This window comes from Centruroides vittatus, unplaced genomic scaffold (genome assembly GCF_030686945.1).
Source record: "Centruroides vittatus isolate TY-2023 unplaced genomic scaffold, ASM3068694v2 contig_631, whole genome shotgun sequence".
NCBI classification, from domain to species: domain Eukaryota; kingdom Metazoa; phylum Arthropoda; class Arachnida; order Scorpiones; family Buthidae; genus Centruroides; species Centruroides vittatus.
Genome location: NW_027122388.1, coordinates 192,549 through 336,727, shown reverse-complemented (window position 1 = coordinate 336,727; position 144,179 = coordinate 192,549). Strand labels below are relative to the sequence as shown.

Genomic DNA, 144,179 nt, shown 5'->3' with positions numbered 1-144,179 from the left:
TGGTGTTTTTTAGGAACGTTTATCGATAAACAACTCATAATTGTAACTAGACCAGTTTTTTTAAGGAAATATAACAGGATAACTTGCATTCTTCCAACCTTACCCCCAAGCTACAACTCACTTTTACTAGTAAAAATTAAGCCAAATTCCAACAAAAACTCTTGGTATTTTTAGTGTTTTCAGTTGTTTAGAGCTTCATTCGTTAAGTTCTTCAGCCTATTACAGCCTTAAATTGCCTGAAAATAGTTTCACATGGCATAAAATAAGTGATCGCAGCATCAATGAATGAGTAGCTCGTTGGTATGAAAATTGATAATTTATTAAAGTAACAGCCTTTGTTAATGTAGTAGCTTATCTTTACAGCTGTAGCTACAACACTGTAAATGTAGCGCGTGCACTACTTTAATGCCTGCAGGCTATATGATAACATCACACATAGAAAATATAACTCAGTAGCTACATATGTTATCTACGCTATCCAGTTTTAATTGATAATGACGTTGCGTGATTGTCGAGTCCGTTCTGTTTGTCTGTCTGTCGCAATTTTTATTTGTTTTCCGCAAAGAAACTTATCATCGTTAAGGGTGTCTTTTAAAGTATGCTCGTGTTTTAGGCAGGTTAGTTAGTTTGTTTTAATTGAGTATACCTCTGATAGACTCTTAAAGGCTTGTAATTAAATTGGTTCTACCAACCTCCTTAAGAAGGACACTTCAGAAATGATCGGTTTAAGAAGTGTAGAGCACTAAACCCTCAGCTTTAACGATTTACTTTTTAAGAGTATAAACACTATAGGCTCAGTTTTGTAGATGTAAGCACTAAAAAAGAAGTTTAAACTGAAAAGCGTGTCTATTAAAGGCTCAATTTTGAGCGCATTAATTCCTCTATTCGACTTTAAACACGTCAGAACTGAAGGCTCAGCTTAAGAATGTTAAGAATCGAGCCGCAAGAGTTCGAGCTCTAAAGGTTTATGTTCAAAAGCAATAATTCCAAAAGGCTATTTTCAAAAATCATAAGCAATAAAGGCTCGGCTTCACAAGCGTTATTAACAAAAGGCTCGCTTTCTTGAATATAACAGCAGAAGGCTCAGCTTCAAGATTAAAATTGAGCACAAAAATTCGAGCTGTACCTTTGGAATTAAGGCTCTTGATCATTTGTAAATGACCAAGAGCCTTAATTCCAAAGGTTTAACTTAAAGAATTGTAATCAATAAAGGCTTATCTTCAAAGCGCTTTAAAAAAGGCTAAAATCTTCTCATGAACATAAGCACTAAAGACAGAGTACGAAAATTCTGACACGTATCTAAGTATAAGACAGAAAGAGGCTCGATAAGAATGTTCACAACACTTCAATCCATTCGTCAAGAGTTCATCCAATCTAACCTTAATGACCGTCTAAACGAGCCTCATAAAAATACTTATAAGTTTAGTTGTAAGCAGTAGATTTAATTACTCGACTGTTATAAGGATTGAACAATTAAGACAAAAGGAAATATTCAGTTTGACCTTCAAATGTCGTGATGCATTTATTTTTTAATTCACCATTGTCGTGTCTTTTTGTTGCATTCACCGCATCATGGTGTGTCTTTTTTATCTTATTTTTCTATATTTTATGTTGTGCTTACACGACATATCTGGTCAGAGGTCTTTGTAAATAGTTCAACAGCATATTAATGTCTAAGTAGACCTAAAATAATAATAGAAGGCCTTTTGTTTCTCTATATTAGACCCCTGTAATAAAAATATCAATAATGAACTAAACTATTTTAATTGATTCTTTATTTTTAGGTCCCTTCTTTCCATTTATAAAGTACTCGTGTAAGTTCCCATTGTCTATATCGATACCTATATCTTTCGTTTTCTCCTCAAAGGAACTGAATCAAAAAGGATTAAATTATGTCAAAGAATGACTAATTGTGTGCCTGATTATTTATTCAGGCAATAATTCACTGAATTATTACTGATATTTCACTGATTATTGCCTGATTATTTATTCAGGCAATAATTCACTGAATTATTACTGATATTTCACTGATTATTGCCTGAATAAATAATCAGGCAATAATCAGTGAAATATCAGTAATAATTCAGTGAATTATTGCCTGAATAAATAATCAGGCAATAATCAGTGAAATATCAGTAATAATTCAGTGAATTATTGCCTGAATAGATAATCAGGCAATAATTCACTGAAGGCACAGGCGTTACGCCTGTGCCTTCAGTGAATTATATCGCATAATACTCCTTGTTTTTTTGGAAGTCTTTCAAGCAAGATTCTGACTAAATTAGACATTTTAGCGGATTCATAAATTTTGTATAGGACATAAAATACCTTGGGGGTACTAAATCATTAATTAGACTCGGGCACATACTCTAGATATTTGTTGAATTGGGAAAACATTTGTCTTTCGGGATTAACCTCTCTCTCTAGGACCTGAGGATGTAGCTTTGTATACACCATTCCAATGAATTTTTAATCCGATTTACTCCGTTTCTAAGTTAGTTATGCTAGTAAATTCAGGCTACATATTAGCCTGAATTTGAATTTAACCTGGTAAACAGGCGTGTACATTTAACACTAAGAATAGCCTCGTGTTTACTTGTTCGTAAAACTAGGCTTTTGTTTCATGTACAGATGTGTTTGATACATGGTAAACTGTAATAACTAGGCTTACTAAATAGTCTTCTATTTACATAGTAAATTGTAGTGTCTTATAAATGGGAACCAAGTTTATTATGATGCCTGCCTACCTGTTAGGTACTGCAATTAATAAATTGTGGTATCTTACATCAGGGAGGCCTCGTATATCAGTAAAGAAGAGGTCGATAAGTAGGGCCTACTACGTTACGTACTGTGATAAGCCCTATCCAGTGTTAAAATTCCTCTACGTCATAAAGCAAATTAAAGAAGTATCAGACGGCGTTGAAAGGCTCAGAATTTTATAGTAAAGTGTATGATGTCATTCCGGTTTTCAAAATGGCGTAATAGGAGTAAAACGCCTAATAATTGATAAAGCTATCAAGTTGACAAAGCATATAGGCCATAAATTTATTTTAAGAGCACTTTAACAATTTTTAAAACATAAAAGGACGTGTAAGTGCAGTCGTTGGAGATGTATCGTATAAAGGGCCAAATAAGACTGTAGTAAACGATAAAATCTTTACGATCTGGCTGTGGCGAGAAGTTTACGACCATTTGACGATGGTGTAAACAGGAGGAACTTTACTTCTCCTGATATCTTAAGAATGTTGATCGCCCTGGACAGATACTACATACTTGTGCCTAAATTGCTGCCTTTTTTTAATACTAAACCCTTCGTTCTTCCCCCGTTTTTTTATTATCGATTTCTTTACTCTTTTTTAAAGGCTTTAAGGCTTCAACTTTGCTTTTATTTAATCCATTCGACACGATTTTGATAGCCTTCATACGTAAGAAAGGCGTGATTTTTTTAAACGAGGCTTATGTATTTTGATAGCCTGTTTTTAGTTTTGTATAAAATTTAGTGCATTAGGCCCTTGTAATTTACCGTTTATTCAAGGCTTAATTATAATCAAATTAATCACTTAGAAGTTCTAACTGTACTCGATTATTTAGAGGTCTATCTCACGAATTATTCGTTATTCAAAGGCTTATCTGATTATTTATTCAGAGGCCTATCCGAACTGCTTGAAGCTTATTCATACTATAAGTCACCAGTACCAATTAAGACCTACCTGTATCACATTAATTGATTAGAGGCCTACCTGAACTATCATAAGGATCTATCTAAACATTACCTTACATTGTATTAATCATTAGGGTCATACCTACTCAGGGGGCCTCGCGTTAAGAGTCTATAGTTTAGGGCCTCATATTTTTATGATTATTTAATAGAGGGAAAGGGCCTATTCTAGGTTGGAGCCCCTTCCCCTCTGATTATACCTGTTACATACTTAGGGGCCTTGTGTGTAATTTATCACGTAACTTAGGATCTAGTATTGATTTTATAAGTTTGAAGCTTGTTACCAGTTAATTCTTTTATTTTATAACTGAATTTATCTGACATACCCTTTCTTCTTTTACTTTTTTTTTTAAAGGGGCAAACGGTTTAAGAAGGAGAGGAAGGCAGACATACACCCGATATCAAACCCTGGAATTAGAAAAAGAGTTTCACACGAACCATTATCTGACACGGCGAAGAAGGATCGAAATGGCACATGCCCTGTGCCTGACAGAACGGCAGATCAAGATCTGGTTCCAAAATAGGAGGATGAAGTTGAAAAAAGAGATCCAAGCCATCAAAGAACTGAATGAACAAGAGAGACAGTCCAAAGGATCTTCCCAAGGGAACCAGAATCAAGGATCGACAACTCCTGCACCTGTTACAGGACACAGTGACGTCGGCACTCCTGGTAAAACGTAAGACCATAAAAAACACACCAATTTAAAAAAAAAATTATTATTACAATCCAGCTGCAAAAATATATAAAAAGTAAAAAAATAAAAGAAAATTCCAAAAAATCACCACCATGTTTGGTCCATTCTTCAATATTTCTTATGTTTATTTTATGTTTTTTTAAACCTACACCCTCCTCCCCTCTCTATATATTATATTATTATATTATTTTATTGAATTATACGTCATATTATATATATATGTAAATGATAAGATCTCATGGATGTAATTTTCTTTGATTTATGGACATTTTCCGTGTGTTTCGTGTGTGTGTGTTAGTTTTCTTTCTTGTGTTTTCCAGGACCAAACATGGCAGATGTGAGATTGGTAACCACGGCCTACGCTGGTAGACGTGTAAATGTATACGTAATTAACGCGGGTTTAATTGATTTATAAGTTCTAATTCTGTATTTAGAATAAGTAGTTGACACTTAAAAGTCAACTTTTTATTGATATATCTGTATTGTAAGACTTGATTTCCTTGTCATATCTCGCGCGAGTTTAGTGAAGAACGACAACAGGAACGAAAAATCCTACCCCCTCCCCACTCCCTCCTGCATGCTATGTGTATTATTACCTGTGAGTGTAGTCTCTTTTGCTACATGTTTTATTCCTATAGTAGCATCGTCGAAGCCGTGTTTCGTTCATTTTGCAACCAAAATAACTAAGGAAACAAACATAAGGATGCCTTTACTTTCCGGTCCACTTTACAGGATACGAAAATTTAACCATATACGTATAACACTGTATCCACTTAAGGGGGTTATTCCCTCGCCCGATATCTCCAGGGATGTGCTGAGAAAGTATATATATATATATATATATTTCCTTTTAATTATGATTTTTCTGATCCTCACAGACTGATGCTGATCTGGAGAAAAGGAAAGAAAAACAAAAAATAGTCATGAAAAATACGTAAAAAAAAGCATTAAAATTGTTCTTAAACACCCGAAAATTATGCCATTATATACTTATATATATATAAAAGAATTATATATATACATAAATAAAATATATAAGTTATATATTATACACACCAACACACCTTGAAAGAATCTCCACGTTTTGATCCCTATTTTTTGTGTATATTATTTGAAGAAGAGGAGGAAGAAGAGAAAGAAGAGTTGTTATATATTTTTGGCATTTAATTTTTTCTGTTTTTCGGTTGTTTTTTTTGAAAAAATAGGAATCTTTGTACATGGGATTTGTTTTCTTTTTTTACACTCTTCAGCATCCCAATCTGGATATTCCGTAGCACAATAAAGACCTGTTTACTAGAGACATGTTTTTTGTGTGATTTCTTTGAATATTTTCTATACATTTTATGGATTTTCACAGAAAAAAACCATGTAAAAAATTCCGATTTTTACGTCCCCTCCCAAAAAAATCTCGAGGGTATCCTTAAGGTTGTTAAAAATCCTCATCAATATTCTGTTGTTTAAAATTATTAGCAGTGTCTTGAATGTTACTACAAGTCCTTTGTAGCGTTCTTATTGTTTTTGGAAACCCTCTCAGGAGTGTGCTTTAGGTTGCTAAAACCCCCCTGAAGGTTGTGAAATCCTTCAGCAGTATCCTGATGATTATTAAAAATCCTTAGCAATGTCTTTAAGGTTATTATACTTATAGCTCTATCGTAAAGGCTGTTATTACCCTTCAAATCTATCCTGGAGGCTGTTAATATCCTCAGCTTTATCCTGAAGACTTTTAAACCTTCAGCAGCACCTTGAAAGCCGTTAAAACCCTTCAAATCTATCCTGAAGGCTGTTAAAACCCTTAAAATCTATCCTGAAAGCTGCTAAAACCCTTTAAATCTACCCTGAAGGCTGTTAATATCCTCAGCTCTATCCTGAAGACTTTTAAACCTTCAGCAGCATCCTGAAGGCTGTTAAAACCCTTCAAATCTATCCTGAAGGCTGTTATTACCCTTTAAATCTATCCCGAAGGCTGTTAATATCGTCAGCTCTGTCCTGAAGACTTTTAAACCTTCAGCAGCACCCTGAAGGCTGTTAAAACCCTTCAACTCTATCCTGAAGGCTGTTAAAACCCTTCAAATCTATCCTGAAGGCTGTTAATATCCTCGGCTCTATTTTGAAAACTGTCAAAAGGCTCAAAATATCCTAAAGGCTGCTAAAAAATCTTCTCGCGTGTTCCTCCTCTTAACTGTTTTCCTATGAGGTCTTTAATTGTTTGAAATGACTTATTGAATGCGATAAGATCTTTATGGGGATAATTACATACTTTTTAAAATCTAATTTTGTTATTTTTTTTTATTCCTTGCTCTTAAGTGGAGTAGGTCTTAAAGTGTTTTGTAACATTATTCATGTTAATTAAATATTTATATGAGGCCTATTTAAATTATTTCCTGGTTTGTAATTAAAGTGTCCTGAGGGTGTTTACCTTTTTTTGTTATCGTGCTTGTAGGCCTACTTAGGCGCATTTTCCTTTGAAAGTTTCGTTATCGTGAACATTTTTAACGTTTCGAGTGTCGTTGCGTTTTATTTTTATGGTCCTATAGCATTCAATGCTATTTTTTGAGACTCTTATAACATTTAAACCCTAATTATATGGTTCTTGTTGCATCCAAACCCTATTGAAACTTCTATATCAAAACACTACTGTAAGGTTTCATGTGATTATATAATACTTAAGCTCTACTGTTGTTCTCTACAACATCCAAGCCTTATTTATCTAGCTTAAGGCATTCAAACCTTACTTATAACGTTTATATTCTACTCACGAGGACCATTCAAAACCTCATCACTTATTTGAGAGCCACTTTCGTATTGTGAAAATAGCTACAATACGAGAGGTTATGAAGCACCTACAACACTCGAAAACCTTATTAAAGGATCTATTGCCAACAAAACCTTATTTATAACATAATTATATGACATTCAGTGGTAGATATTCCTTATAAAATTCAAAACTATAGCAATTCTTATGAGGATCCTATAGTGTAAGCAGGGTTAGAGTTAGACTTGCAGCCCTAATCTACAGCTTAAGGCATACACGTAACAGGTCCCTTTTCTTCGTGTATAGTACATAGGCTACAATAGTATATGTAAAAACGGAGGCCCTAAGCTGCATCTTGTATAGGTTATATGCAAATCCGTTCCTGTGTGTAAGGATGTGTTACGTTTAAAACTCTCTCCCTTATGCAATTAAATTCGCTAGTTACGCTGTTACTTTCCTGTTTTAGAATTAACTAAAGGGTGTCTACAGGCATAAAAGTTACAAAATTAAAAAACTAGATCTTTTACAGAGCATAAAAATCAATCAAACATTTGTTACGACTTGTTTGCTCACTTCCCTCGTGAACTTATTAATATTTATTATTTACTTTACACTGCAACTAAGTGAAAAAACACTACCTCAAAAGAAAACAAAATTTAGTGATAAATTACAAAATTCATCCCTTAAACCTTGAATATTTTGTTGTTACAAGTCTCTTGTATTGATTTATACAAGTAACAGTCGTAAGGTTATCGTTCCTTGATTAGTAACTACGAGTTTAAACTTCCTACCCTCCTCCTGCATCGTGCCATTGAGAAGGTAAAGTGTATGCCCCACTAGGCCCACATGTTTTCAGTATAGAATGCAAAATTAGTTGTTTCCTCTTAGCAAAAAAGTAACGAATGGGCCCATCCTTGTTGTAAATAAGTGCGTGTCTGTTGGGTGCTGAGGCACCCTACTAGCATTACATTGGACCAATGAACGTATGGACAGGTTTAGAGGTTATACCACCCTTAACAAGTGACCAATCACACAGGAGGGTGGCAGGTGTGGGCAATACTACTAACGGCTCGGAAAGTTATGGATTTTTAGATTCTAAAAATAGGAAAATTTCTTTGATTTCTTGATGTATGTGTCCATTGTTACGCGCCGCCAACACTCGCCTATTTGTAATGTGCTTAATACGATAAATTCGTAAAATAAGCCTTATTGCGTGCGTAATAAATTAAGGCACAATTCGAAGTGATTCCCACGTAACAAAGAGGCTTTTTATATTAAACACTTAAATGACAGCGAGTTGTTGTTTCGCGTACGGTGTAGCCTTTTTACCGCTTCGTTAAGCCTGAATTTAGGCTGATTCGTAAGGCTAATTAGAGAAGACATTACGAGACGTTCATTTACATAAATTTCGCCCCATTCGGCTTTAAATAACTTAAAAGAGGGAGGACGAGGAGTGATGTGGCACACACAGTGGCACACACACACACACACACACACACACACACAGTTCTGAAACTTAACGAGCCTTACATAGATTCTGGATGGACACAGCTGGCACGTGGTGCAAACTACTCCCAGCTTTGACTTTATTACCTCACTAAATCATATTTATATCCTTTCGGGTTGTTTTTGACATTAGAGACGATGTGTGAAATCTTCATGTTCGAAACTGTTACCGAGTCGTAGCTAGATTCAGGATATTTTTTTTTAACTCCCCTTACAGACATACAGACGTTCTTTCTTTTTTTTTTAGAATTTATAAATAGTAAACATCTTACAGATGATACTTTTATAATTTCATTCGACTTTAGTGGCGTAGAAACTCGAGAAAAACACCGAAATGTTCCACCCCTGTAGGGGGGAACACTCGGTGAAAAGACCGGCCGGTGTTAGGATATCCTTTTCTGATGTTTAAAAATTAGTCGGCCATTCTTCTCTCCCCTCTCGTGACCCCTTTTGTGAATTGTTTGACCCCCTTTCGATGTCCTAGATGACAAAATATTTATTTTGTTCGCTCCCCATCGCGAATTAGATTGTATTAACAGCTGCAACTTGAGAGAAAGATAGTTTATATTGGTGTTAGTTCCCTATTGAATTATTACTGTAGCAGCACTTGTACTTTTCGTTACGTATATAATTTCGGCCTCGTCTCTTTTCACCTATCGAAATCTTGCCGATTTCTTTATTATTATTATTATTACCCCTCCCTTGTATGAGCCACCATTGCTACTACAGTAATAAACATTCGGGCCCACAAGTTTCTTACTAAATTAGCACCGTTAAAACACTTATACTGGTGCTAGTTCATTATAGAATTGTTACTATAGTAGAAAATCCTTTTGATTCCTATTATTATAACAGAATAGCTCCCTTGTTTATCATTCTAAATGCTACTACAGTAATAAACATTCAGGCCCTGAAGCCCTTTAGCTATTAGAATTAAGTTTGTTACTATGTTAGCATCTTCTAAAGCTAAATTATCTACAAAATATTCATTTCTCTCTATTACTAAAGTAGCATTCAACAATATTTATTAGCATGAAGTAGCACTCGTAAACATGCTGCATTTTGGATGACAAAATTTTAATCTTTCCAGCGAAAAAGCGTGTTAATACACTAATAAATTTTCTTAAAAATTATTAATGTTGTAACATATTTTACAGATTATTAAAATATACTACTACATTAATACAGCATACTACAGTATAGTTTTTTTCTCCCCTTCTTTCTCCCCCTTTTCTTTTTGTCTTTCTATAATATAATTTATTGTTCTTTACACCGAGAATAAAATACTTGTAAAGTGTATTACACGGATAGTTTTACAGCCGGTTTTTGTTTTTGTTTGTTACTCTAATAGCATAATTTATGGCCCTTAAAGGAAAGTATCATTGATAAATATCAAAAATCTCGTTGTTGATAGTACTATAATGAAGTTACACTCGTAATATTCCGCTTGATTTTTATTACTGTAACAGCATAAAGTGCGATCTTCGAGCGATAACGGTGGGTTTTATCGTTGTAGTAGCATAAATTAACGATGTTTATAGCGTGTTAAACAACGCTTCCCCCCTCGTACAGCGGTTCTAAAGCTTAATATACTACTATAGTATGAATATCACCCCCTGAATTAATAACTTAATTAATTAAAGTCGTGTTTCCTACTTAAAACTACAACAGTATAGAGTGCAAATTACGTTATTAATGGAGCTAGAATTACAACTCTATCATGCTGTTTGATGTAATAGTAAAAGGTTAGTTTGCATGATAAAGAAGTTATTGTTACTGTAACAGCATGACTGAATGTTTTTCCTTGATGTGGCAATCAATTTTTTATAATTCAGTTTTTATATAATGGAGGAAATTAAAATTTCCTTATAGGCATTTGTTGCTTTAGTAGTATAATTTTGTAATAAAACTGTAAAATGTATGTGATACAACCTGATTTAATTCGGTTGTAGTTATTAAAATATAGAATTTATTACTGTAGTAGCATTTGTAGTAGATATTAAACACATCATTAATTGTTACTAAGGTAGTTTAGCAGCAATAACTGTAAATGTTTCGAAGAAATCTGCGAATTTATTATGGTTTATTGTATTCACAAAACCGCCATTTTTGTTACAGTAGTAGCATATTTCTAACGAATTTTTCGTTAAAATTTCAGCTTTGTTGCTGTTTTTTTTTTTTTTTAAATGTTATAACAGAAATCCGTGTTTAGATACGCTGACAAAGGTTAATTTTAGAGGCATTGTGTTTGATTGTCGGGTATAAATTTTTGTGACAATTTTTTTTTAACTAAATTAACAGATTTCAGCGGTAATTTTTTCAACGGAATTTCGTATTTTAGTGGCATAAATATTCCAACAAAACTAGGAATTTTAGCGACAATTCTCCCAACAAAACTAGGAATTTTAGCGATAATTCTGCCAACAAAACTAGGAATTTTAGCGACAATTCTTCAAACGAAAACTAGCAATTTTAGCGACAATTCTGCCAACAAAACTAGGAATTTTAGCGACAATTCTGCCAACAAAACTAGGAATTTTAGCGATAATTCTGCCAACAAAACTAGGAATTTTAGCGACAATTCTTCAAACGAAACTATGCATTTTAGCGACAATTCTGCCAACAAAACTAGGAATTTTAGCGATAATTCTGCCAACAAAACTAGGAATTTTAGCGATAATTCTGCCAACAAAACTAGGAATTTTAGCGACAATTCTGCCAACAAAACTAGGAATTTTAGCGACAATTCTGCCAACAAAACTAGGAATTTTAGCGATAATTCTGCCAACAAAACTAGGAATTTTAGCGACAATTCTGCCAACAAAACTAGGAATTTTAGCGACAATTCTTCAAACGAAACTATGCATTTTAGCGACAATTCTGCCAACAAAACTAGGAATTTTAGCGACAATTCTGCCAACAAAACTAGGAATTTTAGCGACAATTCTGCCAACAAAACTAGGAAATTTAGCGACAATTCTGCCAACAAAACTAGGAATTTTAGCGACAATTCTGCCAACAAAACTAGGAATTTTAGCGACAATTTTTCCAACCAAAAAAAAACAAATTTTAGCGACAATTCTAGTGATACAAATTCTCATTTTTATTAACAAAAACACAATTTTCAGCGATATTAATGCAGCTAAATAAATTTTATCGATCAAATTCTCAGTCTATTCAATCAAAAGCGGGTGACGTTGAAGAACTGGAAAATAACTTTTACAACCAAGACATAGTTTAAGGAGGTGAAAGCGGCAACAACAAAAAAAAAGAAAAAACTTTCCAACATCCAATACAAAATTTGAATAGAAGGGACCAGAAAACTTCACTAGCAAAGATTCATTAAACACAGCAGGGGGTGCATGCCAGTGTTCAGTTGCTGTAGCAACGGTTTTCAAAGTAATCGAATCTTCCATACAACCTCCAAGTTTTCCTGTTGTTCAGACTCAATAAACACACGGATCAGTAAATTTAGTTCAAGTAATGGAAAAGTGCTGTCCAAATACAAGTATACACAATAGGGGTGCGAGGGAGGAGACAGACAGACACACACACAGGCATAAGTTGATAGCGTAGCTTATATACTCCTTTGTCATGCAAATTTCGAGTAGAAGGAACGAATTTCCTAAATTGTATGTACAATCTTTCGAGGTAAGATTGAAAGTTTTCCTATAAAAATTCAATTATTTTTCTAACTCCACCCCCGTAACACTTCCCTCTTTTGTTCGTGTTTCACTAACATTTTGCGTGTTGTAAGCACGGAATTCACCAGGTGCATACAATTCACATTCTTTTTTCTTCTTTTAAATAATCAGACAGGAAATAATTAGAAATCGCTATTTCGTTTGTTCGTCTCGTCCGTTTTCTGTTCCCCCATTTTTTTTTGTGTGTGTGTGTGTGTGTGTGTTTTGTTCCACTGTGTCCTGACTTGGCGTGAGAGAGTTTTATGTGTTCTACGTTTGATCTTTGCCTATCGATATTCGTTCGAATCTAATTATGTAGATGACACTATGCAAATTTTGTTAACGTTTTTTCTTCGGTTTATATTCAACGTTTTTTTTTTTGGGTATTGTAACTTAATCATTTTCTATTGTTTTATGTTACTTAATTCTTTGTTTAATTATTTTTCAAATGGCCTCACTCTGTATCTACTTTTCAGCTTTTTTTTCGGTAAACTTAACTCTTTATGCAGCTATTTTTTTAACGTTTCTTCGTCTATTCTCTTCGTTATAACAATGGTTCTAATGTCTCCTCGCTACCTTCATCTGTTTATTTAACCTTCCTCATCACCTAACTCTACCTGTGCCTATTTTTTAAGATATAAGATATACAATTATAACCGCATCTATATAAACTTTTCTACAATTCTCTACGCAGGGGTGTTCTACAGTGACGTCAAAACGATTACTAGCCCCACTTAATGAAAGTTAACGAGTGTATGGCCCACTCGTACAAACATAGGATTAATAGATGCAGAAGAGTGGGGGTTTATCTTAAGCTATTTATCCATGGATAATCCTTCAGATAATAGGATAGAAATCGAGAATATCCTCCCATGCAAATGAGGACTTTTAGTATTATATCTATTCGACATCTGCTTCCTCTTTCGTCCTAATGAGGACACAAAATCCCTCTTTGTATTTCCTCATTTATTATGCACATTTATTTCCATCTCATTTACCTTTCACTTCGAACAGTTGGGGTACTTTTTGGAGGAGGTTACCCACCTAACCAATAGACGACGTTGTGGGTTTAACGTTATCCTACCCCTTAGAACCACCCACTTAGCCACCAACTCCTTAACTTTTTCCCTTTTTTATCCTGTAAAATTATCTCAAAATAAGGATTTTTCTTTCTAACTTCTACTTTACCACGGAGCATCATCCTCAGCATCAGTTGCATCTCAGTTGTAAGGCTATTTTTCTTTATTATCATTATTATTTTTTTTAATTTTTAGAAAATGAAAAGTATGTTTACTTGTTAAATCTTGATTATCTCGTTTTATACACTAAATAATTTGCGAATTATTCTATAAATTAAACTGTACCGACGTAGAGAACATCAGGATGATACGATGAAGTCTCTTCATCCCCGCTGTCGATATATCAAATTTTACGGAATCTCATGATTTAATTATCACGGATAATCGAAATAATTAATTATCCGTGCCTTAGGAACATTTTACACTAGAATTATGTATTATAACTCTTATAAATCGTGCGAATGTTATCATTTTTTAAATAAACATATCACCCTTCATCGGTTTATCCGTGATTATCACGATTATCACTAGCAATAATAAATTATCCGGATAATTTATAATTTCTAGGAGTTATCCCTCAATAGGAACTGCATCTACTCCACCCGATTTTCATCGATTTTCTGTGTTAATTATCTCCAAAAAAATAATAAAAATTCCCCCATTATCTTCTTCCGGTATGGACGTGAGGATAATTCTAAAAAAAAAAAACAACACACATTCTGGAGAATTAACTAACCATAAAATATAATCAGGTAATTATTGTACAGTTTATTATCATTTTAGATTATCTAAATGAACAATAATGCTTGAGTTACAGCTGTAAAAATCGCTCTTATCGTCATCTGATATCGATGATAAGCACGCATCTGTAGGTCATAAGACGTAAAAAAGAACACCAGAAAATCACTTAATTATCATGATAATAATTAAATTTTATTAAAAATACAATCATTTACATATATTTTTGGAAAATTCGCACACAGATCACATTCCACTACGTCACAATTGACGAAATTTCAGTTTATACACGGTAACTTCATCCCCTCTCTCTCTCTCTCTGTCTCTCGATCGCTCTGTAGTGTGACGAAACATAATAAGGCCTACATCTTTTTTTGGATAATTATATAGGCCCACTGAACAAATTCCATATTTACCTGGCCTAAATTTAGTGTGTTGATAGTTTGCATTATTAAGGGATTTTACACAAAGAGTTTATTATTGCGTAACAATAAGTAGGCCTTATTTTTGTATAATAAAGCGTGGCCTAGTTGTTTCTAAACACAGGAATACAATGCATAAAAGTTGTGTTTTTTGGATGACTTTTTGAATATTTTGAGTCTAGAAATATGCCCCTGTTCTTGGAGTTTCGGAAGAAATTTTGGGGGTTATTTTAAATTTATTTTTTTACAATTTTCCATCTATTTACTGCAATGAATTCTCGCGTATACAAATCATCTCTGCAAGTGTATCAAATTTGAGTCCTCCTAACACATCTAGGCCTTAAAAACACTTAAAGGCCTACATCTGTAACGGGCCTAGATACTAAATTACACGATCCAGGCCCTAGGAAGTTATTAAATTTGTCAATTAAACTCTGCTGGCGTTTATTAAAGGCCTAAATTATCCTAGAAACTAGACCTCATACTAGTGTTTTTTCCCTTGTTTTTTTTTGTGTAAAGTCTCCGAGGGTGAAAATGTTGCTTCAGGACTCATAACCGAGCGGGTCGATGGGAAATAAATATCCCAAATGTAATGAAAGCGTTCAGGAATTCAGAGGGGTGCCACCATGTCTCATTTCTTGGCTCGTCTATCAAGACCTCCTATCAATTGCAGCTTCTGATAGAGATTCGTAGGGCCTATACACTCTCTACATACACTTCTACTCACTTATTGCTAGTGTTTTGACCCTCTAACTCTAACTAGATCACTGTAAATGGTAGGAATGACTTTTATTCAAAGATACCCTGAGTCAATTGAATCAGATACTACTCCTCTGTATAAGCTATAGGCCCTACCTTGTATATCCTTACACTAATTTCCAGGATTAAGGCCTGATACCCTAGAAACACCCTAAAAATTTCAGGTTAAAATTCTCGTATTCTTCTTTAAAGCAGCATTAAATGAAAGACATTAATTCTTTATTTAGCTTTAACTGGATTAACGTCGGTAGGCCCAAAATATTAGGCCCTTATCTGCGCTTTTACTTTATTAAAATTAAGAAAAAAATATAATAAATTATAACGTAAACTAGCGTTACTGTAACAGTAAAATACGCAGAAATTATTATGAAACTAAAGTGTTTTATAAAAAGTTAGGACCTAAATATAAGATCCAAGGCCTAAAAAATGAATGTTTTGTTATATCAGAAGATTTAAAGCAAGCCTTAAAATTGATTTCGTACTTGTTAAAGACCAATGACTTTTATTGCTGTAATAGCATTCCTTCCTGTTACTATCGCATTAATAGCATTTTATTACTGTAATACTATCCTATAAATGTCATAGGCCTCACACGTTATTCAACTTTCGAACTTATATTCTAAAAATAGCATTGTTCTAGACTATTTTTCACCTGTTTTTGTTACTATAGTAGCATTTTTTATTTACATATTCTTTAATGAAGGCATGTTTACTAACTTAGTAGTGTCATGCACATCTTTGTTACCTTAGTACTATCATACACAGCACTAGTATTACGTACAGCTCTATTACTTTACTAGTATCATGCACAGCTCCATTACTTTGCCAGTATCATGCACAGCTCTTGTTAATATAAACTAGTGTCATTCCCAGTTCTATCACTTTACTGGTATCATGCCCAGCTCTCGTTACTATAAACTAGTATCATGCCCAGCTCTATTACTTTGCCAGTATCATGCACAGCTCTTGTTAATATAAACTAGTGTTATTCCCAGTTCTATCACTTTACTGGTATCATGCCCAGCTCTCGTTACTATAAACTAGTATCATGCCCAGCTCTATTACTTTACTAGTATCATGCCCAGCTCCATTACTTTGCCAGTATCATGCACAGCTCTTGTTAATATAAACTAGTGTCATTCCCAGTTCTATCACTTTACTGGTATCATGCCCAGCTCTCGTTACTATAAACTAGTATCATGCCCAGCTCTATTACTTTACTAGTATCATGCCCAGCTCTATTACTTTGCCAGTATCATGCACAGCTCTTGTTAATATAAACTAGTGTTATTTCCAGTTCTATCACTTTACTGGTATCATGCCCAGCTCTCGTTACTATAAACTAGTATCATGCCCAGCTCTATTACTTTACTAGTATCATGCCCAGCTCTATTACTTTGCCAGTATCATGCACAGCTCTTGTTACTATAAACTAGTATCATGCTTAGCTCTTGTTACTATAAACTAGTATCATGCCCAGCTCTGTTACTATAAACTAGTATCATGCCCAGCTCTGTTACTATAAACTAGTATCATGCCCAGCACTATTACTTCAGTATCATGCCAGCTCTTGTTATATAAACTAGTATCATGCCCAGCACTTGTTACTATAAACTAGTATCATGCCCAGCACTTGTTACTATAAACTAGTATCATGCCCAGCTCTTGTTACTATAAAGTAATGAGTAAATAACAGAAATGTACAGTATCATGCACATTTCTGTTACTTTAGTAGTATAATGCACAGCTCTTACTTACTTACTATTACTTTAGTAGTGCCATATACATTTTAACATTAGTAGTTATTGATGGTTTGGTTGTTATCACATCTTTGTTACCTTAACAGTATCATGCCTATCTTTGTTACTGCATTAGTATTTATATATTTATGTAGTAATCAAAATTTATCTCTATTGTTACAATAATAACAAACTAAAAACACTTTCTTACACACTTTTGCTTCCATAGTAGCATCTTTTCTTCATTCTAAAAACTGTTTACGCCTGTTTTCATTGTAGTAAAGTTTAATACAGTCAAACCTCCGAACAACGGACACTGACAATAACACAAAACATGGCCGTTACTGGTGGTTTGGTTGTATCACTATTAATTTAATAGCATTTTATTAATATTTTTACTTTTATCTAACAGTAGAAATGATCTTTATTATTATTATAATAATAGTAAATTGATCGTTCGTATGTCTGTTCGCATAGTAGAATCTTTCTAAATAGTTTCTTATGCGTGTTATTACCACAGTAACATTTTAAATATATGATAGCAACCATTACGCTATTTTTAATGTAGCATATTTAATGTTACTTCGCTGTGTCATGGGCATTTGTTGTTTGGTCACTATAGCAGCATTTTTCTACACAGTTTTGTTGCTGAAGTAGTAGCATTATACTCGTATTATTAATACCTTAACAGCGTTATAATGCTTAAGCCTGTGTTACAGTAGTAACAGAAAGAGACATGTCTTCCATTATTGTTGTTACTATAATAGAAAACAAAAATATAGTGTTTCTGTTCGAGTAACAGCACGTTTCTTTATGAATTTCTTTCACATTAAAACCATTTCTATACTGTTACTGGTTTTATTACTTTAGTGGCTATTGCTCTAGGAGTATCGCCGCCATTTTGTTACTGCAACAGCATTATCAGCAATAACGTAACAGTCAAAAAGTTATCTTTATCATTGGTTATTAACTATTAAACCCCCTTATCTCTCCTATTTACGTAACAGCATCACTCGCATTTTTGTTCGTGTAACAGTTCCCTTTATCTTCTGCATCAGTGGGATTTTCAAGAATCATTCTCTGCTCTCAACACGTTGAAAGAAGAAAAAAATCGAAGATTCTTGGCATAGAAATGCTGAGGGGGGCTCTGAAATAGCTCGTGCACTGTGAGAATTGAGAGTCGAGATGCTACCAGAGTAACAAAAACAAGATTTTCGACTTAAAACTGAAGCGAAAAATCGACTTAGAAGGGCTTACTAAACATTTTAAAAGGCGATTTATCTTAATTAAATTTATGAGGGCAATAAAATGCTTGAAGTAAAGGAGGAGATTTGTTTGAAGTTTGTATGAGGACCATAAATTTTGGAGGTTTTTCCCCCCCTCTTACCTCACCTTACTGACGATTACTTTAATATTATTTTTGCATTAAACTATCTGATAAATCGAGTTTAAGTACGCTTAATTTATAAACTGAGCCTTCTAGAGCCTGTAGGCTTCTCTTATACGCGAGTTTAAGTAAAATACATTAGAAACGAAACCTTTTTTATGAGGCTTATGGAAGTTTAGGCCTTTACAGGTTGGCCTAAGATAAAAATAAAGCCTGTGTTTTTCGTGCCTAAGAAGAGTTGATAGTTTGTGAAAGACCTGAATACATTTCACAGGTTTTAAGTACGGTTTTAAGCATTATAAACTAATAATATAAGGCTATTTTTTGCTCGTTATTAAGGCTAAAGTGGAGTTTAACAGACTTATAAGGTGTATAAGGCTTATAAATTATAAGGCACATGTAAAAAGTTTAAGCAAGAATCAGTGGTTATACACGAAGGTAATTGGTAGTAAAACCAAGATAAGTCGAAATTTTAGGAAAAAATAAGCAAGTAACCTTACGAAATTTAATTCTAACAGTTAATTTAACAAATAATCTAGGTGTATACAAAGATTTTCTAGTGTTAAATTAATTTAAAATAAAGAAAATGCTATTAATAAATGGGTATTATCTATTATTATCCTCCCTCATTACGCTTACCTTTCTACATCCCTGCTCATAATATTCATTACGTAGGTGAATTATTTAGGGAATCAATCTTCAAATATAAGTCTTCCAGCTTAAATTAAGTCGTTAGAACGCCTTTTCTCAGGGTCCAGTGTCACCTCTAGCCTGATCACGTGACGAGCCAGTGACGTTTCCATGGGGTATCTCCAGGGTGACGCTATCACCTCCCTCTGGAGATTCGGGAGGGCCCTCTGCGGTATGTGACCCTATATTAGCTATGTCACTAGCTCGAATGGTGAGTAGATTCAAAATATTTGATAAATATAGCTCGTTTGTATGTCTGTCTGTCTGTGATTTTCCTATTTCTTTTGCCTTATCCACTCACCCCTCCTTTGTATGTAAGAATTGTATGGTTTAATAGGAAGATAAAGGCATATTTTTGATTCTAACAGGCTCATATTATCGAATTTTAGCCTTGTAAAGTGGTTTTGTTTTCCTTTTATTAATCTAGCAGGGCTTAAGATAATAAATAAAGCCTGATATGTTTAGAGCCAACTAACATAAACTACAAGGTTCAATGGGTAGTTTTTTTCTTCTTAAAAAAATAAATTCTGCTTTTTCTCTTCGAAATCTGAAAGAAAAACATCAAAAAATTGCAAAAATTCTGAAAAAATGCACTTAAAAATTATATTTTTTTTACTATTAATTGTCAAAAAGAATAAAAAAACATCAACTTAAAATAGAACCTAACAACCTTTAAAGCCATTATAATGGATCAAAAAAGGCTTTTTTAAAATACTTTCTAGAAAAAAAGAATTTTTCTATAAAGTATAACCTTATATCTTACACTTATAAAGCCTTAAAAAGCCTTAATTCGTGTTAAGAAGGTGTACTTAGCTTATAACTTCAACTAACTTATAACTATAACAGCATTCAACACTCTATCAGGTCTTAAAAAAGCATTTTTATTATGCTTTTATACGCCAGGAATTTTGTTAAAATGTTTATTAATCCTTACAGTTTCAATTTGTAAGCCTTAATTTGCATTTGGGATAAATTCTTAGCCTTTTTCTGTAGCATTTAACAAGCTTCCATGACTTTATAACAGTTCAACAAAGCTTTATTTTAAAGATTTTATAACCTTAGAACTTTCTTATTATGTATTTATAAAGCCTTAATGAGCCGTAATTTGTTTTAAGAAGGCCTGCTCAGCTTGTGACTCATTCACAACAAGCAGCACAGTATCAGGCATTAAAATACTTTTATAAGAGCTAGTAATTTTGTTAGAATGGTTAATTTTATGTTCATTAAGCCTTAAATTTTAATTATAGAGCCTTAATTTTATTAGTAATCGGTTCTTAGCCTATTTCTGTGGCATCTGACAAGTTTCCAGGCCTTCATAACGGTTCAAAAAGGCCTTTCAGAAGCTCGAAAGTTTCTTATAAAGTTTAGCCTTTTGCTTATAAAGCCTCAATGAGCCTTAATTTACGTTAAAGAGGACTATTTATTCTTTATCTCTGGCATCGAAGAAATGTTTTTTGAAGTGAATTAAACATGCGAATGTCGTGTAACTTATTTCTCTTCCTCCTTCCTTATGCATCGACCTTGGAAATTATCATGATAAAATCAACTTCCTCTTTGCCTACTTCCCTCATTTTTTTATTATTATTATATTTTTATTTTATTATCGAAGATAATCAACTTCGTCTTTATTGTGTTATTTAGTCTCCCTTCCTTAGAATTTTTCTTCTGACTACCTACAAATGGCCCTTTATCACGATACAGAAAACTACCAAAATTTAATATATTTAATAGGATTATTATGTATTTTAGGTCACAGATACGTTCGGATAAGTTTCTGTGTTCATTTCCCCTTAATTAAAGTAGCCTTATGTGCCTTAAATCGCGCGTAAGATAGCCTTAAACTTTGATTATTCTCTAGTATGGAGCTACCATTTTAACATTATAAATTAATACTTGTTGCACTTCTAAGCTTAATTTTCTACAAAAAAACGGCTTTAAACACTTCTATTCTTCTAAAAAAATATCAAAAAGTAGGCAAATTTAGCCTATAGGCAGCGTAATTATAAGGTGAATGTTGATAATTTTTGCGAGCAAGCCTCATTTTCTGTGCTCTTAACTAATATTCGGACCAATTTTAAGCTTATTTTATAATAAAAAACAGCTCTAAACACCTGTATTCTTCTTTAAAAACACCAAAAAAGTAGGTAAATGTAGCCTATAGGCAACGAAATTGCAAAGAGAATGTTGATAACTCCTATAGATATGCCTCACTTTCTATACACTAAACGAACATTTACGCCCTTTTAAGCTTATTTTATCACCAAAAAAGCATTTTTAAACTAACATTTAAGCCCTTTATAAGCTTGTTCTAGCCTCTAAACACTTCTAATCTTTTAAAAATCATCAAAAAAAGTAGGTAAATTTAGCCTATAGGCAGCGTAATTATGATTAGAACGTTAATAAATTCAATAGACAATTCTCACTTTTCACGTGGAAAATTAATATTTATTAGCCTTATTTCTCTCATTATGTGATTAGAAGCGACTCTAAACACTTCAAAAATTCTAAAAATCATCGTAATTTAGGCATAATTACCTATAGGCACGAGAAATTTTAAGGTAAAGTAGGCAGGAAGCGGGTTGCTTTCACTTTCCTGTATTTTTTTGGAAACATTCGACCACCGACCATAGACGGATGGTCCATATTTCTGTAGAGATAAGAGTGCCTGGAAAAGGGGGGAACTATGTTGTCATGACAACCCATCCCTCCTTGCAGGATGAGATACCAGGAGAGATGTCTGAGGATCGGAGTTCGATATGCGGATCACGTTGTGTGTGGTCGAACTGGTTCTGGTTATAACATTGTATAAAGCACTCCAACAACGAATATTTTCCTACCAGAAAAACCTTAAAAATATCTAGAAAAAGCCTCATTTTCTTTTACTTTAAAATCAGGCACGTGGCCTTTTAATGAAGGCTCTGACAAGCCTTCATTAAAAGGCCACGTACTGCCTGTAGTTAGTCTATAATTTTAAGCGACTCTTTAAATACTGCTTCAAAAATTAATAAGTTACACGTTCTAGCCTTTAAATTAAGGCTATTTGTAACCTTTATACGGTTGCCTATAGTTACTAATTATAAATTCTTAGATTTATATAAGTTTATACTGAATTTTGTACGGAAATTATCACAAAATTAGTAAAACCTAAAGGCTAGAGGCTATAGTTTTAGCCTTTCCTTACTTAGGCCTATTATGAAGGCATTAAAGTATTAAAATAAGGCTATTTCATTGTAATTTGAATGAGGTTTTTCGAATTTTAAAACCTTAAATTAACCTTTCTACAAATGTAAAGGCTCAAATTTCTATTTGTAAAATCGATAAACAGTATTTAAAGGCCTAAATTTTGTTTTCTACTATTAACTAAAGGCCTAAATTTTAGATTTTTACAATATATAAAGGGCCAAGGTTTAGGTTTTAACCATTTATGAAAGGCCTAAATTTAGTTTTGTACAAGTTTTGAGGCCTAGAATTGTGTTTTTACAATCGATATAGGGCCAAAATTCAGTTATCAACGATTAATTAATGGCCTAAATTTTATTTTCTGCACGTTTTTTATGGCCTAAAGTTAATTTCTATAGTTTATCAAAGGTCAAATTTACTTTACGGCATTTTCTTATACAGTTTTTTTCCTATTCTAGAACATAAATAAGGTTCTACGTGTGTCCTCGATCGCATAATAGATACCTAATAGTGGCCTATAGGCCTTATATCTTTGTAGAAACGATAAAGATCTCTCCTTTGTTCGAGTAACAATCCATTTTTTTTCCTACGTACAATCGTTGTCCAGGGTCGTGACCTTTAACATTGATGCCCTCACACTTAATTTAGACTTTATAGAAGTTGATTTATATAAAAATTCTCTCGAGAAAACCCCTTAGAATTCACCCGAAAACCTCATATAAAATTAGATATTTGAATGCTAATGAATGTAGAAAGGCTCTGAGAATAATTAAAGCCTTATTTAATATGTTTTAAGGCTATTAAGATTTACTTTTATACGCTAGTTTGTGTTAATGAAGCCTTCATAGTTTGATATGTTTTCAACCCTTTGTATAGTTGTATATAATTGAATTTTAAGACTGCATAGTTTACTGTTTAAAGCCTTATTAAACAGGCTAATTATTAAAATTAAAGACATTAGTTTGTATGAATTAAGCAATTTAAAATTGTAAAAGTGCTTTCGAAATTAGAGGAATTGAGGAAATATAATGCTTAGAATCAGTGTTTAGAAGCTTGGAATTAAAAAATAAATGCTTAGAATCAGTGTTTAGAAGCTTGGAATTAAAGAATAAATGCTTAGAATCAGTGTTTAGAAGCTTGGAATTGAAGAATAAATGCTTAGAATCAGTGTTTAGAAGCTTGGAATTAAAGAATAAATGCTTAGAATCAGTGTTTAGAAGCTTGGAATTGAAGAATAAATGCTTAGAATCAGTGTTTAGAAGCTTGGAATTAAAGAATAAATGCTTAGAATCAGTGTTTAGAAGCTTGGAATTGAAGAATAAATGCTTAGAATCAGTGTTTAGAAGCTTGGAATTAAAGAATAAATGCTTAGAATCAGTGTTTAGAAGCTTGGAATTAAAAAATAAATGCTTAGAATCAGTGTTTAGAAGCTTGGAATTAAAGAATAAATGCTTAGAATCAGTGTTTAGAAGCTTGGAATTGAAGAATAAATGCTTAGAATCAGTGTTTAGAAGCTTGGAATTAAAGAATAAATGCTTAGAATCAGTGTTTAGAAGCTTGGAATTGAAGAATAAATGCTTAGAATCAGTGTTTAGAAGCTTGGAATTAAAAAATAAATGCTTAGAATCAGTGTTTAGAAGCTTGGAATTGAAGAATAAATGCTTAGAATCAGTGTTTAGAAGCTTGGAATTAAAGAATAAATGCTTAGAATCAGTGTTTAGAAGCTTGGAATTAAAGAATAAATGCTTAGAATCAGTGTTTAGAAGCTTGGAATTAAAGAATAAATGCTTAGAATCAGTGTTTAGAAGCTTGGAATTAAAGAATAAATGCTTAGAATCAGTGTTTAGAAGCTTGGAATTAAAGAATAAATGCTTAGAATCAGTGTTTAGAAGCTCGAAATTAAAGAGCAAATTCATAGAATTAGTATTTAAAAGATTAGAATTAAAGAATTAGTATTTAAAATTAATACTTTAAGAGCTTGGAATTTTAGAATTTGTACGAACAAAATTCAGTCATTTAGAGCACTGCAAAGAACACTAAGAGCTAACTACGTGATGGACTTTATCAAAGAAAACTCGAATTTAATCAATTTCGCAATAAAAGAGGGCCAAAGTTGGGATGTAAATCGAAATTTCAGAGCTACCAAGTCGTAATATTTATCAATAGAAATGGTAGTAAAGTTTAGAGGATCGTTTTAGAAACTATAAAAACCTCATTGACAACTAAAACAGGGGGATTGGCCGGGCCATAAATACGCCTAAGGCCTCTTAATATAGGGAAAACAACACTGTTTAAAGTGTGTAACTATCACATTCGATCAAAACAACTAGAAGAGGGGGGACTTAAGTGGGATTGGGCAAGAGAAGGGGGAAGAGAGAAGAAGGGGAGAGGGGAACCATCCAGTTGTATCCGCTGATGGATCACCTCAGCAGATTTGGATACACGATTGGTCCCTCGCACTGTTTTACGACTAGAGGCCTAATTTCATTTCCACTCTAGCGTATGTAAGACTTAAATCTGTGTTCTGCCATTGAACTAACTAATGGCACGTGTCTGCTTCCTCCTTTACTGCTCAGTGATTAACAACCCTCTATGACAGCTGCTCTCCTATTGCACTTTCTACAGCTGTGACAGTCCTCTCCTAGGCCCACTCGCTTCCAAATTATGATAAACGATGCACGTATATCATTCGCTGATTATGAAATCTGCTAAATTCGTTATGAATGGTCGTAAAAATAAAAATGCTGTATCGAGTTTGCGGCTGGAAATTCTGCCTTTTGTTTACAAGGCCCGGGAGGATGTTACTTGCCTTTAAGCTAGCCTTACAGGCTTTCGTTTTTCAGTTGTTTTTTTTCCCAGTAAGCATTAATACTTGTACTTTTTTTCTAATTTCATCCCGTTTCCTGCCTTAAGTATTTTTTCTCCGATTCTCAGCCTGAAAAATACACTTTTCTTCTAGATCTAGGCTCTCTTCAGATCTTTAATGATGTATTTCTTTAATAAACGGAGTTTATAATTATAAGAATACATCATTAAGGTTTTTTTTCTAATTATAAACTTCGGAGTTTATAATTATAAACTCGCTGCTTGTATCCTAAATAGAACTTTTAGAGTATGCATTTAAAATAAGACAGCTTTCAGAATAAGGGCTTAGCCTTAGTGTTTTTAAATTGTATAAACGTTATTCCTTTTTACTCTAGAAGCCTTATTTCTTTTTTATTCTAGAAGCCTTACTCCTCTTGTATTTTTACTCTAGAAGCCTTAGTCCTTTTTTATTCTAGAAGCCTTACTCCTCTTGTATTTTTACTCTAGAAGCCTTATTCCTTTTTTATTCTAGAAACCTTACTCCTCTTGTACTTTTTACTCTAGAAGCCTTATTCCTTTTTTATTTTAGAAGCCTTACTCCTCTTGCATTTTACTCTAGAAACCTTATTCTTGTTGTTTTTTTACTCTAGAAGCCACATTCTTGTTGTGTTTCTTCCTCTAGAAGCTTCATTCTTGTTGTTTCTTACTTTAGAAGCCTTACTCTTGTATTTTTACCCTACAAGTCTCATTCTTGTTTCTTCCTGTACAAGCCTCGTTGTTTCTTACTCTAGAAGCCTTATTCTTGTTGCTTCATACCCTAGAAGCCTTATTCTTGTTGCTTCATACCCTAGAAGCCTTATTCTTGTTGCTTCATACCCTAGAAGCCTTATTCTTGTTGCTTCATACCCTAGAAGCCTTATTCTTTGTTGATTTTTAACCCCGAAAGCCTTAGTATATATATTTTCCACTTTATAGCCTTATTCTTCTGATTATTTCGAGTTTTAAGTAGCAACCACAAGATACAAGCGTAGTCTCACGAAACCCACTCCACAATTTTCATTAATTCCAATAAAAATAAGCCTTATAAATCCTTACAACTTTAAGGATGCTCTTATCAATTATTTTAGGCAAAAAAAAAACAAAAAAAAATTAAATTTTCGAATTTAAAATACAAAACATTTCCAATTACGAACCACGTGGAATTAATTTCCACCAATTTCCATAAAAATCCCTAAAAAAAAAAAAAAAAAACACAATACCCTAAAAATCCCTACAACCTTAAGGAACGCCTCTTTTTAATTATTGGCCAATTAAAAAAAGAGAAAAAAAAAATTCAAATTTTCAAATTTGAAATCGAAACGTTTCTAATTACAAACCACGTGTGATACATCCGAGCGATAAATTACCATAATTTAGGGGGGGAAGGGGTCGCACGCGTGCTGTAATTCATAAAACGCCTTTAAAAAATATCAAAATATTAAAGTTAACTCTATGAAAATTGAATAAAATCAATCATCTTTAATGATGTTTCAACTCATCATTCACATTAACTTGAAGAAGAAGAAGAAGAAGAAGAAGAAGAATTATGAATGGGGAATTTATTAAGTGATTTAGAAAGAGGAGCCGACCTTAAAAACTGCCTGTTTAACTTTACGACGTCATCTTGTACACGAATGTTGTACATTTTTACGATCAAGACATTTAGCTTGTGCTAATAATAACGAGTGAAGATAAGCAACTGTCCTTGAATCATGTGCAAAAGTGAAAGCTTCGATGACGTAAAGAGCAAAGGGATTAAGGTAAGCATCTTCCAATTTCCTATTATTTTTTTTTTTATTTTTTTGGCATCTTCTATCCATTGCCAAGGATCTTTCTCTCTGTTTTTTGTCACTCGTGCAGGGATATTTATTATTGTTTTGGTCCCATTCCTTTCTTACTCGAGAATCCTGTCGGCGTGCTCTCTGACATCTTTTTACTTTTTTTATCCCGTTTAATGCTGAAAGATGTTAATTTTATCGGTGTTAAGTAGTCGAAACGCATCTTCTAAGGCCTCCTTACGTCGTTAGAGGCCCTATACGTGTTGCATTTTAGCAAGGCTTATTGACAAATTTAGATTCCAAGTAGAAGAGAGGCTTATTTTAAAAACGTACTTTTCTTCGTTTTTTTTTAATGCAAGAAATGCCTCTTTTATGCCTTATTCACGTTATTATAAGGCCTTTAACTTATTTCGATTAATCGAGAATTAGAACTTGTAACTAGTCCTATATATAAAGTTATATTTTAAGTATAATTTTAGCTACGAAAGGCCTACTTTAGAAACGCATTTTTCTTCGTTTTCACGCGCAGAAAGGCCTCTTTTTATGCCTTATAAATGTCTCTTGTTGTGTCTATAGTAATCTACGTTTTTTAACTCAGTATAAAAATCTACACTGAATTAAAAATAAATTCGGGAAAGACCCATCTGTATCAAAGCGCATCAGATTTAGGCATTAAACACGAGGCCTGTGCCTTAATATCAGGCTCGACCTTATTATAAAGGCTCGAGCCTTATAATTTAAGGTTTATTTTCTATTATAACTGTATTAAAACATAGTTTTATCATGGTGCCTTGAGTGGTAGAAGCCTTAAAAAATCGATAATTTTTTGTAGGGAAATTGAAATTTTTCCAGTAAGGAGATAAATTAGGGTGTAACCGAAATTCCTTAATGAAACAGAGTTATGTATTGTAAAAAATTATAGAAAAATATCGCACTAATCATCGTTTTTTTAAAGTATAATGCGCATCTAGAGCTATCGCTTGCTATGACCTTTTGCTACTCTCACCAGATATCTCTGTGTTTATTTTTATACTCGCTCTACATATAAACACATGTAGGCTACGTAGGCCAATAATAACCTACCCTATCAATAGGCTATTAACGTCTTACTTGTGTTTATAACGTGATTCTAACGACTCTTTAAAGTTTAATAATTAAAGGTCATAAATGGAAAAGGGGAGGGAAGATGCTCTTATCATTTTTTTTTTCATTATTTTTAGTAGAGAAACAAATATTTGCTGTGTGACGTTGAATAAATGGGCATTGTTCACCCTCTAGGTAGATTTTTCTACCTGTTAAAATAAAGGTATCGGTTTTTATCCCCTGTATCAATTCCCAGGCACGTTTCCTTTCAGGGCCTCCTGTTTGCTCCTTAAATCATAGGATGTTGGGTCTTTATGCTTTTTTTTAACAATTATTTTGTCTTATAAAGGCCTTCAAGCCTATTTTGCCTTTTAAATAAACTTTAAGGCCTCGTTTCTCAGATTCCCAGGTAGGTACGTTTCCTTCCAGGATTTCATGTTTGCTCCTTAAATCATAGGATGCTGGGTCTTTATGCGCTTTTTTGCAAATATTACAAAGGCCCTGAGGCCTGTTTTGTCTTTTAAATAAGCTCTAAGGCCTCGTTTGTCAGATTTCCAGGCACGTTTCCTTTCAAGGGCCTTCTGTTTGGCTTTTAAATCGTAAGACGTTGGGTCTTTATGCGCTTTTATTGTTTACAAATGCTTTCTCATATAAGGGCCTCGAGGCCTATTTTTATTTTTAAATTAGATCCAAGGCTTCGTTTCTTTCAGTGGAGCAAGACTTTAAAAACTTTGTATTTAGCTAAACTTTGCCACTTTTGTAATTCATACCTAGATAGTTATAGGCAAATTGAGGCCTGATAAGTGCTTTGGGGCCTATCCTGACGTGGTTGTAAGGCCTCATTTTTCAACGCCGGTTGTAAAAAATGATCTTACACTTTTATAATTTCTTCCTCCACAGACTAGATACATTATCAGAAAATTTTAGGGCCTGTTTTATTTACGTAGGACCTTATATTGATTTTTTTTTACTTTAACAGCAATTTTAAATAGGATACTTAAATATAAGGCCTTTATAATCTCATCCTCCTTATGCATTCCCATACGAATATTTTTTACCTTAAAGCGCTAGGCCTACTTATAAGGCCCACTTAGTTAAATTATTTGAAGGCCTTCTATTATTTATACAAAGAACGAGGCCTCTAGAAGCCAGAAACTTTACAGTCTTTCTGGGCCTATGCACGACAGGCTAAATATATTAACAATAAGTGTATGGATATTTTACTGATATAGGGCCTTTAAATTAATTAATTCTTTATATATAGTTGCTTTATTAACAAGTTTATACTCAACTGTATTGAGTTAGGAGGCCTTTGTGTCTGTTTTCCGCAACGAAATCGATAGATTTAGGCCTTGATGATTTAAGGCCTCCTGTATCGTGGCATATTTGAAATATTTTACTGTGTAAATTAGACCTGTAGTAGCATCTTTCTCACGTTAGTTGAGTCATTATAATGTATTATATGAGGCATTAACTTACAAATACTTTGTTGATATAAGAGAAATCTATAGGGTACGAAATGCGATCCGCTTTTTTCAACATTGAAAATCGATCCTTGGATAGAAAAAAAACAAAGAAAAATTCTATAGAGCAAAGACCTAGCTAGAGGGCATTCAACCCTACTCCATGATGTGGCCTTAAAAATGCCTTAAATTTTATAAATTTACTTAGAATTTCACCAACTTAAGCCCAGTACTAACAGCCTAACAGTGTGGGTTTTCTTATGTTTAGGCTAATTTTAAGGCTACTTTTAATCCCTCGGATGGCCTCTAACACAGTCTAGGCCATCCTAAAACCTGGCTACAGCAAAATAGTTCATTTAAGGCTAGAAATAATCCTTATTTTAAGTGTGAAAGAGTTCGTTTTTTAGTTTAAGGACTAGTTTAGATAGTCTAAAACAGGCCTTCCTCTCAGCAGTTCCTAAATTAATTAGGCTTATTTTAAGGCTAGTCCCGTGCCTTATTAGACTAGAACACACGCTAGGTTTTCCTTACAGTTAAACTAGATATTTAATGCCTAAAGTAAGTGTGTTCCTGTCGAAGATCAAATCTTTAGACTATATCCAGAGCTTTGGTTCATTAACCCGTACAGCATACGAAGCCTACAGGCCAGAGTAGGCATTTTTATATAATTGATAACATAAAAAGGGAGTGGGCTTTTTGTAATATTTTCGAGAAGCTCGAGCAATTATTTTTCTATTGTTAGAATTAGTATAAAGAAGAGCGACAAAGAGGGAGGGCAGAAGATGAGTAACGACATTATGTGTCAGCGAGTTGACAGAAGTAATGGTCCTTCTAGGAAAGAGTGGGGTGTAACGTCTATCTCGAAACCCAGAGGTAACACTTTAATGATAGGCTACGGAGCCAGTCAAGGAAAACAATCGACTTAATGGTCTGACTGCCGCATCATCGATCGGCATTTTTTTCTTACTTTTTCTTTTTAAAATGAGACTTTGGCTCCATCCCTTCGGAATCTATAACCTTAACTCTTCACTAAATGGTTCCTGATAAAAAAAATCAAAATCAGGTCCAAAAATTTACTTCGATACGCGCCGTTAAAATCAAGATAAAATTAAGACCTTGTACAAGAGGCCTCATAATTTAAACAGGCCCATAAACTCATTCTCATACAAAGGCTGAAGAATAGGGCATTAGAAATACTTAAATAGCCTTTAAAATTGTTTAAATAGGCTCAGTTTATTTAGCAACGAAAGCCGAAAGAGTAGGCCTAACTAAGAAAACAACCACGAAGCAGTGGCCTAAATTGAGGACAGATTGAAATAATTAGTAATATTGACAGGCTCATCAATAATCTTATTCTGTAAACATAAATTTTGATGAATAATTAAAAATATTGAGAAAAATTACGATCTTCCTTGTCTTCTAGCCACTTTGGCATGGTTTAGATACGAATTTCAGGTGAAGCCAAATGTAAATTAGGCCTGAAAAGAGAGTAAGCATACAAAATTAATTAATTAAAATCATTAAACGCGTAAAATTCATTAATATTAATGATTTATTGCCTTTTTTTGGTAGCTTCTATCTGGCTCGGGTGAAGAGAAAATGGCCGCCAGCATCCCGCAAACCTGACCTAAAATGATGACAAGAATAAAAAGTTTTTAAGGCTAATGATATAAATGGTGAGTAAAATTAAAATTTATCATTTATTTTCTAAATTTGAGCCTTTTTAAAGTCTATAGTTATAGCCTATTAACTTAATTTAATCTGTATAAATATGCTGCAATATATAAGGCTACTGATACTATAAGGATCAACATCCTTCTGTATTATTGAATTATTAGTTTCATATTTATATAAATTGAGCCTTAATTTGGTTTTAAAAGGCTCGTTTTATCAATTAAAACTGATTTAAATCTAAATTTTACGATTGTGAGAAGTAGAGTTAAATTTGTGTAAGGCTAATTGCCTTAATTTTCGAATAATATTTGTTATGTCTTCTGTTAAAGCCTTATAAAACGTTATGTTATTTATTAGCCTTTTATTTTATTGAATTATTATTATTTATGTAGATTGTAGCCTTAATTTAGTTTATTGAGATGTGATTCTTAACTTTATTATCCCTGTATTAAGTCCATCCTTTTACATACTAACGCCTACTTTATGAGTATTCACATTTTTGATACATTCCCTCTACGAGTGGATCACTCTGAAGGTCCTTCAGCTACCAACAACATATTGAAACACTCTACGGGGGTTTCTACTTTTCCGTTCACTTCTAGGCCCACAGAAGATCGTTAATATTGAAATTTTGTTCAGGAGTTTCCCAATGGGAGGAGGGTCAAAGAACGATCCCACCCCTTTCCCCCATTCGTCAGTAGGATCTGTAAATCATTCCCGGGTTCTTTCATGTAAAGGTCCGAGGGTGGGCAATGGTCAATGAATCGAACCCCTCCGATCTCCCCTCTAACCAGACTGGATTCTATTGATTTTCTATTATCTCTTTGTTCTGTATCAAGTCGGTGCTGAGTTTGGGCGGTCGTTATTCCTGAATAGGAAGAGACTCCGCTCAATTTATCCATTCTTTCATCCAGATAAAGAGGAGGAACCAAAAAAGAAGTGATTCATGGCTATCTATCCATCTTCCGAGTGAAGAATGAAAAAAAAAACTTCGATCCTTAATCTTGTCTGATTGAGTTTATTATGGATTACAAATTTACCATGAATCCTGTAGGATTTTACCAATGATGCCATGGTTTCTATGCCACAAAAAAATGGTAATTCTTTCTTCAATGGCCTTGATTACGGTTAATTTTCAATTCTGTATATCGTTAATTCACTATTGCTGAAAGTACAAGATGTCCTCCTGAAGTTACAAACCTTCCCTTTCAAGAGGACAACTTGTAGATCCTTGAATAGTGTCACAGGAATAATAAATCGAGCTCCTACTGATACGTGCTACAAACATCTTCCTACACACATAAATCCTTTCTTAATACGAAGATCCCTATGGATTTCTCGTGGCGACTTTCCTGCACGATGATGGCCAGCAACACAAATGATCCCTATGGATTTCTGGAGATGACTTTCCTGCAACAAGGATGATCTATAACCTCTAGTGATTTTGGAATCGAAATGTAAGAATCCTGGAGGATTTTATAAAGTTTATTCTTCCAGAAGGGAATAAAAAATAATCGTAATTCCGGTGAGTGGTTTCACTCCCTTACACGTTTGAAGTTGTAATGACCAGAAGACGATTCCGATCACGTTTCAGGGAAAAGTCATCACGATCTGTACGTGACGTGATTGATAAAAATCCTCATAGTAAGTGCAAGTAGCGATCGTGAGGGTATGCACCTCCCTGGGAGGTATATTTGCTTCTCTAGACGTACTAGTAGGCAGTATGGTCACGTGACCATTTAAAAAAAGTGAAAGTTGGTAATCGTCAGCGGGTGTTGTGAACCATATTCGCCAGTTACATCCTGGTATTTAACTTCTCTTAACATAAAAACTCGTCTGGACTTATCCCCTGAGGCATACTAACTACATAGTTACAACTAAAGCATAATTCCTTCGACCTTTCGATCTCTATTATTAAATTATGGTCTCTAGCCTGTAATTAAGGCGTAACAACTTATCAATGTGCCCCTTGTTTTTTTTTCAAGGCCCTTCCTTACGAGATTGTAAATATTTTATAACTCTGACACCAGTTGTATACCGTTATGAATGAGTAGTAAGATCTATAACAGGTTACGAACTGTAGTCCATTATAAGGCTATCAAGTAGCCTTTTTGAACAGCCTTAATTTTTAATTATGCATCACCAATCATTAAAAACGGCTATTTTAAAAATCAGCATTTATTAAATGTTTTTATAAATTATAAATGAATATTTTTATGCTAATTTATAATATGTAGTGTTAGAAAGTAATTAAATGTATTTTAAATTATTATTTTTTTTTTAATTTTTTTTTGACAGGTATAATTAAAATAGTGTCAATGTATTCCACGAGATGGCGCGATATTACACTATTCGATTTTCTCGCTCCCCTGTTGAAAGTAAGTTATGTATCTATGGAAAAATACTTTTGTATTAGTTTTTCAGGCTAAATTTCTTATTTTCAAGTAATTATATTTACGTAATTCGTCTTTCATGTTCCATTTCCCATTTGCACTTTGCCATTAAGTATGGCACAAGTGCTGTATAAATGTTTTTTCAGGTCAGTTGTTGCGAGGACACCGAAATTCATTTATTAATTTAAAAATGTATAAGTAAGCTTTTTATAAGTTAGGAAAGGTTTTTTTGGAGAATTTCTGAGGAATTAAACCACCAAAAAATACAATTTTTAAGCGGAAAAAAAAATTCTTAAAAAATTTAATATTACACAAAAAAAATTATACAATTTGTTTGCATAATTTTGAGATTTAGAAATACCAAAAAATTGGTATTTTTAGTAATAATTTTCGTTGCTTTATTTCTAAGAAAAAAGACAGAATAAATATATGTAAAAGTTTTTAATTAAATAAAACTTTCTGTTTAAAATTTAAAAAATAAAATTTACATTTCAAACCTATTTAAAACTGTTTTAAAAAATATTATATCTATTCTAACTGTTCAAAACGGTTAATGTTACCTATGGTTCCAAGATGGCGGCTCGTCTCTGATTCCAGCAAATAGAAAAAGGGAAACAGTGGGGACGCACGTTCTAACCTAACCTAACCTATTCTAATAAGTTACCATAATTATTACCAACAAAATTATTATAATAGGTTAGGTTAGGTTAGAACGTGCATCCCCACTGTTTCCTTGCTGGAATCAGACGAGCCGCCATCTTGGAACCATAGGTAACATTAACCTTTAACCCCTTTAGTATTAAAAAAATGCTTGTTTTATAAAATCAGAAATATTACCAAACAATTATTTTCACGTGTAGTACTTCTAAAAATCGTAAATTATGACGTCACACTACTTCAGAACAAAGGAAATTCCCCGCTTTTTCTATAATCTATTATGAAAATTATGATTTAAAATAGTTTTTTGGAAGATTTTTGAGGGGAAAGTATTGAGAATTGAGGCCAAGATTTAATAAATTTTTGACTAAATTTTATGTCTGCATCTTGTCTGTCTTCGCATTTAATTTTGGCAACTGAAGACAGGCAAGGAAAGCAGGTGGTCTGTTCATCATGTTCAAAGTATTTATAGTTGAATCCGTAAAGACATTTTAAACAAAAATAAAGCTTCGAATTTGTTCCTTTAATTTATTTTTACAGATAAATTGTATCTATGTGTATATAAAGTATACTGTACTTTCTTTTGTTTTAACAATAAAAATTATTATTATTCTTCTTTTAGAATTAATTAACTGTTATAATAACTTAAACAATTTTTAGCCAGTTAATAAATTATTTATAAACATTTAATATATGAGTTATTTTGTAATTAATTTATTTAATATTTAAAATAATTTAGTGACATATGCGTTTATGAATTTATTGGCCGTTAGATGGAGCCACCGAGAAAATGATTTTATCTTAAATTTGCTTAATTTAAATCAATATTTTTAATTTAAAAAATTTATAAAATTAATTTAAAATGTCGTATAAACATAATTTTAAATTAATATTTAGAAAAAAAACTTTTATAAAAAGTAGAAAAGTATTTTGTATGAATTATTTTATGTATATAGTTATTATAGTAAATACTTTTAGATAATGAAAAATATATTTATCTCGTTTTAAATAACATATTTTTTATTTTTTTATTATAAAAAATTCTGCGAAAAGAAATTACTTTTATTTTCAAAAATTTTAAAAGGGTTTTAAATTTTATATTAAAACGTTCAGGCATCCTTTATAACATGCCAAGCTAATGTAGCGCCACTACGCGCGTTTAAAATTACAGCAGCGCCCCTATATTAAAACGAATAAAGCGCCACCAACGTCATTAAACTGTTATAAAACTCCAAGGTCATTAAAACTATTACAGCGCCTCCTGCATATTGACATATTGTCGAATTATTATTTATCCTATTGTTTACGATAAATTTAAATTTTTTTTTTAGATTTTAATTTTAATTTTAAGCTTAAAATCCTACCAGAATATTAAATGCATTGAATTAAATTATTATTATTATTTTTAAATATATTTTAGAATTTGTTATATGTCTTGATTTATTGAGTTTAATTTCTTTTCTTGAATTCTGTTTGCATTGCTTGAATTTTTTAAAGCTTTGTTTATGCTTGTTGCTCTAGCAGCACCTTTAATATCTGGAATACATTGAACTATCACGTTGCAGCTGCCTCAAAGTTTTAAATATCAAGTAGTATTATTTTACCTTTCGGTGCATTATTACCATTGTACTCTCACTGATGCTACTAATAAAAAATCATATTAGCCCTACTACCTTAATAATAAAGTAAATTACATAGCAAACTTCGCTGAAAACTTGATAAGTTTTGAGTACTTTAACTTCGATAGCACCCTTAATATCTTAAATGCTATTACAGTATTAATTACATATTTGCTATTATAAACTTAGGCAATCAGCTTAATATTTACTATTATAGCCATAATAGGAACATTAGCGTTACGAAATTGATCACTAATTGTTAAATTAAGTAGCAATTTTCGGATGTTTGCTCCATTTGTTTGTATTTGTCACTTAGGAAGCGGTATTATCTTATAAAATCTTCTCTTATGATTATCCCCCCCTCTTCGAACACTGCGCCTGCGTCAGGAATGTCACGTGCGGTGATTTATCCCTCGGATATTATCTCTCTCCCTAATCTGATTTATGGGCCGGATGGGCAGCATTGTTCGGGCCTAGGTGTAGTCTACTCAATTATTAGCGAAAATGTTCCAAAATCAATGCTTTCTCTCACTGTATGTACGGTTCTGTACTGTTAGAGTAACATCCCTTAGGCAATAATACCATTTGTATATTATTCTTTCTACTGTTATGCAATGTCAGTCCTCTTTCTATTCAATGAAATTCTGTTACTATAATAGTACTTCAACATAATTCTTTTTTTCCTTTTTTATTCTTCAACATTCGTTGAAATTGAAGGAAAATTCTTCTATAGGAACAAAAGTTTTACTGTTTTCTAACAGTAGACACAAGTACGTCACTTATAACGTGATTTTACTACAGAAGTATGCAATTATAGTATTATTGGATGTGATTTAGAGCTTGTTTTATTTGTAACTTACATAGATAAGATGTTTACTACAGTAATAACAATACTATAGAGTTACAGATTATCTTACATACGTACTACATGAATAAAACCGATATACAAGATTGCAGATATCACCTTTATTTCTATAAAAAGATATATAACAAATATATCAACTTACTATCCTACTACAAAGTTAATTTATTTGCTTACGTCTATAGAAACGTGCTGCTACAGAAGTAAATATTCTTGTTATTCTAAACAATAACATAAAAGTTGCTCTTTATTTATATAGTAGTATCTATTATATTGCTGTAGTAGCAATTATAAGAGGAGATTGAATGACGACAATTTAAATTTAATCTAATAGATTCTTACCATGCGATAAGAGAAATTTCACACAAAAACACTGGATGCTGCTTTAGTGATAAGATGCTGCTGCAGTAACAAAATGTTACTACTGTAACAATTAATAAATTATCGAAAGTATGCCTCACAATCGCAGAAAAATGTCGGAAACTCTGTACAACTGTCCGCAATCTCGTGTTTTAACGTCACGAATGTCAGGCTCAGAGATTCCATGGCGAAAGGAAAGTGGAGAATTTAGTAGTAGTAATGGACGTAGCGCCATTTAGATGGGGGGGATTTACGTCAGAAAATTGTCACCCTGCAGGCAAATCACTGCAGAAGCAAAGTAAGCGTTTATGACTCCATCTTAACAGTCTCCCCCTGCTTCGGAATGGCTTAATTATATGTTTTCAGTCAGCTTCCCCAGGGAACCACCATTCTTTAATTATTAAATCATTCTTCTTATATTCACCTTCTTGTGCCTGTTCGAATATTAGCCTTATTATCGATTTTAGCGCGGTAGAGCCTTGAAGAGGGAGTTACTGAAAGGCTCTAGAATAGAAAATATTTTTCTCTTCCTGGAAAAGTTATTAGGTTAGGAGTTTCTAACTTAAAAGTGCCGACGTCCCGCTCTAAGAATTACATGTTATGTAGGGGAAGAAGTGGCGCTGCAGATGTTACCGGTGAGAGTAAATTACGGGGAGAAGATGGATAGTTCTGCGAATCTGGAATATACATTTTTTTTTTGGCAAATGGACCACCCAGAAGAGGAGTAGCACGCCTCGATAATTTTTAATATTTACCATTTGCACCACGATGATGATATTTTAGTTGGGGGGTGTTTTAGCTACTCAAATTTGTCATTTATAATTTTTAGCCCTGTTAAATGAGCCCGTTGGTAAAGGAGAGGCCTTGTTTTGGTTATGGTAGCGGCCATCTTGTAGTTTCGCCATTGGACGATTTCCCCGTATAGACTCAGCGGGTGATGGATGGAGTAGTGCCACCCCATTTCACTTACACAACCAATGGCAGGTTCAACTGCTCTATTTTTTCGAGTGTTTAAAATTAAATGGTTTTAATTAATCCATTTTTGTGCCACGTGATGAGCATTCCTCACAGGATTCCGTACGTAACATGCTTTAGTTACTGGTTCGATTATGGGCATTCACAGTTGCAACACGATAGGCATTCAGCTTATCATACAAAGAAATTAATATAAAAGTGGCCCACCCGCCTGATTAAACATCAGGTGACGTTCGCAATCCTCAGAATAATAAGTTAGTATGCTAGTGCGTTCATCATCTCCTCACCCTGTGCTCCCTGGACGCTTCCAGATTGGATTACTGGCACCAGTATGACGACATAGGGGATTTGCATGGAGTTTGCAGAATATGTGTTGTGTTTTTTTTTTTATTCTTTCTTCCTACATCCCAACTTCCCACAAATCATTCTTGACTACTGCTCGAAACAGATGGTGGGTTTGCTACGCGATATCCATTCTCGGTAGCAGTTTTTGGGGGTGTCACTATCCTCCGGGTCGAGGTCGGGTTTAGAATTGCAGCTCGGATTACACAGGTTTCATTTTTCTGAAGAATTAATGCATAATTTAGTTAGAACGGAGAGGATTTGACAGTCATTAATAAGAAGGGGTTAGTTAGGAAGGCTTTAAGTTGGCCTCATTGAAGGACCCCTCAAGAATGCGTGAGGGGTAGAAGCAATAGAGTTTCTGGCACTCGTGGGAGATACACAATCATGCTCTGTTCTCTGCGTGGATGTGAACATTGTGCAGCATACTGGAAAGTTCCTAGGAGGGACGAGTTACAATTTCGTTTCTGCACCCCTGAGAGAACGGGCATGCGAGTTATACACAACACAGAAGGCCAAAGAGTATCAGGAAATGGATCAAACCTCATCTACTGGGAAGTAAACGATTACGTGGTTGGTTCCTTAGTTTCTGGGAACAAAATTGGGAAAGATAAGCATTTTATTTATGTAATATTTCCCGTTTTAACAAGGAGAAACGACAAACAAACAGAAGAAAGAAGTAAATAGACAAAAATGAGTTGCACAGCAGCTGCTTAACGGTCCAGCCCCGGAGCGGGCCATACGTCACGTGGACAGCGCAGACAGGCTCCAATAGAGTTGTGATTCATTGAATTGAAGCTGAATACAACGCACGAACCGTCTGTCGGTCGGTCCTCTACTTTCCAAAGGAATTGGGCGGAGGTTAAAACCTAAAAGTGACAACATAATTTCTAGCAAGAGTCATTCATTCTTTAACCCCTTAAAGGATCTCATTAGAAGGTCTGGAAAACCGAGAACAACGGATAATCTTCTTAAAAATCTTTAAGCCGGATGAGAAAACATCTTGTAACCTTTCTACTCGTGTAATTCCTTTCATATTGATAAATGTGTGGCAGTTCTTACCAGGTTACATAATAGAGGGCCTCGTTGTATGAGCTGTCAGGATATATTTTATGCGATGATTATCGATCGAAAGGGCCTCCTTTATGTATTTTTTTCGCCTCCGAAGTTCGTGTATAAAGGCCTTAATTCGTCTATTATACGGTACCTTGTTTACGCATAAATCTAGTGTTCGAGTATGTAATAAAAGCATTCATGTATTTAGGCCCCATAAAGTTACATTTTTCAGTGGTATAGGCTCTACATATTATATGTAGAGCCTATGACACAGGATGCAGCTGTAAATTATATTGTTTTGACAACACTTAAACACTAAGATGCAACCACAAGGGATCCTTAAATGTTAGGAGATGGCCTAGAAGTTATGCCCGTGTTGTGAGACCTTATATCATGTCCCTTAACTGTTATATAAAAGCAGAGCTCTACATTTTCATATTAAATAGAAGGCCTTTAAGAATATAGGGGCCTATTAGAATAATATGATTGAAGATGGAGGTGCAGCTGGCTAAACAGAAAGCTAACTTATTTGGGCACTTTTCTTATACTTTACTAAAGAATTCTTGCTTGTATGGCGTGTTATGAGGGCATTAAGTGAGTTTATCGGGTCTCCACCCGTTGTAACTACAGTTTTAATTTAGATTATGACTTCTATCAGGATAAATTAATTATTAACGAGCTTCTAATCTTATCGCAGCATCCAGATTGAATCGATTATCTTAACTGATATCGCTACACTTCTCCTTAATGTTTAAAGGTGATAAGAATTTACTTATTGTCACCCTTAGTTTCTGTCTTAAACAGTATATAAGATAGGTTAATCTCTGTAAAAAGCTAAACTTAGAAACTAGGCCTTACATAAACAAGGAATGGATATCATAGAACCTCTCTATGCAGTGCCTACAAAAGCTCGTTTTAAGCCTCTTACTGTAGGGCCTAAACGTAAACTCGACTTTATATGAGGCCTAAATTTGTCTTAGTTACTTTATTAAGCCTTATTAAGTTTATAAATTAAGGTTCTTGTTGTGTTTCAAACAGCTTCTGAGCTACCTGAAAGGTCTTAAAAATGGCTCAGCCTATACATTTAAATTGAATTCTTTCGTCAATTTCTTAAATAATTTACTTTATATAAGGCTTACTTAATAAATTAAGGCGTAATTAAAAAGCCTAATATATAAAATAAGGCTAATATCTTGTATAATATCTAATATACTTGAAACTCTTTTAAGATTCGGTAGATGAGGCCTAAACTTATTTAAGAAGGCTTGTAAGGGCCTGAATATCGAGGCCTAAGTAACTTAATGCTATTTAAGTAAAATAATGTAAACACCCCCTACAGGCATCACATTCTCTTACATAGAAAAATTAATAAAGTTGGAAAATTGGTATCTTTTATATATAATTTTTTTTTTATATTAATGCCATCAACAAAAGGCCCCCCCAGTGTTAATGGACCACTATTCTAATAACGAACTTCCTCGATATATTAGAGATGGTAGGAGTCTGTAGTAACTATAGCAACAGATAAAATCCTGCAGTTTTCCCATATCCTACCTGCTGGGTAGAAGATCGCTTGTGGAAGGAATTAAAACTTTGACTTTTAAAAATATGAGGCCCTAAATTTAACCCCTACCGAGTTATTTAATATAAAAATAATAATAATATTACGAGTACTTTACCCAAATTATGCCTTTGTTATTTTTTTTGTATGAGTTGGCGTGTTTTTTTGGTCCCTCCTGTCACTCCGCGCCACTCGACTAGTCTTAGGAATTGGCCACCGTCACGTGACAGGTGTAATTACCGAAATGCGTGGACCACCCGGTAATAAAATAAAGATAGATAGACCTATATACCTCTACACTCCTCCCCTGTTTAAACTAGACTCTGAGATAGCTTCGAGTTTTAGAAAAGAATTAAGATCTAACTGCCGAAATTTCACTTATTTTCGCCCTAAAATAGGGTTGTAATGCGAGATAATATTGTTTTCTTTTATTTTAAGGGGTCGGATTTCGGTTAAAGTTGTGTTTAATAGTATTACTTAAGACCTTTGACCTTTAGGTTGCGTGTAATAGAAACTTGTCTGTATAAAAATAAGGATTGCTGCTGCTTGAAATTTTTCGTACAGAACCTTAATTATAATGAATTTTAAGCCACCCCCCTTCTAATTAAATAGCGCATAACATAGGTTATGTGATCTTCGATGAGGTCTTGTTTATCGCTGTTTAACTTCGTCTCCTATTAAGATATTTCTTATTAAATTGAGTCGTGTAGAGGGCAGAGAGCAGAGGTCAGGCAGGGAGGAGGGTTTCGGTAGGGAACCTCATTTCGAATTTCCACCAATCGCTTTCTTTCTTCTTTCTTCTAACTGGAAGTAGAGTAAAATATGTTTAGAAGTTGCATATACAAAATTATATATTTTAACATTAATTTGCTTTATATAAGGTTTTTTTAAAAGCAATTTATGAACATTTTAAATAATTTGATCTATAAATAATCATAAAAGTATGCAATATTTTCATTTTCTATACTGTGTGGCAGAATTTATATCAATCTTTAGTATATATATCACGTCTTATATAATTTTCGCATTGTTTCTATGTAGAAAAGGCTCTCTAACAGGCTTATCAAAGTAATTTTTAAGCCTTTCGTATATAGAAACAAACGTTTTTAAACACTTCTCTACATAGAAATAAAGCTTCTTAGAGGCTCCTCTACGTTGAAACAAAGCTTCCTACATGCTAGTCTACATAGAAACAGAGCTTTCTAGATGTTCCTCTGCTACATCTAGCTGAGGAACATCTAGAAAGCTCTGTTTCTAGATGTTCCTCTACATAGAAACAGGGCTACATAGAAACTCTGCATACATAGAGCTTCTTATAGATTTTTCTTATAGATTCTTTTTTCTCTAGATTCTTCTATTCATTCTTCTACATAGAGAAACATGTAGGAAGCTTTGTTTCTTTCCTAGAAACAAAGCTTCCTACATATTTCTCTATGTAGATACAAAGCTTCTTAGATACTAATCTACATAGAAACAAAGCTTCTTAGACACTAATCTACATAGAAACAAAGCTTCCTACATGATGTTTTACATAGAAACAGAGCTTCTTAGATGTTATTTTACATAGAAACAAAGCTTCTAGATGTTCCTCTACATAGAACCAAAGCTTCCTAGGTGTTCTCTACATAGAAACAGAGCTTCTTAGATGTTATTTTACATAGAAACAAAGCTTCTAGATGTTCCTCTACATAGAACCAAAGCTTCCTAGGTGTTCCTCTACATAGAAACAGAGCTTCTTAGATGTTATTTTACATAGAAACAAAGCTTCTAGATGTTCCTCTACATAGAACCAAAGCTTCCTAGGTGTTCTCTACATAGAAACAGAGCTTCTTAGATGTTATTTTACATAGAAATAAAGCTTCTTACATGCTATTCTACATAGAAACAGAGCTTCTTAAATGCTACTCTACACAGAAACAAAGCTTTCTATATCTTTTCAGCTTTAAAATAAATTTGCATTTTTTTGGAGTCATTATGCACTTGTTGCTCGTGTTCATACCGATTTAAACCATGAAAATTGAATAAAATATTGTAAACAAACTAATTATTTAGAGTAGAAATCATCAGCTTAGGTAAAAATGATCCTCTGCTAGCCTATAAAGCAGCAAAGTTATATTGAAAATTAGAAATGGTGAAAGATCCAAGAATCTCTCAGTTTAATCAAGTCGTGATTGTTTTTCTCCTCCTAACGTTTAGAAGAGTCATACAGACGACAATATAATTAAATCTGGTCCCAAGGAGAGACTAAAATGTAGAGGGACTCTGAAATTATCCAGACGACATCTCAGGGGATCCTCAGAGGCAGTTTCTCGTGGTTAATCTGGCGCTAAATTAGACATTGCGAGATTGGACTTTCCATCACTTAAGGAACTGGAGATTGTCAGCCTGTGATTCTATAACGAACGTGACCAGGTAGCATTATGAAGGATAAAGTAGTTATCAGCTATACTCAGTCTCTCTTCCAATATCTGGGTTTAAAGGCTCAGAAATTAGCCTTACAGAACGTCATTATCGGAGCCTTCTTACCCGACTAAAAAACACGCCTTCTGCAGCTAAATTATTCCTATTTTAAATCAACGTAGACGTGTAAACACGGCTTAAATATTATAACATCCCCTAAAGGCTTAAATGAGCCTTTACGAAATAGATTTTTACCCGTAAAGTTTTATTTTATAAACACACTACAATTAAAGCGTAAATTATCGCTTTAAAATAAGGCTTAAAATTAAAAAAAAAGCCTTTATAAGCCAGGTAAGGATTTACATTAGAAGTTAGCCTTTAAATAAATAAAAAATTTGCACTGAAATTGAGCCTAAATTAGCTTAAAGAAGCGCCGAAAGGTAGGCATTAGATTCAACACATTCTATACCTATAGGTAGGATGTATATTAGATACTCAAACGACAATTTACAGTATCTAGTGACTAAAATGGAGCTAATAAAATTACCAATGACATTTACGACATTTTGTTTAAACAGATCGCTAGTAGTAGTATCGTGCCACAAGTGTTGCTCTCTCTCTCTCTCTCGTTCTCTCTGCTCCTCTTCTCTTCTGCCTCCTGCAGTCGCCAGGCGATCGTAAATTGTTAGCTCGACTTTACAGCCTCTTAACCCGACGTTTTATTAGAACTTATAATATCCACACTGGGGCCTTTATGTTCAACAGGTGAAGACATCTTGTTTCCTTTCCACTTTGTCATCTCGTCCTCTATATCACTACAACACTTCACTTTTTCTACTTAAAGAGGCCTCACTTCTATATATTAGTTCATCCCCCTTCGTATCTAAGAATTCCTTAGCCCTGTATTCTTCTTATTAAATTATTTAACAGTATCGGGGCCTTATTAAGACTGTATTCTCACTCATTAATTGTAAATTAATTAGTTAATTTAAAGAGGCCTTAATGTGTCAGCTCAGTTTTTTTACATTACAGCTTGTTTATTTAATTATTAAATCTTAACCCAGGCCTTAAATGATGTATAACCATTGTCTAGCTTTTAAATAAATAAATCAAGTTTTAATTTTCTAAATTTATAAGGCCCGAAATGAGGCCCTACTTTCGTTATTTATTTATGAAAGTTAATAATTCGTTTATAACGATAGACAGTGTGATTTTTTTTTTTAAATAATTAAATTATGGTTTAGAGTTCATAAGGCCCTTTAAGGCCCTTGATTAAATTTCTATTATACGTTTTTGTTTAAGCATTATTTTAAATAATTTTATTTTAATTAAAACTCTAAAGAGGTTTATTAGTTTGGAAATTCTTATCAGTATGTAGGCCCTTTTACTTTTATATTTATATAAGTTTATAAGTAATCAAGGCCCTAAATAAGTGTATTTTAAAAATGATTAAGAGTAAACAGGCCCATTTATAATGTTCATATAATTTCAGAGTTAGTAGAAGGCCTGAATAAGGACCAATACTTGTTCAGTTCCGAAATTCTTAGCAGTAAGTAGGCCCGTTTTTTTAATATGTTTGTATAATTTTGTAATCTATGAATGAGTCCTGAGCATGTTGATTAAGGAACTATTAGCAATAAGTAAGGCCTTTTTATATGTTTATATAACTTTATACAGTAGTTTAGAAAGGCCCTAGTCCCTTAACTCTGGCCCTAAATAGGCTAATTAAAAATTCTTAGAATTAACTAGGCCAACTTTTCATCTAATAAAGGCCCTAAATTAAGTTCAAATTTCGAAATTAATTAATTTGTTTCGGATCTTTAGCAGTAAGTAAGCCTGTTTTTGTATGTTTTATATTATTTTACAGTTTAGAAAGGCTCTAGCCTCATTAGTTACGTAACACAATACCTGACTAGGCTCACCGGAGCCTTAAAAAGGCTCATTAAAAATTCTTAGCATTAACTAGGCCCTCCTTTACATATTAATTCAACTTTTGAACTAAACAAGGCCCTAGATCAGGCTTAAATTACTATTTTTTTTAGCAGTAAATAGGCATTATTCTTTAATTGTATTATTATTTTTGTATATTTTTTTGTTTATTTTTCAGATTTTTTGGAAATTTTGAAGAGAAGTTTTATGAGGCTTTTAATTTTGATTTATGTAATGCCTTAAAGAGGCAAATTATTATTTTTGTTTTAATTAATTAATTAAGTAATTAATTAATTAAAATGTATACGAATTAAAGGAAAATAAAATATGATTTTTTTAAAAAAAATTTCTAAATTATTTATTTTCTATTTATTTTTTAAAATTTAATTAACATAAATATGTAAGGCCTTATCGAAAGGTCAAGAAAGGGGGCTTCCTATTGGCCGAATCGATCGATTTACGTCATCAACTACGTACCCGGTCGATGAACTTAAGAATTAAAAAGAAACAAAAAAGGGAATTTGCCTAGGAACTTTAAAGGGCCTCGCCAGGCATAATAATAATAATTGTTTATTTATTTTAGTAGCGATATTAGCCACCAGATGTCACAGAATTTTACGGCTAATATTGTCTAGTTTTTCCGCATTTTTATCGTAAATTATTATTAAAATCGTAAAAGTTTTTATGAAATTTAAGTTTATTTATTAAATTTTATAAATTTTAATATAAAAAATTGTTTAAATTTTAAAATTTTACGTAAATTAACGACATTAAACCTTACACACCATTGGTATTAATGTAAGAAATAATATAAATAAAATCACTGAATATAAATCGGTTTCGCAATTTAAAAAAAAAACATCAATTTCCAGTTAAATTGAGGCTCTATTAAGGCTCTATTAAGGCTAATTTAAAGTATTTTGCACTGATACAGGCCGACGTAAATATTAAATTTTATAAGAGTAATACTAAACGTGAATTGAGTACAATCAGATCTGTGAAATTTTATTTTTAATATATAAAAGGCTCATATTACTTAATTCATCTCTTAGTGGTGGAGAAATACGACCAGGCAGATAAGAAATCGTACTGGTAACATTGTATAGAGCCAAGTATACAGTAGATAAACCACTTTACTGTCACTCAATACGATTTATTTAATAAATAAGGCTTATAAAAGGCTACAATTAATATTTACAAAGATCCTACTTGAGAGACGAACAAAACTGGATAAAGTATGAAAAAGTGGATTAGATTAATATTTCGGAATTATCCTTAAAATTAAGGCTAATTTTAGGGCAGAAATTAGAGCCTTAATTTTTTACACCTTGAACAAACGCGTACAAAATTGATAGCCAAACACTAAATAATAAGTCAAAATTCGATCTTCACTGTTAATTTGCGCATTAATTCAAGGAGTTTAATATTAAAAAGTGGAGCCTTAAAATATGTACTGAAGCTTATTAAGCATTTTATAAATAGATAATTCACTCCTGAGATATATGAATTAAGGCTTTATTTGACAGATAAAGAAGTAAATAAAATTGATAATCAAGCATCAAAAAATAGGTAAAAATGCGTCTTTAAGCATTAACATTTGTTGAAAAGGCTTAAGAGCTTGTTAAAAATATATTAATTAACGATAAGGTGTATACGTTAAGGCTCTGGCATCACAAACCTGGACAGAATTGATAAGCAAACACCCCCCGAAAGAAAGGGCCCAAATTAGTTCGCGAGCCTTAAAATTCGTTATCTAGGCTCAAGAGCTCGTTGCTTTGACATCAGTTAAGGCTAGGGTGGCTTAATTGATTACAAATTAACGCTAAACAGTGTAAATTAAGGCTCCGATAAAAAATACAAACCTGGTCATAACGGATAGGTAAACACCAAAAAATGAGTCCAAATTCGTCTTCGAGCCTTAAAACTCGCCAACCAGGCTTAAGAGCTCGTTGCTTTGACGTCACTTAAGGCTAGGGTGGAAAAATTATGCCAATTTTCGGCGCGTAATCGAGCAAAACCTGGCTCCTAATCGTCGTTTGTCGAGCTATCACCCGAAGTACCCCTTTGCAAACGTAGTAAAGACACCCACAATTCAATACGGGGGAGGTTTGGCAACAATTAGAACAAGAGGATATTAAAAGTGTGGTGTCAGCCTATGTGTGAGCCGAACGGCGCGCCGAGTGACGAAGACGTCACAGTCCGGCGTACAAGCGCAGCACCAAGAAAGCAAACGGTCCAATCTAAGAGTGAAACCCCGGTGCCGGACTGCATAATGACACAGGCGTCCGGATTCCTTGGCTGATGACGTACCACGCTAGGCTGAGCCTCTACTGGCTGATTTAGTGACTCTTAAAGAACAGTCGGGTCATTCAGGGGTCATTTGACCAACCCTTGAAGTCGAGGAATTACCAGAGGTTGGCAAGCGAGCCCAACTTCCTCAATCAGGTGAGTACGGCTTTATAGGATCGTTGGAGTGGCACACTATTGAGATCGACACCCTAAATTACAACGTGGCTAACCTATCGGACCACCTAATGCCCCAAAATCTCATGGATATGCCTCGCACGCACACGCTAAAACGTTGGAGGTGAGGGTGCTGGCGGGTGCACCAACGTCGCTGCAGGTATGAAACTATTTTCTCTTCTACAAGGGGGGTGCCATTCCCTTAATTTTGCCAAGGCCCTGTCTAGTTTAAGTTCGGCAATAGTTGGAGGAGGCCCCACTTTTTAAGTTGGGCAAATATCGGGAGTTTGCAACTGCTTCTAAGAAAGATGAAGGCCTTTCTATTAGTATAGTGCTAATCCCTAGTTGTCAACGTTTCTTAAGCCATGTCAAATTGATCCGCAAGTTAATTGTGTGTGAATGAAAAAAACAAATTTAACGTTTTTGAAGCTGTGTACGAGTTGATGGCGAATTGGCGTGTTAAACGTTTTTTTTTAAATATTTTTTTTGGAGGTAAAGGGGACCTCTGTAGTAAAAACGTCATGCTGAACGTTTCTTCTGAAACTACTTTAATAAATATAACGTTTTTTGGACTTAATTACGAGTTAGTGTGGTGGACAAATTAACGTTTTTAAGCTATTTACACTAGAGAAATATTAACGTTTTTAACTGCTTCAGTGTAGGTTTATGCTATTGACAGATTTACGTTTTTAACAACTGTAATATGCGCTTAAGTTACAGCCAGATTAACGTTTTTTGAAGCTGTGTATGACATGATTCTAGACAAATCAACGTTTATTAATGCTGCATGAATTGGTTTAGAGACAAGTAAACGTTTTTGCAGCTGTATATGTTTTAATGCATGGGCCAAATCACTAATTTGAAGGCTATAACATTGCTGGGGTTAAACGTTTTTTAAACACATTTTTTACGTGGAAATTAGTGCTGATGATGAAATTTAACGTTTTATTTGAAAATACAAGAGACAGAACTAAAAACAGAACAGAAGGAACAACGTATCTAATTCTAATTTAATTGTCTAAAGACAATTTCTTTCTAATAAATTGACTGTGTGGTGTTGCTAGTGTTTGGAGGTTACCCTCGTAAGGATAAGATCTTTAATTAGTAAGTTTTAGATTTAATTACGTTTCTTAATCAAGTTACAACAAAGCTTAGCTGATTCTGTTGCCTATTAAGCGGCATTATAAACTTTGTTTCCGTGTTTATGAGGCCTCTTAATGCATGACAAACCTTTTTAAGTCACACTTAAAAGTGCATATGTGAATTATACACGTACCGCACTGGATTCGTGACACATTTACAGGCTGCGTAAGGCTGGCAAGAGGCTCTAGAGAGCCTTCCGAGTGTTCACACTTCTTAATTTAATATTTTGAGCGCTCGGGGAGGTTGCTATTTACGTAAAAGTGCACGACACCCCCGTAAAGAACACCTACATTTTTATTGAGATTCTACAGAAACCTATCAACTTAAGGACCTTCTTTTTTAGTACTCTAGCACTATTTAAGGATTAAAAACGTTTTAATTAGAATTTTTAGCCCTGTAGCCTCTTAAAAATCTATAAATACCATCTGTATAGAGGTCATTGTAAGGGGCGAGAGACAGAAAGAGAGAGACAGAAAGAGAGAGAGAGAGAGAGAGAGAGAGAGAGAACGCATCATCGCCATCTTACATTTTCGAATGAAAGTCCAATCGGGGTGGATTCACGTGACTTTAACCATCATTTATAAATGGATATAGCGGTTTAGGGCCCTCTAATTAATCGTTAATGGGTGTTAGAAAGGAATTTAAGTGCTGACGTACCTGTACTGTGCGAGCATCACCTGAGTGGAAGCGAAGAGATCGTAACTTGGCATAACGATTCTCGGTGTCATAGCCCTCATGTCGTAAATGTCACCAATCTAAAGTATGACATGTTCCCGGTGGTGTTTTGGTCGTAAGATACGTTCAAACAATTTTCGTCGCCTCTCCCTATTTACGTTAAGCCCTTCTACGTTGACTGCCAGTTAGAGTTACGGCCTCATAAACACAACTGCTACTTTATCTGTCTTATATAATGGAAGGATCTCTCAGGTATGGCATAATTTGCTTCAATTCCTAACTATCTAAGTCTTTAATTGAACAATCGCTTAGCCTCGTAACGATTTAAGGCGTTTAAAGGCAAATATAAGCCTATTACAGAGTAATTTCGGTTTCGTATCGTCTATTTTATAACGTACAAAACCCGCAAGAAGACTCCAATAAGGCTCGACAGTTATTTTAAATCATTCTAAAAGGCTCGGAATTCATTCAAGCTAGCCTTTAACTGTTCAGAGTAAGGCCTAGCTCTAGCTTCGTCCGAAAGGCCTACGCTTGTTCTACATTTATAAGGCCTGTAAAAGAAGGCGTATCTAACGTTTAAACTAGGGCCTTTCGTTATTTTGAATTAAATTTCAAGGAAGAAATATGATTTGCTAACGTAGAAATTAAGGAGTTTTTTAAGGAGGGAATTCGATAAAAAAATTCAGAATTCTTTAGAAAGTAATTCTAGTAGAGGGGAGACGATATTTGATACAATTCAATCTTTGCAAGAGTAAGAGGAAAGTTGGAAAAATCCAATTTTTGATCCGAAAATTCTCAGTCACGCCCGAAAAAGATAATGGAAAACATTATCGTTCCAAGTTGGAAACCATTTCTACAGATGTTTTGTGTACACAAAAGGAAAAATATCAGCATTTTTTGATATTTGAAACTTTCCAAAAAATATTCCATGAATTGGATATTTTCTTTTTGATCGATGATGATTAAAGTTGTCTTCCTTTTTCTTTCCTTTATAAAAAAAAAAAAAAATTTTTTTGATTTCATCTCTTTCTATGTTTTTCTCCATCCCTTTCTATCTTCCTCTTTTGTTAAATTTTAGCTGCATTTATTCTTTGAATTACAGTTTGTTGCATACATTCTACAGTTTATTTACAGTTTCTTTGCAGTTTCTCCAAGTCCTTTTATAGTTTTTTTCCAGTTATTTTACACTTATTTTCAGTTTCTTTAAGTCCTTTTAAAGTTCTTCATAGTCCTCTTGCAGTTTTTACACTTTATCTACAGTTTCTTGTAGTCCTCTTACATTTTCTTGCAGTCCTTTTATGGTTCCTTGAAGTCCTCTTGCAGTTTTTACACTTTATCTACAGTTTCTTGTAGTCCTCTTGCATTTTCTTGCAGTCCTTTTATGGTTCCTTGAAGTCCTCTTGCAGTTTTTACACTTTATCTATAGTTTCTTGTAGTCCTTTTATGGTTCCTTTAAGTCCTCTTGTTGGTTTTTACACTTTATCTACAGTTTCTTGTAGTCCTCTTATATTTTCTTGCAGTCCTTTTATGGTTCCTTGCAGTTTTTTTCCAGTTATTTTACACTTTCTTGCAGTCCTTCTATAGTTCTTCACACTCCTCTAGCAATTTTTTACAGTTTATTTACAGTTAATTGTAGTCCTCCTGAATTTTTTTCAGCCATTTTACAGTTTCTTTCAGTCCTTTTACAGGTTCTTTACAGTTTGTTGTGTGTTATTTTTTAAAGAATTTATATACAGATTTTTACAGTCCTTTTTATAGTTATTTATAGTTATTTACAGACATTTTTAAAAAGAAAATCTTATCGCTATCAGTGTAGGCCTCTTCTATCTTTCTAAGAAAAAAAAATCCAAGGAATTTCTGATTAAACCTTCTCTAAATCTGGGATTTGTTAAAGTTTAAGCCCCTCTAAGTCTGCTAATCTTAAGATTTTATATATGTTTTAGGCTTCATGCGTCAGTCGTAAACTTCTGCTTCTGTTCTTTCTATGCAATTTTACAAGTTAATTTGTTAAATTTAAGATTTTAGGTCTTAAATATAGTATGGGTTTATGTGTGATTTTCTCTCTAAACAAGGCAGTGGTTAGGTTATGGGCTGCTAAAATAGCCATTTTTAAAGGAAATTCTTGACTTTTATGGCATTTTAAGGCTGTACACTAGTCCAAAAGTCGAAATTAAAACAATTTTCTTTTAAATTTGACTTATTTAGTACATTTTTAAAGCGAATTTCTTGTGTTATAAATTAGGCCTAAATATAAGGCCTACTGTAAAATTCTAAGTAAATTGACTTATTTAAGGCTCTGTAATTTTAAGACTACAGATTAACAATAAAATAGCCTTATAAATAGGGTTTATTAACGATAAAAGCTGGTATAAATCTACAAAAACAAGGCTTAAACAAAGGAGCTAGTGTCTACGTCCATACCTGTCAATAAGAGCCTTATAAAAATGAATATATACAGGACTATAAATTATTTTAACAGATAGCAGCCTTCTTATCATCAACTAGTAGCCTATCAAAAAATAATTAGATTGTTAGAGAGCCTTGAAACCATTTGAATCGTGATTTAACAACATTAGGATCTTATCGAAGTGTCAAGCTAATTTATGAGGCCTAAAAATGCTACAAATTAGCATTATTTTAGGCCTCCTACTTCGTTATGCTATTTATAAGCCTTATAATGTCTTTCAAAGTATACAATAGTAAAATATTTGAAAAATTCGTTTAAATTGTTTCGTTGTCTGCGTGATGTTTCTGACCTTAACATGCTGAAAGTGGAGAATTTCATAGGCTACAATGCTGTGAAATTCGGGAATTTTATAAGGTTAAAGCTAGAGAATTTCATATGTTTAATGTGAAATGAAATTGGATAATTCGTAGTGTCCTATGCTGTAAAAATGCCGAATTTTATACGAATCAAACCTGTCAAAATGGCGAATTTATAAGGAGTAAAGCTGTAAAAATGGCGGATTTTATAAGGGTCGAAGCTATGAAAATAGGACTAAACACGAAAATTTATCATTTTCCACGGAAGAATATTAATATTCTGTTTAATTTGTAGAAATTTTACACAATTATCATGGCGTGTTTAATCTGAAGAGGATAAAATTGAATCATAGAATGAAGGGGTCAAGAGAAGTTCTATTGTTTAATTCATTTAAAGTGGTTAGCTTGAATTTGTACATTTAAAGACGTTTTAAAGCCGTAAATCTGTCAAAATTTAATGGAGGGGTCTTATACATTTGAGGTTTTTGATGACAGTTTTAATGAATGTTGTTAGGAAGAAGTGCCGACTTAACTACAGGGTCTAAAGACAGGTTGGATTAATAACATAACGTAAAGAAGTGATGAAAGACTAAACCAATTCACGCTACCGTTGTGTGTTTTTAAGCTTTCATTACATTTTAAACACTATAAAATATGAGTTTTAGCCCTATTTTACAAAACCAGGGCATTAAAATATATATATTAACACTTATAAACTCATAAAAATTAATTTAAGAGGTTTAAATCTATGCCTTGTTCTAACATCTCACAGGTCTATAACTGTTTGGAGATTTTCGTTTGTATCATGTACACCAGTAAGATGTAAGGCCTAAATAACAGGCCCATGAATTAACTGCTATAACATAGGCCCTTTTCTTCTATCAAATAATAATACATGTAAAAATGTCAGGCCCTAAACTAGATATAACCCATATGAGTATACAGGCTGTAGGCCTGGAAAATGATAAATTCTCCACACTGATAGATGTAGAAATCATGCCTCACACAGCTACCCGTGTATTTATATGTGTACAGATCGTGCCCTGTTCTTCGCAGGCCACGTAAGATTCTTAAGCATTTACATGTATATAAGACAAGAAAACATGGCTGCAAATCCTTCATACCTAGTGCCGATCATGCCTATGAATTCTGAAAGCCTAATTACACACACCTAAGCATTTCATGCCTATGAAACTCTTCAAATACTTCAAACAATACTCATAAAATTGTAAGAAAATTAAGCAGAACCACATTCTTCTGGGGGGTACGGAATGGAAAAATACCATAAATTAAGAACCCGAGCAGCCTTTAGACTATGACAAACAGGCGCGCAATTCACCATACTAGAATTGCAAGTTGCACCTCATGAAAGAGGGTGAAGTATAAAGATTTTTCTTAAAAAAATCACAGGATTACGTGATGAAATTTCAATAAAGTGCCACCAAACACATGCCATGTGTCTTCGTTACATACCATTCGTGCGTTATGTGGAATTGTGGTAAGGGAAAAAAAAATCCAAGACAATGTCAATTCATCCCTAAGTGAAGGTTGTATATCTCTAGAATTGGATAAAAACGAAATCCAATAAGCGTATCACTCACCCTGTGACAGGCTTCACGAATGTAACGTGACGCCCAATTGAGCAGTATCTAGTCACGAGATAGTAATTCCACTAAAATGTCACGTATATATATATACACAATATGGCTTTGTCTTGCGTGTTATCTAGCAATAATAGTTTGGACACACAGAACAGCTGTTTCTGCATAGTTTCTATTTTTGATATGGATAAAAGTGAATGTTTTCCCCCTCTCCCCTATTTCCACTGCATTTCCACAGCAACTGGGATACTGCTACACTAACAAATTCGAATTTTAAACGATATCTACTTGTAAAAGGCCTTATAATATAGAGGCCTCTTACTAGAAATATGTTATATGAGGCTTCATTTTCGCCATACAAGCAACGCTTTAATATGAAACTCATACTGTATTTGAGTGCTTTTAGCCTTTTTTTAAACACTTTTTGAGCCTTTTAGTTACTTATTCAGGCTTTTAACTCTATAGAAAGCCTTCCTAGACAATATTTACTTCCATTGTTGTATTATATAAGGCTTTATTTTCGTCATACAAGATATACAATTTAGATTGTGTTTGGCTGCTTGTAGCCTTTTATGAGCCTTTCGACAATTTACACAAGCATTAAGGCTTACCTAAGCCTTACTGTGCCTTCTACACACCGAATTATTAATTAAAACGCTGTAATTCGCTAACAGCACCTATCTAAGACGTAAACAAATCTCGGCATAAAAGATGTATTTTTCTTGATTGTAAGGCCCTCTAGGCCTTATTTTATGCGTTAAAACTCTGAAGAAGGGGCCCAGAAACAAGAAATTTGGAGACGAATCGGAGGTTTCGGAGAAGCGACGAAGCTATGCAACATTATAGAGATCGTCGTTTAGTTACGAGGCAGTAAGCTGTCCACTTACTAATACTAAAGTTGTAACAACCTTTATTTACGGGACTCTATATGTCGTCACTCAAAACTACTGCTCTAAAATTTGTTTTACTAGCGATAAAACGGCCACAAATGCCAAGTCAAAGCGAGCGACATCATTGGACAGCGATAAATCCAACAAGGGACAACTGCGATTCACTTCCAGCCTATCACTAGGCACTACCTTGTGAATGTTTAATAACTTCATCTTTATAGCCTCTTTTTACTATTACCGAATGGAGTATTTTGACTATCATGACGTCATAAATCCTAACAGTCGTGTACAGGTGACAAATTTATTAAGTATGCAGCACAAGTACAGCCGTAATTTAGCTACCTCCCCCTTTTTTTTCTCTGTATGTTTTTATGCTTGCCGCTTTATTGAGTTTATAAAATAAATTACACATGTGTTTCTTTTAAATAAGGCTTTTTAAATAACACTTTTAAGGCTACTTCTGCCTGTTTTGTCTATTTTTAAACTGGTTAATCGCGAGTGAAGTCTGCGATTTTAACGCTAGTTTAAAGAATTTTTACACACTTTTCTAAAAAAAATTAATACGGGTAAAGGCTTAATTTAGGCTAATTAAGGCTCATATAAAATTTAAAAGGGAGGGAATAAAGATTTAACACGTCCAGTTTGGCTAATTCGTCGAATGTTCTGTAAAGGCGCATATAGCGTTATAATAGCAAAATAAAGGCTCATAAAGACTTAAAGCTTTACTATAAAGAAATTTCAAGTATACTTAAGCCTCTTATATGCTTCAATTCGTGATAACAGCAGGCTAATTTGAGAATTCGAATAGACATAATAAAGGCTGGAGCATCTACTTAAGGCTAGTTTAAACATTTTGAACGGTAAATAAATGTATTATTTGCGAGTGTAGCATAGCCTTAAATCCCCATTGAGCCTGATTAAATATATACAAAAATTCGTCCTTCGCTAGACTTTTCAGAGAAGCTTTTCTGCCTTCGACATTAACAAAAAATTATTAAATAAAAATATATTTCTAGTAGAAATGAGCCTTTTATACATTCATCTAACTACCTTCCTGCTTAAGCCTGTTAATTAAGGCTCAGTTTACAAGAAAAGAGCGCTAATTCTTGAATTAATAAAACCTACCAATAAAAGCATGCTTTATAAACGAGTTAAGGCTAGGCTACGATAATAAATCAAGACATCAAAGAAAGGCTCATTGAGCCTGATTAAGTACACGCCGACTTATCGTTAAAATCCTCCACTAGATATATATATGGTTTTTTCTACGTCACAAATTTCGAGAGTGTTTTATATCCAGGAAAGTGAGGGGGGAAGGAAGAAATGTTCCTAGTAGAAATGAGATGCATGAGCCTTTTCGATGCAATGTGGAGGAAAATGTATAAGAGAAGCATAGGGAAAGTGCTTGGCTTATCGCCAACTTCCAGACCAACGGACATTTGAGAAGGCGATTCACACAACCCAGTTTGATGGAAAAGACTAGGGAAGGAAGGAGAGAGGGGAGAGGAGGGAAAAAAAAATCGACTCACCAAGAATTGTAAAGTTATTTTCATTTTTGACTGCACTGATTTTTCCCCTCCTACTCCTATTGTTGGACTGGAGTTTCTCTAAAGTGAAACTCTATTGTGACAAAAGATAAAAACTACTTACTTCTCTTCTTCCCTACACACTCCCTTTATTCATTTTCTCTTTTTTTTTCTGAAAACTTTAATGTATTGTTATGAAATTATACTGTTTTAGAAACAATAAATGGGTAATAGGTGCACGTTTTATTATGGTTTTGGGTATTTTGGCTTCTGAGTCGTAGGCACCCCCACCTTGTAAAATTGATTGATAAGATAAAAGGCATACGTAAGTAGTGAGTAGGATAAAGACTACACTTAAGTTTTGAGGTGTAGGCTTGGAGGTGTATAGAAGAATTGTTAGATGTTTTGGAGGTGTAGGAGTTGCAATGAGTTTTAGAGGTTTTTTTTAGAAATGTATACAGAAAGTGTTGGTTGATAGAGGTGGTGTATACAAGAAGTTTTAGAGGTTTTTAAAGAGGTATACAAGAGGTTTTTAGGCGTGTATGCGAGAAGTGTTAGAGGTGTTTAGATGTGTAGGCATTGGAAGTGCACAAGACGTTTCAGAGATGTACTATACCCCTTTAAATGTGTAAAATCGCCTAATTTTATACCTCTAACTTTAGCTAAAATTGTTTTATTGTATTAATTTAGGAGATAAGAATGTTATAAGTATTTTTAAACTCAATTTTAGAAGTATAAATACCTCCAGAATCCCCTAAATAACTTTTCACTCTTCACTTTAATGGTATAGTTATCATTTTAAACTCAATAATTAATTTTACACTCGTAATTTTGGAGATAAAGCTGTTATAAGTACCCTTATTCTCATAATTTTAGAGGGGTAACAACTATTAAAATTTTATTAATTCTAATTCTATAGCTCTAAATACCAATAGAATTGCTTAGTAACTTTCCACATATCAAATTCGACACCTATAATAACGTTCATACCACTAAATTTAGAAGAGGGGTGTCACTAGAACTGTGTAATAGTACTCTAACTCCTAATTTCCATCCTAAATTACAATATTTAGAAGTCCTACTTGATCTTAATTTTTACAGCCCTCATATTTTCCAGCTTATAATTGAAAAATATGGACTAATTTAGCCTGAAAATTTGGTGGTATACGTTTAAAATATATTAAAATCTCGAGGGGGATGCAATAACAGGATACTATAAACCGGTTCTAACAATAGAAAAGGTTGGAAAACATCACATTCCACTAAACGGGACTACATTATTCTAAACAAGAGTCTCGATGAAATGTAGGCGTGCCTGATCTTTAGAATTCTAAAAATTGTATAATAAATCTTCCAACCCCCCCTTGCGCTATTTAAAATAAAGCGGCATTAACTTCGGACCCCCCCAAATTCTATTTTGGAACAATTTTCTAAGTCGAATCGCGTGGGAGATCGGTATGTTGGAGTGTGGATCTAAGCATTAATTACACCATTTGGTGGGTGCTAAAAATACACGAGGACCTCTTACGTAAGCCTCGTGGAGGGGGGAAGAAATAAGGTTTAGTGTTTTTAATACATGTTAAAGTAATGAAAGTCTCTAGAACAAGTTGACCCTCGAGTAACTGGGGTTGAAAGGTCTAACACTTTCTCCAAGCAGTCTGTCTGTAAGTAATTCGATTCCTTTCCCTATTACTTCTCAACGTAAATCAATGTCAGCTTTGAAGTATCAATAATTTACCAAGTATTTTCTCTGTTTCCGACAACTAGTATCAATCTTTAGGTAAGAGAAAGGGCACAGCTTATGCGATTTTTGGCATGCGACTAGGGCCTTTTGTATCAATCTCGATGGGTCACAAATCATGTCAATGGAAGGAAAAATATGGCCGTCTTGTTATCTCTCTTCCTTTTCTTGTTAAGGCCTTTCTTATCTGTATAAGATTCGGTTAAAGTAGTGTCTATATAGGCTCTTAACCGAACTCGACACGTTTCGTGAACGTACGATTTCTCACTACGTCCACTTTTGATGATCTTGATAATTGAGTTATATAAATCAGGCTACTCGCCCTTGATTTACTCAAAGAGCCTTAAAAAAATAGCCTTATTCATTAGATAAACTAGATTTTTTATTACAAGCGGTGTACGATGCGTCGCTCTTAAATAATGAATGTATTGTTTTGAATGTATAAATATAATGCTAATTTGCATCTATAAATGATGTTTATTCTTGATAATTTATAATCTTACCTTTAAAAATGGATAACGTGTGCGCCATTTTGAAGCTTGAGCATCTGTGAATCTCCTGCAAAAATATGAGTTAATGCGTTTTATTAACATAAGAAAATGTGATTTTAAATAAAATTGCCACGTTTAGATACGTAAAATTACCTTTTTTAATCATAAATTTCTTATAAAAATGGGTAAAATTGTAAGAAATTCTGTCTTTATACGCTAAAAAATAGAGTAAGAAATATAAACATTAAATATATAGCCATTTAAGGCCCTAAAATTAAGCTTGTACTTCCGTTTAAGGCCTTAAATAAGCCATTATATCCGAGGCTTTAAATTTAAATCTTTTATAGTGGTTTCATACCTTAAAATTAAGCTTTTGTATCAATTTAAGGCTTTAAATTTAAGCTTTACATGGTAAGAAGTCATAGAATGAGGGGGGAGTATATAATATATTAAGTTTTAATTAAGTGCACGAATTAAATTTTTGGTGGAAAGATAAAACTTGAAAGGTAACCAAAGAAGCTACTGAAGAAAACATTATGACACGAGCCTGAAGTGAATAAATTACAGAGAAGAAAAGCGATTAACACACGTCAAGTAGAAAGGGGGGGGGCTTGATTTACGCAAGCAGCGTGATGAAAAGTAAAAGTTGCACGAAATTGGATCGTGACACTCAGCTAAGGCCAGAATGCATGTTGGAATCTCGTGCAGTCACCAAAGAAACAAAATCAGATTAAAAATTATTTATTTTCCGAATGCCAAAAGTAGGGGGGGATATTGACAAAAGCCTTCCTCCTCCTGTTCTTCCTCTTCTTCTACTCCTCCTACTCCCTTTTTGATAAAGTTTAGATTGTTGTGTAGACAAAAATAAGGGCATTGCCCACCTTCTAACCAGACTAGGCATCGCCCCATATTTAAATTAGGCAGTAAGTCATACCAGGTGCCTAATCTCTTGAATTCAAACTAGATCCTTGGCTCGTAAACTACGTTTAAATTATGGCTTTCTATAGGAGTTATCTCTTGTAAAGTTTTAGCCTTATTTTAAGGCTTAGTACACTAATTTAAGTTGGCTAGCACAGGTTGAAACAATCAGCAACACGTCTCTTTACTACTAGGCATCAGAGATAGTGTGGATTTATGGTTAATTTATGTTGTTTAGGGTACATTACTCATTAGACTACAAATAGACGAGTCTTTATCGCCTATAGGCAGCAACACAGCCTAGTCTATTTTAGTATGACGTGTTGAGGAATGATCTCGGGGTATAAGGTGGTTCCAGATATCAGAGTGGAGGCGATCAATGTGGTAGTAAAATGATTAAACACTCGGTTCGATGGAGCTTATCGGAGGACCAGGAGAAGTGGATGGGTTGCTATGGTTACCAGACAGAGTGATGTCAATGGGGAGCTAGCTAATGTGGGAATTTAGTCCCATAGAAGAACAAACTAAGAATCGATAGCGGATATCAAATCCTGCACTCGTTTGGGAATTGTCCAGGCTTTGAGGCTCAATATAAATCAGGGTTTTAAGTGTACTTCAGCAGGCACATTGCCTATCGATTATTAACTAAATCGTCTCCGTTTTCAGGATAGGCTTTTAATATTAAGACACGTTTTTCACCTGATTTTTTCTCCTGTTTTAAGCAGTCTTTGTTCACTGTTAAGGCATTAGATTCAGGCTTAATATACATTTAAAAGGCACGTACTCTTCAAATAATTGCCTTCATTCTTCTGATAAAGGTGCCATCAAACATTTCTGTATAAAATAAGAAAATTAAAATTAACAGAAAATCTTAATTTTCTACAAAAACAAAAGCATTATATTTACTCACAAAATTGGTACAAAGTACAAAAAGTACGCATTAATAACGGCAGATGGCGCTAGAGAATATAGTAATTTAATCATTTTTAAATAATTATTTTTAATTTTAAAACTGTAAAAATATTTAATTTCTTAAAAGTATTCAGAATATTAATAATATATGACACTATTTTCCTTGTAATAATACTAATTTTGTAGTTATGATACTAAATGTGGTGTTTTAGGTACAGCATTACAGGCACACCAGTATAGACTCAGCATAATAGGTTATCGTGTTAAATATGTTGTTACAGGCTTGATAAGCGTCTGTTGTTAGCATAGTACACTGTGGGAGGCATAATAGTTATAATATACTATGTTTGCAGCCTACCAGGAGCATAATAGTTATAGGTAGAGTACACCATTAAAGGTCAGTATCACTAAAGCATGGTGTTACAGTTTACAGCACTGTGAGTACTGTATACTAGTACAGACACAAGGTGTGACATTATACAACATTAGAGCAGAACCTACTCGCTCCTGGCTCAATGCTATAAAAATTAAACCCGTTAATAGTAGCCTACGTAGAAGACTTTCTTGCTACTTTAGCCTTATTGCAAGAGTGGTAAGCATCAAATAATAGCAGAACTAAGTACTAGTGTATTTAGCATTTAAAAAGGTACAGCGCGCTTCTGGTTTACTTTGACAATTTACTTCATTAGATACAAAAAAAAAAGTCAATTTGCGTTTTGATACTACACCAGCAAACCAAATCAATTTCTCCTGATGCTATGGCAGCAAACTACGTTCATTCTCTCTGTATGACGTGGTATTTGTATTGTCTATTTATTTTCGATGCTCTCTTGACATTTTATTCCTGATTTCACAATATAACGTTACTGACATGAGTTATGGTTATATTTAGTTGTTTTTTCTTTGATTTTATGGCTATGACACTGATATTTTTTTGGATATTTCAGAGATTATTTCTAATATTTTCTAAAAAATAGATGTTTTTAAAGTTTTTATTTGGAATTTTTTGAACTGTACTTTTTAACATTATTATTTTTTGTGTGTTTTATTATTTTGGGGTTTCTCTTTCTCAAGATAGTTCAATTTTGTAGGGTTTCCATCAGATCCTTTCCTTCTAGCTGCCTTTATATCGAAGTGAACAAACTGCAGATGATTTTAATTAAAACCGAAACTATGGATTCATCCGAAAATCCAGATAGCGGGAGCTTCACTTAATTACTCCTTAGTTTAAAGCCTCATATTTATGACGATCCTTCAACTCTCTGCAGTATTTCTCCAGCAAGATAACCGATATGTCGCCAAATTGTCTCCGAGTTTAACCGAGCGTATCCCTCGACTTTTCCATTCGAATACCCCATAATAACCTTTAACCTTTTGGAGGAAGTACGCTCGACCCTAAGGGCCCCTACTAACGAAACTGTAACGATTTTCTCCACCCTAATTATGTTTTAAAATCTTTCCAATACAAGTGACATTACCATAAGTACGTCCCCCGTAAGACCAATTGGACGAGACGGGAGTCGCGGGTTCGACCCCTGTCCAATGGGAGGGTGACTCGGGGTATGAGTGAGAGTTGGCCCTCCCTCATCTAGGGGAGCATAATGCGATAGGTCAAAGGTCGGGAAACCCCGGGTCGGCATACATAAACTTGGCTCTTGATACATCACAAAAAAAAAAACCACGCCGAGGGGAGGCATACTTATCTAAATTATGCCCTGAATTAAGTTTTTAGTGTAATTGGTATGTACTTTTATAGCATTTTTTTAAATTTAAGTGTTTAGTTAAGTAAATTTTTTCAATGTTTTACAGAGGATATTATAGGGTTAGGTTTAATTAAATTAAAACATAATTAAACATGCCAGTGTTTGAACGATATGTCTATTAATTTCAATGCTCATAATGGTGACAAATCATGTGCCAAGACTTCCGATGCACGTGTTACGCCAATGAGAAATCGTGAGCTTAGTAGTAAGGAACAATAAGACAAATTCCTCTGTTAACTCCATCATTCATAGTAGTAAACCCCGATTTCTCATGATTTCTAGTACTTTTAGTAGACTCCAATACATGAGATTGAAGGGTGCGAGGTATTGAGGTTCCACGTTTAGCATTGAAAAATCTTCTGTAGACTTATTAATTCTCATATTTATTGGGGTTTTTGTAAATAAGGAAGTTTTTTCATGGGGGTTTATGTAGATAATAACGTTTTTACAGAGGTTTCGGTGGATAATCAGGTCTTACATAGGAGTTTCTGTAGATAATAAGGTTCCTATAAGGGGTTTAGGAAGGTAATAAGGTTCTTAATAGGGTGTTTTGGTAAATAGTCAGATTTTCATACATAAATATAGGAGTTTCTGTCGATAAGGAAGCTTTTAATACTAGAATATGTAAATGATAAGGTATTTTTTATAGGAGTTTCTTTAGATAATCCGCTTTTACATAGAAATCTCCATAGATAATAAGGTTTTTATAAGGTATTTCGGTAGATAATAAGGTTTTTCAAAGAAATACAAAAAATTGTGTAATTTTTTTAAACGTTTGATTAATTAAATCATATTTTACACTTCAATTAATAACCACTTTAGTAATACGGTATACACTCCAATTACCTTCCTCTTCGAAGGTTCTTGAAACCTCTGAATCCCATAATAATTAATTATAATTAAATATATTAAAATAAAGAAATAAAATGCATTTTCATTGATTAAATGCTCCCAAAAAAATTTAGAGCGATGAAAATAAAATAAAACTACTCCCCATTGTTAAGTTTAAACTTCGTTAACAGATGGCGCTAAGTGTTATGGCTTATCTAGTTTAATTTTTTAAAATGAGCTCGGGGCTAAAGTTCGACTTCATGCCTGAACTTAGCCCATATTTTATCTTTTATTTGATTTAATTAGTAAAAAATAAGTTATATCTTGTTTTTTTAGGAATTAGAGGTTTACAAAGAATTTTTTAATATTTGTTTCTCTGAAATATCTGAGTTTTTACAAACCTAAAAAAATCTTCAGGATTGGTAGGACTTTCAATTAATTTTTTCGTATCTGGAAGTTGTGTAATCTGAAATGTTTCAAGGATTTCCTGGTTCAAAAACCTCTATTTTACAAGATTTGAAGGTTTTTTTTTATCTCAAAAACGCCAAGATCTTCCAGGCTTTCAGGTTTTTTTTAACTCAAAAAACACCAAGATCCTTGAGCATTCAGGTTTTTAACTCAAAAAGCACCAGGATCTTCGCTTTAATTCAAAAACACCAAGATCCTTGAGCTTTCAGGTTTTTTAACCCAAAAAGCACCAGGATCTTCGAGGCTTTAATTCAAAAAACACCAAGATCCTCGAGCTTTCAGGTTTTTTTAACCCAAAAAGCACCAGGATCTTCGAGGCTTTCAAGTTTTTTCATTCAAAAACACAAAGATCTTCGAGACTTTCAGGTTTTTTAACTCAAAAAGCACCAGGATCTTCGAGGCTTTCAAGTTTTTTCATTCGAAAAACACCAAGATCTTTGAGGCTTTCAGGTTTTTTAACTCGAAAACCACCAAGATCTTCGAGGCTTTCAAGCTTTTTCATTCTAGAAACAATAAGATTGTAGAAGAATAGAAGGATCTTAAAATTAAAAACAGTTAAAATCATAATGTTTTATTTAATTAAAAAAAAAATACTTAAAAAGTCCTTACTGTTTTTCTTTCTTAATTCAATTGAGTGTTTTTAGTGTTTTTTCATTTGATCGAGTGAGATTTTTTTCGTCCAAAACACACTATGATACAGGATTTTTGAGTCATAAAATCTATAGAAATTCAAAGTATTTAGAGTTTAGAGAATCAGAGATTATGAGCCTTTGTATATATTCTAGAAGTTTAAAATCTTTGATGTCTTATTGTGATTTGTGAACTTATAAAACGTCTAGAATTTAAGTCTTTTTTTTGGGAGGGGGGTGTTTTTTGGTCTAGAATTAGAGATGTTTTTGAAGTTCTAAAACCTCTAGAATCTTAGAACCATTTGTGTTCTAAGAGAGCATAGAGCATTTGATGACATATTTTAGGTTCGAAACTTCTAAATCCACAGAAAATTTTGGCATTTTTCGAATTTCTGTATGGAAATATCATTAATTATTTTTACATACTTCATCGTCACAAGTGGCTTACGTTCACGTGCAAGAAATTATTCGATTTGACTGTAACATAATCAGGCTTTTAAGGTACTTCAAACCTTTCAAACCAAGTAAGGACCTTTACTAACTTATTTGCCCCCTTTTTTTTATTTTGGTAGAAGTACATTTAAACTTTCACTCTACAACTTCGCGTGTATCTAACTCTATCTAACGTAGTTATGAGGTCAATTTATAGTTCTTGAGGGAATCTAGAGGTTCCTAGAGACTCTTTAATGAGAAAATTGGACCACTTGTCACTCTGAGTAAGGCATAGACACCCATTCAAAAAAATGGCACAGTAACCCTGTAAAGAATTTCTAACCTTTGTAGCTAATTTTAAGGCTCGGTAAAGGTCACAAGGCTTTGTTTTATAAGGCCATTTCTAGCCTTTAAAAACGCTTAGAGACTGCCGTGAAGATTTCTTTTATGAGCGAACTTGTAGCCTTTAAGCCTGATTTTTTATAATTGTAGCCTTTAAAATAATTTTAAAAATTTATACTCCTTAAATATGGAAATTATAGCCTTATTTGAGGCTCAAAAATGCTCAGGGAAATGTTTTAAAATTTGTGGCTTTTATATTTTAAGGCTTTATAAACAGCGAGTGTTTAGCCTATTCGAGCCCTACACAAACAGAATTTGTAGCCTTAAACCTTCATAAAAGTAGGAAATCCTCAAGGAATTTGTATTAACTATTATAGTGTTTACAGTCTTTACAGTTAATTTTGAGCCTCTTTAATCAAAAATGTTAGCCTTTAAGGCTGTTTATTGGATACAGATAACACAGAGAAGCCTTTAATTACATTATAAGCTAGAAAAGTTTGTATATTTTTAAACAATTTTGGGACGAAAAACAGAAAAGAGTTACTAATTAGGGGATGCATAAACACGGAAAAATGGGCATAAATTTGGAAAAATGAGGCATAATACCGCGAGTAAGGGATGAAATTAAATTGCTGTGGCAAAAAATTCGAAATATTTAAATAAAAATCGATAAAATTCGCGTGTTTTTTTAAACATTTTTCTGTAAGGAACCTCACTTTAAATTGTAAGAGGATCAGCAAAATCACTCTGACCTTCTCCTCACATTATTTACATTTCCCGGAAAAGTATGAAGATTAGAGTGCTCTGTGCATGCTCAAACTACTGTGACGTCAGGAAAGTTCGTGTACATGTTCCGAAAATACCGTTACATCAGTAGGACCTTCTAAGAGGTAAAAATCCTTGCACCACATCCCCCCAAATAACGCTATCCCCTTTCCTACTAATAATAGGAGCCTTCGAGGGTGAATCACGCCCGAGCCTAGATTTTTAGTCACCTGGATTCACCGTAAATTAGGGGTCTAACAAAAGGGGTTAGATAGTAACGGCGGTTTTTGTGTGGGGGGATTATTGTCTTTTGCAGAGGAATTTTTCCGAGATTAAGTTAGTTTAAAAGTGTAGAAGGGAATTTAGACCCCAGAAATTGGGGGGAGGAATGGCAGATTTTATCGCCTTCCGGTCGAGGCCAACATATGTGTCAGGCTCCTCCAACGAGAGAGCGAAGAGGAGCAACTTGACACCGCAGATGTCTAGAGCACGTGCTCTTAGGGAGGGGAGTAAACGTTCTTTTTCTACCCGAAAAATCTCATCCTTATCACCCTATTGGTTACGTCCGTCACGTGACGCCCAGACAACCCGAAAGTTTGCTTAAACGTCACGAAAAAAGCCTACACGCAAGTCGTGAAGAGGGTAAGGCAGAGCTCGACTACAATAGGAGTAAGTACGTCAGTAACTACACTACTACTACAGTTACAACTACTACTACTGTTTTAAATTTATAGTCAATTATAAGTGACCTAGCGAGGGTGGCGCAGGCCCAGTCAAAACAAGCGATGCGATCGTAAATAAGATTTAATGCGGCGATAAAGTCGGTTACGACTTTTCTCTCGCTCTCTCTCTCTCTCCACCCCCTCTCCTCCGATCCCCCCGCTTACGTTTACTACTACGGTAGCACGTGTTGCGCTGCGCACGAGGCGTCCACACCACGTGCTTACTTTACTTACCTTGCTTCTCAACCCCCTCGGGCGCCGGTGCCACTTGTTTTTTCGGGGTGGGGGCCCGGCCTAAACGTTTTACGACACCCTGACGCAATTGCTTTATTACTACCAGGCTTTTAACTAACGCAAATAGGTCGGGAGTGCGTGTGGATGTCTGCCTGTTCGTAATGCTACTCGATTTTACTAAAGGCATTAACGTTAAATGCGGGGTATTAGAAAGCTATAAACAGAAGTGTTATATTTATAAAAGAAAAAAAGGTTTTATCGTGTGTTTTTTGTAAGGTTTAAATGACAAAATCGGATACTTTTTAAATTTTTCTTGCTCCATTTAGGGTCAAAGGTCGTCCTAATTATTTTAAACATTGTTAAGTCGTGTTTTTCCGTTTAATTTTAACGTTTTTATAACGTTTGTAACTCTCGAAACTCGATTTTTCCTGTTAGAAACTGATTAAAAATCGATTTTTTCTGTTAGAAACTGATTAAAAATCGATTTTTCCTGTTAGAAACTGATTAAAAATCGATTTTTCCTGTTAGAAACTGATTAAAAATCGATTTTTTTTCTGTTAGAAACTGATTAAAAATCGATTTTTTTCTGTTAGAAACTGATTAAAAATCGATTTTTTTCTGTTAGAAACTGATTAAAAATCGATTTTTTTCTGTTAGAAACTGATTAAAAATCGATTTTTCCTGTTAGAAACTGATTAAAACTCGATTTTTCCCGTTAGAAACTGATTAAAACTCGATTTTTCCTGTTAGAAACTGATTAAAACTCGATTTTTCCCGTTAGAAACTGATTAAAACTCGATTTTTCCTGTTAGAAACTGATTAAAACTCGATTTTTCCCGTTAGAAACTGATTAAAACTCGATATTTACCGTTAGAAACTGATTAAAAATCGATTTTTTTCCGTTAGAAACTGATTAAAATCGCTTTATTACTTTGTAAACGACCTTAGAAATCGATTTTAGAGCTTAGATTTTTAATAATTTCACCTTAAACACGATTAAAAAGGTAGTAATTGGGTTTGTGAACCGAGTCATTAGTTAGATTTATTGCTTCTTGAGTTTTTTTAATGGATGATTAAACGTTGAAGATACTCGTGTAGAAGAAAATGATCTCGTTTTTATCTAAATTTTCACCATGTAAACCGATGTTAAGTGTTTAATTATGTTTTAATATTATAAATTCTGTTAAGTCTTTAACTACATAATACATTTTTAACTTGATACATCCATTCATAAGGGGAGTGAGAGTGGGAATTTAGTAGAAACTCTCGTGTTTCTGGTATTAAAAATTAATGAATACGTAGCCTTATTCTTAAATTTAATATAGAATTTTAAGCTTTTCTGTCACCTTAACTTTTGTTCACCTCAATGTCATGCCTTATGTCATTATTATGCCTTTACATCCCTCATAATGTGTTATACTGTCATTATGGCTTTTAATACCTCTTATATAACCTTATACTGTATCATTATTATGCATTTATATACCTTATGCTTTTATACCTCATAACGTGCCTTACACTATCGTTATGCCTTCTGTACGCTCAAATGCCTTATACTATTACTATAATGTGTATTATAAGCTATTTAAATTGATACCTTTATCCTATTTTATTCGTTTTTAAACACTGTAAATAATGAGTTTAAACTTGTCTATCAAGAAAACACTACTCTTACCTGTTTTATCAAAGAAAACGGATGATAATCACCATTCAAACCCTCGTTTTTGGCGTACAAGAGGTGACTTTTCTCACTCACCAACACCTAGAAGGGCAGGAAACACACTCATGAGGCTTGTTTAACTGTTACTTAATGACCCGTCCCGCTTGTTCCACTCCAGTCACTGTTTTGTTAGGAGAAATTCTTACGCAACTAGGCTTTTTTGGACGCATTTCGGTGTTTTAGGACCCCCTAAATTTGATAAATTAACGTTATTTCTCTTCCTGACACTTGTAACTTGTTGCTTACTCACTGCCATCACTTGTATTCTCTTTCCAGAATAGTTGCAGCAGTTTACGACTTCACACACCTTTCTGCTGTTATAACTTGATAAATATTCTATAATTTGCCTTTTAAAAAAGGCTCTAATTTGCTCACTTCTTGAAGCATCTTACAGTTTCTGAGGGGTGATCATAGACATTTTATAAATATATTTTTTGTTTATGGCTCCTTGTAGTTACTTAATGGAGTATAGAGTCTTGTAGTATAGCACAATGGGCAAGTTAAAGTCGGTGTCTCAGACAGGGAGTTGCCTAATTAGTTTTATTATGCTACAGGAAATTTTTATAGCAGCTTTTAACCTTGAAGAAAACACACCAGACGAAGCTCTTGTACAGTTTTAGTTCAAGAATTTTGTCATAAAATGGCCCAGGAAGCTCAAAAATCTTTTTATAAACTTCGAGTAAAGAAAACTAAGCTTTAAAAAATGCATTAAACAATAGAATTTTACGTGTTTTGCTTATATTTTTGCACTTTTAACCTCATCTTATGTGCCTTAATCCCACTTTTAACGCAGTTTTTGTGTGTTTTAACACCATTTTCATGTGTTTTAACACCATTTTCACGTGTTTATATGCCACATAAATGTGTGCAGAGCAATTATATGTGTTTTACTGTGGTTTTTTTTCATCCTACGACGCCATTTTCTGTTTCATGCCCCCAAACAGCTTAGTTTCTTATAAAATTTGATATTATTTTCATTTTTAAGATATTAATTATAATTTCTTTTTGTGAATTTTTAGATAAAGGAATGTGAAACCGTCATTCAGTTAACGGTTCCGTTGCGCGTGCAATTAGGAACCACAAAGTTGGAAAGTCGAGCATGAGCTCCTACTTTACTAACTCCACTTACCTCCCGGATATACGAAACAATCACAATGGAGAACATTATAATAATCAAGGACAACAGCCCACAACTGGAGAACCCTGCGATCAAACCCAAAGACAGTACCTTCAACCCCAATACGCATCCTCTCCAGCTCAAGGTGCTACATACCCACGTTTCCCACCTTACGATCGACTAGAAATTAGGCCCATCGCCGCCAACCCAGGGTCCCCGAGCCCACCCGGCCAATATTATGGTAACCATTGTGGACAACAGCCACCTTCGCATCCTCAGCAGCAGCAGCAGCAACAACAACAACACGCACCACTCAATCATCCAAATGCCTATGTGCCGCAGGATGGTGGACAAAATTGTCGTGGATCACCCAACGGCCACGTTTCCTCCAATCAACAGTATTCTAGTTGCAAATTACAGGGGCAACAACCCCATCCTCAACCACAGATGCAAGACTGTGGTCCCCCTGCACCTCCTCCTCATATGCCGTGTCAGAATCCCACGGGGCAGCAAAATATGTATAATGCACCTAATCATATGCACCAATCCAATCAACCAAACCAGCTGCACACGCAGACTTCGAGTACAATGCCTAGTCCTTTGTATCCATGGATGAGAAGTCAATTTGGTAAGTTGCAATGTGAAGATCTCCCAATTTTTACTAGGATAAGACGTGGTCTTAACGTGTTTTCGGCCCAAAAAATGCGCTAAAATCTCTATTTTTCGTGTTGCTAAATGTACGGACGGGAATATAGCACATTTCTTGTAGTTATACAAGCGATTTTAACTGTAAATTACTCTTCTAATGCCTCACAAGAGGCCTTTCTGATGTGATTCCACACTAACAACAATAAAATAACGTGCTATTTAAGTGGCCTAAAATCAATTCTGTATGCTCCAAAACGATAGAATTAATCACAATAACAGCATTCATAGCTGTACACAAAGGGCCTTAAGGCCTACGTCACACAATTAATACCAAATTCGTTTATCCCATGCTGTAGATGGTAAACTAATTTATACAGTTATTTAGAGACTTTTCTATAAAATATACACCATATTTTACTCTGAAACTTTATTTACAGGGCGTAGGACCTTAACGTACAGAAGGCCCTTCGATTAGGGTCCAAAATTATTGTTGTGAAAACGAATTTAGAGGTTTTACAACTAAAAATTCTCTAGTTTTTAAAGTGAAATTCAGGTTTTGCTACTAAAAATGGAGTCAGAAAGCCTCAACAGTTGGTGATTTCGTGAGAAATTTCCTCCGAAAATGGAGGAGAAAATAAAAATTTTAAAGTTTATTATTTTTTTCTCTTGAATTTTGCTTCCTGTTTCTTCTTGAAAGAGTTCACTGTACTGAAAAAAATGAATGATTAATAACAGAAGTCTACGTTTACATGACTTTTGACCCCTCAAAGAAAGTGGATAGATCGACTCCATTTTGGAATTCTTTCGTGGTATCTTACGTAAGACTTTTTCTCAACTTTGACCTTCTTATTTTGATAAAAATATGCAAAATAATGCTTCTTAATTGCTTCATTTCTCGATTTTTATGCCTCAAACACGATCTTCACACCTTAATACCTCGTTTTATTCAACGTTTGAGGACCTTTTTAGGGAGATAAATGCGTGGTTTTAGTCATTTTCACGTATTTAGAGGTGTTGAATACATGATTTTGGTCAGTTTTAGGGCTTATATTGGGGTTAAATGCATTATTTTCCCACCATAGAAGGTCTATTCTTAACTCCCATTCGTGTATAATTTCTTGATTCTATCAAAAGGTTAGGTGTTTATACGAGAATAAATGTGTCCGTTTAAGGGGCCTTCTATAATTTCATTTATAAATAAAAGTATTTCTCTGATTAATAACGAATTTCTATATTAAAACTTTTCTTAAATCTTATTAGGCCCCAATAATAAAGTAGAATGCAAGTTTAGGAGGCCTCTAAACTGCATTATATGCCCTCTTAAGAGTAGAGAGATTGCTATCATATGGGTTCAGTATTTGCCACTTTAAGGGCCCTCTAAATCATCTACAGGCTCAATAATAAGTACAGAATCATCTCCCCGCACGACTAGAATTATAGGAGGCCTTAGAATTACATTTTCAGCCCTCTTATGAGGCTCATACCTTCATAAGAATTGCTTATATTACCATTACTTAAACGTTATAGATTGTCTTTCTAGTATTTTAAATTCCCTTCTACCTATGATTAAAGTCTTGTAATCATATGTAGAAGATTAGAGGGTCCTTTTAAATTGAATTTTTGGCAATAAATTTAATTTATAGGCATATTAGATTAGATCATATTCGTGACTAGAGACGATAAGAAGAGGGAAAATAAGTGGAAACATTCAATCAAAAAACAAGTATCAAAAATTTTAAGTGGGGTGAAATTTAGAAAGTTGCTGCCACTTATTGTTTGTAGAAAGGGAGGACAATTACATTAAGATATAGAAGAGAGAGGAGCCATTTAATTAAAGGATCCTTTCAAATTAATTTCGTTGGTTTGCTCATTGGTGGGGGGGAGAGAGAGAGAAGAGAGAAGAGAAAGAAAGTGAAAGTGGACGTCTGGCAGAATTCCCAAAAGTTTCTCAGCTGTTTAAGTCATCCACAAGACATCACACGAAATTCCTTCGCTGGGTTAAAAGTTTGCACAACTACTTGACATAAATTATCTTGGTTTTGCTCTCTTACAAAATGGAAAAATGTGCAACCACACTTTCTTTTGGCTCCGGTTTCTTCCCGTCTTTCCATCCCCCTTTTGATGGATCGTACGCTCCTAAATAAAGGGAAAATATGCATTAAAATTAAATCAGTACGTGTTCTTCTGTCCTTTGTATATTTTAAGCTGTATAGGGCCTCGCTAGGCTCTAATTTTTACATTTCTTTCGGCCTGTCTTTCACACCTCCTCTCCTTTTGGAGGATTGTGAGCCCTTTAATAAAAGAAAATATGCATTTAAATTAACTCGGGATGTGTCCTTGTATATTTTAAGCTTTATAGGGCCTTACTAGGCCCTAATTCGTAAATTATTTAGCCATGATTTCCTCCCGATTTCCACCAACTTTTTGATTCACTATAAACACCTAAATCAAGAAAGATCTTAACAAAAGTTAAGTTAGAACATTCTTTACAATCTATATAGGGCCTTACAAGGCCCTAATTCATATATACGTGTTGTGATATATTCGAACGTAGAGATATATTAGTATCCATTATGTCTCCTTTAGTTGATTTCTATGACATTTTCGGGACCTTCACTAGATAATTTCGAAGGCCCGAGGCCTTTTAATAAGGTTATAAAGTTTACTTTTTGTCAAAAATTAAGTAATTTGGGCGAATTTTAGGCCCTAAAACTGGTGATATATTAAAGAAGCCTTTCATTCATTCATAAATTCCTTCATCTCAGCAACCTTCAGGCATTCGTTTCGCGTGTCAAAACCGGAATAAAGTTAACATTCACCCCTTCTTACTTATGCCCTTTATCATGTCTGTACACTTCACGTGACCTCACCCCTTATTCTTGAAAGGGATGACAGTGTACAAGGCTATAAAGTGCACCGTGCATGAACTGGAGCATCATAAACCTTCAGTATAATGAAGTAAAATGAAGTACAGTGATACAGAAACACCATTAGGCCTTAAATTTGGTTTTTAAGAGGCCCAAATTATGATTTTCGGAAGCAAAATTAAGGGCCTTGTACATTACGAATGATAAAATACCTTATACGTTAAGGTCAAAGCCCTGCAAGGCTTTACCGTAGAATAACAATGTGAGGATCTTTCGAAGGGCCTTGTCTGCATTTTGGTGTTTAATATTTACGCCTTTAAAGGCCTTAAACTGTAAAATTCTTCCATGTTACATATCTTAGAATGTACAGGGTCTTTTAGAGTAATGATCCTTCAAAGGGCTTGCTCGTATGAAGTATTTAATTACTTAGACCTTCTGTCCGTTTAGAATTTAAGGCCTTAATTGATTCGATACACACTAAACTTTAAACTGTTCCTGCAGGTCTTCTGCTGGGGTTCTTGCTATAAGAAGGCCCTACTAATAAAATTTGGTTCAATTTATGGTGTATTTAAAAGTTAGGAATTTAGGCATATAGAAAGGGTCTTACGGTAAAACTTTCTTTAACATAAAAATGCCCTTAATTAGGGCCTTGAACACAGGAACATTCGGTTTATAAAGATTTAAATAAAGGCCCTAAATGTTTATAAACCTTAAAAATAGCATAAAATTTCATTATACAGAGCGCATGAGGTGAAAAAATTCGATTTAAAATCGCTCGGTGTTAAGTTGTGTCAAAGGTCAACAACCCAATTGAGCCAGTTGGGTAATAAAAAAACCGAAGAAAGAATTAAATAAACGATCATAAAACCATTCTACAAATAACCAAAATGGCCGACGGTAAACAAACCAGCTGTTGAACATTGTATATGGCCTTTGGGGTCGTGTCTGCCTCGCCCACACAACACACGATTGGGTAAATCGCAGCCTTGTTAGTTGCGTCATCACATTGGCTGCTTGTCCAACAGCAAAAACTGGTACAGGAGAGCTCATTCGCGCGATAACTTTCCAACACTAGGCATTATGTAGTCATTCCGACCAATAGGCATTGTTGTTATTAATATACTGTACTTAATAACCCAAGCCGGGATCGTTTTTAAAAGTGGAAATAATGGAAGAAAAATATCTATTTTAGTCCCAGAGTAATTATTAAGTAAAGTAAAGACGATATGCCAACGTTAAAATATGTTATTTAAGTCGACATACAACATGGCCGACGAATAAACAAACATGGCCGTCAGCTTACGTAATTGACTACGATACCGCATTTATATATTATATTATATTATTGTTATTATTATTCCCTATCTAGTAAAAGTTAATAGTACGTGTTTATATTTAAGAAATGTTATTATTTATATTATTTTAAATATGACGCCATTTTATTTTGGATTAATAATTTTAAATTCACTGATTGCTTCTGCCATCTGCTGCCGTTTATTGGAATTAAAATATAACTGCGTAGTTTGTTCTTAGGCCTAATTTATCAATTGAGTAAGTATTTTGTTTAATTAAACTCTTAATTATAGTTAATTACGCGTTAAATGAAGTTTTATTCAATTATTTAATAAATTATTAAAATCTTTTTTAATAATTATTAATTTAATTAAGAGATGGCGCCTAATGCCTCCTTCTAGTGACAAATTGCTTTATATATTAATCATTTAATTAGCCAAATACTAGCCAGATTGTTCAGGCCATCGCTGGTTGTGTGAGTTGAAAAGTTCTTATAAATGGCTTATTTTGGTTGAAAATGGTGCTTAAAAGTCTATTTTACTGCTTAATTTATAGTTAGAAAGCTTGAAATTAACTCATAATCAAATAAAATATCACCCAGAATGCACTGATTATCTCAAATACAAGCTTGAAGTTGGCCCTTCTTTCACACTGTTTAGGGCCTGTAAGTATAATTTAGGCTGTAAACTGTATTTGCATGGTCCTTACACCTAGTTTAGAGCCTAATTTAGGCCATGCAAGTACAGTTTAGAGACTAAATTACATGTTGGACCCCCCTTTCACACTGTTTACAGTTGTAAATGCAATTTATAAAGGTGCAAATTGTATCTACTTGCTTTAAACTAGGTGAAAGGCCATGCAGAAAGAAATTGCGTATGTTTAAAGTAAGTTGACACAACAATACTTTGGTTTAAAATAGTTCTATTGTAGTATTCTTGTGTATTATACACGTATATACAACTTTTAGGTTAGGTTAGGTATTAAACAGCATGTAAAGTGGCTTCAAATTCATATTTGTAAGCATGTTTTGAAGTAATGTGTTCATTCTGTAGTGTTTTATGTAATTAGAAAACATGAAAAATGTACACTGTATACTGTAAATTTGGTATTTATTCTCATATCTTATGGTAGAATTGTGTATTTTGGTGTTAATGTAGCAAAATAATGTAGTCATAAAATGCTTAATGCCACACTAAACATGGAGTGTGGAGTTATAAAATGGTTTCTATTTGTTAAGATACAGATCATTATTGATTTTTTAAGGGCACAATTACTCTGAATTTTAACACAACTACAAAAGTATATAGATTTACCTAGAGATATTGTATTACTTAACACAGTTTCCTTGCTTATTATCCTACAGAATCCTAAAAAATTCAACTAGAATATATGAAATTACACCCTATTTTTAATCCCTATTGTAGTTTAGGTGCATAAATTAAACTGAGGGAAGCATCCTGTTTGATTTTCTTCTTAACTACACCCCTAAAGTTTGACTCTTGTACATTTATTTTATTCTGTAATGAAAATTACTTATTAGAATAATCTCATCTAACTAGTAATTAGAGGAAGTTTCTGATGTGTTGAATGTGTAAGGAAGGTCCTTGTAATTATAATAAGGGATGGAATGAGGGTAGACTTTATCCAAGTTTTGTTATTAGATAGAGGTTTGCTGAGTTATCTTTTGTAAGTTCTTCTTCTAGTCCTGTGCCCTGGAGGGAACGAAAACGATGTTGAGAGTTGCTTTGTGGTCCCCCGGGCACTGTGAGATAATGTAGGACACCTCGCACCCACTGTTATCTCATAACTTGTGACATCTCTTAAGAAGTTTTTTCTCCAACTGAGGGAGAGATAAATCCAAATTTTCTTTATTGAAAAAGTCCATGGTTTGGATGAACTAAAATGTGTATATATAAAAATTTCTTAGATATTCTGTTTATTTAGATAAGCGAGTTAAATCTAGTTTATGGAGTTGTTAGAGGGAGGAAGAAGAAAAAAAATTTGGCAATGTGATCTACGCTGAATTGATAATATTGTTTGGGTTTCTGTGGTTTTTTTTAAAGTAAACATGGTGGAAAATTTGAAGAATTATCAAGAATTTTTATTGCTTCTTCTGTGAACTGTAAGGATGATTTTCTTCGAAATTTCATGTTGTTGTTGTTATTGTAACATTTCTGTGCAGCTTTTTAAGTCATTTAAACTTTAAATTATATAAATTTTATAGGTTTATTTTTATTTAAACATGTCAAGAAGTGTAATTAATAATCACTTTACAAATTGGACCAATTTGTAATCACTCTTTAGTATAAACACTGTTTATGTAAGGCCTAGGCCTTATATAAACAGTGTTCTAGCTTATGTTTAAGACAAGCCTGTACTAGCTAATGTTTAAGACACTACAGTAGCTCGTGCTGGAGACAATACTACACTAGCTTCTGTTTAAGATAACACTACATTAGCCCATGCTTAAGAGAACACTATACTTCCCATTTTTAAAGACAACACTACACTAGTTCGTATTTAATGACAACACTACACTAGCTCGTGTTTAATGACAACACTACACTAGCTTGTGTTTAAGACAACACTACAGTAGATTGTGTTTAAGACAACACTACATTAGCCCATGCTTAAGAGAACACGATACTTCCCATTTTTAAAGACAACACTACACTAGTTCGTATTTAATGACAACACTACACTAGCTTGTGTTTAATACAACACTACATTAGCCCATGCTTAAGTGAACACTATACTTCCCATGTTTAAAGACAACACTACACTAGCTCGTGTTTAATGACAACACTACATTAGCCCATGCTTAAGAGAACACTACATTACCGATGTTTAAAGACAACACTACATTAGCTCGTGTTTGAGACAACACTACAGTAGCTTGTGTTTAAGACAACACTACATTAGCCCATGCTTAAGAGAATTATCCATGTTTAAAGACAACACTACACTAACTCATGTTTAAGCCGATTTACGGAAGGCCTTGCATAAATAGGCCTTAAACACGAGCTAGTACAGGTAAACGTTTAAATTTTACACTTTCCAACCACTCAGCTAGCCTAGGCCATCTTAGATTCCTTCTCTTTTAAGGGGGAGGTTTAGAGGTCCTAATTTAGGCCAGAATAGCTTTAGAACCTTTGCACACAAGAGATATTTGTATAGTTTATTGCTAACGGGATCTACTCTTTTGACGTTTGTTACCCGAAGAAGGATGAAAGCGTAACATTTTCTTATGTAGTAATGCAAATATTGTAAGCACCGATGCTTTGTTGTACCAATATATTGCACCGTAAATCACTTGGAGAAACAGGAGTGAGGTCATCAAGTTTCATAACCTCGTAAAGTCTTCACAAATGTAGAAGAGTAACAAGTTGGCATTTTGTTTGTTAGAATAAGGAGTATCCCAATGTAGATATTATGTATAAAAGTGCTATATTTTTGCATTGGGTTTTGCATAATCTTTACTCCTGCTGTATACAAAAGAAGGGTTTTTTTTTCTGGCCACACTTAGATATATACTAGCAATATTTTTTGCATCCTCTCGTTTTGTTTGCCATTCCTGTACTGTAGTATTTGATCGATTCCTCGAGTTGATATAGAAATTCCACTTTAGTTAGGTTTCTAATGAGTTTCTAACACTCTAAACCTGGTGTGGGCCTGTTTATAAGGCCTCAGATTTTTTTTTAATGCTTAAGGCCTCCTCGTGAAACTTGCTCCTCGAGTGGAAGCATGAAAGGGATGAGGCCTCAAATCGTTGTATCAGAGAAGGGTGTGCTTCCACTTTAACCAGGTTTCAGTCCTATTAAAACTCGAGAGTTTTAGTTTAGAAGGCCTCAAATCTTAGATACGTTTGAGGCCTGTATGAAGACGTAAGAGCATCGGTTCCGCCATTCCTGTCCGAACACTTAAAATGTCATATAGCTCGCCCCGAAACGACTTGTTTGACATAATTTACGACGTAAATATCGCGTCATGGATGTCAGCACCACACGACGAATCTCATACAACAACTACGTAGCTAGTTATTTATTATTTATAGCCCTGATTACACAAGCAACACCCCCACCAGAAGAAAAAAGGTCCACACATACACGTACACATCAACCAACTCTTGTAGATAAAACGAACAGGGAGAGAATTTTAAAGAGAAGCAAGGGGGGGGGGTTGTTTATTCTCATTTTTAAAAGTGTAAAAATTATTTTGGAAGAGGTTTAGATTCCTCTCTTTCCTCCCCCATCCCTCATTCTCCTTCTCCTCCTCCTCTTTCTCTTTAAAGTTTTGACGTCTATTTATGTTTGTCGTAAATCCTAACCTGGACGTTAATGGCCCTTATAGGATATCAAGATGGCGGTTTTATTTGATCGACAGTTCAAGTGTTTGGTTGCTCTTGGGGTCAATGTTTCACTTCTAAATATAGGTCTGTGGTGTAATTTATAAACTTATAGGCATCAACTCGCTCTCTCTCTTCCTCCTCCTCCTCCTCCTCCACCCTCGAGTCCCTGTTCTTCTATACGAGCTTCTGTTGTTTCCTGCTTTTTTTTCGTAACTAGAAAATGGACACGTTGTCTTACGTAAATTGAAATTCTGGTTAATTATTGGGAGCTTCGGAGGAAAACGGGGGGAGGGATTATTTAAAAATCATGCTTACACAGGGACATTCTTTGCTCTCCTTTAATCAGATGCGTGACAGTGATTTATAGGGCTCATTTAAACGGCTCGGAAATTAATAGGGAATTGCTTCTGATGCCATTTCTTGCAGGGATATTTCTGCCTTTTTTCTCGGCCTTACCTAGGCCCTACTTTCGAGTATTTAGGGCCTCAAAATTGAAGGTTTCGGAGCCGGAAAATTAAGTAATTTCTTACTCTTTTAAAAGGGTGTCTAAACTCGAGATGAAGTAACTTAACTGTTTTATGCCTAGGGCCTGGAATTCGAGGCCCTTTCTAAAGAGAAATTTTTGCTTTAGAGGGTGAATTTTTAAAATTTTAGGGCTTCAAAACTGGGGATTTATCGCTGGAGGGTGAAGCTTTGTAGAATAAAGAAGTGGCCCTACGTCGAAGGGGAGGGAGGGGGTAGGAAATTAAAAAACGAGGAGAAGGTTAAATTATCATCCAACACATTTCTATCTGAAGAAACTATTAACAAAAGCCTTAAGTTTTGACTGCAAATTATCGTAAATATTCATTAGAAAACATGAATGATCAGCAAAGGTCTGGAAAGTTTAATGTGGACAAACCAAAGTATGGCTGGCACGAACACGAGACGTTGAAAGCTCACCTATTCGTCTTGTTCGGGGAGAGACAACGTGTTTAATTAAACAGACGTCGAAAGAAAATTTAATTAATGTTACAGTATTTTATTAAAGTATTACCTAGTGACAGCTATGTGACGGTTTACATCACAAAACCGGGGGTGATTCGCCGAGACTTGGCTCATCTGTGCCCAAAGGGTTTTTCCCTCCCTCCCCCTCTATCCGGATGATGGATTCTTAGCAAACTTTCTGTACAACCGAGCCTTGTAGTTGACCAGTAATTAATTATTCCCTCTTCTGAAAGGGGGGTTGTCTTGTACTTTTTGGTGTTTTTTCTTCTTCTTCTTCTTTTTTTGGCCTCCTCCGTCTTTTTCTAACCTATCGATTTTTACTTCTTAGAGAAAGGGTGAGATGATAAATGACTTAAGAACCTTTCAAAACGGAGTGAGCTCATGAAAATGGGAGTTTTCTCTTGTAATTTATCGTCAGATGTGACCTTATTTGCTTTAGGCAGGTAGGGTGTAGCGTAGGAGATGCCTCTCCTGTAAGGACATGACCGAAGACACGAAATTTCTTCCCTGCTGGGGTAGATTTTTTAACATTTTTCTCTCTTCTCTTCTTCGTCTTCCTCCCCCTCGTCCTTCTAGACACCTCTAGACAATCGCTCATGTGTACTTCTGCCACTCGAAGTCTGTTCTAATCTGGGGGTGATTCTAATCTAAGGGGGTCAGCAATTGTTTAGAGAGCCGCGTGTTCGTTTAAGACAACGATTTTCACTCTAATCTGGGGGTTGGTTCTAATCTAGGGGGATCGTCAATTGTTTATAAAGCCGCGTACTCGTTTAAGCCAACGATTTTCGACGTGTGCAAGTTGTTATTGTGCAACGGTTGCGAGGGAGGAGAGAGAGGAAAGAGCCTTGTTTTTTCAATCGCTCCCTCTACTGCAATAAAACCGTCCGAGTAAAGGGGAATGATTTACACAGTGAACAATGAAAGAACGATGGTCACAAAAAGGCCATTACCGAATTTCAGTTTTTCTAGGTATTCGGGGAAGGGTGGAAGAGTAAAGGGGGCAGGGAGAGAGCGCAGTAAATACACCGGCTCGGATTTACATGAGGTTGTAAAATGTCTTCTTGATAAGTTTATAAACGAGCTATTACGTCAGGAAATATTACTGTAAATAAGGGATAAAGTGCGAAAAGAGACGGCTCTGTTCCTTCTTCGTCCTCACCCTCTTTTATATTTTTTTACTGTTTTTTTTTCCTACAATATATTTTCGAATTTATTAAATTTGATTTCGAACTAGCGCTCTCTCTCTCTCTCTCTCTCTCCCCCCTCTTCCCCTTCTTTCAAATTTGGTTTATGACGAAATGTTTTCTATTCTTTGATCCTCTTTTGTCTTCGTTAAATTTATTGCTTCTTTTGTATACATATTTTGTGGATTTTTATTCACTGAATTTTAAGTAGACTACACGAAATTGCTTCTTTGTTTTTTTTCCTCCTCCTCCTCCTTCTCCTCCTCCTTCTTCCTTCCTTCCTCCCTCCTCTACTCTTTTCTCCTGTTTTGCATTTATAAATATTGTTTCCCCTCTTTCCTGTAAACTGTGTTTTTTGGTCTTTAAAAGTAGTGTTTTAAATTGCATTTTTACTCGCCCACGGTTGATTTTTTTGGTCAATTTTTTTTTCACTCTTTCCCCTTCTCGTGTGGGGTGTCTTTTAGAAATTTCGCGAGTTTCTACTGTTAAATGATTCGTTTAATTTGGGGAAATTATAAGAGTAAAGGGGTTCGATTGTCAATTGTAGGGTCTTTCGCTGTTTGTTTACGGCAGATTTAAGTGTTAAAGGTTGCAAAGTAAGCCGAAATTGTGTACACTTTCAACGTTTTCTGCTTGTGTTTGTAATGCGCCAATTTAATAAGGGAAAATAGCACAAAAATTGAAGTAAAATTAGCTGAAAACGTTGAAGGTTTATACAGAAACTTAACCTAAACAAAATGGCGCCTTAAAAGCACGCCACCCGCTAATTTTCTGGCGTTAAAATAGCAGAATTTCTCGAAAGAAATTTAAAAATTCCAACAGTAAATATTCTGTGTTCAACTTTTAATTATTCTCCCTCGGATATGACGTGCCATAAATCTATCTCCGCACCTGTTAAGGCATCCATAAGAAGGATAATAAGATGACATTTCTCATGTGGTCAAGCCATACGTCAAAAGAAGGTGTTGACCCAGGGGGACCACACGCATGACGTAACGCTCGTCTTTGATGGGAGGCGCCAGTAAGGTGACCCTGAACCCAGTAGGCCATCCCACGGGTCCTCGAACACCCTTTGGCTAAAATGTGGAAAAAATCTTTAAAACGCCTTCTCTGACGCAACGGGGGGCCTCCCCTGCACCCGGGGGACACTTAGTTTTTCTTTCATAACCTTCACACCTGGATGCTGTTTTCTACTTACTCATTGGCGCATAAACTGGGCATTCCCCCTCTCGTACGTTCACCATATTTCTGAGGTTTGTATACCCCTTCTACGGCTCGACATACGGACGGATCTGATAAAGGGGGAGCATTATTTGTAAGCAAATTATGTATTAATAGATTGGGGGCGATGTTTATCTGGGAAATTGCTTTCGTACATCACGCAATTATCTCCGTGATCTAGTGTTTCCACAAGGAAAAAATAGGGGGTTCGTGACTCATATCTGGCCATAGATTTGACATTTGTTAAGCTCCTGATGAAATTTTCTTCACTTTCAATTATTCTAATTAACCAGGATGGACTCGGACGACTTTAATTTATTCATTACCACCTAATTACTATTCTCTACACGGTAAATAATCTGTTTACGCGGATGTAATTTGAATAGGGATGCTAAGCAGGCCTGTCTCGTATTTTAAAAACCTTATTCAGGCTTCCAATCCCCCTTAATAACTTAACTAACACCCTTATTTTTTTGCCCTTTTAGGGGGCGAATCTCTTCTGTTCTTTACTACAATGCTCCTTAATTATTATAGTGTCGCGCTGTGTGTAGAAATATTCCCTAAATGTGTTTGCCCGTCGAACTGTTTCCCTAATTTAGGGATATTTTACATTCTTTAATCGGTTGTAAAGTTTTTATGAGATGTTCACACACGTATATTAGAACCGTTTGGGGAATTTTGTGACTTGAATTTTTAGGGAATTTGGGGTATTTTACATTTGTTTTTCCCTAATTTTCGGAGCTGAGGGAAGTTGTTTTAAATCAATTATTCACCTATAAATTTGGGATTTTTTACATAAGAAATTAGGTAATTTGGTAGTGTTTTATATCAACTACTCACCTCTAAATTACGAATTTTAGCATTGTTTTACATAACTTAGGGAATTTAGAACTGTTTTGTGTCAAAAATCTATCTCTAAATAGGGATTTTAGGGGTTTTACATAAACTAGAGCTCCGTTATATCAACCATTCACTTCTAAATTAGGGATTTTTAGCTGTTTTAGATCAACAGTTCGCCTATAAACTAGGGATTTTAGGGATGTTTTACACAAACTAGAGCTGTGTTATATCAACTATACACTTCTAAATTAGGGATTTTTAGGTGTTTTAGATCAACAGTTCGCCTTTAGGGGCCGTTTTACACAAACTAAGGGATTCAAGACGTGTTTACACCTTAACAAATGCTGTTTAGTGTAGTAGTTTATGCAAAGGAAGAGATTGAGTAATTGTTATCTTGTCTTTTACAGAAAGGAAAAGAGGGAGGCAAACATACACCCGTTACCAAACATTGGAATTAGAGAAAGAATTCCACTTTAATCGATACTTAACCCGGAGAAGAAGAATCGAAATCGCTCACGCCCTTTGCTTAACCGAACGACAAATCAAGATCTGGTTCCAAAACAGAAGAATGAAGTGGAAAAAGGAGAACAAAGCCAAACTGGAAGCGGGACTTTCCATGGGAGGCCCTACACCGGAATTAACACTGAACAATGACTTAGCATAAAAAAAAACACACAAAGTGATTATTGAACACGAAATATTCTGTACATAAATTGTGCTTATGTTTAATTGGTGAATGAACGTGGAAACAAACGAATTTTACCTCTTTTTAACACTGGAAACAATTAAGATCTCCCCTTAAAATCGACGAGAAGAACAAAGTAAAGTAAAATTAATTTGTGATTTTTTTTCCTATATATATATACATACAAATATAAATAATTAAAATATTCTTCTGTTGTTTAATTAAAAAATATATATATTTATTTGGAGTACAGTACAGGCTTTGTACAGGGATAGGCAAATTTGTACCCCTCCTTCCTATATTTGTTTTCTGTACGAGTGATTGTGATTATCTTATGAGGAACTGATTTGTCTGTCCCTTTATTGTGTTTGAGAGTGGAAAAAATCCCTGTTTTTTTAGACATTAATGGGTTGAAATTGTCGATATGAGGCCTCCCCCTTTATTTAAGTAGTGTGTAACGATGGAGTAACTGTGACAAAGGAGTGCTGACAACAAAAGGGAAAGGCCCATAAAACAATTTGGAAAGGGAGTGGTGTTTGGAAAGGAAAAAACTTGGCTATAATTGAAGCTTTTCCTCCTTTAAATACCAGGCAAATTCAGCCTTAATATTCCCCAAAATATACGTAAAAATATTATACTATTCAATACTGTATACGACGTTCATATATATATATACATATATGAAGTCTATTTTAAAGTTTGCCTACTTTTATAGCCTGAATAGCCTGAAGAGTGTTTAAGCTTTAAGGCTCCATTTTTAAGAACAGTATTAAATTAAGAACAAGGCCCCGTCGAGGGAAAAACGTCAACATCAAAGTACTGAAGATTTGGTACTTAAAAGGGCATGCCTCACGAAGGGGGCCTTTTTTTTACATTATATATATATATATATAGGCCTGTGACCAAAGTGATGGATGATATTAAACAAAATTTATATTATAAATAATGCAAAGAAGAAAAACAAACTCAGGAGAGATCATACTCATGATGACGATGCCATCAAAGTGTGTATAGTTAGTCATTTTTTTTTAATGTTGTAGTATAAATGTGCATGTTTGTATGTACAGTACACTGTTATGCCCTGTTTATAGCACTTTGGGGCACATTTATTTATCCTCGTCTGTGTAATGTAGTGTCAAAAAGATAAAAAAAAACAAGTTTTTTCCTTCTCTCTCGTACCAATAAAAGCAAAAAATGTTTCTTTTTTGTCTCAGAATTGTCTCGTTTCTCCCCTCCTTTAACATATTAAATTACACGGGAAGGGCCTTTATAGTGTTAATTAAACATCACGTTTATATGAGGCATAACTATACACTTTCTAGACAATATCTTAATCAGATCAGCAAGCACCTCCATTATATTAACTGATAAGCAGTTTAGAAATGTTATTTATGCATTTTAGAGGCCTCAGAAGGCCTTTTTCATAGCTAAAACTTGAATTTAAAGCGCACGTGTTTTAAACAGTTTCTTAATAGAAACGTTACAAAACACCTGAAAATTTTTACAATTTTTACACATTAGAGGCCTCGAAAGGCCTTTCTACTGCTAAAATTTGCATTTAAAACGCAAAATTTAGGCAATTTACTAATAGAAACGTTATAAAACACACCTCAGAATAATTGCTATTTATTAAAAGATTTCTATGCATAAGAGGCCTTCCCACCGCTATTAAGGCAATATTTTGGCAGAAATACCTCCGAATAATTGCGATTTTAACACATTACAGGCCCTAAAAGGCCTTTCTACAGTTAAAACTAGCATATAAGGCTAATATTTAGACGACATTACTAGACACTTTACGTAAGTATATTGATGAGTTTGTACGCCCCAGAAGGCCCCAAAATACATAAATTATTTCTTAATCGAAGGGTTTTTATGCCTTAAGTATATAAATAAATTTTCTCAGTAGAAAAAAAATTAAATACAGAAAAATATGGAACGATAGAAGACGTAAAAAAAAAAAAAAAAAGGGAAAGGAAAAAAAAATTTTTGTATTGTCGATCCCTCATAAAGGAAGAGGCTAACAACCATCCCCCGGAGGAGATAACAAGATGGCGGACACGCTGACGCAACTCATGCCTCATACAGACAAAGAAGTAAAGGTAAACGAGTAATTCTGTTAAATAACTTGTGGTAATTACACGAAATGTTAATAGTAAGTCGACTTTAATGCATTAATTCTAGTCGAGTGATGGGAAAAAACACTTTATCTTATCGAAAACCCAATTTTTGTCAACCCCTCCAGTCATTATGACACATAACGACATATTAGCCTTATAATTGCTTATTTAAGGCGTACTTTTTGGCATTAAATGAACAAAATAATGCCTAATTGTCCCCCTTTCCTATGCCTGGTTCTTTTGTCTGATTCCTCGTGGCATTTATGCAAATCTTTCGATTTGCATAAATTCTATGGCTAAAATAAGGTATTCGATTAAGGTTACGAGCTAACGACTCGCCTGTGCCTTACTTAATTGTAATTAAGTGATTAAATCGATTTAATGTTAATTAAATTCGTTTAAAATCTTGCTATTTTGGTTCCTTCCAGTTTATGCCTTTTGGGTGGATTTATATGAGTTGTTTGAGGTTGTGTGTAAATGTTATGAGGTTTTTTAGCTGTTAAAATGTGTAAATTCGTATTAAATTTTAAGGCCCTCTTTGTCTGAGGCCCTATAAGCTTCCAGTATAAATTAATGCAGCATCCTTTCTAACTAAACCATTAGAATCTTTATTTGGTTCAATTATGTAAATAAGGCCTATTTGACCTTTTTCATTGGGTAAGGAACATCCGATAAGGCCTATCCATAAAACTTATTGTTCTATGAGGCCTTAATTATTTACCACGTTGTTCTGTTTCATATATTCTTCGTATTAACTGAGTTATTAAAGGAAGGAACTTTGGCTATGTTTAATTATTACACTTTGAGAAAATATACTAATTTTTTAGTGTTATTTAAACTTAAAATACTAAATTTCTCTTGTGTTAATGTTATTTTTCTGTATAATGTCACTTAGTATGTACTGTAATGAAGGGAAATCATCTTTATACATAGGGATATACACCTTAATGCTTAACTAGTGTCGAAAACACACTATTACCATATTACTGTATTATAAAACGACAATAAGAGCATCCCAGCTTTAAAATAGAGCCTTATAAACAGTTCAGGCTAACGTTTGAGCCTTAAAACACTAATGAAAGAGAGATCAGATGCATTCATGTTATTGTGCTATTTTAGATAAATTTACGCTTCCATCGCTACCGAATACGCAATTTAAGGCTATATTTACACGCGTAGAAGGCTTCTACACTAATTTTCAAGCCTGTATTAAACTACCCAGCCTTAAGAAACCTCTTTCTAATTACAAAACTGGGGAGGAAACCTCCACTTCTATAAGCCTATTCTCGAGCCTTAAAGTAGGCGAGAATAAACAAAGGAGCTTGGATTAAGCCTTAAAACACGAAAAAACGGGGCCTCTTTAACCATTTCCATCAATACAACAAGTTCAAAAAAGATTTTTAAGCTCCACCTCTTTCAACAGGAGTGAAGGGGGGCCACAAACGGGACCAGTCCAGCTGCACATCTCATTAGGGTGGGACGACATCTGCAGGTAGTACGTCGAACTAAAAAAAAAAAGGTTATTACACACTCCCCCTAATTAAAAAATAGGGGAAGAAGGGGGAAATTATTTTTTATTCTATTTTTTCCTTTAATACAAATCTCTCGTGCTCTTGCTGCTCCGACTTTTCCTTCTGCTCTTGCTGATGCCCTCAGGCAAATAACAGGAAAAAATTATATAAAAAAAAATAATAAATAGAAATATTTCAATTATTAGATAATGTAATAAAAGTAAATTATATATATAAATATATATAATTCTTTTTTTTCTTCTTCTTCTTCTTCTTATCCATTTGGATTTTAAGCAGATGGACAACATCTGCTATCCAAAGGGGATTTTCTTCTCTAAGGTAATCATATTTTTCAAATTTAGAAGATGAGGAAAAAAGAAAAGAAAAAGAATAATAAAAGAAAAAAAAATTATATAAATAAAAGCAGCAGAAAGTAAAAATAAATGGGGGGTGGTAAATGTATTTGCGGATTCTAAACAGCTGCAAATTCATGTTTAAGGTAATTTTGTTGATTTAAAATTAGAATTTTTAAAATAAACTACTCTTTTGAATTACTCTTTTTTTTTCTTTTCTTATTATTGATTTACTAAATGGGTTCGTCTGTCTGTCGCTCTGTTTTAAATAGAGCTTCTTCCCCCCTCTAAATGATAATCGCCTTATTTATTATATATATATATATATAACTCCCCCCCATTCGATTAGGTCTACTGTATAGAATAGAGCCTTAAAATGCTTTATGTAAGGCTGTTGATGATTTGAGGAATATCTTCTAGATAAGTGCAATTGTTAAGTTCTTAACTTATCTTGTATATCCTATACAAGTTATAGTTTGATAACCTGTAGTAAATGCTGTGTTTTGAAGTTAATACCAGGTTTTTGGGCTTGTGTCTCTGTTTGTTCTCGGTTTACCTTATTTTTGTACATTTTTACGTGTGTCTGGTGTAAAATAATAGCAAAAAATGGGACTTAAAAGGTGTATTTTTCGTACTTTCGTTTGTTTTTTGTGTTATGGTGTTTGCTCTACTTTGTCTTACTTGTAATTTGTTTAGTTTTCTTGTCTGTTTCTATGCATTTTAAACGTTCTTTTTGTCATTTAATACACGGGAAATAGGGCAATTCTCGTATTAAACACAAAAGACTAGGCTGCTGTTGGCGTTTTGAAGCGGTCCTAGCGCTTATTCTAACGTCCTGTATTGTCATTTAAGCAGAATTTTAGACGAGATTTCTATGTGATCCGATTCTGTACGGATTTTTGAAGGGAGATGACGTAGAATTAAGGCCTCAGCCGGGGTGGAAGCGGGTGAGAAATACGAAGAAGTGCAAACGTTCAGCAAACAGTTTCCGTTTAAGGTAGGCAGCATTCCGAAGGAGGGCTAAATTTCGATCGCTGTTATTTGTCACACTGTACCAGAGGGAATTACATTCCCAAAGAGAAGAGGGGGTGGCGCATATAAGTCACCCACGGTGAGCAGGGCCATCGACCTTCTGGACCCTAATACACCTCTTGCCTGACAGAGCGGGGGTGTGGAGGGGACTTCCGAGAGGAGCCCGGCAATCTTTCAACGTCAGAGGGGCCGTCTGCAAGCCCATTGCCTCCCACCGCCTTCCGATAGCTTCGTTTTGTCTCTTTCTTCCTTCCTAGGATAGATGGTGAGTCTGAGAGGCGACTAGACCGGATGTTTCTTGCGTGCTAAATCACACATCTTCTCCATCCTCCCCGCTCGTTGTACATTTAAATCACGTTGTCGCATTATACAAATTGTGGTCGCTTCTCCAAATATTCAAAACTCGAATTCTCCTATGTTTTGTATACGAAATGAGCATTGATACGTTCCGATTCCATAGAAAATGTATTTTCGGGCTACAAGAAGTGGGATCTTGCCCACGTTTTCTCTCCCTTCTAATTAAGTAGACACGGGTCTTTCGTGTGAATAAAGGTGATTCCTGACAGGAGGAGGGTGGAAGGTCATTTTAGGGGTTTAAAAATTCGGCTACAAAAGGTTGCAAATTCGATTTCGTTCGCTCGAGTCGTAGGAAAAGGTTGCAAATTTAATTACCCCCTCGAACTGTACGCAAAAAACACACACAAAGTAGGGAAAATAACGTTAAAAAAAGCTAATGTTTGCTCGCGGTATGCTGCACCCCCACCAATCATAACTGAAAGCATTAATTTAAAGCATCAATTTTAGAAGCAGAGGCGTCGTTCGGGCACCTAAACCAGTACATACACACACCTAAATTATGATTTACAATACAACGATTGTCATGAAATCCGGGCGATTTCCACGATTCTCATCTTTAAACATCCGACAATGCATCACACGGATTGGATAATAATTCTAAAGGCCGACACGGGGCCATAAATTACAAATGTCTTTCTTCATCAGCTACAAATGATATATCAAATGATACGTCATCTCTAAAGATAGGGTGAAAGCCGCAAACGTATATTTCTTTCCCTGTGGTATTAAAAGACAAGATAGAGGGTAAAGACCGAACTAAGTTGTTGGATTAATCGAGGGTCGAATGGGGAGGTCGTCAACAAGAAGTGCATCATCTGCAACGGCAACTATTGGACCCCGGGTTCTAATGCTAAGATCAGGACCGGTAGTCCGAGACGGGGTTGGAAATTTGTTTTAATCAAGAACGGACAGGATGACGGACGGGATTAGCATAACAAACGTTTCTCCTCCCTGTCTGGAGTAAAACCTCCCGCTAGCTGCCATTTATCTCCTAGAAAGAAAAGATTTTCAAGGATATAAAGAGAGAATTCCAAGGACGAATTGATATCCAGATGTAGATTAACTGCCCCCCCTTTTTTTCGGCTTTTTCCCTCTGTCTAAACCGACAAGGGGCATGGGTGCAGATAGACATTTCCTCCGGGGAAGATGGTGCATCTTCCGGGCTTCTATTAAAAATGTTAAATCGTGCCGCACGCAGGAAACACGCGGCACTAGTGATGCTGCATAAATTCCCCCACCTCTAGAAGACCCCCCTTAAAGGCAAAAGTCTCGCTCACTCGAAACTACCACGCTCTTATCTGCAGAAATAAGCGATCCTTCAACACTATACATTGGTATTTACAGTTTGCATCCGCCATTCTGGTATATAACGCACTGTATATAATGCATTTACATAATAGTCTCCACCTACTACGTCACACTTTCTGTTTTCCGATCACATCCCCTTTTAGGAAGGTTCTTCTATGTTAATTAGGCAACTCGATTCTTCTATCGAACGGGTAAACTAGTTGCTTCTCCTATACATTTTAACTACGTTGCCACTTCGATAACGCTCTAAATCAATAAGTAATACAGAAAACACCCCCGCGAACTACCACACAACACCGAAATACTTCAGAATAAAGTAAGAAAGGAAAAAAAGAAAAAAAGATTCCTAATTTCTGATGGGAAGGAGTTTCACTTTCACTTTAATTATTTCAATCTGAAATTCCAGAAAGGGGGAGGATGGAAGGGAAGTAGTATCAACGGCGTGAGATCAGAAAGCTGCGACTACTACACTACCACTTAAACAACACGTCACGAATTGCTGTTTCGGTAGCGGCAAAGTTAGATCCAACTTTTCGTGATTAAGGAGAGGAAAGAAAAGAAGAGAAGACATTACCGGAAAAGTTGAAGGTTAGAAAAACTGGCGGAGGCTACAAACTCTCCCCTTATTTAATTAAGCAGGCCGCAGTAGTGACGTGATTGCAGCACCCTCCCATACGTCGTTTCTAAAACATTCCTCACTCCCTTCGATCGATCTCTGATTGTTTCCTAGATTAGAAACAGTTTTTTTTCCTTCCACTCCTCGACCCCCCCCCTTTTAGAAGGAGTAGAAAAAAATTATATATATATATATCTAGCCCTATATAACTCAGAAGGGGGAGAGATATATCTATAGGTTTCCGTTCCGAGCCGTTCACCTCCATGTATCACAAATTTAATGTTCTGTACTGTATAATAACAGAAAGGAAAAAGGAAGAAGAAGGAGGAAGAATAAATAATAATAATAATAATAATAATAGTTGCTGATCAAATTGGAGAATTTTTACTTTCTTTTCCTAATTAAATCTTTAATTTATTGTGATGATTCGAGCATGCATCATTTAATTCTAACGCATTGAATAATTATTATTATTATTACTTGGTTCCTTTTTTTTCCTATTCAATTAAATGGCCGAAAAAATCGAAATTATTCAAAATCTAATTCAACAATACTGCATTATCTCAATTGTGTTTATCCATAATCGAATCCAATTAAGTATAATGAGGAGGAATTATACGTGTATATATACCATTAAAATTTGAAATTGAATCAACTTAATTGGGGATTGGGCTAAATCCAGTAGTGTTTAACTTGGTTCCATTACTAAGAAGTAAGGTCCAACTCGAGCTTTACACTGTTAGGTGATAGGGGTTCAAAGTACACCTTTCTTTCTCTTGTTTAATGGCGAGTCTGGTGTGACTGAAACTGTTTAAAAGTTTGGAATCGATAGAGGTTAAAGGTCGTCATTTCAGACGATTTTTTAATATTTTTTCAAGGGAAACAGGTGGTGTTAGTAACCTTATAAATAATCCGAAACGAAAGATTCATTGTTTTATCTGTGGCAATAATTTTTGATTGAATCTCGCAGCTGAGCATCAGAAATCAAATGCGTTTTGAAAGGGAGAAGAGCCATTAGAGTGAAGGTAACATTCTGCTAAATCGAATTTTTAGTACCCGTTATCCCAAACGATGATGTCTGGTACACATAATCAAATAAGCTCACACCTTTAAACATTGAAATAGCTTTCTGTATTGTTCAGATGAGTGATAGAGGGAAGTCTCTTTGCTTTCAAAGTCTTTATCTTAGTATCAGCACGACGCATTTTCAATGACTGTGAATAGGCAGTGGGATTTTGTCAGTCATTTAACATCCCAGCAACAAGTTGTAATTGTAATTTTACTTGTTTTCTCAGTTTTTTATGGATTTTCTTACCGCCAAACTTCCTCCTGATGGTCCCTTGCACCATCCTAAGAAGATCACTTATTACTATTTTCATCCTCTACGAATTTAATTTCTTTTACTTATTTCTACTCTTATTTTAAGTAAATGGCTTAGTATAATTTTTTATTTTAAGTGTTTTTGGGGGTTCCTTATCGTGTTTAGTTCTGTCTTTCGCCACTAGATGGCGTTAGCACAATACAGGATTTCTTGCTGCCTTATTGGTTGTGGGAGAGGAGTCCTCCCTCCAGTTGGCTGAATGGGGGGTTGGGGAGGTGTTTCAGTATATATTGACCTCATATTCAGCATTAGGAGGGCAATATACGAAGTATATTTCCTTTCTAATTTCGAGCGAATGTATTGAAAAACTAGGGAATTGGTTTGGAACGGAGATATTAACGAATTTAAATAAAACCCAGGGAGCTCAGAAATAAGCATGAGGGTTGCAGCAACGAAGAAATGAACGTTTAAATAAAATTGCTATGCAGCAAAGGGGGGAGAAATCGGTATAAGGGAAAACAGAAAGTCTAAAAATTCAAGAAGAATATATGAGCTTGTCTACAAATAAAACGTTTTAAATTGCACGGAGTAAAGAAAAAAAAAAGAAAGAGAAGGAAGAAGAAAAAAAATTAAATTCTAGAGTTTCGTAGACGGAGAAAAAATATATAGGTTCTTTGGCCAAAGATGAAAAGTGTAAATACAAAGCAGTACAAAATCCAGATAAAAGTAGAAAGCACTGACACATCATTTACTTCTTTTCATCCATTGAAATACAACGAATGGAAGCATTTGGAAGGTGGCCAGCGTTCACTTAAAGGCATTCGTGTTAAAGCGAGGTAGAAGACATGCCCCCTTTTCTTCGCATGACGGCTCTTCCGCACGACATCAACGTCCTGCAGTCGAAAGTCAGCACACTTTGTACATCTAGTTTGTTGTTTTTTTCTTCTCCCCCCTTCATGAGAAGATTGATAGATGCAAAATTTAAAGAGTTTTTGATTCTTCCTAGAGATTTTTGCCACAAAATTGGGGGGGGGGAATTTTTTTTCCATTTGTGCGAATAAAGAAAGAAATTCGATTAACGGAAAACATTGATTGAAGTTGCAATTCAAGAAAATAATAATTAAGTCCAAACTACCGTAAGGATGCTAGATTTAAAAAATTAAAACTGCCGTGAGTGAGATTCAAAAATTAAAACGGAATTTCTAGATTAAAAAATGACGTTAACGAAATTCTAGAACGAAACCGACGATTTTTATAGACGATATCGACAAATTTATAATTCTAGAATGAAAGCGACGATTTAAAAGATGTCAATATCGTTTTCTAGAAATTGTCAAGGTCATTTTGAAACTGAAAGTTGTCAATTTAAAATTTTAATATGAAAACGACAACTTTCAGTTTCAAAATGACCTTGACAATTTCTAGAAATCGACAATTTTTCGATCTAAAAAACGATATTGACAACTTTTAAACTGTCGCTTTCGTTCTAGAATTTTTAAATTTAAAAATAACGGTTTAAATTCTAGAATGGATGCGATTATTTTCGAAAAAAAATAAATAAACAATTAAAACAAAATCTACAAGAATGGAAGAAAATTTTGAAGTATAAACATACAATTTTAGTTGATTTTTATTAAATTATATACCACAGCAGTATATTTTTTAATATTAAATGAAGCTTTTGAAGATAATATATATATACAAGATGAACAATTTGAAAACAATACGATATTAAACAGGACAATTTCCGTAAAGATATACCTTAATATTATTTTAATAGTAGTAGCAGTAGATGGAAGATTTGCGTGTGAGGATTGTCTACGCTACAAATACTCGTTAAAGAACATAAACTTGACGAGTGAAAACAACTATGGGGACTGTTTAATTAGGCAAGTCGGGCTGGGGTCAGAGGGCCATCCATTGTTCGACGTCATCAACATCGCTAACTTTAATGACGTCTGATTTTCCTTCATTAATTTGAACTGGAGAGATAGCGTTTAGTCAGAAAACCTTAATGCCCTTATTAAGCCGTCTTAATTAAACTTTTGTTTCAAAATTCTGTTATGTTTCAACTTAAATCGAGCTTAAATATCCTTTTATAAGCGACGAATCGATTAAAATTACGCTGCACGAGGTAGGAAGAAGGGCCTAAAAATGGCGATTTCGTACGCAATTGTAAGAGGCCTGGCTTATTTTTTTTATTTTATTCTTTTTTTTATCTAGAAGCGGGTCTAAAGTTTTAGTGTAGGGAATCCGAAACTGCTGAAAACATAATCTGGTGTAGATTTATTACCCTCTTCTAGAAATCTGTAGATAACGGTTCCTTGTACTCTCTGGCGACTACCCAGAGACAGAATTAAATATAAAATTTTAATCTAGAAATTCGTCTTCTAGCAAGAGGCCATTAACTGGCTTTGGTCCAAAAGATGATCTTCCACGCGCCATTCATTCACCCCTCATTCTAGAGATATACAGTTCGCTCGGTTTAATTTATTGGAAAAACTCGGTACGTACGACGCTTAAACATTAGAATTGATAGAGTTTACACCTGTTATTTTATCACATTTTACTCGAGTAATGAGTAAATTACTGTATAGGCACGGTACGGGGTACGAACCCACTACGAAATTTGAGATTTGGACGGTCGAACGGCGCTGAAAATCGCTATTATTATACATCTTTAGCGAGCCTATAGGCTAGAAAACATTGAAAGTTATCCGTTTTGCTGTTAACTGTTGAAATTAGAGAGGGGAGCATAAGCTGATTAACGATAACTACCTTCGCAGAAGTAATTAAAACCAGGTTTGTAATTCTAACTAGTGAGATAGCATTGCCCATTAATTTACTGTCAGCCTTCTCACAATAACCTATGGGCTTATTAAAGATTCCGTAGCTAACTTTACTTTCAAATATAAATGGATACCCCGAGAGGAAAGCAAATTTTCAAATCACACTAAAGCAATACGTCAAAAATTTACATTCGTATTTATTCAAATTTAACCGAAATCTGAGCCATCCATCCATTTATAACTGAAGATGAAGGTTATAAGAGAAACGGCCATTTTTAACACTGCCCTCGGAGGCGATTTGCATACCAAACATCGGAATACAAACGGAGAAGGAGCTGCAATTAGTCCCCCTGGAGTATATTTACTTTATTTTAAACAAGTTGAACGTTGAATGATCGCCCTCATCAACTTATATTATTTCAATATTTTTGTATACCAATGAGTTATCGTCTACCTCGAAACCATTTTTGGGACCTGTTGGTTTCTAGATCCGATTTCTCAATAAGTCACACGGCTCTTAACTCCCTCCCTGTTCTAGTAAAAACCCCCCTTTCGGTTGAGGTTATGAATTATTTAATAGCTAAAGCTTCTACTCCTGTATGCTTCTATTGAGGTTTTTTGGAAATTCTAGTCTAGCGGTCGCTTGTGTGACGTAATTAACAGAAGAGCTAAGTTCATCCATCAAGGAAAACTTTGCTTTCAACCAGATGCGCTACTCCTCGCTCTCTTCTCTTTCCTCTGCCAAAAATCTTTCTTGTACTAATCCCAAACCGTCTGTGGGGGGTGTTTATCTTCAGGAAATGAGGTTATCTTCTACCTGCTGCGGTTTCTGCACTTTTACCTTTTCTCAACGGACACGTCTAGCAGACCAAACGGTTCTGCTACACTACCAAAAAAAGTCCGAAGAGATGCATTAGCTGTTTCGATTTCCAATTTGGGAAAGGTCTCACGCGCAATTGGAAAGCAAGAAGATTGTACGTGAGCCCACCTAGGTTTGTAGAATTGTCTCCTCCCCTCGTCGATGCCAAACATGCATCATGTCTACCTGACACGACTTCCATTTCTCTTACTTTCCAGATTTGCTCATCAATTAAAGATTTGGACAGGTACAAAGAATTTTTTTCACTCAATCACACCCTCATTTTTCATACCTTTCCCTCGTTCCAACCAATTACACCTGCTTACGTCTAGCACCTTACTAACATCAAATTCTTAAATTAATGCCTATTTTGTTTCTTAAAACGCTGGAAGGACCTATTAATGAGTGCATAAACTTATTAAAGACAGGGTATTGTTAAATTTTACATGTATTATTAATTAATTTTTGCATAAATTTCCACCGTAAAATGCTTCGTTTTATCCTTCCAAAAATCAAGATATGAAGCATAAATTAACGAAGTTTTGCATAAATTCTAAAAGGATAAGGTCTAAAAATTGTTTTTTCGATCAGTTAAAATGCGTTTTTTACAATGGACATAGTAAAACACGCCGGTTAATCTCCCCCGAAAGAACCAAAACACGAATTCGTGTATCAATTTAAAGGTCCAAAAAATATCACAAGAAAACACTCGGGTATCTCCAAATTTCGTATCGAAATCTGATATATCTCCCACTCTTCATCAGCAGTTAGTACTTCTCCCTCCCCCTGTATATCGGTATCAGGACTACTACCAAGAAAAGTTTCATCCTCTAGTCACCAACCCGAAAGTATAACACCATAAGGGAATGGGGTAACCAAGTTCAGAGGGGAAGTAGTGTGTGTTTCGGGTCATTGACCTATATGTTAGCCTAGGAGCTCGACTACATCTATTATTATCCGCATATTAGTTCCAAATGGCAACGTCGAATTAACGATTTTCGCTCAGTAGAAGGCGTCAAAGGGAAACTTTTAGGAATGTTTGCTGCTAACTGGCAATCGACTTATCGGGGAAGGAAAGAAGATATCTTCTGTGTGTGTATGTCCAGTAGCCGGAGGCTGTATCTCTAGAAAAGATTTCCCTCGAGATTCTTGTTAGAAGTTTTCTTTTTTTTCTTTCTCTCTCTCTCTCTCTCTCTTCTCTTCTCTTCTTTTTTTTCCGCTGGATTCCATCAATTTGCAGTCAACTTAATATTTCAAAAGATTCGTGTGTTTGTGTGTATTTTCTCTTCCTGCATCTCTTGCATTATAAAACACAAATATCCCATGTGCCAGTCATAATTCATTTACTTTGATATTGGTGCATGACAGTTGCATACAATTTTAACAAGGTAACATATGTGTCGGATGGGAGCTTTTTGTTTTTATTTATTTTCCTTTCCTCCTTTACTTTTTTTAAGTTCGAATTTACGTGAGCAACGGGTTTAATTCGCTTCTATCTTTTTCCTTTACAAATTAAAGTTTTATACCCCCCATTTTTTTATAAGAGGAGCGAAAAAATTGCGAAAGGATCTTAACTTCTGGATCATTAAAATGAAGGAAATGCGACATATTTGGTAAATGAGTCACCAATCGAGTCATCAATAATCTGCTAAAATTAGTGGTGGTAATTAAGGAGGGGGGATGCTATGTGTTACTAAATAAATTAAGCTTATTTCTCTGTTTAATTTTGCAATTTTTATCTTTCTTTCGGCTTCCTTACCCTCTTGAATATCCTAGTTTTTTGAATTTTTATACAGTTTACCTCTTTATAATGTTGTTTTTTACAGGTTTATAAAGGGCTAAAGTAGTTATTACCATGCCTTATATTTTTATACTGATAAGTTGTGCTTTTCTAACAGAAAACACAGAAATAACTGCTGTTATGATGCCTCTTACTATAATTCTTTCGCTTAGAACTGTTTAGAAACCATTTTATCCTTCACTCTTTCTCATAATCGTGCAGTATTATACTCTTTATACCCAGTTAATTTCCTATCTTCTGATAGAAAAAATATACCCTGCTGCCCCACCACCACCCCGAAAAAACCCCCGCTAAAGAAGGTAGCTCGAAGATGACAGAAGGATAAGTTTTATCAAAAATATCCACGCTTCATTTGGGTAGCCATACAGTTATGAGAATCGAGTTACAGGGAGTGCGGTATCATTAAGTCAGTCCATTAATTCTCCTAAACAAATAACCAATACTTAAAGAGTAAAATAAAGTTATTTACCTCTAAGACAGGCAATGCTATTAACAGTACGTTGCTGGCAATTAATTATACCAGACGTTGATGCTTGATACGATAGAAAGCTTAAAATCTAATGTGGTGACTAGAAAGCACAGGAAATTTATATTAAGATTCTAAAGGAGCGTTAATTAGTTCTAGTTGAAATTTTCCGGGTTTCAAATGCGAAACTTAGAACTTTAACGACACTTTGTAAACATTCATTTAACTTAGAATGATAAGCTTTCAAAAATGTTTAATTATGACAATTGATTTTACAAATTACTTGAAAGAGTAAGTCCCCGTTTATGATAATTTTGTCTCATATTTTAAAAATTTTAAGTAAAAATTATCCCTGTGACTAGTTCCACTTTAAGCTCCTTTCTACCTTTATTACCCCGTTTAAATCCTTTTTATTAATTGCTAACGGTCGAATTTTAATTAAAACATACTGACTTTTAACTCTCGAATAGCTTGGAGTTGTTGGAGAATTTAAATTGCATTTTTCTTCTTCTTCTTTCGGATCAAAAATTTGAATTCTTTTCGTACAACGAACACGGTTCGTTTGTTTTCGGATTTGTTGTATCAATTTCGCTCCTTCTTTTGCGAAATTGTTGATATCAACAATGTCTTATTACAGAAATTATCGTGTTTTTTTTTATTGTTACGAAACAATAAGCGTCACTATTACGTACACAATTAAATTTTCATTGTTACTAAATTACAATCGTTGCCAAATGTTCAGTTTTATTGTTACGAAATCATACATTTTTATTGTTCCGTCGGTTTTCATTGTTACGTAATAATCGACATTGTTACTAAATGATCAGTTTCGATTGTTGCAAAAGTGTTCAGTTTCATTGTTAAGACACGCGATCAATTTTAATTATTACGTAATATTGTCGATTTCTATTGTTATTTTTCGAAATTAATTCATCAGTTTCGTTGTGAAAAATTGACATCTTTTTCTTTTTTTTTTAAAGGAAATTAATTGTTTATTAAATTGTCAGTTTCTTTACGAAATTGATTTTTTTTATTAAAAACACGTTTATTATGTAATTTATATTATTTTAATAGTAATTTTTATTGGTTTTTTAGCGCATTTACTTGAAAAATTTCTGTTTCTTAAAAAAATGCTTAAGATTTAATAGAGTAAAACTTAATTAACGTTAAAAAAATAATTAAATTTTATTATATTTCTAAAAGACGTGTATGTTTTTAGATATTAAACTATGCACATAAATCAAAAGTTAAATTTAAAATTACCTCCTGTACAGAATTAATATTTATGTCTGATCAATCAGCTTCACAAGTTACACTTCAAAAAAATATTAATTTGAGTGAATTTAAGTTTTTTTTATTTTAAAATATTCCAATTAGAAAATTTGTTTTCCTTTAATGTTATTATATAAATAGTATATTTTACACGTAAAATCTTCATTAAGCTGATTAAAACGCTCCGGTTTAGTATACTTTAAGCGATTACACTTCACATTTACATTAAAATTATATTAATTTACATACAGCTTAATAACTTCATATAAAAATCATGGAAATTTTACATAACTTTTTTTAATAAGCGCTCGTATTTAATCACATTACTTTATTAGAAAAAAAGGATATAAAAAAATACTTAAAAAATTCACTTTTAGCGAATCTTCTACGCTATTTAAATGTGTTTAAACGTAGACCACACTCGTTCTTAACTAATTATGCTAACGATCATGCTACCGCAGCAACAAATAGAGTGGAACGTAATCTATAACGAGATAACTACCTCCAATTTAAACACCACTCGGAATATCAGTAATGATTTTCTGATATAATCAGCAAGGCTATGCACCCCATTTTAAAATCTGGCAATTACCCGATTATTAAACTCATCTTTTCGATTTAGTCAGGTAGTAATAATCTTTCAATTAGTCAAGCAATCGATGGGATAAAACCACAAGCCAAAACTTTCCAACCATTATTACGCTCTTCTTAATTGTTTCTTCACACTGCTCTCACCCCTTTTTTTTCTCTTGTTCTTCCTCTTTCTTCTTACTCCCTTGCCTGCTCTACCCTGTTGTGGAGGAAGGAGAAAGATCTTAGAATGATCGTTAGAAATCTCGATTCGGCTAGTTAACTCCAACAGCTGCTGCACGATCGTTAAGTCTAATGTCACATAAGCCATATAAAGTTTTTCCGGCTAACTCCATTAAAAATCAATTGTAAAACTTGTTGTTGATTGGACCCGCTTTAAATCGGTTCTAAAGAATTTAATATATCTACAACTGGGATCTGCATAAGGATGACTTTTTTGTTAGACCACCTCCCGACTTTCGACGCTTAGAGGGATGTCATAGTTTGTTTATGTTGTGACGTGTTCTACCCCTATTGTTGCCCACGTTCTATGCAAATGGTAAATGTGGTGGCATCTAAAACACTTTTTCTATAGCCACAGAATGTTACCAATTCAACTTTTATGACCCATCCCCGAATTTACTGCTTTGTCCCCAAGTAGAATGCCCCGGAGCCAAAGATAATTGCGTCATCATAAGTCACAGATAACTCGGGATGGAAGATAAGTTTTTTTTGGCTTCTACTTCTCCTCTCACTCTCACTCTCGTTGGAAATTCACCTGCCAAGTTTGAAGGGTGAGAGAAATTTTTATTTCGAGTCGTTAAGTTTGACGGATTTTCACATTGGTCACCCAATGGAGATTCTTCAGGAGTTCGGGAAGATAGAAACGTGAAAGAGTGTTTCGGACTTTTTTGGGAAGTCCAGTCGAATTAGAGAGGTGGAGTCTTTTATCTTCCGCCCCGTGCCTTAGGTACAACCTGCAGCGTTACTGTTAATGCCCTCCATTTATATAGAATTGACCGGTGGAAAACGGTTCGACTTGGACTGCTGGTTTCTCTACCAGTTTCCAAGAGAAATGGGTTTGTATTTCTCGATAGGGGAGTTCCTTTCTTTGCTTCCGAAGCGTTTAGCTGCTATCCGCTAGCAATTTATGTGTCGGGTGTTGAATTTTTAACACAAAACTTCCCGGTGGGCTGGCATGTAGATCAGGCAACGTAAAGTAGGAGGACATTTATAAATTTCAAATTATGATGAGGAATTCGTTTTAAAATATTAATTTTGTAGTTTTATAGCAAGAATTTAGAGGTGGCTTTCTAGTTCTTTCGTTTGAGTTATGCTGATAGAAGTAGGGCCGGATTTATAAGCTACAGTAAACACGGTCTCATTCTTCACGGATAAGGAGGGCCTCACGCTTTTTAAATATAAATATATTACTGTATGATGGAGATGAAAGGCCTTTTAGTTTAATGCCTTAACTAGGCCCCGATTTGAGGTAAAGCATTTTTGTTTACGGTATAAAAGGATTTATTGAGCAGTATACAACTATTTTTAATGAATAATTAGGAGTTTAGACATTAATTTAATTATTTAAATATATAAATATCAAAACATAACTTTATTTTTCTTTAAAAAAATGCTAGAAATGCCATTAAAATTTACATAATTTCGTATAAAAGCGAGTATTTTCGAACTCCTCTACCTCCAGGCACACATACGAATCTACTAAACATACCAAAGCTTAATTAATAGAGGAAAGATGGAAAAATCTTTCTAAAGAACCTAAATTCTTAATCGGCAACGAACTACATCAATTAAGAAGAAAGCACACCACTCCTCTACAGGAAAAAAAATTAATAATAATAATTTCAGTTTCTTCAAATCGAATTTACATTAAGTAAAAAAGAAAAAAACACAGAAAAAAATGAAAACCATTTATCATGCTGACACCAAAATTTAATTTCGTATCGCCCCAAAAATATTTTTTTTAAAAAGAAGTCCAGGAGGGGGAGGAGAAATAATAATTCTCTTTTTTTTCCATCCCCCATCCTTCCTCCTCTCCTACCGAACCTTAAATCCGTTTATACCCATCACGTTTTCAATCATCCAACGAATCATCAACAGCGAATTACGTAATTGTACGTGTTGTATACGATGTAGTAAAGTACGTGGCTTTACTACCAGATTGAAACGATCAGTTTACCGTAAAAGTTTCATAAGAAAGTCAAAAAACTTATGAGAAATAAAGCTATTTGCGGGGAAGCAGAGATATTGGATATTTGCTTTTACAATTTTTATATATATTTTTTTTTTTTTTTACATCTCTCCTCCAGTATTCCTCTCTGAAAAATCCCGTTCTGGGAAGAGTAGAATCTGAAGAAAATAAATAAAAAAATGTGATGTATTCTAGCGAATGTAGAAAAGAAGAAAAAATGGATATAGGGATGTTATTGCGCACGTGATGTCGTTATCCTAGTGTAGGAAAAAAAGTGAAGGATCTGAAACGTCAACGTTGTGTAGGAGCGTGTATGAGCGATTAGTCCCTTTCTTCAACTTTGTAATTATACTTCTGCCTCTCTTTTTTTATTATTCTCTTGTTTAATTAACTCGACATTCTGAAAAGAGAAAAGTAAAGGGAAAAAAAGGAGGTAGAGGATTCTTCCAGGTGACGTAATGAAAGATGAATAAAGTCGCCAATCAAGGAGTGAAGCCGAGCGGAATGTTGTGCAATTATTATTTTAAAAACTTCAACACACTTGATAGAAAAGTAGAAGTGGTGTGAGAGCCTTCCTCTCTCTCTCTCTCTCTCTCGCTTTCTCTCTATGCACATTGAGACAGAAGAGTGGGATATATAATATATATAAAAAAGTAAAAAAAAAAATTAAAAAAAGGAGGGATAATTATAATTCCTTCGTCGCTATTTAAGTCGAAAATTGTAGGGTGTGAAACACGCTTTCATACAAAGTAAGAAGTTGTAAAGAATTTTCTGAATTGTTAGAATGGTGAAAAACCTTAAATTGGATCTACTTATGAGGATATAATTTAGTTTTGTGCTATTTTAAAAATTGCTCGAGGTATTTTACTAAGAATTTTTATCATTTTTCCAATTTTTAATGCCTGGTGTAAACGGTAATATGAATTTTTATTCGTGTAAAAATATTTTACTGGTGATGCTGATGATTATTATCATTGTTTTTGTTATTATTATTATTATTATCACTGAGATTTGTAATTTTTTCCTCCTCTTTCTCCTCCTTCTTCTTCTTCTTCTTCTTCTTCTTCTCTCGAAATTCATTAACACTTCGAGAAATTTTTTAAGTGACAGTTTTTGATAAATATCATACACTTAAAATTACTTCTGTAACGTTTTTTGAATTCGTAGATTTTTAATTTGGTACAATTAGAATTCTTGAAATATTTTTACTTCTTTAAAATCTATTTTTAAATGTGTATATATTATTATTTTCATTGTAAATCAATTGCATTAAGTATTGTTTCTCGCGTAACAAGCTGCTTCCATTGTTATAAAACACACTTTTAGAACCTCGAAACAAGCTTTTAAAATGTAGGAAAATCTATTGTTTTTATATAAAATATTTATTTATTTATTTATTTTTAAATTTACGCTCCCTCCAATGATGAAACTTATTTTTTAAATAATTGTTACGAAATTACATTAATTTATTTTTAATGTCTTCACTTAGTAACGAAATTGAATTCTTTTTTAATGAAAAATAAAAATGTCTGTTTCAAGATGAAATCGATTTATTTTATAACAATGTCTTTCTCTTTAATTATGAAACTGATTCGTTAAGTCTGTTCGTTGGTCTGAATGTCTGTTTCAAAATGAAACTGAATAATTACGTAATAATTAAAAAACAAAACTGATCTGTTTCAAATGTAAGTGATTGATTTTTAACAATGAAATTAATTATTTAGCTAAAAGTAATCTGTTCGAAATTGGATAATTTTGTAACAAACAACAATAAAAATGTATCTTACAACAATAAACACGTGTTATAAACAATGCTTTCTTCTGATAATGAAATCGATTGTTTTATAAAATTGTCTGTTTCAAAATAAAAATAAAATTGATTGATTTTCGTAAGAATCAACAATGAAATAGACCAATAAAAACATCTGTTGCAAAATGTAGCTGATTAATCGTGTTTCTTCTGTGTTTTTTTCTCTTTTATTTTAAAAAATTAATTGTTTTTTTAAACAATGAAGCTATTATTTATAATTTTTTTATTGAAAATAATTATAAAAGTGTAACAATTATTTATTTACTTATTTACAAGTATGAAACTTTCTTATCGAGTCTAACGCCTGACAGCTTAATGATTTAGGGTGTTTTATACTGTTATGAGTTGTAAAATTAATATTCGATTCCGTATCGATGTGTAAACGATATTTTGAATGTTTTCGTTGGATAGGATGAGGATAATTTTAAACGCGTGAGAATCCTACAAAATGCCCTCTGATAAAACCAGGATATGTTATTACAAAGCCTTAATTTACTTGACATTCGTTCACATTAGGTAAAAATGACAGATGTTGCGAATAATATTCAAATATAGCATGTGTATCGAGTACAAATGATCCCTATCAACATTAGAACATTCGTCACACCTAATCTATTTTTGATGCACTATTTAATGCACTTAACATAAGCAAATTTACAGTAAGTAGCGAAGCGATGAAGTGCACAACAAATGGAGTTCTTTTCGGTGGGAAAACCTCCCTCTTTGCATTGTCGTACGATACAAAAACGCCCCTTTAACCTAGGGAAGTAGAAACATAGAAGGGACGATTTCATGCCCAATATGCTATGCTCTTCCTATTGGCAGCTGCAGCCAGGATTCACAATAGGATGAGCAAACAATCCCGCACTTCACACCTCCCCTTTAACCAGAACAAAACGACAATGGACACATACGAATTTTCATCAAACAGGGGGGCCAGTTGGTTCATTTCCCACACTCCATCTTTCAAGATAAACCTTTTTGGTAAATGATCGACACCCAATTTAATGCCTTCCCCCCATCTTCTGGCTCCTCTTTTAAGCTAAGCCAGCGGAGCGCATGCGCGCCGGGGTGTGGATAATCGGAAGCGTGAAAGAAGATTTCGACAGAGGGATCTATCCTGTATCCACCTCCATTAATCATCCCCACGTCTTCCTGAAGGGGATTAGGGGGTGTTCGGTCGTGTAAGGGAGGTCCAGACCTGGTTGGAAGGTGGAAACAACCCTGCGATAATTACAACACTCCAACCAAACACGGCAGTAGGGGCAATTTGTCAATGTAGGAGTCACACAATCTGCACGTCCCAATTTCTCTTACCTATCGAAGATTAGTGATGCGCTTCATAAAACTTGTGTTTTACAGCGAAAATATTCTCCCATTTTAAAATTTTGGATACATTTTAAACCCCAGATGGCGCTAAATTTGCTCGACTGCGATGGTCCTTTTCCAGTTTAAACCGGCCATCGCGCTAGAAAGCCACCTTTACAGGGGTAAGAAGTAATTAACAGCAGTTACGTCGTTAAAGCTGTTCTGTAGGGGCGTGTACCTATTAAACGAATATTCTAATCGATAAATCAATGTCTGTAGGGGTTTTTACTCCACTCTGCTCCTGTTCTTTTTGCCTTTTTTTTTCCTTTCTTTGGTAGTTTGCCAAAAATTTTCCTACTAGAAACACCCCGTTTAAGATGTTATTAAGATTAATAATCCCTTTGGATAGACAGGGCTAAAGCATCGAATTCTATGGGCATATAAATCATTAAAATGCTAATTTGATAATCTGATGCTAGTTAATGTGAATTTCTGTTTATATGAATATAATTTCGGTTTATGGTAACTTGTACCCCTTTAATGATTTTAAAGTCTTGATAATTGGACGATTTCAAACTCATTCCAAATTTCAAATTTGTAATCTTCTCAAGGCTTATATCGCATATAGAATATTAAATTCGGGTCTAATTAAGTCTCACTTTGATCTAGACATGTTTATAGATCTTGCTCCCCCCTTATTCAGTGATTAATGGTAGTTTATATGAATTTCGTGGATGTTATAGAGTAAGTATCTTTAGTAAAGACAATAGAATTATTAGTTTTAAACTATTTAAGATTATTCCATTTAAAATCAAAGAGGTTTCTTGAGGAATTTAGCAAAAACCACTAGTTTCTCCTTTAACAGAATTAACTGAATATATTATTATATCAGAGGTTTTCTTCTTTTTAGTAGCACCTAGAAAATGGAAATGTTCTTTGTTTTAGTAGCACCTAGCAAGTAAAGGTTTTATTCGTTTTAGTAGCACCTAGCAAATAGAGGTTTTATTCGTTTTAGTAGCACCTAGCAAATAGAGGTTTTATTCGTTTTAGTAGCACCTAGCAAATAGAGGTTTTATTCGTTTTAGTAGCACCTAGCAAATAGAGGTTTTATTCGTTTTAGTAGCACCTAGCAAATAGAGGTTTTATTCGTTTTAGTAGCACCTAGCAAATAGAGGTTTTATTCCTTTTAGTAGCACCTAGCAAACAGAGGTTTTATTCGTTTTAGTAGCACCTAGCAAATAGAGGTTTTATTCGTTTTAGTAGCACCTAGCAAATAGAGGTTTTATTCGTTTTAGTAGCACCTAGCAAATAGAGGTTTTATTCGTTTTAGTAGCACCTAGCAAATAGAGGTTTTATTCGTTTTAGTAGCACCTAGCAAATAGAGGTTTTATTCGTTTTAGTAGCACCTAGCAAATAGAGGTTTTATTCGTTTTAGTAGCACCTAGCAAATAGAGGTTTTATTCGTTTTAGTAGCACCTAGCAAATAGAGGTTTTATTCGTTTTAGTAGCACCTAGCAAATAGAGGTTTTATTCGTTTTAGTAGCACCTAGCAAACAGAGGTTTTATTCGTTTTAGTAGCACCTAGCAAATAGAGGTTTTATTCGTTTTAGTAGCACCTAGCAAATATCAGAAACTCCCCCCTCTCTGATAGCATTCTCTGAATATATTACTATAATTATATTAGGAATTTTTTACCTTCTCTGTACTTATATTCCTTTTAGTGGCATTTAGTAAATGTCAGATGTTTTTCCTCTGATATTTGCTATTCTTTAACAATTCGAACGTCTTATTAAAAATTACATGCTAAGTTTTTCCTTTATATAGTTAACGTTTTTTTGGTATCATTTAGAGGTTTTTTCCCTCTGCTAACATTTGCTGAATGTCACTAAAACAAAAGTTAGAAAAAAAAACCCCCTCTGATAGTTTCTATTACCAGAATTTATTCCACTAATTATATTGTAGCAATTATCGAAGGTTTTACCTCTGATAAATTTACCAATTTATCAGAGGTAAAACAACTCATAAATTTAGCAATTTATCAGAGCAAAAACTTCATAAATTATAATTATTTTTCAAGAAATCGTTCAAGTTTTGTTTATTATTCAGTTCCTAATTACCAAATTTCTTGGAAAATTACTACTTAATTTTCTTTTTAATTTTTATCATTTATACATTTTTAATTTAGCACATTTCAGAGGATTTCCTACTAAAATGCTTATAAGGGATAACATTTATTTAAAAATAATATTCTTGATTTAATCGAAAAGTTTTAATGATAATAGGATTTGGTAGTTTTTATTCTTATGTGACGAATATCAGAGGTTTTTCCTCCTTTAATGACGCTTATAGTAATAAAAAATTATATATATATCAATAGTTTAGTAGTTTTATTAGTAGTTTACAGTGATTTTTCCCTCTAGATATTTAAACTCATATTTAAATTACTTTACGTTCTCATAAACATAATTTATTTTAGTGGTTTTCTCACTAACAACACTAGTAATTTCGTAAATGTTTAGTAGCCCTCCTACCTATATTTAACCTCTTATAACTAGATTATTTATCTGACAACCTTAGCAATAGAAAGATATTAGGAGCGTTATATACCAGAGGGATTTATCAGGGAAAAACCCTGTTTCCGTCATCACAGAGGTTGCAAAGGCGTAATTTTTAAAACAATTTAAGGGCCCTGACTATTGCTGAACGCTCTTCGAAAGGCTTCATCCACCAATCATAAGAAATAAATGCTCAACTCTCCTCTAATTCCCGGGTCAAGAACTAGTAAATCATTAGCAGAATGGGCGGAGGGAGCGAAGTTTTACGTCAGCGGCAATAGTTAAAATTGCATAAAAAGGTAATTTTTCGCACCAACAGGTAATAACCAGACATACATCTAAAACTAACAACTGCTAATGACCGTGTTACCGTATGTAAATCACTCAAGAAAGCCCACACGCACCTGAAGGAGACAAGATAATGCCTATAAATCCAACTCATAAATTTCTGCCAAGTTCCGAAAGGCAGAGAACCAATTTCAGATGGTCCGTTAGTCTCGCTAGCGGAAGAGAAAAAGAAAACCCGAGAGAAAGAAGAAGAAGAAGGGAGGAAAAAAAGGAAACAATATAAAAATATATAGAAAAAACACCAGAAAGGAAGTTTAGTAGCAAAGTTAAAAAGAAGTTAAAGTACGAGAAATAACTGTTGAAGGGGGGTTTAAAACAAAGAGTTGATGGAATAGGCCATTAACTGGTTGGAAGCGGGATTAGGTGTGATATCGCCTGTATAACACGTGACGATAGAGTAGAGTGACGTTCTTTCCCTCCCCCTCTCGGAGTTTGGGGGGTGCCAACTTATTCCTACTCTGGATGATTGGCTTTACGGATGCCTGAATAGAAATCGGAAGGGAAAACACAGATGAGTTTCAATTCCCTTGCCATTTCAACTTCTCGCATTAAGGAAAAGGAAACATCTAAATTTCTAGTTAAGCGTAACTTGGCAATTACATGCGCAGAAGCTTTACTTGGCGTACTCTGACACTGAAAGATGGAGCCGGTTCCGCTCTGTAGACCGCACCATCTTAGCAATGTACGCCTTGGGGGTTTTCATTTCCTGGTTCGCATCCCTAGTGGTTCTTTGCTGTCTGTACTTTGCTAGTTTATCTGAACACCATCGGCTACCTTGCTGTACCTCTACTCTTCTTGATACCGCTATCCGTCAAGTGTCATCCCCATGAGCTGCGTGAAAGTCTGCAGGAAATGACACACGTGATCTGCTTCCTGGGCACGTCCTGACTGGCTACACTAGAGAACACAGTTTCAGATACTTTTAATCTCTTTGGAATTCTTTCTCCTACCCGTACTGCACCACTATATTCCCTTGGGTGGATTTATAGGATGTTGTCGCATTCTGGCAGAGATTTGCAGTTAATGCTCTGTCTCAAAATGCTTTAAGTTCGTTCGTTGGTCTGACCTCATATCGACTGATTTATCTACTAAAGTATAGATACATGTACTCTGTATACATTTCTGGCATCCTTTACCGAGTAGTCTCTTGATGAATTTACTTTTATAAATTATTCTATATAAGAAGAAGAAGAATGTATATCAATTTCTCTTTTCGAATTGTTTCTTTTTGAATATTTCATGAAATTTTCTCAAATAAAGTTTATTTTTAAACTGTAATGTTGCTGAAGTTTTGTAGGTTCGCTTAAATTATTTATGGGGGTATTTTTTCTCTCCCCTTTTCTTCTAGTGAAGTAGGTGATACTTGACTCTCCTTAAAGGGTCTCTGCGGTTTAATATAAAGTCGAAACTCAGTTTTATATTTATTTATAGACAAAAATTGCTTGCCACGTCTCATATTTAAGTGTTAAATACGTAAAAGTTCACTTTTTAGGCCATCATCTTGAGTTTTCTTATTGCTTAACCCATCTCTCTTTTGTATACTTGATGTACCCCGAATTTTAACTCATCCCTCTTTATACACTTGATATATCTGGACGTAAAAAATAGAGTTTACCTTAAAAATATCGAGTCCCATTATATATAGTTAATGCCCTAAAGATATAAATTTCAATACACGTAATTAGAAAATTGGAAAGTATTGCTTTCTGCTGATTGTAAACAGGAGTTTCTCTTAAATCCGTATTTAAAAATTTAAAATTCTTACTTGTTACCTAGAAATTGCGACGATTCGGATCGACAAACGGCCTTACTAATTATAGAAATTTTGCTAAAATAATCACTGGTAATGTTTACGAGTTATGGACTTTTTAAATGACAGTTACTGATTTATAGGGTTTAATTAACATTAATAAATCATAATTAACACAACTAAACACGTTTTACGATAAGCTAAGCTATAAAATCTAGAATTATCGCTTTCATTTTGCAAAGATTTTAGAGTTTTATCAAGATTCGGGACACTTGTAATCTACATTCTAGAGTTTTAACACTAGAATCTAGTGTTATAAGTCGTGAATTTCTTGAATTCTAGATAATTACTGAACAGAAAGTTCAAGTTCTTGCATTTCTAGAAGTATAATTAATGCTATTAATGTTAATAATTATAGAATTTTTAAGTATTCGACGAGTTTCCAAGCATTTATAGTGACGTCTAGAGTCAGCACGTTAATTAACGGTGTGATCAAATTTAAGTTCGTAAATCTTAAAATGTTTTAGTGTTATAAACTATACGATTAATTTTTTAAGTGAAAGTCAAGATAAATATTTAGTTTACTTGATTAAAACTCTAAAAAATAAGGAAAAATCGATAGGGAAGTGATGCAGTTGGTATAATATTGCATTTGTCTGTCTGTCTCTCTCTTTTTTCTGTACGCTCGTGTGTCTGTGCTGAAGAAAGCGGGAGGTAAAGCAATAAAGATTTAATCCGTTAAGTAAAAAGCCTTGTAAGTTCGAAACAAACCACCGACCGAGAGGGCCTCCTACAGAGAAAACGTTCTTAAACATCGTATCGTCTCCCCCCCTTTCTAAACGTTTACAATTTGAAAAAATAAGGAAAACATTTAAATGACTTTAAAACTAAATCGGGAATTTAACAGGAATTAACTCATCTTTATTCATTAAAAACGAAATATATCCTGTCAAGGCCTTGGACGCAGCAAGGGCCCTTATTTTTCTACAGGGTGATAGGAAGACGCCATCTTTAATTAGTTTACCTAACCGTCCTCCATTGATGATCCCATTGCTTATTGTTGTGTTGTGGAAATGTCTTAATTTTACATTTTGCATTCGGTAAAATTTTAATTAAGGGAGAGTTTTTGAAAACAATAGTCGATTTCTTTAGATATAAATCATTTTCTAGATATTCTAGATTCAATTATAGATTATTCTAATGCTTTTTAGGTATTTTTAATTAAATTCGTACGTGTTTTATGCATTCTCCATTCGTTTCTAGTCTTTTTTTTCGATTAATTTTAGTTCTCTTTTATATATTCTTGACTCAATACTACTCCTTATTAAGGCTTTCTTGACCCTATTCTAGTTCTTTTCTAGATTGTTGATCCTATTTTAGTCCTTATTAAAGCATCTTGGCTCTCTTCTAGTCCTTAATTTGGCAACGTTTACTATATTAGTCCTTTTCTAGACAATTCACAATTAATTCTAGTCCTTTTCTAGATTATTTTTATAGCAATTACAATTAATTGTGTCATTTCTTAATGTTCTTTTAACATTTTTATTCTTCCTTTAGTCTTTTCAGAGAACATTAATTTTAGTTTAACACCTCTTAGTATCATTTCATACAATTCCTAGTGTCTTATGTCATCTTTGAAGGATTTAAAGCTGTTTTTTAAATTCATTTTTGACATTTTTACCCAATTTCTAGCTTAGCAAATCATTAACATTCCCTTATACTCTTAATGTTATCCTCTAAACACCTCTAAATTTTACATCTCTTCTGAAAACCTGTAAATTTAACTCTATAAGATCCTAAAATCTTCATTTCCCGTAAATAATTCTCAAACCTAACCCCTTAAAAGCCTGTAAATTTCCCTAAAAAATTCCCAAACCTAACCCCTAAAAACCCCTAAATTTTACACCATCCCTGGAAACCTCCAAACTTAACCCCGCTAAAAACTGGAATTTAGTATTTCCCTTTAAAAAATCCCTAAAAACATCTCTGAATTTCACAATTTATCTAGGAAACCTCCCAATTTACTCCCTAAAAAGCTGGAATTTAACGTTTTCTTCGCCGACCCTACCAAATTTCAAGCCAAACACGCGAAATTTCCCTTAGCATTCTCTCTTCTCCGGATACCAAGATCGGTCTGTTGATGATTTTCACGAAATTTAACAAACTTCTTTCCACAAAATAAAATATTAAAAGTGTTTTAAAACCGAAAAAAAAGAGAGTAAATGACTTAATAACCTCTTCAGGTAAAGTCGTGCCACCTGGTGCCGAACAACAACACAAAAAAAAACCTCCATTTAGTGGGACGACGTGATTGCTAGTGGGGACATTAAAGTAAAACGTTAAGTGCTCAATCCATCCATGAAGCTTAATGAGTCCTAGTGTAAAGTATGTGAAGTGTAAAAACAGTTTCCATGTTGACAGCTTTTAGCTCTTCCAATGAGTGTTTCGTTCTAATTATCCTAGGGATAGGATTATTTTTTCCATTCCTTCGTTCTCTCGCTTCCATCTCTTCCTCTTCCTCATCCCGGATGAAGGAGGGATGCAGTTTGGAGAAAATCATATTATCTACCAATTAAGGCTTGGGTGAAAGATTGGTATGGGGGTGTTGACCGTGTTCTGATGCTGGTGTTGTTCTGTAAGGATGCGACAGGTAACAAAATACCCGAATTATTGCGCAGGCTCAGGCGTTCCGGCTGTCGAGTGTAAAATATGGGTAGGGTCTCTGTTGTATCATCTTTCTTCGCGAGATAAATAGAGGAAGAGATGTCTGTTTGTCATTGATAGTAGGTATTCATTTGTGACTCATGAACTGCTCTGTCTGGATGTCACGTGAGTTTATTTTGGAACCATATAATTTGGCTTCTTACCTCACTAGAGCAGGGAGTGCTTACGAAGCAATAAAACAACCCTCCTCCTCCTCCTCCTGCCTCTTCTTTCTCGCTCTCTCTCCATCCCTCCTCCTCCTCCTCTTCTTCCTCCCCTATTGCATTTAAACAACAATTCGTAAATACCTTCCTAAACGGGTTTACATTATCAAAAAAATACTTTCGTGTTGGGTGTTTTTAAGTAATTTAGCCCCCCTTTGGTTCCCCGTTTTGCTGATGATGTCAAATTTAGGTTATTTTAAGCACCGCTGACCCCTTGATTTATATGGCTTTTTTACTTCACTAGTTTGCTATTGGTAGAGGGAGGAGACGTTTTCGGATAATTTTAGTTGGATAACAGGTGCGGTGCTCCATTTACCTCCGTAATTAGTGGTTTTTTCCCCCGGTAGGATTTTTCGCTTCAAATCTTTACCCGCTTTACTGTATTCTAGTGCTGATTTAGGGGCTTTTTTTACACTATTAAAGAAATGCTTATATGACTTATTTAGTCATTTACGTGGAGATCAACTAGAGGTTACCCTCTCAAACTGGCGATTGTTCCTCTTTAAAAATTTAAATTAGGGGATTTTTCGTCTACAGATCGTTAAGTGAAGATTTTCCTCTAAATTATATTCATTTCTTCTGAAGGATTTCTTAATATAAACCTGAATTCGCAGCGTATTACCTCCGAAAGGGAATTTTCCTCTAAAACTGGTAGTATTACCTCCAAATCCGTTTACCATTTTAAGCTTTTCTGTAAGGTTTTAAATTTCTGTAAATTGGTAGAGTTAGAACGGGGTTTTTCCCCCGTTCTAACTCTACCAATTTAGTAACTCAGTAAGCTCCTTAGTTAAATCGTTAGGGGGATAAAGGGAAAGAAGGAAGATTGGTAAATGTTTCGAATTCGGGACAAGGGGGGAATGCAGTTTTAGTGGAGGAAAGTGGAAAAGATATTTCGTTGGCTGGAGTGAGACAGAGAAAGAAAAGAGGGAAACTTACAAAAGCAGCAATCTCTCTTAGTGACATACGTTATGTGGAAAAAAAGGAAGGCAAAGTCCATATATTCTGAAGGGTGTATGTTGTGTGCGAGAAAAGAATGCCATCGACATTCAGCAGACATTCTGTAAAGTCTGCCTTAGGTTTCGATAGCAGTAATTTGTTGTCCTGTCGACCGATTGCCGAGCTTTTCCTTTGTTGCTGACTTAGAGAACTCCTCCGTCACTTGCCAACCTCTTCTCAATTCTTTGCCATTTTTAGAATACACAAACCTCCACCATATTGAATTTTTCCCCCGTCCTGCAAGGATTTTTCATTTAGAAATAGAACCCTCTTCCTTCTTTTTTCCTCCCCTTTGACTCTTCTTTCTGTTCTTCCAATTTATAAATTGGATGTCCATTTGATTAAGTGGTTTCTTAAGTTATTGTATGGGATAAATCAGTGGGATACTCGGTTGGAAATCTACTAGGAGCGGGGGATTTTGGTAGATTCTTTTTTTTTTTTTTTTCAAAGGGGGATGTCAATGCTGCGTGATGTCCCGATATAAAAGTCTTGCTTGCGAACATTTGCTTTAATTAATTTAAGCAATTATCAAATGAAATCGGTAAGCATTTCTGTTGATTTTCAGTGTTTTTTTTGGCTGATTTGTATTTAAATTTGCCTGGTTTTATATGATTTATTTTTTGTTTTACCTGATTTTTTTTTACTTATTTGTTTGATTTTATTCGGTTTTTTAGTCATTTTTACATGATTATTTTACTATTTTGTCTCGTGTTACCTGATTTTTAGTGTTATACTTGATTTATTTTTACTGTTTTTTGCGATTTATATTCAGCTTAACCGGATATTTCTAGTGTTTTTTGCACGATTTTCATGTAATTTTTCGATTTTTTCGTTAATTTATTTGATTTTCACCCTATTTTTTCCTTGATTTCAGCCTTTAACCTGATTATTATCCGATTTTTCCTGACTTTTTACACTTTTTCCGATGATTATTTTAATATTTCTAAGATTTTTTAATGGTAATTTTGCTTAATTTCTATTTAGTTTTTCCTAAATTTTCTCTTTTAATGAGTTCTATAAACATTCAACAGGTCACTTTGCTGCTGTTTCCCTACAAAACTTAATTAAGATTTTTATGATTTTTAACTCAAATTCTATAAAAATTTCTTGTAAATTTGGACACAATTAGCTGGAGAGAATTTTAATTCGAAAATTTAATCAATTAAAGCCTGTTTAGATTGAATTTTAGAGTATTAAACCATTAAAAAGTGAGTTTTAAACCATTTAAACCATTAAAAAGTGAATTTTAAGGTATTTTTTTATACCTTAAAATTCACTTTTTCTCACGAAAAATTGCATTTTGCTCCTCTAATTTAACACAGAGAGTATCAATGTTTAGACATGTATAATTCTTCTACTTAGTTCTGTTTACATGATTAGATTAAGAGTTTCTTAGATTTCTTAGATTAATTATGAAGGAAACTAATTAAAATCAGCTTTAATTAATTAAATAATTAGGCCATTATCGAGTGAAATAGATAAACTTGTAAGCACATTCCTTCTAGAGATTTGCAAGATGGTGCCTAATTAAATTAGTGAATTTATTTGGCTCACTAATAATAATTTTCTGGAATATTTTAGCAACGTGCAACCTATCAATTCTCTAAGAAAACCGTAAAATTTTGCCAAATTATCCACTTAAAATGCCAAATTTAAGGAATTTTGAAAGTGGATCAGAGTTATTTAGAGGTTTGGGTGGTAAGTTTTCGTGATTGGAAATGAATCTTTGTGGGGTTTTTAATGATTTATTATACAAAAATCTAAACGGAATGTCCCTTAATTAATTAAATTTTTTAATTAAATGTAAGTTTACGTTTACTAGTTTAGGATATCGAATCGAAAAACTGTTCGAATTTGTAAGAAATTTAGTAAAATTCAATTAAAAAGTCTTAATAAAATCAATTAGTTTTAGTATAAAGACTACTAAATGATTTGTTGAATCTTTATAGAGCTTATTAAGTTATTAATTAAAGGAAAAATCAGAGGAAAACCACGAGGAAATCAAGAAAAAGTATTTAGAAAGTCGAGAAAACTTGGATAAAAATCAGGTAAGAAACTACCAAAATCAGGTAAACGCGAGAAAATTAAGGGAAATTTGTATAAATTCGAAAATAAAGGTTCAAAATATCGAGAGAACTTGTAATAAAATCTAGCAAAAACACTAAAAAATCAATAAAAATTGGGTGAAAATCAAGAAAACTTCGGTGCAAATCAGGCAAAACACTAATAAATCAAGAAAACTTGGGTGCAAATCAGGAAAAAACACTAAAAAATCAAGAAAACTTGGATGCAAATCAGGCAAAACACTAATAAATCAAGAAAAATTGGGTGCAAATCAGGCAAAAACACTAAAAAATCAAGAAAACTTGGATGCAAATCAGGCAAAAACACTAAAAAATCAAGAAAACTTGGATGCAAATCAGGCAAAACACTAATAAATCAAGAAAAATTGGGTGCAAATCAGGCAAAAACACTAAAAAATCAAGAAAACTTGGGCGTAAATCAGGAAAAAACACTAATAAATCAAGAAAACTTGGATGCAAATTAGGCAAAACACTAATAAATCAAGAAAACTTGGATGCAAATCAGGCAAAAACACTAAAAAATTAAGGGAAATTTGTAAAAATCGCGCAAAAATAATAAAAAAAAATCGGAAAACTTGCATAAAAATTAGGCAAAATTAAGCCGAAATCACAAGAAAACACAAAAACTAGACACAAAAATAAGGCAAACAAATCAGGAAAAGTTAGATATAAATCAGGAGGGAAAAAATGAAGAAAATTAGATACAAATCAGGCAAAAAAAAACCGGATAAAAATCAGGCAAAAAAACTTATGACGTGTCATAAATAAACGTCGGTTGATATTAACTACAAATATCGGAAAATTAAACAGATCAAGTTCAGAAAAATCTGTTCAATTAGAGTTTTGCTTTTATCTAAACTTTAAGCTGATATTTTTTTTTAATATTTTTAATCAGCCATCTGGTTTACTTTAATGCCAAAATGCCAAGTGATCAAACACAGGACTGGCCAGGCAAGGAAACAAAAAAATAATATAAAAAAAAATTCTCTAGAATTAAAGCGGCGTACAGACACACAGACAGACAAAAATGACTCACGAAGAACCTTTCTGAATCAGTTGGCAGAGGCTGATTATCAATGGGAGTGATCCTCGCCCCTGAATGGTGGCTTCGTTTCATACGTGCTACCCAATGGGCAAGGATCGACTTGGAGAAAATAGAATATTTTTACCTTTGAAGTAAAGATAAATATTTAAATTTTGAGATTAAATAAGTCGATAGGGGGGGAGGGTCCTAGAAATCGAGATAAAGGTAACAGAATCCACACGCATGAGATCACGTCTTCGTTAATCATTTGCTGCTGTAGGGGGGGGATCCTTTCCGGATTTTAACGAATTCTATCGATTTTATTGCTATTTTTTAACATTTACAACGTCTTTAACTTAAAAACCAATGCGTCCATCCATCTGTCTGTCCGTTAACTACGGAAACGTCACGGTTTATCCTAATTATCACCATGTGTTTCCGCGTGATAAATTCCCTCTTGTAAATTATTAACATTTTCCATTTTTCCAATTCAGTCCTTTCGGGGCGAATTCTCGAAAAGTAAAATATTTAATCATTAACTTTCCTACTGAATTTTCAATTTTTATGGCCCCTTTTCCTTAAATTTCTCCAACAGACACGAGGCGATTATTTTTCTCTATGGTTCACTCAGATTAATCTTTGTGTTGATGCCTCCCTAAAGTCATTATTATCGCTTTACAATTCTAGAAATTTGAATTTTATATGCGTTGTTTTCGTTTTCTGTTCTTCTCCTTAATGATTTTCATGCATTTTTCTATATTTCTTTAGCCCTTTAAATGTGGAATATACTTCAAAATAGTATGGAAATTTACCTTCGAAACTCCTCTCGTGGACTGCTCTGAAATATTTGTTTCTATAAAATTGAGGAAATATTGAAAGGATATTAATTAAACGCCTCTAAATGTTTCTTCTAGAAGCTTTAGACATAAATTTTAGAGGATATTTTAGATATTTTCCGGGGGATTTTAATTGTAAAATTATCCAAAATCCCCTAAAAATAAATGAAAATTCTTTCAATAAATCAATAAATATCCTCAAATTTTTTCTTCCAATCTAATCTTTAGTGTCAATATTTACTAATAATTTCACAATTTTAGTTCTTCCTGATTCAAATCTGGAGGAAAAAACCTTCAAAACTCCTCAACTTCCTTTAGAGGAGATAATATTTTTTCCTAGGAAATTCATTCATAACCTCTGAATCTTCTCTTTAATCCTCTAAAATCTATCGAAATTTTTAAATTTTAAGGAATAAAATCCCTCTAAATACACCCGAAATTTTCTTCGAAACCCACTTCTTAGGCAATCATTGTATTTTTAGTAATATAACACCATATTATTCCTTCCTTCCTAATCGAAATTTGCATGAAAGATCAAGAAAATCTTCGGTTTTATCATCAGTAATCCCGCCTAAAATATCCAAAAATTTGACGTTCCGGACACGTTTAGAGGAATTGTAATTGATAGACAGAGGATTTTTGCACGTTTTTATGGTGTAATTAAGCAAGAACATAGCATTTTCGATCTAATTCGACCTCTGTCCATTACTAGAATGTATTACGAAGAAATGTGGAGCATTTATTTTGAATCAGGTGCTCCTTAAAATAGTAAAACTCCTGCAAAAATTCGATGCTTGACGTTCCCCTATATATATAATAGATCTCAAACTAAAAATATCAACGATGGCTCATAACCTATTCTGTCCAAAAACGGTTGTCTAATGCCCATACAATAAATAATGGGCCATCAGGGGGGCAGGAAGAGAACAAAACAGAGGGAAAACAAACCCTCCCCCAAAGCAGAGAGCAGGAAAACTTTATTTTCCAAATTCCCAAAGTCGCATTAAAGATTTCTCTTCAAAATACATCACGAATCATATTTATGTCCACCATTTTGTTCCTTGTCCGTGGGAGGGGGGTTTACACTTCGTTCGGGGGGACGAACAAACCAAACAAACGAAAAAAAAAGTATTTACCAATAGCTCATCTTAAATGTGGAACAAGTGTAATTCTTCATTTCCTTCTAACTCCCTCTGATGTCATGGGATCGAACTAACTTAATGGGAAAAGATGGCGGAGATGAAACACAAGCATTAGTCTAAGACGAAAGTAAATTGACTGTTTCCATGGTGATGGTGACGGGAAAAGGACGTAGAGGGCCGACGGTTGTGACACTGTGGTTGGAGTGTTATATACACCCCCCTCTCGAAACTAACCGCCACATAAGTCATGTCGAGTGCTGCACATCAACGCGAAGATGGAAGTCCAATGATAGATGGAATAAGACCTCGTTGGTGACGGACCTCATTTCATTCTCTGCATCACTCCTGTAGATGGTTGTTAGGAAAACTACTTAGTTTGGAAAAGTGTAATCCGCTAGATTTCCTTTGGTGACAATAGAAAATGACTAACAATAAGGAGGAAAAAATTGTCTTCGGGACAACCGAAAAAAAGAGAATTAATAATGGAAGCCAAGTTGTTGAACCACAAATGACTTTCCATAAATCTGTAATTTTTTTTTTGGCATTATTTGTATTATTCTCTTGCGGGTTCTTCCAACATTAAAATGCCTACTAATCCCACTTCCAACTGGCTCACTTCCCTAACTCTCTATCCTAGATCCTTTCTTAAGTCTTCTATAATCTTGCAAATACTCGGTGTCGATCTTCCTCGACCAACCTCGCAACGATCGATCCCGATTGTTCTTGAAATCCCCGTGAACTGACATTGATATCTTTTATGGTTCCCCCTCTTATTTTAGTAGGCCTTTCAACTACCTCCGATAAAGCGTACCTCCATAAAAATTGGTAGGATTCCTCCGGATCTCTTAAAAACTAACAACTATGATTTGCCACTAAATCGTTTGATCCTCTTCCTGACAATTGTTGCTGAGGTTTGCAGGGAGTTCTAAACCAATTCGACCCTTTGTAATACTTAAAATTACTCCCTACCTTAAGTGTAAGATTGTTTTTTTTTTATTTTACAGTTTAAACGTCGCTCCATAACTCAATTTCTTGACGATTTACGAAGGATGCTAGGAGTTTTGGTCCTTTGCAGCACACGTAAGTGCGCATTGCTTTAATTTTCAGGCTCAAATCGCCGTCTAGATTCGTTTCTCGTGAACTTACGAAGGGTTCCAGAGATTATAGCCCTTTGCAACGTTCAAATCTACGCTTAGCCCTTGTTGTAACTTTAATTTTTAGGCACGAAAGAGCTTGCAGATTGCATAAACTCATCTAGTTTTCGCATAGAGCAGCCAGAAGTGCAAGGCATTAAGGCAACTTATAACGCTTTAACGTGCCAATATCCGTCACACCTAGCGATGCAAATCATTCATATAGATGCCCAGAAAATCTTTCAACTTTAATATGTACCAATAAAAGGTATATTTTAGTTTATTTTCGTCCCATTTATCACCTAGTTGAGAAAACATTCCATGCATAAGAGGCAACAATTCTACCTGAAAAAAGTTTCGCTTTGCTGAGCAATCATCGTCGTTATTTTCAATTGAAACTGGTCGAGCGCATGCTCTATAACCTTACATTTTCCTTTCACTTCAATTACATAAAATAGAAAACCAGATAGCATCGCTTGGAAACTCCTGATGACTTACTTCAGCAGTTTCAATCGCCATTTTATAAAATCGCCTATTTTCAGCACCTTCACACCTCCTCCAAAGCTCTTTACCCCGGAATCATTTCCGCCCCCTAAAGATCGATTTAAGGAAATTAAACGCTCGATTTGAATCCCTAAAGCTACCTTCTACCCCCTACTACACTACTGTAGTGTTAAATGGGACTATTAAGATATTAATTAGTATAGAAATTACCCATTGACAGGTACTAATTTCAAACGATAAGCTGTTTGTTTTCAAAGCTCTGTACTGTTTTCTAAACACTTAATTACTTTCATTCACCCTGGGAAAACCTATTGTTACTATATTAGTAACCTCGATAAGGTTGAGTGGGGGTAGCTTTTATACGTTTAAATGAGTAAAATGCCCATCGATTGTGGTAGTGATAAATGGATATTACCCACTCGAAAATGCCTTTTATTCATATAATAACATATTCTTACCATCGAAAACTTTTCAAATTATTCTAAAATAAACTACTCTTGCTTGATTGTCGTGTTTTATAGATTTTATCCCTATAAAAGAAGGCTTTTTATAGGCGCAAGTAGGGCATGTTAGTTGCTTTGACAAGTAGGAATCTGGTTGCGTGCCGCTTTCGACGAATATTTACAAATTTGCTAATTACTCCACGACACAGCTACTTTATTACTAAGGTAGCAGGCGTTAAATTTTATTAATTTAAAGATATATAAGTTTATTTTGTGATATTTTAAAAGATTCAACCGTTAATTTATGACCCTTTCTTCCTCCAGCTACTTTCATTTCTCTGTTATCCGATCCGCATCATCAAAGTGATGCTGCGAGGGAAGAATTTTAATCACCGGCTCGCAACCTCACTAAAATTTTTTTTACTGCCCGAAACCCATTTACATAAGCTAAATCTATATCTAAGGATAGAAATCTTTGATTTCTTTCCTGATTTTCGACGTTAAAATATGTGAACGAAGTCCCTTTTGACGTTTAGACGTATAGAAACTGGTAACCTAACCCAATTTCTGAGACCTTAATCAATCATTGTCTAGGTAGAATGGGAGATAAAAACTGTAAAGAGCAGTAAAGTTCACTCAACTCTTCGCTACATCGAGGGTCTTTTAACTATTTATAAAAGGGGGAGGTTCATTTTCTTGATCTTCTCTTCGATTTTTAAAGCTTAACGAATTTAAAACACGTTGCTGAAAGCCTTGTTAAGCAGAATGTAAAAATATAACCAAGTAAGGACGAACGGATTTTTAATTACGAACTTGAACTCCCCGCCGTTATTTTACACGCCGCCCATTAATATTCCCGAATTAATTAGCGTGTTCGAGTTAAAAGAGATATGGTTTAATCCATCATTAAACGGGTCCTTATTTCCTACTCCACCATCTTCAGCAATCGTTAATCAATCCCCCTTAATAACCACCAAAATTGAAAAGGGGTTTATCATTCATCATCATCCTTTCCTCTTAACTAAAGCAACGTATAGTGAGATAGAACCGACTTCTACTTTCCTAATTTTTCTAAATACAGAACTTACTATTGGACCATTTTTTAAAGTGATTCGTTAGAAAACTCACCCCCTTTTCTAATCAGAAATGTCTTTTTTTTCCATCAACTTTTTAATGTATTTTTTTTTTCTTTTCTTCCTGTTCGACATCATCTTTCATCCTCTTATAATCTATTTTGATAGTCAATCTCGTCTCTAAATTAATTTTTCCATCCCTCTCTTCCTAAATTTATTAATAAGTTAATCTTGCAGTTTCGTTGTTGGGGAAAGGTAAGCATCTCTGTCTCTCTCTCTCTCTCTACCTATCTTCCTCCTCCCAGATGTTTCCACCCCTTTAAGTCATCTGTTTAAATTTGTGACTCATGAGCCTCTTTCTAATAAAGTTTTTCTTTATATTTTTTTGCTTTTTTTAATCCCTCTCCTTCTATTTTCATAACTCATACTCCCTTTTTTTTATTATTAAAATATTTTACTTCAATTTTTGTCTAGGGAGTGAGAGAAAGTGTGCATGTGTGTGTGTGTGTGTGTGTGTGTGAGAGAGAGAGTGGCTTGTTGTTTTAATATTTAAACAGAATGCCTGCATGCTACTGCGGGTATAAATTATTAAAATTAGAGAATGAAACTACCAAATGCTCGTATGAAAATCCGGACAAAATTCTTCTTATTATTTTTTTTAATACTGGATAGGGTTAAATTTTAGTTTAATATTAATTTATCATTTCCTCTTTCTGGTGTTTAAATTCAGTGAGCAATTACAGGAAGAAACCTGCGAAAGAATTCATTTTTATTGCTTCTATTCCTCAGTGTGATGCGCATTTTTCCCCCCTCTTCAAAATTAGCTGAAATATTTGCATATTTGAGTGATTTTATTGTTTGTTTTTTTACTTGTATCCCCCCTCAAAGCAAAGAAAACGTCACCTTAAATGTCCATTTTTCCGTCGACAAGAAGTCGCCAAAATAGCAAGATTCTTGACGTTTTTATTGGAAGACAAATGTTTTGATGGAAACTGCACTTTGATACAAAAATTCTCTTTATCATTTTCGACATATTTCATCTTAGGTGGGTCTTTACAACTCCCAAAAATCTCCTAGAAATAGATGTATCATCAATCTAGCTAACCTTCTTCAACTTTTATTACGCTTTTGTTTATCAGACTTTTTTTTAAATTTTAGTAATTAAATTCGTGACGTTACCTATAAAAAAGACATCAATTTTACTTTCCTTTCCTCTCTCTCCTCCTCCCCCTACAGACCCCTACGACCCCCTTGTACGTAAAGAAGGGCTATACATTTTGATTCTACTCATTCGTTCTCTCTCCAGAAGAGTTTGTTGACAACTAAATAAATAATTTCCGGTGGCAAAATCGTGCCTGAAAGGGGAGAAGAAACATATTAGGGGTCCTAATGTATCCATTTACACCATTATTTAACACGAAACCTAGCGCGAAATTATTTTAAATGGGTTCTCAATATGGCAGCCCACAGGTTAAAGTGATGAAGCCTTCTTCCATCTTTATCAAACAGATTTATTAGAGTTATAAGCATAATTAAGCCTCATATAAGTTCTGGCAAGTATAAGTTCTCAATCGATGTAAGTTTACCATAGATTTAGACAGGAGGTCCTTCGATAGGAGGTCTGGAAATCACATAATCCATCGGCTTACGGCGTAAAGACCTTCGAAGATATAGGGTTTAAGGGGTATTTCCTAATCCTCCTTTAATCCTCACACTGTCTTTCGGGGATTAAGCCACTCCTCTGGCGAAAATGGAAGGTTTTTTTCGAGGAAAAACCTTCATAATTATCTAAGAAACTACTTAAAAAAAACACACGAAACTATGCATTAATGGCACCCGCATAACGACTGCTCATTATATGATGGTAATATTTTTATCCCTTTGTTCTTCATATCGATATTTTCCGCCCGAAGAAGTAAAGAAAAAAGTAATTAAAAAAGAAAGCATTATTTCTCCAGGATATATTTTTTACGTCTTAAGAAAATGAAAAAAATAATAAAAAAAAAGATTTTTAGAAGCAGGTAATGGGCGTGTTCGCGTAGGGCGGAACCGAAATTGACAGCATAGGAGGGCTCCGCCCCGTTCGTAGTGGGCGGTACCGAGGTGTTGTAGCTAACTGCCGCTGCGGGGAGCTACGCTCGCTAGTAAGAACCGGGGGAGACGAAGCGGGGGGAGAAAATCAAGAAGGGGAGAATGAGAAATTGGTGTTGACTCACATCAACAATCTTCTCTTCTTGTTTCAGACATTTGGTAAATATAGGTAAAGATATTTTCGAGTAGAAGATCATTTTTTATAGCAAAAATTTATTCAAAAAATTGTAGTGTAAGCGCTGATTACAACGATATGCCAAAAATTTTCTCCCCCCTCCTTTTGAAGGTAGTGTAAACACTGCTATCTTGTTTACATTAAATAAATATTTATAATAATAATTCCATGCTTATTAATGGGATTTTAAGTATGGATTTTTGCATAGTTAGAGAGGGGGGTGATTTTTATTTTTACACGCAAAAATCTTTTACTTATAATCGTAATTTATCGATATCCTATGGGGCATTATAGTCACGTTAGTTTACTTCCTGCAGTTTTAATTAATGGTTTTGACATTAATGGGTTCCATAAATTGAACCATAAAAGTGTAAAGTATTCTTTGCGTGTTATAGTTTGGAAATTTATTCTTAATTGCTTTATGAATGGTTCTTTAATTATATTTTCTCATTTCTCCTCTTCACGCGATCCTTTTCCTGATGGCTTTATTACTGTAGGACTTAAAATCGTGGATATTCTCTTAAGAGATGCCTTGTTAGAGCTAATTAAGAATCTAACTCTTGGAAATTTTTAAATTCTGGATTTTTCAAACTTTCGTGTAATTAAATTGTTTTCTAATAATCAAATTTTACGTTGTTCTTACTTTTCTATCTTGAGAGATTTGTGTAAAATTTGTGTTTGTGAAGTAAAAATAGCTTAGAAATACATTTAATACCTTAAAAAAATGTTTTAGAAACCTCAAAAACTTACATTAAAATGTTGAAAACTGCATTAAAAATCTCAAAAATCACATTTAAAACCTCAAAATATGCAATAAAAATGGTCAAAAATGAACTATAAACCTAAAAACTCAAATTAAATTATTCAAATATACATTTGAAACCTCGAAAATGACATTAAAATGTCAAAACGCATTTAAAAAACCTCAAAAAATGGACTAAAACCTCAAAAAAACACATTAAAAATGTCAAAAAATGCATTAGAAGCCCCAAAAATTACACTGAAATCCTTTAAAAATAGCATTTGTAGATATTAAAAACACAAAAAAAAATGCAAATTTTTTTCATAAAATTATCTTATAATTATAAAAATATAATTATTTTAAAAGTGCATAAAGAAAGGATACTTAATTAAGGATATAAATACTAAAGCCATAGATACAACAGTAAGATACTGAGGGTAAAGATATAAAGGATGCTGAAGATAAGGATGCTGAGGATAAAAATTCTTTGTATCCTTATAACAAAGAATAATTAAATAACAATAGGATAAAGTAACTAGGGTATTTAAAAGGATATAAATGTTAATAATATAATCCTTATCTAGGGTATAGGACTAAAGAAGGATAAGAACTTTAAGAGCAAAAGATCCTCATCCTTAATTAAATAACCTTAACGTTAATTTTTTTTCCTTATAAATTCAAGTACAAACTTCCAGCTTTTAAGTAATTTAATGCTAATTATTTTATATTAATTTATACATAAAAATTACAAAACTATATCTTGTAAACTTCATAATAAACATATAAAAATGTCATAATTTGATTTATTAAGGCCATTTTCTTTTATTTTTTTTGATAGACAATATGATTTGTTTTGCTTTGTTATCAGGATTTTTTGATCATTTTTATCCTTGATAAGTTTAAAACAATTACTTGGGAAAGTTTGATTAATTTACTTGTACTTTCTAAGAAAGCACAAATTTGGCAAAATGCCTGCCACGTCTGAAACACTGCTTTTGGTTGTGACGATCTTTAAACTTTCCTAGGATTCTTTGGGCTATTGACTTTGCTTCTTATGGGTCAAAGAGTTAATTAATTAAATAACGAGATCAAAAATTACTTTTGCATTTGGAAGATACCCCAAACATGCTCGAAATAACCCCTTCAAAGAAGATTTTTTTACATACTCTTCGTCCTGTTTCAATGAGGATTTTTAAATGTTCCTCATCCTCTTCCAATAAGGGTTTTTATACGTTCTTTATCTTCCTCCAAATAGTATCTTTAAATGCTCTTCATCTTTCTCCAATGGCAATTTTTAAATGCTCTTCATCTTCCCAAATGAGGATTTTAACACGTTCTTTATCTTCCTCCTTATAGAGTTAAATGCCCTTCATCTCCTTCCAAATTAAATTTTTAAATGTTTATCATCCCCCTTCCAATTGGAATTTTAAAATGATCTTCATCTTCTTCCGATGAGGATGCTCTTCATCCCTTTCCAACTATGGAATCTGCAAAATTCGTGCTTTTCTAATCGAAATTAAAAGTTTAAATTGTGTTAGTTTATTTTACATAATTAAAATTCTGAGAAAATTTTCAGGAAATTAGCCTAATTTAAAGATATAAATTAGGTAATTAAAAATAGGTATAAACCCCGAATTAAGAATATCTTAATTAGCCCCGTACTAAGTTGGGGGAAAAGTAGCATAATAATTTAATCTGTTTTAAATTATAAAATTTACTTTTCGGGTAAATTAGACTCTTTACTAAACACCAAAATTATTTTCGTGGGCGTAATTGGACTTTCCTCTTTAATTCTATAGGATTTATTCTTATTAAACGGGCCATAGTCTACGTAATTAGAGTCGTGTATGCCCGACAATGGACCACACAATTTCCAATTAATCTCGTTTTTTTCAACCCCCTTAGCTCCTTTACGTCACTTATAGTTCTTTCGTTACCCCTTAACATTTTTCGACAAGATCCTCAAATTTATGTCAATTAAAATGCGATATTTAACGTTTTATGATTTTATCGATAACAGATGGCGCCACCAGTTATATCGTTTTATACCCTGTTTGGCAGCCAAATGGTTCCAAGATCGTATTTAATTTAAAGTTAATTTATAAAATCTTCATGTATATTTCCCTATAACTTTAATGATTTAAAATTTAATTAAGTTATTTGATACTAATGTTAATTAAATTTAATAACATAATCAAACACCATTAATGCGGAGTAGAACGATTGTTTGCTTATAAATGTAAGACAAACGAATAAAGTTGTAGGTTGTCTTATCTACAAATGCTTGTATGCAAGAATCTGGATATATGCTAGATTCTAGATCTAGCATATAAAATCTATTCTTGATATTACATTATATTGTAGGATCTAGAATATAATATAATATCAAGAATTCTAGATAAGATTGTATGTTATGGTTTTAATGTGATATGGATATATGTGAAGAAGAGGATCAATTAGGAAGAAAGTTAGAATCTGTACGTATGTAAGTACAAAGCTAGGATGAAAGTTATATATGCTAAGAAGTTTACATAACCTACGAATATAATTTGGTAGGAGTAAGTTTGTACAGAACTGCTGTACTTCTATAAACATACGTTAAGAAGACTGAACAAGGATTTTATCTGTAAAAATATAACTTTCTAGAGTATACTAGATTGATAAACTTCTAGGTTTATATTATATAGTATGACTTAGAGAACAGAATACAGACAGATCAGTGAAACAATGTTTCCAAAGGGAGGAAGTATTCATAAGTCACATTTTTTAGCCTGAGGGAGAGGAAATGTCGTGGAATGCAACATGATCTAACATTGGGTAGGAATGCGTGTATATAACTGCAACTATTCGTGTACAATTAGTAGAGGAATGCACACAGTATGTACATCCAGTATGTACATAATTACTAGAGGGAAAAAGAAGAGACGCAATCTGGCAAACCCCTTCTATTGAAGTAGAAGTGAGTGACAAGGAGAGCGGCGCTCTCCGGGAAACTAATTAAAGTGATGGAGATACGAAGATAAATGAAACGACAGGCAGTCCTCGGAGTGGTGCAGCTGCTCCCCCTTCTTCTGCTGTAAAATAGTCAAGGTAGCCTAAATTGAAAGAGACCGGTCGAATTAGAAGAAGGGGCGAAATGAACTGCCACCTCTAATCAAACTGCTACAATCACTTTGTTTTCCATACCCTCCGGCTCTATTCCCATCACGTTCGCATTCTAAATAAACTCATAAGGCCTCTCGTCTCGGCTGTCTAAAGGCCTGCACACAGTCTGTACGAGGGCCTTTTGTACTGAAATTACAAAACAGTCTTGAAATCGATAAGTACGTTGATAATACCCCCCAGTATCTGTCTTAATCCGAATGACCTGTTGAATTTTCTTAACACACTCGACAATTTAATTCTTTTCAATTTATTTATTTATTTACTCGAAAGCTCTATAATGTTGTAAACGAAAGAATTAAGGCCTTTAAGAATTAATTTTAAATTTTATAAATTATTCGCTTGATGACTTATCTAAACTGTTGATTCTGTCAAATATTTATCAGTAAATTAAAATATTATGATGTAAATATGTAACACCTCTCAAGGCCGTATTGCTGTAAAATGGTAAATAAGAAGGCCTTTTATGATTACTAATAAAAATTCTAGGCATAATTGATATATTGATAATGCTTGTACTGTACTGTCTTTAAAATCTCCTTATCTCTAATTGAATTAAAATAAAAGTCGTCATATTTCTTTAACATGTGTAGTCTGTAGTAAGGCCTTTACGCCTATTTTAAGGCCTTGTAAAATAAATTAGTATCATTTCAATCTTGTTAAAATGCATTACTAACTGTTTTAATCTCATTAGACTTGTTGATATTGCTTAATAAAGCAGTGATGATAATGACTTTCTACGATTGGGAAGCAACACGAGATTACTGTGAGAGATTATTAACAAAGCTTTCAACCTCAATAAAGTTTAGGGCCTAAATATATTTTATAATTATATTCAGAGCATCACAAACTTCATAAATGTAGGTAAAAGGTTAAAGTATGAAAGATCTTTTTTTAAGTAGGTTACATTTATATATATATATATATATATATATAATCTAAAATTGTCAAAATCATTCTTGACATATTGAGGCCTCTTTCTATTATTAAAATTTTATAAGAAAGGGGCATTTAGTTTTATTTTTATAAATGTTTCATTACTATTTCTAGTCTCAAAGGTGCAAGAATCTCTTACTTTACAATTCTACAGTTGTTAGGGCCTGAAAAACCGCACTATTAAGATATAATTAAGGTGAGATCTTTTTAAAAAAAATAGGAGAGGAAGGAAAAAAAGCTGAAAAAACAAACAAAAAAGAGGCTCTCTGCCAAATTAAATAAGGGGAAACGACTCTACTCCGTGCTCGATTTGCAGTTTTAATAAATAGCGGCCAGAACCATTTACGTAACATTTTTACTTTCTAGGGTAATTTGCATATCATCAGTAACCCATTTTAAGTAGGGAAGTGATTTTCGTACAGTTTAAGGCCCTCGGTGGCAACTGTGTAACTCCTAAGTCCCTTCAAATTACACGAGACAAACAGGATTCCTAGAGAGAACGAGAAGAGAGAGAGAGAGAGAGAGAGAGAGAAAAGGCGAAAGAAATAAATAACGCTCTACTGTAAGTTGGGGAGGGTATAGAGGAAGGGGATGAAGAGTTTTGCCACGATTCAATATTAAATAGCCAAGGTCTTACCGCAGACGGAACTAATATTTGAGTTACGATGGTGCACAGGTCGAAATTGGAAGGATTTGCTGTAAAGCATGATGGATCCGGGTATCGACAGATCCCCACTATCAATCTAATCCCACATTAGTCTAAAACTTGGCTATTGCTGCACGTTTAAATGGTTAAGGAATTCGACCCCCCTCCCCTCTATCGTTTTTTTGCCTGAAATGGCCAACTTCTCTTATTAAAAAGTTTATCCCCCTTACACTCTTAAGGTATTCGACTTCAACAGGTGAAGGAATAAAATTTTTATATATCGAGTTTTCTATATTTATACACACCTTATATACGACTTTATATATAAGGGCGCGTGTATATATATATATATATATATATATATATATATATAGAGAGAGAGAGGGGTGTATGCTAGAGTTTAAAAGGTTTATTAAATTCCTAACGAGAAATCTGTTATATTGCATAACTCAAAAAACACTCGACGATGACCTGCGAAAGGTCAAAGGTCGTTTAAAATTATTTCTTTCCTAAAATATTTATATAAGCCTATAGAAGTAATATAGGTGTTAAATAATAAGTTTATAGAATTTTATTTTGTTTATTACCCCTTAAGTAAAGGGATTAATTAATTTCAAGGGGTTAAAATTATCAATTGTGTACTAAAATATTTTTTAATTTTTCAGTTTAATGATGCATAAAATTTAAAATATATAAAGAGGCTTAAAGAATTGTTAATGAAGACGGCAAGCGGAAGGAGGGCGAGAAACTTTTAAGGGTCCTCTCGAGTATTTCTAGGCCCGATAGATATTTCGTATAAAAAAAAAAGCTTTAAATATTTAAGGGGTGGATTCAATGTGTGTGTGTGTGTGTGTGTGCGTGTGCTGCACTTTTCAATTTATCCCCGTGCTGCACGTTGCATAGGCAATGCTTTTGTTAAAGATCACGATGCTGTCAGCAGTTATTTGTAGCTGTCATATATTCGGCAGTTGTTGCTATACAATCTAACCAAACACATTAATCCTCCTTCCCTCTTCTCTCAGGAAACATTTCTTTTCTGCAAGAAGTAAATTTATTCCTTGTCCAATCGCAACACAAAATAATGCACCCGCATTATTTTGTTTACGGACGTAGTTTTTTTGTTAATGTATAAAAACGTTAAGGCAGCATCTACTAACTTAAATATGTATAATATAAAAAGATGCCTAACGTATTCTAGGGCATTTAAGGCATTATACTGAAGTTCCTGTCCTCTTCTCTGCCGAGTTTTCAAGGGCTCTCTCTCCAATGCTTCCGTTATTATCTCGTCGTGCACTTCTTGAGATCCATTGCTGCATTTGTTACTAAAATTGTATAGGAGTAACAGTCAGAAAAGGTAGATAAATTAATGCAAATTCCTCTGATAGCTTTCTATAGTAAGAAAACCTCTGAAAGACCTCTAAAAATCTTACAACAGATGAAGTTTCTACTGTTGAAGGCATTTTTTAGAGGAAAATGAGAGTTTGAGGTTTCTATAGGGAATTAATTATACTCTGTATACACAACGAAGAAGTAAAATTAGGGTCTTTTTGTACTCTAATCTTAGTTCTCTGTTATACTTTTTTCTCTTTTTTAATCTAAATTCTTTTCGTTTTTAAATTGTTTTTATGTTTGAAGTTCTGTTTAATGTTTGTTTTGTATAATTTTCTCTTAATTTTTTGCTTTTTTAACAGCTTATTGTTCATATTGATTTCTTAATTCCTCAGAATTTTCCTCCGAAAACTCTTAAATACTATTTTTTTCCTCTTAAAAACCAACATTAGTAACCTCTTCTATTGATAATGGTTATCTTTACAGATTTTACTACTGTTGGAGGTATTTTTAGATGAGTTTCCACCTTTTTTAGATATTCTATTAACTTATTTCTATATACTTTTTTTAATTCTTGAACCTATTTTCTTGGTATTTTTTCAAAAAATCTCACATTAATGAAAGAGATTTGTTAAGACTTAGTACTAAGAATTTCTTTAGAACGTTTCATTCCTACGTAGGTGTTATTAAGAACGCTTAAGGACCTCAAGTTAAGCTCAAATACCACAACAAAAACACATTAAAATAAGAATTTTTTAGATGGAGAAGTGGCCCAGAATATAATTTCTCCAAAAAATTTAATTAGATAGCTTCTTAAAAAAAAAACAGAAGGAGAAAAAATCCAGCTCAGAAGTAATTTTTGATGTCATGCAAGGCTCTGAAATATCTTGTAGAAGAGATGTAAAAGTACAAGAATAAAAAAAAAACAAAGAATAACTTGTTTAGGTTGTATAGAATAAATTTTAGAAACATCTGCTAGCTTTTTCTTTTTTTTTTTTTTCCTATTCTACTTCTTCTCCCCCTCTGAAAATTGTAGATTGCTCAATTTAAACTTTTAAGGCGAGGATCCCTTAAAACTTAACGTAGATCCCTACTGATTCTATGCCTTAAAAAACACACAACCCTTTAAAAAAACCCTCCATGATACATAAAAATGTGAAGAATTTGATTAAAACACAATACGACCCCCCTTGTAAATTGGCTCATCTCTATGTGATAAGTGTATGAAGTTAAGCACAACATCACTCAAATGCTGAATATTGAATGAAAATCATATCTTAAACCCCCTTTTACAGATATTATTAATCATCTTACGGGGGGTATAACAGATTGATTAAGACATAACAAGTCTATGAGCAATTTTCCTCTTACAAATTTAGAGAAGAGGAGCAGGAAGAGAACGGAGGAGGAGGAGGATGGGGTCGACTTTAATCTAGGATAGGCAACCTGAATTGATAATTTTGAACTATACAATCTTCTGTTTTTTTTCCTCTTCTTCCTCCTCCCGAAACTATGCAATAAGTCGATTATTTATGTTAAGTTTACCCTTTTAAATCATGTAGGGTAAACGTCATATGGTGGATTTTCGAACAGAACCTTCCACCTGTTTTCCAGACAAGGAGTGATGTCCCTGGGACTTGGTTCGGACAATTCTCTGAGAAATAGCTGAATGTTGTGTGTCTGTGTGTGTGTGTGTGTGTGTGTGTGTGTGTGTGTGTATGTATGTGTGTGTGTGTAAAAGTAGGAATCTCGGATTTAGTGTTTTGAAACAGAACAGGCGTCTTAGAAGGGTGTAATCTCTACGTTGTGTACAAGCCACGCCTGCTGTTCTTCAGAACTCGAGATAAGAACTGCACAACCTTCAATTTAGCTAAGAGATTTCGGAGCCGTGACTAAAAGCAATATTTTACAATCTCTTGTCCGTATTCATTTCGTTACTTATACTTTATCGTATTTTTTAGTTTCCGAAGATTCAAATTTAATAATTTTGTCAAGAAAAAATTGCTGTTTTTCTTAAAGCATCTCGCATCTCTTCCCTTTCTCTTCTACAAAAAAAAAAAAAAAAAAAAAAAGAAAGACGTTCGCATCTAATTATTTTATTAATTTTATAATTTAAAACCTGTTTAAAACGTTCTTTCATATGCTAATTTAAGTATAAATAAGCCGACTTTTTACACGTTTTAAGTCGGCTTATACACCCCCTAATTTAATTTTAATGCTTTTTACTTCCACTGAACTTCTTCGTATCTGCCGAAATAATTACTAAATAATTGCTCATTATATTTAATTTTATTAATATTATAACTTAAAACGTGTTTATAAAGTCATAATTTATCGTTTTATAAGGGTTTTTAAGTCACTTTTTCCCTAATTTAAACGTAGGAAGAAGGGGGTTTTAGAACGTGTTAAAACGCCCAGTAATTTAAATTTAATGGCGATATTTTAAGAAAAAAAAATGCAGGAAATTAATTAAAATTAGCTTATCATGCTACTGAAGTAACATTTTATTTCTGTAAACCACCCCTTTTTTTTCCCCCGGTGTATACAGCACAGCACGAAGTCTAGACAGCAGATTTGGTTTTTCCTATAGACTTAAGTGCTGTGCGGGGAAAGCGAATTACAGGCGAAGATATAAATTTTGTGATTTTAGTTTTTGTTTTTTTTTTTTATATTATTTAATTTTTCTTTTTTTTTTCTCCCCTTCTGCTTGGATTGGAATGTTGATTTAGAAAATAAAAAGAAAAGAAAATAGAAATGAGGAAAAAATGCATAAAAAATTTATAATTACCTTCTCAAATATTCAAAAAATTTAATATTTAAGGAATTTCGCTTTTTATGATATTGGAGAGAGAAGATATACACAAATATACACACAAAAAAAAGTTTCAGAAGTTGATTTTAATAATAAAAACACAAGTTTTTTTTAGATTTATAATGAAGACAAGTAAAAAAATACCTTTGTTTTTTTGTAAAAACAAGGGAGGAAAACCGTGCTGTACTTAAAACTTACCTCCTTTAATCGATGATTTTCAGAGATTTTAAGGCTCGAATAGCCTTAATTGAGCCTGAATACTCTTAGTAAAGGCTACCTGGCATAAATACTTTATTAAAACTGCTTGTGGGAAAGGTCATTGGCCTAATGTAAAAAAGATTTTTTTTTCTAGTGATGACAGCCTTAATTGAGCCTGAATACTGTACAGTGACAAGGCTAAATAAGTTATTTAAATTATATTAAATTCTTGTATAAAAAGGTCGGTGGACTAATTTAAAATAGGTAGTTATAGGGAGGACTTATATAAGGCTTTAGTGAAGCTGTTCAGCCTTTATTAATCTTGAAAACAGTACATGACTTTCTTAGTAAAAGCCAGATAATTTCAGCGAATAAGGCTTAAATGGCCTTAAATAAACTTGAAAATTGAATGATCATTCTTAATAAAGGCTACCTAGTGTAATTAGTTTATTAAAACCATATCAAATCCTTGTAGAAAGGGAATTGACGTTATTATATATTTGATGACGCTTTAAAATTATATTATAACCTTTATTTAAGCTAGTTAGCCTTTATTAAAGACTCGAATTTTATCAAGTTATTAAGGCTCTATAGCTTAAATATAGGCTTAAATCGCGTTAAAAATTCTCACTAAAACGTTATTCTATTTGTTTAACCTTAAACTAGCCTGAAAATCTCGTTATGATTTTAAATAAAGGCTATTTTTCTATATAATTCCGCATCAAATTCTCGTCTTAAATCCATTATCAGAATTTCTTCATCTAGAGGCTCTAAAGTGGGTTTATACGGACCTTGGTATAGGTACTCAGCCTTTGAGGAAAGGCTAATCACCTCTACGAAGGCTTTCCGAAGGAACAAATCAACTTCTTTCGTCTAATAAACAGGAAGGGGGACGAGTTTTGGCTAATTAAAACACAGCAAATCACCAATGCCCTATGGGTAGACGACGTCCTAACAAACTAGTGGGAGCCGATTTGACATATGAATGGCTCAAAGTTCACGTATTAAGCGACACGTCAAGTTTTAGCGACAAGTTTTAACGACAGCTGCACCGGATATAAGCATGGTAAAGGTGGTGGTTTGAAGAATTGAGAAAATAAAGGAGGGCGCAGGGTCGCCCAGTCGACACAGCTTGGGGAATGGTGTTAAAGGTTGAGGTCACTCAGAGGAGGGAGGGTCATTTCCATCGTTACATACCGAAATATTATAGCTTGCTACTGCTGAAGTGGCGTCGTGGGTGGGAATATTTATCTTTAATCCCCATCATATTACAATTAAGCGCCCTAATCTTTATATACAAATCTTCAGATAGATCTTCTCTTCTACTCGATTTTATTACAAAGTTTAATTTTAGTGCCTCAAATTATACATAAACGTGAGGTTGAGTCTTAAGGCTCGTTGTCGAGTGTAGGAGGCCTGTTGATTACACAGAAACTAAGCTTAAACTTTACTGTTTTTCAGAGAGATGAGTGAAGATGCTGAGATATATTGATTAATAACTGAAAATATACAACATCTAGAGCCTCTTATGGAGGAAAAGGTAGACAAAAATCTTTATCTTTTAACGGTAAACTAAACTGTTTGATTTGTTTGCACTGGGAAATTTCGTCTGGACAAGTGTTGTCAACAGTCTTCTGTTTATTTCTATTCAGGAACTCTATCTGCTATTTTTTATCTTATTCCAATGGGAAAAATGATGTTGATTGTATGACTAAACCTTCATTATCTTGGCTTTTTTAAATATCTCGAGAGCTAAATATAGTATTTTAATTAATTAAACCATGCTAGAAAGTCGTTTAATTTACTTTTTAAGCCATGAAAAACGGTCGTTTATTTCTTTACTTCGCATTAAAAATCGTAAGATTTTTAGTGTTTATGGACTTAATATACCCTTATAACTCTATTAAACTGTTTTATTTATATATTTTAAAATTATTTTCTTGTAGAAGCAGCGATTTTCAAAGCTCAAAGCACCGTAATCTGTAGTTTTAACCGCTTTAAAAGACGTAAAAACTGCCTCTATCTCTCTCCAAGACATTATCTTTTATGCCCATTACAATAGCTGAAAGCTTATTTTACAACAATTTAATAAAATATTTAACTAAAACACGTTTTAAAAGTTATTTTAAGAGTTATGAAACCCGACTGGTTGGGAGATGTTCGTGCAACTTTTCATAGGGTCGTTTCATAACTTTCTTCGATATATATATGGCCCATATAAGTTTATATAAATCAAAATTCTGTGTAAAATTCCATTGGACTTTACTGATGAAGTGGAAAAAAAATTAAGAAAGTGAAATCCGGCAGTTCTTTCATCATTCACTCTCTTGCCCGGGTTCGGCTTGGCGGACCTTGCAACACCATTAATCTTCCTATTCTCTGCCATCTTCTGTGCTCTCCAGTCAGGGTCATTCGTCATTGGCTGGGCTACCAGGGGTGGAGAGAAGGGGGCCAGATGCGGGGCGCCATCTTATGGCCACTGTGAAAGTTTCTTTCTGTAAATTTTTACTTTACAAAGTCTGTAAGAGGGTACCCGATCCTACGTACACCAATACTCAATCCTATTAAGTTGTAAGAGCTTGTCTCTTCTTCGCTTTGTCTTGATCGTCAAGAAAACAGGATATTGTATTTGTTTGGTGAAGTAATCTTGACAAAAATCGCCAATGCTATCTCGCATCTTCCCTAGTACAGCCGCTACTCTCCCCTTCTACCAATTCTTTAAATAAAAATTTTGTTAGCAGCGAAATTTATCTTATCCAAAACAATTTTCATAGATTATTTTTTCCTAAAGAAAAAAAACTTATTATTTTAAATCTTATTTTTTACTTTACGTCTTACATAATAATTTATATCCTACACGCATCCAGTTTGCATAGAAACAACGTACTTTCTGCTTAATATTTCTCCTACTCGCAGAAGTTTCAGCATTGATTTTACTAAAATTAATAAAGTCAAAGCTTAAAATTATATATATATATTAAATGTAAGGCATTATAAAACTAGAATAATGCTTAATTTGATAATTTTATGATGGTAGAAGTATAGGCTAAAACCTTAAAGTTACTTCATTACGAGTTGCAGAGAGAGTTGGAGCAGCATAAATCTATATGCCCATAGGTAAAATGGAAAAGTTTGAAATGCAAAAAGTTTTTTTTTCACGTAGGTAGTGCGATGAGAATTCATAAGTGCTCCAGCAAGCAAGAAAATTACATAGCATTGTTCGGTTAGGCTGCATTTAGGCTTATATCTGCCAGTTCCATTAAAGCAAAGCACCTGGGATTTCTGTGCGGGGATTGGATTGGAAAGGAGAAGGTCCAGCGCACGCAAAAACCTAGGCAGCGTGCAGTCCGTGACAGGATTGTGACGGGCCAGGACCAGATATCACTTACTCACTCCAGTCCCATCTATCATGGCCGCTCTACTATTGACAGGCGTCTTAGTGACAGATCCTCCGGCGTCGTCCAGGGCTGCTCCTCTTCTCCACTTATCTGATTCAGATTTCAGCTGGGCCCCCATTCAAAACGATATTAAGTATCAGCAAAATGCTAATTCCTTGTAAATTAATATTGTATTCCTACCACGTTCCAATACGTTAGTATATATGTACAACTTCTAAGCGAGCGACTTTATAAAATTCCGCTTTGCTCCTACACCCGGTTAACATCGACGCGTGCTATGAACTCTGACCTTTCAGAGGGAGGAGTTTGAACGAAAAGAATTCACGAGTTTTTCTAAAAATGCGCCTTTTTTTCTGTACGTGGCTATCACGTTACGGGTCGATAATTCTGTCTACTTTATAGCCTATAACTAGTCATAGATTAGCTATTGGCATGTGAAATGGGACCTATGAGCAATGGTGGAAAATTAATTTAACACGAAGTAGTGCATGGAAAAAATTTGTGGAAAATTTGTTAATAACTTCAGTGAATAGGCGAAAGTTTGGTATGCGCCAATCCATCACATGACTGGGCCTGGAAGGGATATTAAAGGATACTTCCAAGCGGACGGAATTAATAAACAGGTAGAGCATGTCATTATAAGTGCTTAAAACCGTGAATGTGTTGCACACAGAACGCATTTAATGTTGGGAAAGATTAATACTATTCCTCCACAGTTGATGTCCTTCATTAATGATGATACAGAAGTAAAAATATCCAAACATGGGAATTAGCAGTCATTAGAAAATTATTTAATGATTGCTACCACGTGTTTGCATCATCAATTGTATATAAACATCCGAAACACACGACGTAGTGCCAGATAATTAATTAAATTTATCAGCTTGCAAAATAAAGTTGCGCACGTCCAACACTTCGAATGTAATTTTTTCTCTCTGTTTTTCTCTCCTCCCCCCTCTAACAGGAAAGGTGTCAATGCCGAATTCATAACGTTGTACAGGAAGTCGGCACGGGGTCATGGGTCAGAATCATGATAAATGACTAGAGGTATGACATCATAAGAAAGACTGGCTTATTAGGTGGATAAGCTGGTCGCTATGAGGCTTTCCAATTTCTGCTAGGATTTACTGGTTTTTGTAGCCTATAGGCTGAATGGTTTCCTGTAGAATTCCCGTTTTATCATGCCGACATTAATTAATTATCTTAAAAAGAGACTACCTGGGTAGCCTTCTGGCCCACTAACGAGTTTTCGAATGAATTAACAATTTTAAGATAATTGTTTATATTTTATTTCGACTTTGACAAGTGGAGGAGGAGCTATTTCCAGTTTAAAATCTCAATATAGGGTTGAGACCTCAAATAAAAGAACCACGAAGGGGGATTTAGATGAAGGTTTTAACAGCGTGTCGGTTGGAGGCATGCAAGACGTAGATCACGCGTGATTAATCACGCCCACGTTAGGTGACGACGCGAGGGGAGTTACGTCACATGTCAAGAATTAACCAATCCAGTCAATTTTAACAATCCGGGGTCACATCTGAATCAACACGTTAGGGTTTGGGGGAGAATACACTAAAATAAAACTTTAAAAAATAATGCCTATTGGTAGTATAAAATAGGGTAGGAATTTAGAAATTCGGATCCAATAAACGGTGAATATTATAGTTTTGTTACATTTGACACTCATATTGCGGAGTATAAACACGTTTAAAAAAGTGTAGGCATGGGGATAGGTCATCAATCAGTATTGCATGAAAGGCAAAAGCTCATTAGGACGTACAGCGTTGACGTGTTTATGAAGTCATAAATCTAAAAGCAACCAGTTCACGTCTTTAATGTTCTCTTTTGTTATTCCGTTTCCGGATGATAGTGAAAAAGCTGAACAGTGATTTTGTTAGAAGAAGAAACCAACTGTCAAGTTACTGCTCTTTTTTCCTTTATAACTTCTTATTTTTTATGAATTCTGATTTATTTTCTTGAAATTCCAGAAAAGTATCGTGTCTTGTTTTTATTTTTTTCTCTTTCTAATCTTTAGTTAATAATCCCTTTGTTTCGTTTATATTTTATTTTTAATTTTTTCCAGTACAATATAGATTAGTTTATTCTTGTTTTATTTATTTATTTATTTATTTTTTCCTGTTATTGTTTAGTTGTTTGTTCTTTATTTAATTGCTTTTAACAAAATTTACATTTAATGTCATTTAGTTTGTCGTGTATAAATTAAAATTTATTATTCTGTGGGATTTGTCTGTCTGTTATTCCGCGCGACGTGAGACAAAATCTGATTTTTGCACGTTTCACATAATATTATTATTATTTTTTTTTTCTTTTTTATTTATTTATTCTGTTTCATATACCCTATTTTTGTTCTTTTAATGCTGTTTGCAGTTAAAGTTGTCAGCGAAACAGATGTGATTTAATTCGTTGTTTAGTCATTACAGTTATTTTTTTTCTTCTTTTATTTTTTTGTTTCACCGCAATTTTATTTATTTTTACGTGTTTCTGTTAATGTAATTTGTTTCAGATCACGTGGTTCGACTTTTAAAACATTATTACGCTAAATTAATCTGTTTCAATTCACGTGATTAGACTTTATACACGTGGTTTTTATATTTGATCCGTTTCAACCACGTGATTGTATTTTTTTTTAATACATTTCAATTTAATCTGTTTCAGATCACGTGATAACTTTTATACTATTACGTAAACTAATCTATTACAGTCCACGTGGTTGTAATTTTCTATACAGTTCTATTACGTTTATCAATTTCAGATCAGACCACGTGATTAAATTTTTTAAAACAGTTTCTGTCAATTTCTATTTAAAGTTCAGCTGTCACGTGAAATTGACGAGATTTAGCAAAATTGACAGGATAAAAAGAAAAAGAAACAATAATAAAAAAAGGATAAAAATTGAAGCCACGTAGTTGAAATGGACATGACCAGAAACGACAAAAAAATAAAAAAAAAATAAAAAGACAATAGGAAACGAAATGGATTAAATTAAAACACGTGACACGAAATAAACAACTTTAATTAAAATGTCACAGAACGAACAAACAAGGCAATTGTGAAATAAAGGAAAATAAAACGAAATAACAGAATAATCGACAATTAATAAAAATAACTTCCAAATCCGTAAAAATAAAGAGAAAGGGAGAAGTTTAACGTCTTAATTTGTAAAAATAAATAAATAAAATAATTTTTTAATTATTTTTTTTAAAAAATTACCCTAGTACACGCGTATTACCATACTAGTGTAAACGACCTTAATTTAAAAATAAATAAATAAATAATGATAATAATAACCACACAGTATGAAACATGTTAGTTTAATAAAACCCCGTAAAAAGTTAATTGTAATTTAAAATTTTATATAAAATTTGGTAGCTTTTTTAATGTTTTTTTAATCGTAAAATAATTAGTTACGCGTATTAATACACGTTTTATGTATGGTAAGCTTGAAACGGATTAATTATGCATAAAAGTATTGTAAACCCGTGTTCTGAAATGGAAAGATTTAACGGAAATGTACAAGAAACTGAAACCACGTGTATTGAAACTGATTAATTCGAGAAAATTGTCTTAATCACGTGGTGTGAAACAGATTAAATTTTAATAACCGCTTATTAAAGAATGAAAACACGTGTTCGGAAATGGACAAATTTAAAGGAAAAAGACGAAAAAATCAAATCACGTGTATTGAAACTGACTAATTTAATAAAAATGAGTAAAATTAGTTTATAAATCTAAACTTTTTTCGAATTTAAGTAAATTTCTAAGCTTTTTTTTTGTAGTTATATAATTAGTTACAAGTATTTCGAGGTGGGTCAAACCGTACAACGTAAATGTGCTTCTGGAACCCCAGAAAAGAAAAATACACTGACAGTTAGGTGACGAGTGTGCAGGGAAACAACCAGTCGCCAGTTGTGTGCTTGTGTCTGTACATTTCACAGAAATACCCTTGGGTTCTTTATTCAATCTTCGCAATGCTGTCTTTGGCTAGGAATCTTCTTTCCGTATCGAAATTGCATCACTTCCATGAGAACTTTTTTAAATACTTTTTTTCTTCTTCCTCCTCCTCCTCCTCCTCCTCTTCTTCTTCTTTTGAAATATTGTTGTTACTGTCACTTTTGAATATCCGGAATCCAAACTTTTACTCTTCATTTCCCTCCATTTTTTCCCTTCAAAGAAAGAAAACTTTTGCACAATTTTAAACATTTGTTTTTAATTTTATTTTCCTCCCGACTTAAGAGGGGGAGAGTAAAATTTAATTAATTCTATGAGGCAATTAAGGGTATGGTTTTTTTTCATCCTTTACTAAATAAACAAGCTCGAAGGCTGGAAGAATATTTAAAAATTGATAACTCGTTCTAGCTACTCTATTCATTACTAAAATAGTTCATTAACGAGTTTTTTCCCCTTCCTTAAGGCATCCTTATAATCTTACTAGTAAGGGAACAAAATCGAGTTTTTACTTCAATTAGCCTTACTTAGTTTTTAGGGTGACGGATCGGATATAAACCGAGATTTTTAGACTTATGACGTTAATCTAAAGCTATAGATAGCTTGGCTTCTAATGGGAGGTGCTTCGTTACTACAGTAGCACAAATTTATAAACACTACTCTCCTTACGTAAGGGTACAGTACCTTAACTCGAGTTTTTAATTTTCCATTGAACCTTAATGAGCTGTTAAGTATATGAAATCTGTTACTGTAGTAACACTACATTGCTACAGTAGCAGAATTAGTTATCCTCACTTTTATGGAAGAGTAAGAAACAAAACACAATAAGCAAAGGCTACGTTACTGTAACTATTGTTAAAGCTTTTTTCTACTTTTCTATCAGAAGATTAGCCTTAATTAGCCTTCAGTTGTGAGACTTATAAGTCAATACTTTTGTAATTACAAACGGATTAATATTGTTTCTATAGTAGTACAGATTTTTGAAAGTTTAAAATAGGGAGTGTCTCTCTACACAATGGATGAATATAGCCTTGTTTTCTCTATACTATAATGATTATAGCCTTATTTTACTATACACTATGGTGAAGATAGCCTTAAATTTAAACCAAAAAAATCCCATTAAATCTAGAGTAACAGGCATTATTGTTCAGGATTATCTACTCTACCAGACATCTCATTGATTCCAACGTAGAGTATATTTTATTATTTAGCCTGTAGCCTTATCTCATTTTATATCTGTCACTGTTTTGATATATTACAATAAGCGCGCACACAACAATATTTTATTTTTATTTTATTTTATTTTATTTTTTTAAGCCTAGATCATCCTCAGATTGAATCGACCAACGGGTATTAAATTGGTAAAGAGATGATGGATGATGGATAGAGCTGTCTTCTTCGGTACGAGAAGGGACCACCAAAAAATATTCTCGATTCCGAGACAGTAATGGCTGCCCAGAAGACAAGCGAACAAGAATTTTCTTCTTCTTCTTCTTATTTTGCAGGCCCCCCTGCTAGTCGACACCCCTCTACCCCTCGAAAGTTTTTCGGGTTGGAACGAGAGAAATGTCAGAAGATTTGAGTTGTTGTACTATTTTGATGACAAAAAATATAACGTGCCCTACATAGGAAGACGGATTAAGTGGGATATAATGAATGACGTCACTTTTTTCATCCCTACTTTTCACGGTTACTTCCGACTGATAGTCAAGATTTCCGACGTGATCAATTGTGAATAAAATGCTCGAATTCTTCACTTCTCTCCTTACAACATCCTTACTTATTTTGCATTGTTATCAATCATGTTTTAAAGTGATGTAACACGCACCCACCCTAGAAAAAGAACAATAAAAAATAATAATAATAAATGTATATTTTTAAGGCTTAAAAATAAAATGAAATTAATAAAAATCGGCAATTGTCTTTATTTATCCTTATTACTCAATAATTAAAGCAAGGACACGGCTTGTAAATCGATACATTATTGTTACTGACGTAGTAGTAGTAGTAGTGTGAGTTAAACATAGTTTTTCTTTAAGAAAACAACTGGAAGGAGGGGTGTTGTTTTCGACTTTAGAAGATCTGCACCCCTCCAAGAATTTGGAGAAGAGGAAAGTGGGCCGTTTGTTTCACCCACGTGACTGACAAAATTAAGAATTTTCGGAAGTATTTAAGGGTTCAATCGATAAGTAAAGCAACAACACGTGTATAAATCGATACATTTTATTACTACAATAGCATTGTAAGTGTGAAATGAACGTTTACCCCCTACGAATTTAAGAAAGGAAGAGACTGTGACACGTATACATTTTACGAAATTAGAAATTAAATTACCCTATAATAAAGCACAAAAATTGACATATTGTTACTATAATAGTATAAACATTATAGTAATAATTAAACTTAGAGCGCCTCTAACAAAAAGACTGGTAAGGAGGGTGCTGTTTTGAACTTTTGAAGCTCCACCCCCTTCTAAAAATTTAGTGAAGTAGCCCCAGTTGCCACTCACGTGAAATAGGGATCAACAAATAACCTTATTATTACGTAATTAATAAAGAAAAAAGCGCGTGCAAATCGATACACTTTGTTACTATAGCAGCACACACGGTGCGATAGTAGTTAAAGGAGTGCCTTGTTTAGC

General features: G+C 33.9%; 2 protein-coding genes and 2 long non-coding RNA genes across 10 annotated transcripts in view; all 4 read left to right on the top strand.

Annotated features, from left to right (window-relative positions):
• LOC136979724 (homeotic protein ultrabithorax-like) overlaps positions 1 to 4,552 on the top strand; it is a 16,147-nt gene extending 11,595 nt beyond the window's left edge. Inside the window, exon 2 of the mRNA XM_067275750.1 lies at positions 4,074 to 4,552. Within this exon, the coding sequence (XP_067131851.1) occupies positions 4,074 to 4,399 (326 nt within the window). The 3' untranslated portion in view covers positions 4,400 to 4,552. The remainder of the gene's footprint in view (positions 1 to 4,073) is intronic.
• A 22,166-nt stretch (positions 4,553 to 26,718) lies between these two features.
• On the top strand, positions 26,719 to 33,568 carry LOC136979715 (uncharacterized). The gene is made up of 3 exons (XR_010881424.1): positions 26,719 to 26,952; positions 31,089 to 31,192; positions 33,489 to 33,568. It is a non-coding gene; the product is annotated as an uncharacterized lncRNA (long non-coding RNA).
• A 14,019-nt stretch (positions 33,569 to 47,587) lies between these two features.
• On the top strand, positions 47,588 to 83,549 carry LOC136979718 (homeobox protein Hox-B7-B-like). 5 transcript variants are annotated; one of them, XM_067275742.1, is made up of 3 exons: positions 47,588 to 47,789; positions 69,393 to 70,118; positions 83,286 to 83,549. In XM_067275742.1, exons 2-3 carry the CDS (start codon positions 69,473 to 69,475, stop codon positions 83,540 to 83,542), a joined length of 903 nt encoding a protein of 300 aa, XP_067131843.1. In that variant the 5' UTR covers positions 47,588 to 47,789; positions 69,393 to 69,472; the 3' UTR covers positions 83,543 to 83,549. The 5 variants fall into 5 exon arrangements, with proteins under 5 accessions (XP_067131843.1, XP_067131847.1, XP_067131844.1 ...); XM_067275746.1 differs by lacking the exon at positions 47,588 to 47,789 and adding an exon at positions 47,916 to 47,967; XM_067275743.1 differs by lacking the exon at positions 47,588 to 47,789 and adding an exon at positions 49,455 to 49,877.
• A 1,999-nt stretch (positions 83,550 to 85,548) lies between these two features.
• On the top strand, positions 85,549 to 143,399 carry LOC136979719 (uncharacterized). 3 transcript variants are annotated; one of them, XR_010881427.1, is made up of 4 exons: positions 85,549 to 85,665; positions 135,636 to 135,714; positions 141,370 to 141,511; positions 142,856 to 143,399. It is a non-coding gene; the product is annotated as an uncharacterized lncRNA (long non-coding RNA). The 3 variants fall into 3 exon arrangements; XR_010881425.1 differs by lacking the exon at positions 141,370 to 141,511; XR_010881426.1 differs by lacking the exon at positions 142,856 to 143,399 and having other exon boundaries at positions 141,370 to 142,285.
• The last annotated feature ends 780 nt before the right edge of the window (positions 143,400 to 144,179 follow it).

Excerpts from the sequence above, each read along its gene's own strand:
- LOC136979718 (XM_067275742.1), top strand. The coding sequence starts at position 69,473 with ATGAGCTCCTACTTTACTAACTCCACTTACCTCCCGGATATACGAAAC. Across the intron at positions 70,119-83,285 it reads ATGGATGAGAAGTCAATTTG|AAAGGAAAAGAGGGAGGCAA; the intron begins GTAAGTTGCAAT and ends TGTCTTTTACAG.